General features: G+C 40.5%; 5 protein-coding genes across 6 annotated transcripts; 2 read left to right on the top strand and 3 right to left on the bottom strand.

Moving 5' to 3' along the window:
- Positions 1-5,789: 5,789 nt before the first annotated feature.
- rprml (reprimo-like) lies at positions 5,790-8,762 on the top strand. Its single transcript, XM_066642747.1, has one exon. The coding sequence runs from the start codon at positions 6,045-6,047 to the stop codon at positions 6,369-6,371; it is 327 nt and encodes a 108-aa protein (XP_066498844.1). The 5' UTR covers positions 5,790-6,044; the 3' UTR covers positions 6,372-8,762.
- Positions 8,763-22,803: 14,041 nt separating this feature from the next.
- On the top strand, positions 22,804-29,273 carry LOC136665456 (proline-rich protein 29-like). Its single transcript, XM_066643095.1, has 6 exons — positions 22,804-23,384; positions 24,379-24,466; positions 27,236-27,342; positions 27,432-27,631; positions 28,610-28,679; positions 28,828-29,273. The coding sequence occupies exons 1-6, from the start codon at positions 23,100-23,102 to the stop codon at positions 28,876-28,878; spliced, it is 801 nt and encodes a 266-aa protein (XP_066499192.1). The 5' UTR covers positions 22,804-23,099; the 3' UTR covers positions 28,879-29,273.
- An 8,566-nt stretch (positions 29,274-37,839) lies between these two features.
- On the bottom strand, positions 37,840-39,909 carry tcap (titin-cap (telethonin)). The gene is made up of 2 exons (XM_066643066.1): positions 39,537-39,909; positions 37,840-38,999 (listed from the first exon to the last, which is right to left on the bottom strand). The coding sequence occupies exons 1-2, from the start codon at positions 39,683-39,685 to the stop codon at positions 38,609-38,611; spliced, it is 540 nt and encodes a 179-aa protein (XP_066499163.1). The 5' UTR covers positions 39,686-39,909; the 3' UTR covers positions 37,840-38,608.
- A 5,554-nt stretch (positions 39,910-45,463) lies between these two features.
- syngr1a (synaptogyrin 1a) lies at positions 45,464-58,375 on the bottom strand. Of its 2 annotated transcripts, XM_066641909.1 has the most exons (5): positions 58,147-58,375; positions 57,838-58,040; positions 51,960-52,197; positions 51,007-51,152; positions 45,464-47,908 (listed from the first exon to the last, which is right to left on the bottom strand). In XM_066641909.1, exons 2-5 carry the CDS (start codon positions 57,931-57,933, stop codon positions 47,699-47,701), a joined length of 690 nt encoding a protein of 229 aa, XP_066498006.1. In that variant the 5' UTR covers positions 57,934-58,040; positions 58,147-58,375; the 3' UTR covers positions 45,464-47,698. The 2 variants fall into 2 exon arrangements, with proteins under 2 accessions (XP_066498006.1, XP_066498007.1); XM_066641910.1 differs by lacking the exon at positions 45,464-47,908 and adding an exon at positions 47,923-49,270 and having other exon boundaries at positions 57,838-58,371.
- Positions 58,376-59,763: 1,388 nt separating this feature from the next.
- Positions 59,764-121,452, bottom strand: fam171a2a (family with sequence similarity 171 member A2a). The gene is made up of 8 exons (XM_066641908.1): positions 121,249-121,452; positions 98,975-99,202; positions 86,597-86,689; positions 71,934-72,092; positions 69,008-69,187; positions 64,992-65,105; positions 64,748-64,874; positions 59,764-64,397 (listed from the first exon to the last, which is right to left on the bottom strand). The coding sequence occupies exons 1-8, from the start codon at positions 121,340-121,342 to the stop codon at positions 62,885-62,887; spliced, it is 2,508 nt and encodes an 835-aa protein (XP_066498005.1). The 5' UTR covers positions 121,343-121,452; the 3' UTR covers positions 59,764-62,884.
- Between the last annotated feature and the right edge of the window lie 920 nt (positions 121,453-122,372).

Genomic DNA, 122,372 nt, shown 5'->3' with positions numbered 1-122,372 from the left:
CAGACAATACCTCCTAACAACATGTGTTTTTTGATTGTGGGAGCACACCACAGCACCCGGAGGAAACCCCCATAGACACAGGGAAAACACACCAAACTCCTTCTAGTCAATATTATATGTTAAGTCTATTCACCCTGCGTCTTAGAAAGTTCATGAAGTGTATGACAACTACTACCAAGTAGGCACCTGTATAGACATTTTTGGGGCAGGTTCTCACGCCAAAACAAAAGGCACCCATCACCAAAATTATTCATAAAATGTTTAAAAAAGTAGGATATTTACATTATATTTATTTTCGTTAACACAATGAATAGTGTTATGAATGGATGCTCTTTGTATGAAAAGGCAAGCGGGTGTGAGGCCAAAATGCCCCTCCCCCTTTTTTATTTTTTCTTAATAAAGGAAACGTCAGGCCAGTAGCCACGTGATGTTTTCAGTGGCGCTATAATGTTAAGTGTTGTGGTTCATTTTGCCCCGAACAACGTCAGGAATTGCACAAACACTGCCATTACCTGTCTGTGGGTCAGAGGGGAAGTGTGTAGCGGCGGTTTGGCCTGACGCTCAGGACTGCATGAGTGCTAACAGAGGAGGAGGAGGGAGGGGCAGGGCGGGAGCTTATACGCGCCGCGGATCAGATCGGGGCAGAATTCTCACAATAACTGAAATAAATACCCGTCAGATATCAAAAGACTTTTTGGGGGGAATTGATGACATAGAGGGTAATTTTAATATAAATGTTGATAAATGAATATTTATCAATCTATGCTTAGCCGTTGTATGCTTAGCTGAACTTATGTGCACTTTTGTGGGAATTTCTTTTTTAATTCATCAGAGAACTTACATTTACGTTTCGGCATAGCTGCCCCAGATGAGGGTAGGTACCTGAGCTTTGCCTGACGTAAACAAGGACTACTGACGTGCAGACTGACCAATTAAATGTTAACAGAGAAGGTTATCGACCAATAACGGTAGCGCTACAGTCAGATCGTCCAATCAGAAGATTTTAGGCTACTTCATCACGCCCCTTTCTCACTCTAGCGAACCAGAGTAGGGGAGGGCGGGACTACTTTGTGAACGAAACGCTTCGCGAAGTTCTGTGTAAGTTCTAGAAAAACAAAATCCCGGACGTTTGTGAAATTCCGCCCGGACATTTTTTTAAGTCTAAAAAAGAGGACATCTGGTCACCCTAGTCTATCTGTGCACGTGCCTGATACCAAGTAATAAGGAAGATATAAATATGTTGTAGTGATATTAAAGTTCTGTATCAGTACATAAGTCCAGTTTTGACCAATGAAGGGACCTAAAATTGTTTTAATTTCTGGCAGTCAGAGCAAACAAAGCTTTACCGGTTTATGGCATGGTATTTGAAAATCAACTCAAAGCATGTTAGCCAATCACGTTCATCCCTGCCTTTTGGCTGGTAGCCAGTTATGCTCCCTCTGCCTCGAGAGCAGCACTGCCTTAAAGTAAACTTGGTAAGTAGTGTAATTTATATTTACAACAATGTACTTAATCAATATGGAGGGGGTGGAAGGGGGGTGGTTTCTTACCCTCCTACAAAAAGATACATAGTGCACTTTCTGCAGTGCTGAACCCAGAGTAGCACAAGACAGAGGCACTATTCTCTCTATTACAGCTCAGTGGGGCATTACAATGATTTTGAAGCTGTAATTTTAAGGTAAAAATATTACATGGTGTTCCTTTAAACACAGTTGAGTAGTGATTTTGCACACAACCTTATGGTACTGACAAGTGTTGTGTGGACCAGACGTAGACTTGATCCAAAACACTCATGACATCTGGCTTGTGTAAGATGGACCTGTAGCTGATTTGAGGCAACCAGACCCATCCTGAGTAAGAGCCATCATTCAAGGCCAAATGTGGGCCATAATAGAAGTTCAGATGTGCTTCGTCTGGGCAAAACATTCATTGCTATCTGGGCTGAATGCGCACTGACTGACCAGCCTTTAGCACTTAAAGGTCCTCCTAGTTTAAAAACACTGTCCATTTGTTCAACTCCGTTGACTATACAGGAGGACTTTGAAGTTCTATAAGTACAGAGTGTAGTCTGCCTGTTGCTCTGCATACGTTCCTTATTCCTCACCACACTGTTCTTCAATCGCCAAGAACCCCACAGGACCACTACAGCGCAGATATATTTTAAACGCATTGAGTGCATTGATCTCAGCACTGCAGTGACACGTGGTTAATGTTGTTAATTAAGCTCAGAGTGCACTTGTTTCTGATTGCAGATGAGAAGTGTTGCATTATAGGGATTACAAGTCTGTGGTGATGAGGTAAAATATATTCATTAATTAATTCAATGTTCAGTGGGTCCAGAGCCTACCCAGAATCATTGGGCACAAGGCAGGAACACACTCTGGCATATAACAAGGTTTTAAATAATAACCAATATAAAAGAAAGACTACAAAAAATAATAGTAATAAAAATAAAATAAAAAATAAAAAATACATTGATACGTGCAAAGCTCCTCCAATGGTCTGTTGGAGTTAAACAAGCCTAAACCTCTCATTCCAAATGTCCAGTATACTTTCCCTGAAGTCTCAGAAACCTTAAGCATATACCAGATCCCTCTATGACGAGCAATTCAGCTCATGGTAAATACGCCTTGTGGAGAATATGTAAATGAAGGATAGTGGTAACACTGGAATGAAATGTAGGCTACTGGGGTGTAGAAGCCTGGAGCTCTAAATAAAGTTTGAAGACAAGAGTGGGAGCAGTTTAGGAATGACTAATTTCTTTTAATTGCCCGGATATTTGAGTAATTGGAAAGTGGATCGGTCGTGGTCAGTGTAGCGGTTGCCAAATGTGGGCTGTTAACCTGAAGCCTGTTCATTCTGCCAGCTTGGGAAGAGACGGAGAAAGTGTTTGGGGATTTTGGGGCTGTAGCTGAAGCCAATAATCTGATGAGTCATTGGTCAGAAGAAAAATCACAAGAACAAGCTGTAGGCTAACAATTATATTGTGTGTTAAAATGTATTTGTTACGTGGGTGTAGGTGTTTTTTCTATGGCCTTAACAAGTTATATCTGTACACAGAACATACGTTGGATGCATTGCTAATATCAGTGGGGGCATTTTACAAAGAGGTGGGAGGAGGTGCCCAAAGACCTTATATTGCTCTAAGGGATAAATAGGTCATTAAACACTTTGAGCACTGAATTCCCTATATAACTACAATGTCTCAGTGTCTTACCTTCAGACTCACAGAGTCACTATAGACTACAGCACACTCACTGCAACTCTTCATTCATACTACACTCTGTTTATATACTGTCCTTTTTATACTGCTTTGTTTATATTCTGCTCATTTTTCATATAATTTATATATAAATACGGTGACACGGTGGTGCAGCAGGTAGTGTGTCGCAGTCACAGAGCTCCATGGACCTGGAGGTTGTGGGTTCAAGTCCCACTCCGGGTGACTGTCTGTGAGGAATTTTATGTGTTCTCCCTGTGTCTGTATGGGTTTCTTCTGGCTGCTCCGGTTTCCTCCCACGGTCCAAAAACACATTTTGGTAGGTGGATTGGCGACTCAGAAATGTGTGTCTGACTGTGTTGCCCTGTGAAGGACTGGCGCCCCCTCCAGGGTGTGTTCCCACCTTGTGCCCAGTGATTCTGGGTAGGCTCTGGACCCACCGTGACCCTGAATTGAATAAGCGGTTTCAAACAATGACTGAATGAATCTTAATTATATTCATATATATTATGAAAACAAAAACACATTTTGAGTGCATAACATATTTTTGAATACATCATGCACCTTAATTTGAACATTTGGCGCCCAGTAACCCACAAAATGTGCAATAAAATTTGAGAACATGGGCTAGGTTCTGAACAGGGCTGTTTACATAGGGTAAGAAAAGTACCATATTGTTTGATCCTTGTGGTATTTTGACAAAAGCATGTTACAGGCATTTGATTAAGACCCAGAAGAACTGTGATCATTTGTGAAAAACATGCTGCAGGGTGGCACGGTGGCACAGCAGGTAGTTGTCGCAGTCACACAGCTCCAGGGACCGGGTTCGATTCCCACTCCGGGTGACTGTCTGTGAGGAGTTGGTGTGTTCTCCCCGTGTCCACGTGGGTTTCCTCCGGGTGCTCCGGTTTCCTCCCACAGTCCAAAAACACACGTCGGTAGGTTGATTGGCGACTCCAAAGTGTCCATAGGTGCGAGTGTGTGAGTGAATGTGTGAGTGTGTGTGTTGCCCTGTGAAGGACTGGCGCCCCCTCCAGGGTGTATTCCCGCCTTGCGCCCAGTGATTCCAGGTAGGCTCTGGACCCACCGCGACCCTGAATTGGATAAGCGCTTACAGATAATGAATGAATGAATAACATGCTGCTATAGATTACCATACACCTACTGTAACTCTATAATTGTTCAATAAGTGTCTGTAACCATTCACTACCCTCCTGTATTCCGTTTACTATAACCGTGGACTATATAGTGAGTAATATAGGGAAGAGTAAATAGGGAGCCATTTTGGACACAGCTTTAATTTCTCTCAAGGTTTCTTCCTCATGTGCTGAGACAGATTTCCGGGCCACTGCCTCCTACAGTGATGCTCACTGGGGACTACGACCCAGAACACTTTAAAGCAGTTGGAAAATGCTCTCTGTAAATGAAGTTGAACGGAGCTAAAACCTCTACACACTGTTGTAACTGTTCTTATTCAAGGGGCTGTAAATCAGTTTAGGTTTAAGTACATTTAACAGTCCAATGGCGCTCAGTACTGGTCATTTTTGATTAACCTTTTCTCACCATCTTTCTAAATCATGGTCAACCAATGATCTTATTGCTTAATGGAGTTGTTGCTTATCACAGCCTCTTACACACACTACTATGTATTTAGTAAAAGTACAAATTTATTATTTATTAAAACTGCTCCTGTGGTTAAAAACTTACCATAACACTTGTAAAACTTATGCATCTAAACCGAAAAACTGCTGATGATCCCTAACGTTCAGACGGTCCCAGAATATATCCATCTATTGGAAGAGTTGAATCGGGTTAAATCTATTTCACAGGATTTAAATGGATTCCTACTACAGTGACTTGCCCTGTATCTGTATTTTCTTTTTCTAAAGATTTCATTTACAACTCTGACATTTTCCCACCACACGTGTGCTCTGGCGCGTGGGCTTAACTTTCCAGAACTGGGAAGGATTACATCTGTTTTCAGGGTTGGTTAAACTCCACTGCAATTTATACTGCGTGAGAGATGGAAGACGGAAATGATCATCATCACCAGCCTTGGTTATTCCTACAGCACATTTCAGAGATAAGCCAATCAAATAAAGACATTAATGAATGAATTAATAAAACATAACACTTGTGAGTGTGTGATGCTCTGACGTTCGGAGCCCCATGAGCTCCACATAAAGCTTCCTCAGAAGAGAAACTGATGTTATAGCAAATGGGAATAATGGACCTGTTAATACCCTTGATTTAAAGAAATACTGGATGAGTAGGTGTCCACATTTGGAGATAAAGTCTAGTTCCTCTATGGCAAATAACGCTGGGAAGTTTTGTGTCTGATCTGAGCTGACAGAAAGAAGAGAACGGTGGTCTCTATGAAAATTGAAAATGAAAAGTGTGTAGCCTAAAAAATGATCTCTCTCTCTCTCTCTCTCGCTCTTTCTCACTCTCTCACTCTGTGTGTGTGTGTGTGTGCGCGTGTGCGTGTGCTGAACCTAAAAGTCCAGGGTACACGCCTCTCTGTGGACTCTGTTCGGTTGCTTTCAGCTTCATTCAGTTGTGGGCACAAGCCAACTCTGGTTTTACGCGTTTTCTGTTTCTCTCGATTTCTAGCTCAGTTAGTCAGTTTGTCTCTCTCTCTCTCTCTCTCTCTCTCTCTCTCCCTCTTTTAATAGTGAGAGTGTGAGAAGTCCAGGGCGCGCGCCTCTCCGAGTTGCTTCTTTCTCATCAACAGTAAACTTCGGCTCGCGCGTGTCTCGACGCTCATCTTGTTCCTAACTGAAATCGTGTTCGCGAGCCTCGCATGGACTGAGGGCAGCGCGCGATGAACGGCACGCTGTTTAACCGCACGGTGCTGACGGAGCTCGTGCGCTGCTGCGCGGGGAACGGCACCGAGGACAGCGCGAGCGGCGGCGCCGGCGGAGGAGGCGGTGGCAGCGGGTCCCTGGCGCTCGAGCAGGAGGCGCGCAGGTTGCTGGTGACGCGCGCGGTGCAGATCGCCGTGCTGTGCGTGCTCTCGCTCACCGTGCTCTTCGGCGTCTTCTTCCTCGGCTGCAACCTCATGATCAAGTCCGAGAGCATGATCAACTTCCTCGTGCGCGAGCGCCGACCCTCCAAAGACGTGGAGGCGGTCATGATCGGACTGAGCTAGTTCAGGCGCGCGCAAAAAAACCCTTCTTCGTCCTGGGGTTTGGATCTGTAAAGGCACCGAGGTGTGTGTGTGTGTGTGTGTGTGGGGGATGTTTATGAATGTTTACGCAGCTCTCTGTTTAATCCATTTTCATCAATTTCCTGTAACCGCTTCATCCGGATCAGGGGCCCGGGGTGTCTGGAGCCTTCCCACAATCATCAAGCGCAAGACAGGAACACACTCTGGACAAGGCGCCAGTCCGTCACTGGGCATCACACACCCACACCTATGGACACTGTCACACTGCCAAACCACATACCTTTTTGGACTGCGGAAGGAAACCCACGCAGACACGGGGACAACACCGAAAACACAACAGTGACCCGAGGGTACAATCAAACCCAGGACTCCGAGACCCTGAGGGCTGTGTGACATCAGTGACATCACCTGCTGCACCACCACTGCTTTACATTCAGACAGAGAATGGCATTGATATCAATTGCATTCTACAGCTGCATGCAAAAGTTTGGGGCACGCATGGTCATACGTTATTTGGTGATATTGCATAAACCCAGCTGCAAAGTAGTCAGCTCACATTGGGAAATATTAGAGAATTGGAGGATATGTTAAAACATGGGCACCACTTACATTCCCCCTTACTTTATATACTAAAAATAATTAAAGGTGCATTAGGCAGTTTCACCAGAGTGTCTTTGTTATTGTAGTTCATCTAACTAGCCACCAGTGGTTGTGCAGAATTCCAGGGTCCAAAAACGAGAAACAACATCTAAAGCCAGGCATTCTGGTCTGGAGCCCTGCTTATCGTCGCTAAAACAAACATTTAAGATCATGTTCTTCATATTTTACACTTTATTCATACTACTCTCACAGTGAAGTAAAACCACCTACTGCACCTTTAATGCTGATTATATGATCAGGCGCACACACCAGCCTTTAGCGGTTCACAGGGACCCGCAGTGACCCAGCTGTCTGAGCAGGGTTTGGGGCTGGAGCTGATGGAGCATGTGGAACTATTTGAGAATATTGGAGACTGATTTTTTGCACGTGCTGAGATGATGATATGAATGTATCGATATTTATGAATGTTTATGGAACTCTTTGTACTTCACATTTTTTATATGGTGTATGCAGTAAATATGCGCATAAAAAGGGGGTGGGCTTAGTTACAAACTGAAAATATAATATAATGAGATGTTACCATGATCTGAACTACGATTGCAGTGACATTACTGAATGAAGCTCTATTTTTTAAGTGTTCATTGTTTATACATTGTTCTCTTGCTGAGAGCTCAGCTACAAGTATAGTACTGTCAGAGTACAACACTGTACACTGTCAGGAAAACTGTAACTGTGGTGTTATCACTTTGACAGTACCCTACATACATACCTTTAGTCAGGAAACATAATTGTACCTTACTGTAGATTTTAAAAGTTGTGTTGATTCTATACATCGAACCATGAAAGAAACATTCCCCTCTCCTTCTGAAGCAGAGAATGTAATGTAGCTTCACAGAACACACCTGTTGTATCTTTAAGGGTACAGTTACTTTGTTTGTACCTTTAGTGACCAATAATGTATTTCTATTGCACATTTTGTGTTTTGGAAAGTGTACTGTACAGCATTTTACAGTCAATTTACTGTAAATCTACAATATTGAAATCTCAGTAAGTGCCCCAGCAACACTGACCCGATGGAGGACATACAGTCTAAACAGTAATGAATGGACAGCTGCTTTGGATTCACAGCAAAATACAGTAACCTACTGTCCTCAAAGAAAACAGTATGTTATTGTATAAACAATATTGTAATTTACCATAATTTACCGTAATTTATTAAAAGAACTTGTTTACAGTGTGTTTACTGACATTATCTTATTATTCTATAAAGCGGTTTATTGCATTGGGGTTCTTTGACTTCTGACTTTTCCAGTGAAACTATGTTTACATGTTTTTACCTCAAACTCAAGAAGAGAATGTCAATCAACCTCTGTTTTTCTGGTTTGTTCTGAACTTCTGACCTGCATGGACTTTAAAGATGGAGTAAACGTAGCCTATGCATCTGGCACTGTGGGTGATTTTATTGTTTTGATTTTGTTTTTGTTTTTTCAGAAGATGTTGAAATGTACTTTTCTCTACCTTGTGGCAGAAAGCACACTCCTCCGGTGGGGGACACTTGCACGTTTCCTTCTCTGTCCTTCACCGCTGTTGTGTGTTTTGATGGGAGCTGCCCAGCGGCTCAGTTGGTTTTTCAGCATGTTCCTGATGTTCTAGGTGCTCTTCTGTCCTGCACTCTCTCTCTCTCTCTCTCTGATGATGAAACCTCAGTGCTGCATGAACTCATTCTTTTGTACACAATGATAATACTTGAAGTAGCAGCATGTTTGTGTTAATAAAGGTTCTATTTCTGTTTCAGTTTTGGTAGTTTCTCCGTTGGATGAGTGACCGCACTTTGTTTATTTCACTTTGAATATAAAACACCATCAGGTATTTAATGTGGATTTAAAAACAAAAACATGATTTTAATCAAAAAACACTTTTTATAAAATTCTCAGGATATTTCCTCACCATTTACTAGCACTCCATACAAACTGGAAACCAGTCTAATGTGTTTATGAAGCACCAATATAAGTAAACCGGTAAAAAAAACCCAAAAAAAAAAACAAAGGTGCTCAGTGTGGTATGCTAGGTTTTTCCCTCTCCTCATAACAGAAAAACAGCATCTGGAGGTTTTTAGACAACGAATAGACCTAAAAACTTTGAAAAGCATGAATCGAGATAAGGATATGTCTCTATTCCTGCTCCATAGGTGGGTAATATTCAATTATTTTTGCTGCAGATGGAACTGGCTCTAAATTTGGGAGAGCACTAATTGCATGAAAATAAACACAGGCCGAAAGTGCTACAAAACTTAACAACCCTGAGTGAGAAATGAGATTCTGCACGGCAACTGCTGCTGCTGAGTGTGCTCCATGAAGCATATGTAATAATGCCACTATTTCTCATAAGGTCTTCACTGTCTTTCTTGGGAACACTTTTTAAGTGCACTAAAAGCACAAAGCCTTTGAACGACGATTACAGCTGATATTTAATTTCACTTTAAAGAGGAATAAAGTTGTAAGAAAAGCAGGATACACTGCGACACATAACTTTGTAATATCAATTTGTGAATATATTTCTGGTAGTAAATGAAAAAATATATTATTATATATAAAATACATCATAAGGGCGGCACGGTGGTGCAGCAGGTAGTGTCACAGTCACACAGCTCCAGGGACCTGGAGGTTGTGGGTTCGATTCCCACTCGGGGTGACTGTCTGTGAGGAGGAGTGTGTTCTCCCTGTGTCTGTGTGGGTTTCCTCCCACGGTCCAAAATCACACGTTGGTAGGTGGATTGGTGACTCAAAAGTGTTCATATGTGTATGTGTGAGTGTGTGTTGCCCTGTGAAGGACTGGCACCCCCTACAGGGTGTGTTCCTGCCTTGCGCCCAATGATTCCAGGTAGGCTCTTAACCCACTGCGGCCCTGAACTGGATAAGCGCTTACAGATAATGAATGAATGAATGAATATATCATAATGGTTACTGCACATTTTATCATTTACTATATATTCTAGTTTACATGAGTCACCTTAGGTTTTCCTCAAAACTTAAAAAAAACTTGATTGAGAGTAAACTCAAGACTAATTCAAACTGAATAAGCTAAACCTGTGAATGTGGAGGGCAGAGCTTGTTGCCTCCATGCTTTCCCAGAGATAGCACATCTGCATAGATATTTTTCACACCTCTAAAGTTCTGTCTTAGATGTTGATTGCATTTCCTTCTTTTTATGATCCAAATAATCCCAATCCTATCACATTCAGTGATGTTGAGTTCTGGGCTTTTGGGCGATCAGTCCAGTGTTTTGAGAAAAGCACCGTATTCTTTGTGTGATTTGAAACATTTCTAGTCTATTTTTTTTATTGGTAGCAGCCCTTTTACTGCTCCACATACTTTCAGACACATGGCATTGATTTGTCTTCTCACAGAGAAAGACTGAGAGACTTGTGGATTTGTGGAATTCTGAAGGGAAAAAAGGATCTTGAGTTTACCTCTGGTTATGTGATTGTGATGGTTTTCTAGGCCTGCCAGGACTTGCATGGTTCTTAGGGATAACATTTCATGTTTAGTCACACTTCTTTGAGATGAACGTATTGTCACTGATTCTGCTATTTTTCTTTTTAATGAGATGTAATTTTGTGGTGCACGAGACAGGACAAACTGTTCAAATGGCTCCAGTTTATGACTGGTATTAAAATAAGAACAATATGTCACCAGAACACACAGGACACTGACTTTGTCAGTAACTAACACAAGCATAAAACCCATCTGGGAAATTACAAAAAAAAAAAATAACAGGGAAGGATGGTAAGGCTGGTCTTGGTTACAGTTGCTATGTATTATCTCTAGACTATTTTAGGTCTAGTCTGAACTGAGTAAATTGGAGCATTTGTAAGTAACACATGATCTAGCTGACAGACTGTACTAATATGACAGTTAACTTTGTTACACAACACTGAGCATTAAATATTAAGGCCATGATGGCTCTCACTGTAACAGAAAGAGGAGTACAGGTTCATTTCCCTGGCTAACTAGATACCGCCAGTCAATAAATTGACCTGCTCAAGCTTTTTAGTGAAACTGCTAACTGGGAGATTGGGAGATGCTAACAAGGCTTGAGAAGCTATGCATCAAAATTGATCTCATATTCCATGACCAGTGGAATAGAATGAATTACAAAATATTGTTGTCCAAAAAGCAATATGGAAACTACGCAGGGGAAGGCAAAACTTTAGTAAAATTATTAGATAAAAGTAAACCTAATATTTAAAAAGTAAAAATTAATTAATTACAGTTAAGTGGCGGCGGTGGTGCAGGTAGTGTCTCAGTCACACAGCTCCTGGGACCTGGAGGTTGTGTGTTCAAGTCCCGCTCCGGGTGAGGAGGTCTGTGAGGAGTTGGTGTGTTCTCCCTGTGTCCGTGTGGGTTTCCTTCAGGTGCTCCGGTCTCCTCCCACAGTCCAAAAACACACGTTGGTAGGTGGATTGGTGACTCAAGTGTCCAGAGGTGTGAGTGGATGAGTGAATGTGTGTGTGTGTGTTGCCCTGTGAAGGACTGGCGCCCCCTCCAGGGTGTGTGCCCAATGATTCCGGGTGGGCTCCGGACCCACCACGACCCTAAATTGAATAAGCAATTACAGACAATGAATGAATAATTATACTTAAGATGGTACTAAATTATTATGATTAAAGATAAACAATATTTTAGCGAATATTTTAACAAAGAAGAAGGTTTTGTTTGTTGTAAATATATTTAGTGTTTGTTGTTTTTGTGCTGTAGAACAGGAAGCTGCCAGTTTAAATATGGCCGATTTAAATGTGGCATATATTTATGTTGCTTTTAATTTTCCTGTATAAAGTAAATAAATAAATAAATAGATAAGCTCAATTATGTATTTACTGATTTAAATAACATGACAAAGGGTACATTAATTAATGATGGACAGCATTAAGCATTATTTCTAATAATAATATTAGCATGAATACTAAAAATGGATTAGTTATCGTCACCAACTGTAGTTAATGACTGGCTGAGACATTTTTTGACCATTTATTAACGCTTAATATTAAAGCTATTATTAATGAATGGACCCTTATCATTTAATGTAAGTTAATTTAGGAGATTTTATTTGGTGCACTTCTGTTGTCCATCTGTTGTGAAATGTCCACACGGTGTAAGGAGAATGGAAAACTGAAATATTTAGAGAGGGATGAACTGCTTATTCATCTGAAGTGTCAGTAAAACTTGTTTTATCAGACACCTTTCCAAACTTTCTCTTGAGTGCTTCAAAAGCATTACACAGTCAATAGCTGGTCCAAATTACTACAGGCCCAAAACTGCATCATTAACCCCTTGTTCATCACTTTGGCTTCAGGGAGCAATTTGTTTCCATCCCTATGTCAGAGCAATGGAGTAACGTCTTACTTTGTGCTTCTTTTTGATTAGTTCCATTTATTTTTCTGTTTCTGCATTCTTTTAACATCGTGCTCATGTCCTTCTTTAACTGTCCTTTCTCCTGGACAGCTATAAAACCCTCCACATTTCTGAACTCACTAACTTTAAATTGCTCTGTGCTTTTTGATGGTTATTGTACTTTCTCTCTTCTTTTTCATGTTCTTTAGCTTTGTCCAGCTGGCTTCTTGCCAAGGCTTCTATAAAGTAAAATTCTCTTTCATTCTGAGACTTTTTTCTCAGCTCCAGTTCTTCACTGTTACACTATTTATCTTAATTTGATATCATGATAAATATGACTTAGTTTTATTTCTATGTTATAATTATTTAATTTCCTCTGTCTTTCTCTAACCCATGCTTTACAGGATTTTTTTACATCTCTCCTCTTCCATTTTTCACATTTTGGCTTTGAATTTTGTCCTTGTATTTGTCCAATGTATGCTATATAGCTAGGCCTATGATGGTTGCATCAGAACTGAACATGTAAATGAACGTTTTATCTTGTCATCACAGCATTTACGAGAATCTAGAGATGTTTGAACTATAGTGGAGTATGTGCGTAGCTTTTATGCAAATATAACACCATTTTATTTAAGTGAATATTGTGTCCAAATTTTGTTATCTGTGGCCTTTAAGCTGTTTTTAAACTACGACATGTGAATTGATAACTAAATGAACAGTTCGCTGTATAATTTAGTTAATTCCTCTAAAAAGTAAATCAGTCAGTGAACCTGAAGGTTAATGTAGTGGGTGGAGCTTTAGCTACCATTTGAATTAGAAGTTGAGTCAGTGTTGCTAGGGCTAGTCAGGTCTCAGTCTCTGATAGAAGTCACTGGTGGAGCTTCCTGGGACTGTAATGTTGTAGAATGACAATCAAATAACTGTGTACTGTAAATTACTGTAAATGCAGTACAGTGAGGTACTTTACTAGTAAACAATGGACAGACCACACTCCTGAAGCTATTAAAATGAGTAAATGCAACCTCAACCTCCCCATCCCCACAATTCTTCACATCTTTTGGCATAAGAAGTTCTGGATCATTCTGTTGACATGGTGACCAGTAGCCCCGCCTCTGCAGTGTGAAGCATTAATGAGCGCTCCTGTTTGGTCACCTTACCATTAATCAATAAGATCAAACATTCCTCAAAGGCTCACCACGCTCTTTCTCTCACTCCACAGTTCACCCTGTTTCCTGTAGATGAAAAGAAGGGGAGAGTGAAGCGGTGATCAGATGTGTGGGGTAGCCATACTTTAAGGGCAGCAGCACCGGCAGCAAGGCATCATGGGCTATATTTAGTTCAGTTCCATTTCAGCAGTTAATCGAGACAAGAGCCTGCTGAATTGCTGGAGTGAAAGAGAAGGGAATAAGGAAGTAGAGCTCAAAGTACCTGTTGTAGCTCAGACTCTGCTCGATTGGCATGGTCATACTTCTATTAAAGGGGAATTGGAAATCTGACCCAAACCACAATATAATGGCTCATATGTGATCAGTCAGTGGGTAAATTGCTTTTATAAAGTAGGTAGCTTTTACATTCCAAATGATAGTAAACACTAATAATTATCCTAATAGGGAATAATGCTCTTTCACAGTACTGTACAAGACTTTACATTAAACAGGGCATTCTTCAACAAAGACACAGAACTATCTCAATAACAGTCTTGCACAATATCAAGTAAAACACTGATACACAGCATCATTGATGAGAAGCGCTGCTCAAGCCCCAAATAACCATCCAAGTGCTTATTCTGCCCCCTTGTGGAGAATATTTACCCTGTTTAAAGGGAGTGAGTGAATGACAAACAAGACTTTGGATTTGCAGGGTGCAACAAGGTGGAACAACACACACACACACACACACACACACACATACACACACACACACACACACACACACAATTGAGCAGGCGTAATGAGCACGCTTTTACAACAGCAATGAGACCGAAATGAAATCATGTAGTTAGTTTTCCTCACTCTCTCATTCTTACTAAATTCTTTATATATCTGTCTCATTCCTATCATCCAGTATATGTTAAAGTCCACTAAAAGTGACTTTTAAGGATTGCATTGTATTGCACTGTTATTTTTGGTGGCTTTTTTCCAGGCAGCAGCCTCCAGCTCGCTGTCAGGACAGAAAATTGGTGAGAGGGCAAGCGAGGGAGACAATGACTTAAGAGAGGTAGCAGTGTCAGAAATGACAGAATGTCTGGAGAGAAAGAGAGGAGAGGCAGAAATGTCACTTGCAGAAAACTACAAGCACAGCCCCATCTCTCCATTTTTTCTTTTGCCATGACAGTGACAGTGGACAGACAGACAGACACACACACACACAGAAACTATACCTATATTAACGCTATTACTGCTTTTTCCTACCTTTCCTCCAGGCCAATTCAATGTTCAGATGTGGCCAGAGGAACTGAAAAGTGTGTGTGTGTGTGTGTGTGTGTGTGTGTGTGTGTGTGTGAGAGAGAGAGAGAGAGAGAGAGAGAGAGAGAGAGAGAGAGAGAGAGAGAGAACAACAAAAAGGGGAAAGTTTCACTATTATCACAGATCAACAGAATCTATTTTTCCTTTATCCAGTGTTTAATAGCTCTGTCTGCCTGGTTGAGAAAGTAGCAAGGATCACAAAGAGCTGTTCGTGCAGAGCTCCTTCTGACGTACTCCAAATATTGCTCCAGCTGATGACGACTACTGAATAATGAATAAATCTAACCAGCGGCTAGATTTGAGCAATACCCAAACATCTGTGACAGAGTGGCTGGTCCTATTTAATACCATCACACACATAGGGTCAAGACTTGGAGTCGCATATCATTATATTACCATCATCAGCGTTACATATAAACACTCAGACGACTATTGAAATTGGCCTAATGTGCAGTTGCTACATTGCATCACATTCTGTTGGTAAAGCTTTTCTAAGGGAATTATGCAGGCTGTGAATGCACAGCTTGACTGTTGTTTCAGCAATGGTTGCAGCTTAAAGTGAGGAAAGTCTCTCATTGGAAGAGGTGTATGCAAGCATTTGGACACATGGTGGACCATTACTTGTTGGCCACAAAATCCTTGTAGCACCTGTGCAAAACTAAAGAAAATAGAGGCACTTCATTGTGCTTGAATATTATGTAAATTAGGTTTTTTGTTGTTATTGTCGTTGCCAAACTGTCTTTATCAAAGTCAGATACGTGTTTCTCTTGTGTCTGTTTTTCTACCCTCTTATTTAATCCTGTAACTGTTCTCCTAGTCGCCCCCCGCTCAATTATCCTTTTCTCTTACTGTCTTTGGCATTCTGCCTGTGCACACTGCAATCCCTTGTGTTTGTGTAAGGGCACACAGTGATCAGTATATAATCAGCCTCCAGTCAATCAGCCGCCTGTCAATACTCTTTCCTCATTTCCTTGAAAAAACATTTGCTCACAGAGGATAAGACGCTCTGACCCTGTTGGAAGCAATACAGTTTTATTGCTAGGCTATTCATTTCAAGAATCTCTCCTAATCTGTGGCACTGATAAGCTCAAAGCTTATAAACGGCACCAGGGGAGGCACAAAACTCAATAATATCTATTTCCTGAAAGGCAAGGAATGACCCGCTAAGGCCACGCTGACCTAGAACAGATGCAGCCATGTTCCTTGCCTCCATTACACTCTGAGAGTGTCTGGAGTTAGCTGACTGAAGGACATTGCTATTGACAAGGTACAAAACTTCAGTGCCACACAAGTCCGAAGTTTCTTAGACACTACTTCAAGGTGTACCCACTGTGGGCATCTCAAAGTTGGAAATGAAATGAGACACTGGAACTATTGGAACACTGGAAGCCTAAACTCGCCATGCTCAGTGCCAGGCGTTGCCTAGAGGGGTATGAAGCCCCACAGCATTGGGCTCTGGAGCATTGGAACTGTGTTTTCTGCAGTGACAGAACACTATCCAGTACATCTGGTATGAGTTGGCTATTTTTGTGATCACAGTTTTACCAATCCAACACCTCTCCTCACAGTTCTCATGCCATAATGCTACCAAATCTAGTGTAAAACATTCAAACCTTTATCAAAAGATGGTTGTTCAAAGATTCCTCAGTAAAGACAGTGGAACCACAAAGACTCAAAGAGCCATTTTCATGCTCCAAATTAATTTGCATTGTGAAAGCAGTCTTCAGATTAATGGGAAAATTAATGTAAATGGTTCAATACAGAATCTTTAGGAAAATGGTTCAACATTACACTAAAAACGTTCTTTTGCTGTTACAAGCTCAACATTTCAGAATGTTCTTTTGTTTGTTTGTTTTTTGTCTTATATATAACTCTTTTGGTTGAGTCATTATATTTCTATACAGAACAATTATCTCTACTGAACAACCCTTGAAGAACCATCTTTCTTTTTAAAAGTGATCATGGAGGCTGTCACAGCAGAGGGGCGAAAAAGACAAATTCCCGTTGGAGAGACTTAAAATGATCAAGTGTCCATAAACATTTGGCCATTTATTGCATAACACGACATTAACTGGGGTGGCACGGCAGCAGGTAGGTGTCTCAGTCACACAGCTCCAGGGTTCTGAAAGTTGTGGGTTCAAGTCCTGCTCCGGGTGACTGTCTGTGAGGAGTGTGGTGTGTTTTCCCTGTGTCTGCGTGGGTTTCCTCCCACAGTCGAAAAACACACATTTGTGCGTGGATTGGTGACTCAAGTGTCCGTAGGTGTGAGTGGGTGAATGAATGTGTGTGTGTGTCGCCTTGTGAAGGACTGGCACCTCCAGGGTGTGTTCCTGCTTTGCGCCCAATGATTCCGGGTAGGCTCTGGACACACCGTGACCCTGAACGAGATAAGCGGTTTCAGACATTTTTTTAAATCACAGAACACTTTGGACATTTTAGAATAACAATGAAAACTATTACACAATAAAAAAATTCATATGTAATTAGTGCAGACATATCGACCTTCTGGGTATGTGTTGCCCTGTGAAGGACTGGCGCCCCCTCCAGGGTGTATTCCCATGCGCCCAGTGATTCCGGGTTGGCTCCGGACCCCCGTGACCCTGACTTTGATAAGCAGACACAGACAATGAATAAATGAATGAATATTGACCTTCTACCATTCAAGGTTTTTTAGATCCCTCCCTCCCTCATCACAACACTGTGAGGACAGACATTTCACTAACTTTTAACAAGAAACAGACAGTAACAGGATGATGAAAGGACTGTGGATCTACCTCTTAATTGTCATTTCATTTCATTTCAAATCAAAGACAAATCAAAAGCAAAACATTAAAGCATGCAGCGAACACTTCTCAACCAATCAAACTGTCATCGGAACTAGGTACAGAGTTTACCTTTCTCACTGATTTCTATTGGAAGTGTGCCATGGGTCAGTGGGCTTTCTGTTCTTTTCTAAGCGCAGAGAAAAGGTTTTTTTGTTCTGTAGTCCACTGTGTGCTACAGGTGCGATAGACAAGGATTTTGGTAGACTGGTATTCCTCTGAAGAAAGAGCTGATAATTAAACTCACCAGTGGAAAAATATTTCTAAAAAACTGTAATTAAGAATATCTTTATCCACCACAACTAATAAAATGATTGAAAATCAAGTGGAGCTATATATAAATGAACAGTCCATCTCTGCTTTGTGACAGTTGATATGACAACTTTTCTTTGAAAGAATGTGATTAGAATAACTGAACTGGTCATGCTGTTTCCCTGTGTGGATTCTAGCTGCACTCATTATACACCAAATGCCAGACCAGGTAATGTGTATTTGTGTTCATAAATGTCATTCTCTATTTCAATGTGTGGCAGTGTATGCGATGGTTCTGCATGGAACCCTGTGTGTGTGTGTGTGTCATTATTTATTTTAATAGCATCTGTAAATACACTGAGTGCGCTGAAGTTACTCAAATATACAATATAAGTATGTGCATATGTGTATACAAACACACACACACACACATACAAACTGCCACCGGCACCTAAGTCTTGCAATAGCAGGTTAGGGTTGCCATGGGAACGAAAAGAGATAATGGCCGTATAGTTGAGCACATGCTGCAGGGTGTGTGTATTAGTATGTGTGTATGTATGTGTAGTGTGTGTGTTTGTTGTGTTGTGTTATGTGTGAGACCAAAAAGACACAGAAGTACTGTCTGTGTCAAAAAGTCACAGCCATACACCCTCGATGATGACCAGCTATATCATCCAATTATTTCTCGCCAAGGAACAAAAATCTCATCTCAGCTTTCATATGAATAAAGTGATTATCATCTAAATTCTTTCAGCAATCCTCCACATGACATTTATATGAGGCTCTTCATTCTGGTTAATGTCAGACTCATGGCTGAAGCAAGACAGCAATTTACTTTTTTTACCCTCTTATCCTTGATCCTGACGGTAGCTCAGATCTTAGTCTTAGTCCTTCAGGGTATTCATTCATTCATTCTGTAATCGCTTATCCAGTTCAGGGTCGCTGTGGGTCTGGAACCTACCCGGAATCACAGGGCGCAAAGTGGGAACACAAGGCGCCAGTCCTTCACAGGGTGACACACACTCACACATTCACTCACGCACTCACACCTATGGACTTTTTTGAGTCGCAAAGACACCTACCAACATGTGTTTTTGGACTATGGGAGGAAAAAGGAGCACCCGGAGGAAACCCACTCGGACACAGGGAGAACACACCAACTCCTCACAGACAGTCACCCGGAGGAAACCCACGCAGACACAGGGAGAACACACCACACTCCTCACAGACAGTCACCCGGAGGAAACCCACGCAGACACAGAGAGAACACACCACACTCCTCACAGACAGTCACCCAGGAGGAAACCCACGCAGACACAGGGAGAACACACCACACTCCTCACAGACAGTCACCCGGAGGAAACCCACGCAGACACAGGGAGAACACACCACACTCCTCACAGACAGTCACCCAGGAGGAAACCCACGCAGACACAGGGAGTACACACCAAACAGTCACACTCCTCACAGACAGTCACCCAGGAGGAAACCCATGCAAACACAGGGAGTACACAACAAACAGTCACCTGGAGGAAACCCACGCAGACACAGGGAGAACACACCACACTCCTCACAGACAGTCACCCAGGAGGAAACCCACGCAGACACAGGGAGTACACACCAAACAGTCACCCGGAGGAAACCCACATGACACAGGGAGAACACACCAAACTCCTCACAGACAGTCACCCGGAGGAAACCCACGCAGACACAGGGAGAACACACCAACTCCTCACAGACAGTCACCCGGAGGAAACCCACGCAGACACAGGGAGAACACACCGACTCCTCACAGACAGCCACCCGGAAGAAACCCACGCAGACACAGGAAGAACACACCAACTCCTCACAGACAGTCACCCGGAGCTGTGTGACTGTGACACTACCTGCTATATCTTCACAAGACGGCACAAAAACAAAACCAAAAAAATATTTAAATTAAAAAACAGGATGTAGAGGAGTTGTCGAACTGGCAAATGGAAAAAAGGACATCAGGGATATCCATGGAAAGATAAAAATAAGAATAGATTTAGAAAATGAAAAAGAAAATGGCTAGAGACATATAAAGACTAAAAATGAACCGACAAAATAGAGAATAACATTGGTTTCAAACACCAATAATACGAGAATACTGACAGAAAATGCAGAAAGAAAAAAAGAACATAAGAGATAATTGAAAATGGTGTTGAGCTAAGGTTCCCTGCAGAGTTGGGAAGGTCTTTCTGAACCACAATGTTTTACTCATTTAACATCTGGTCTCTTCTAAATGTATAAACATTGTGTTTTATTAACAAAGTTTCAGGAAGCTCATCTCTGCTGCTTATGTTAATTGACTACAACTTCAGGCTTTTGACAAATGATAAAAGCTGTGGCCTGCGTAGATTAGATTACAGTTGACTAATTTCATTGTCCACAGTGGTGGAAATTTGTCTTGGGCCTCTCTGTATGATTCAGCACACGTAATAAAAAACACACAAAACAGAAGCATAACGTTACTGCTGAATTAAAGCCTTCTATCTTCAAATGGTAATTTACAGCAGAAGAAAATGTTTTTGAGGGATGTTAATGCAGAAATGGTTCATTCCAACTGATTCCGAGTCATTTTAACGGTCTATGGATCATGGAGTTTGGACACAGTGTAAACAACTGTCAAAAATAAAAATAAAACAGTGACAAGTGTCTATAGCAATGTACAGTGACAGATGTGCATCCCCCACCACATACTTACTCGAGGTAGTAAAAAATATTAGAGTAAAATACTGACATTAATTCGGATAAAATAATGATTTAAAATAAATCAAAGCACAGAACACATTCGGCGGCATCCAGCAGGGCTTCAATGGAAGTGAGGACATGGAGTGTTTGAGAACCCCCACCTCATGCCCCCTGGCAGTGCTGGCTTTGCTAAATGCTTCTCTGTTTGGAACCTGCTGTGTTGGATCACAGATACAGATCAGGAAACATACAATGCTGGCTTGTTAGATCAGGAAAAGCAAATCCCAGGGGAAAGCTGTATTGCTGAAACCCGGGGTTTTATGGGAGGAAAAATGCAGTTAAAAAGAGCAAAACAATCACATTGAGCACAGAGGAATGAGTTTACGTCTTAAATAATGTCGCTGTCTGAGGAACAACATGTATATCCAAAATAGTCATTTAACAGCAGATGGAAAAATCAATATTCAGCAGAAGAAAAAAGCAGTGGAAGTCAAAGCAAAAACGTTTGGAGCATTTCTATTGGTCCATTCATTATGAAACATTCACACAAATCACCCAGAGCGGGACTTGAACCCACAACCTCCAGGTCCCTGCAGCTATGTGACAGTGACATTACCTGCTGCACCACCGTACCGCCCCGTCTCATTTATCTCCAAGGAATTACATCAAACGTTGACTCACTGTTTCAATTTATTAAGTATTAATAAGTTATTAATGCATTGACCTACTCTCAATCAGGGATCCATTAGCTGTGTATGCATATTTGTGTGTGTGTGTGTGTGTGAGAGAGAGAGAGAGAGAGAGAGAGAGAGAGAGAGAGACAGTGAGAGATGTGATTTTAAGTGTAATAAAATATTTATGAGGTCATAATTACAGAGTAATGAAATATGAGTGCATTTACATTGGTGAGCTGAGAGAGAGAGAGAGAGTGAGAAAGAGAGAAAGAGAGAGAGAGTACAAATGGTTATGCTGTAATCACAGAGGCATATACACAGGCATGCAGCTTTATAGGTTTAAAGACCCATGTGCCCTCTGTGTACAGTTCAGTAACTGATCTGTGTCTGATCTCAGTCTCACAGAGAACACTGTCTCATCTCCTCTCTCATTCCATCTTTCTTTATCTCTCCTCTCCCTTCTGTTCTACCTTTGTCCATCTCTCCGCTTCATTCTGGTTCTTATCTGTTTTTCTCATCTTCTCTGTCTCATTTTTTCCTTTCACGTCCTTTCTTCTTATTTCTTTAAACTGCCACGACATCTGTCTCTGCTTCCACCTCTTTTTATATTTCTGTCCTGTCTCCATCTCTTTCCTCCCTTTATTCTTCCTCTGTCACATTTGTTTCCATTCTTTCTCCTACGTCTCTCCGTCTCTTCAAAATGGTCCTCTCATCGACTTTACTTACTTCAATGTCTGTAATTTTACTGTCCTACCTCTGTCTTCTCTCACCTGTCTCTCTCCTTCTCACTTCTCTCATTTTCTCTTTCCCCTTTCTCTGTTTTTACCATCGCTGTCTTCTCTTTCTCCCTCCTGCATCTATTCATTCTCTCTCTCTCCCTCTCCTCCCCCCATACTCTTCTCTCACCTTCTCTCTCTCCGTCTCTCCTCCTCTCGCTCTTCTTTTTGCCAACTCTCTCTCTCTCTCTCTCACACACACACACACACACACACACACACACACACACACTGACTGGGGGCTTTTAAAAATAGCCATGATCCTTTCAGATTATGGCGCGCGCCTTGATTAATTACTACGTTTGAAGTGTTGGCGCTCGCGCGGGCGGCTCGGTGCGAAGACAGCACGCGGACAGCACGCGGGGGCGGGGGGAGGAGGGGGACAGCAAGAGAGAGCGCGTGCAACCGCAGATGTTAGCAGGCAAAAACTCATTCTCTCACACACACACACGTACACGTACACGCGTGAAGCGAGGGCGTAGTGTGCGTCTCAGTATGCGCGCGCCCTCCGAGATGAACTCGTAAATGTACTTTCTGAGTCTCAAACTTTATTTCCGTTGCTCCGCGCGGCCTCCCGCGTGCTGGGCGTAATGCCGTTTTTTGGCACTGCCAAGGCGGACAAGCAACTAGATAAATAAACCGTAGCCAGTTGTAGCCACTGTCGCCCACTCGCAGCGCTTTCACAGGATTTGTTTTATTGTCACGAATTCTGGCAACACAATTAGTTATTTATCACATAAAGCAGCTAATTAACGAGGCTCATTAAATGCCAGCGTAGCGCTTTCATGCGGACACGTTTACACACGCTTTACGTTTGGACATTTTATACACAGTGTTTACACTCCGCTTGTACTATTGTCAACTGTATTCCTCAAAATGACTGTTAATTTATACGAGCATATAGATTCTGTGTCCCACAGCGCGGACAAAACGTACTAAAAAGTGTGTTAAAAAGCACATAAACCTTCCCTGTGTGTATCTCAGTGTAGTAGAAGCGTGTGGTACGCGACCTCAAAATGTCTACCTCATGTTTGCCTCAGCGCACCGTGGCAACGGACCAGGGCAACGCCCTTCCCAGATATAATCTTCAAACACTGAGATACAAATCGTGTGTACAAAACCTGGTTATAGGTTCAGGAACTGAACCAAAGACGCGTCTCACAGTCCAACAGCAACAGGTGGGATTTGTCGGAAAACAGGTGGAAAAAAACAATCCATGTCAGAAAATGGCGTGGACAGAGCCCACCCAACTACACTTTCAGTCGGAGGATTCGTCAAACATCCAAATTGTTCAACAACCCGTGAGTTCAGCAAATACATATTGGCGTACTGCCCTTAAAAAGTGCTAAATGTACTGATTTAAATGAGTGCATTGGTCACAACCGAATAAATAAAACAGTACACAAAACTATTATTGTACACTGTGGTTGTGGTTATGAGTGTAGACGATGTTTTGTTTGTGCTGCTGATTTCAACAGCTTTACTTTGCATACTGCATTGTATGGAGCTATATTAGGGTCAAAAGTATTGTTCATTTAAAAAAATATATCAGAAAATAAATGTTCAAATCTTGAGATTGAACATTGAAAATAAAACAATATATTCAAAATTAAAATAAGTGTAGTTTTTTTCAGTTTAAATTGAATTTTGATTCAAGTATTTATTTTTAAATAGATAATTTATTTTCATTTTCCTGTATATTTTGATATTTGAAGTCTTATTTTTTTTTCAGTTGCAGATTTTATCCTTTTTTTTTTATCACATTCAGATCCTTGTTTTTCAGTTGCAGAGTTTTGTACCTGATCTAACGTGGGAGGCGGGACATCAGTGGAGAGGGCTGTGGTATAATTACTGACAGCATAGCAATGAAGGCGGAGGACCTTCCTCACTGTTGACTATGAGAAATATGTCAACATATCATATCATGAATATTAATGTTATACACAATATTCTGTGTAAAACATTGACTTTAGTGAAAAGTCCTTTATAGTGAGCACTTTTAGATTTGACTCCAATCACAGTGAAAGAGCTACAAACTTTGTCAGAGTGTGTAGTTCCACAGTCACACTTTAGTTTCCCAGCACTTTGCTGGTGATGGCGTCCGCTTCATCAGGACAAGCTGCAGCGAGCTGGTAATGAATCTGAATAAGTTCCTTATTCCCCAGGTTCTTAGTCTGATGTTCCGTTCCACCTTAAATTGTGCTTTAAATTAAACTGGTTTAAATGAACAAAACTTTTGACCCTAATAGAGATCCATACATTGAAGCAATTTCTGCATCATGTCGCCTTCCACAGAATCCTCAGCCGGTGACACTTTTCCAACAGCTTCCTGCCGCAATGACTTTACCTGTGAACTCTGTACGCCCAGGACACATCAGAGAGGGTACGACACGTCTGTCTCTCTCTCTCTTTCTCTCACTGTCACACACACACACACACAAAGTCAAGTATTAACTCACATGCTGCCCACCTACCAAGCAGTTATTTCAAAGCATTTTTATATTATTCCCAGTTTATAAACAGTGGCATAATAATACCTAAAGAATAGTTAGACAGTTTTTTAATTAAAGGGAGAGTGAAGGGAGAGCAGGACAAAAAGAAACACAAAGAAAACTAACAAGACTACATTAATATTTCATGTGTTTATGCAAGGTTTAAGAAGAGCATGCCATTGCCACATATTCTACTTTTGGATATTCACAAAGGGAAAAGGGGGGGGGGGTGTAATTAGGTTGTGCATTATGTCCCCTGTTTTATCGAACAGAAGAGAAAATTTTATTATATTGTTACAGAGCACTGCATTACAGAAATTGCCCAAAGGTTCCCCTGCCCATTAAACATTGCCTGTAAATACCAGTACAGTTAAGTGAGGCTAGTTGAGCTTGGGGAGATTAAAAGATCTTTGCTGATTCACTTGAATCACTTTGTAACACTTTACAAACCTCTCCAACTTAAACAATCAGATTATTGTAAAGTCCCTTTGATCATTGTGACACAGCCCTGCATTACTTCAGTGATGGCATAACCCACTCGGACTTGTGTAAGCGATGTGTCCTACGCCCCCAGAGTCTGAGCCCTTCTCTTAACTCACACACACCTGACAAGTCCAGGCAGGGTTAGGATGACACATATCACTGCAGAAATCTAGGTGCTCTGTTTATCCACTTTATTCTTGTGCACTATTTTTCTATGATACAAACATCCCCTTTGAACAGGCAATTATCTTAATTACTTCATGTGTGATACTGCAACAGTTGTTTGGGTTTTGCGGAAGTATCATCAGTGTCTTGTCAGACCTGGCAGCTTTGAGGTCTAATTCTGTTGAGCTTTATGTCTTATGATTTCCTCAAACCACCTCCCTAAAAACAGCGACTCAACTATGACTCACACTGTGATGAAAATCTGCTAAACTCTGCCCCCTACATCACAAGCATTAGAAGGAACAGGGTTCAGCACCAGAGTAGATTTTCTTTTACTAACTTAAAGGTATAGACATAAGTAATTGGACATATAATAAGTACTCCATATTCACAACATGGAAAAACATCATGGAAAAACACGTTGGTAGGTGGCTGTATGAAACTGCCCACAGGTTTGAGTGTGTGTGTGTGACTGGATGATTGTGTGTATCCATGTGATATACTTGCACCCAGTACAGAATATGTTCCTGCTTTGTGATCATGATTCCGCAGTGACATGTCGCTGGCTTCCTTGATCAGACAACACTTCATTTCAGAAAATTGAAAGTAGACAGAAGTGTTTCACCGAGTTCAGGAGCTGAAATTTTATTGGAGCTCCATAAAATTGTCTATAACACAGTTTGAGCTGCTTTTGTAGATGATAACACCATTCATGAAAAAGCAGAGGACAGACTTATCTTTCTGCCAATTGTCAAAAAGTTCTGAGCAAAGTAGATCTGTCAGCTTTGTTGTCATCACGCCAGAACCAACTTTGACAGTTCAGAGAGTTTTTTTTTTATTTTTTTATTTTTTTTTTTTTACCAAAATCGAGGAGAAGGCGAATAAAATGATGTCACCTTTTGCAGTTCAAAAACAGCATTTTGTGTCCAAGATGTCAACAGTTAAACACATGCTCAATTTAATGTGCAGTCTGGCCAAAAAACAATCTACACTGATAGGAAGTGAATGACATTCATTCATTATCTGTAAGCCCTTACCCAGTTCAGGGTCGTGGTGGGTCCAGAGCCTACCTGGAATCATTGGGCGCAAGGCGGGAATACACCCTGGAGGGGGCGCCAGTCCTTCACAGGGAAACACTCACACATTCACTCACACCTACGGAAACTTTTGAGTCGCCAATCCACCTACAAACATGTGTCTTTGGACCGTGGGAGGAAACTGGAGCACCCGGAGGAAACCCACACTGACACTGGGATAACACACCAACTCCTCACAGACAGTCACCCAGAGCTGTGTGACTGTGACACTACCTGCTGTGCCACCGTGCCGCAGTGAATGACATGAATATGTAAAATAACCAAACATATGTTTTTATGTAGTGAAAAAGCAGTTTTCTAAACTACGCTAAAACAAAAACAGATACACAAACCGAAGAAACATGGCAAATGGCTTAATGCCCACTGGGTATATCATTCTTTAAAAACCCATTTTTAGTGTAAAAGAGACCTGATTATGTGCCTGATGGGGCAACAAAAGGTTCAAACTGAAGGTAATTGTGGACTTGAACTGAGAGCCATTGCTATAGGGCAAGTTGTTCATAGTAGATTGTTTTACAGAGGGCTGCTAGGTTACACAAATTTAAAACATCAGAGCCTGAATAAGCCTAGTGTGAAAAAACAGTGCTCTGTGTTTACTTGCTTCCACTGTTGCCTTATTGTGTTGTAACTAAATGCAGGAAACTGGAGCACCAGGAGGATACCACACAAACACATCACAGCTATGTAGTTCATTAATAAATCAGTCTTTGGTAATGACAGTGAGGCTATGAGTAACCACTTGACCACAGTTATGACTGCGGCTTTATCACCACATCCTCCTTCCCTGCAACCAAAAGAAATATGAACAAAAAGCACTATCTTGTGGATGCAGGTGGTTACTACAAGCATTAACAAAGATTTACGACTTTACGACTGCCCCTATATGTAGACTTACGCATATGTGTTTGTGTGTAGACCTGGTGGAACTAATGATGATGCAGAATGCTCAGATGCACCAGGTGATTATGAACAACATGACCATGAATGCTCTCAGCACTTTCGGCTACACACACACACTGGAGGTAAAGAAAACAAATACACATCAGAATAAAGTAACACTCTTAGAATAGTGCCGCTCTGTTATTCAAAGTCTTTTTTTTTTTTTTTGTAGCACTCTGCAGGTCCACCTTTAGCAGCTGAGCCAGACTCAGATGTCTATCATCACTACTACCACCCCTATACCCCTGCCTCATCTCACCCTGTGTGGATGCCCCCTTTAGCAGAACCACAAATCCCTCAGATCCAGACCATCCCTGGCTTCCAGCCTCACACTGACTCTCAACACACCGTCAACACACAATACAGAGACAGGTGAGAGGACATAGCCACAATATAACTAAACCTTATACAGGTTAATAAGGATTTTAATTAATTTTGCAGCTCAAATATACACAAAATTCCACTCAGTTTAATATAAATCGTAAGAAAGAACATGTGTTATGCGTATAACCAACATATCATTGTTGGAGTTCATTCTTGAAATTTTTTTTTCAACTGGCAACTCTTGTTTTGGCCATGTTTTCTTTCAGCATTCACAAAGTCAAACATTTTCATGAGGTCTTAAAGCTCTCCCTTTAACTGTCAACTAACTCACACACTCACACCTACGGACACCTTTGTGTTGCTAATTCACCTACAAACATGTATTTGGACAGTGGGAGGAAACCTGAGAACCACACCGACACAGGGAAAACATGCTTAACTCCTCACAGACAGTCACCCGGTCCCTGGAGATTCATATAACTTTAGTGACTTCTTATTTTTTTAAAGGTTTGTTTCACAAAGCCATACTGTGATAAAGAATGTTTGGCTATTAAACCTAATTTGATATTAGTTTTATGTTTATTGGTAACTAAAAGTAATTCATTCATTCAATGTCTGTAACCACACATCCAGTTCAGAGTCGCAGTGGGTCCAGAGCCTTCCCGGAATCACTGAGCGCAAGGTGGGAATACACCCTGAAGGGGTGCCAGTCACACCCTGGAGGGGGGCAAAACACACTCACATATTCACTCACACCTATGGACACTTTTGAGTTGCCAATCCACATACCAACGGGTGTTTTTGGACCATGGGAGGAAATCAGAGCACCTGGAGGACACCCATGTCAACATAGGGAGAACACACCAAACTCCTCACAGTCAGTCACCTGCAACAGGACTCAAACTCACAACCCCAGGTCCTTGGAGTTTTGTGACAGCGACACACCCTGTCGCCCACAGAGTGTAATAATTGCACCGAATGTATCACTCCTCAATCTCCAAATACTCAAACTCACTGTCATTACAGGAGTGCTGTACCACCCACACCACCACCCAGCGCAGCAACAACAGTTGGGGCTGACATCCCCCTGCTACAGGTAATACACACTCACACCGACTTATGACATAACAATTTGTTATTTGTACTGAAATTTAACGTAGTATTTATAAATGTGTGTAGTACCAAGACTGACTTTGTATTATATGAATACTTAAAGTTTCTTTATTCTCTGTCTTTTTCCTCAGAGTATTATGAAGCAGAGAGAAGGCAACGTAACAAAAATGACACAGGACTGACACAAACCTAATAAGTCATACGGACATCTTTAGTATTCTTTTGGTTTATTATTTTTAATGATGACCGTGTTTATACAATAGTTTTTACACTTGTGGGACTGAGGCACACATTTGAGTAAGTATGAAAAAAATACCTCAAGTAGAAAAGAATACAAAATAAGACTAGTATAGTTGTGTAGTGTAGTGTTAATTATCTGCTCTAAATGCAGATCATCTGCCATCTTGGGATTATATCTTTCCCACTGGGGTAATGTGTAATTTAAAGAGCTCTGTGTCTTTATATTATTTTCATTTCAGCCATGTTACACCACCGCAGTGCCTTCAAACACGAATAGAACTGTATTTAACATACTGGACCTTTAATGTAAGAAATTACTCAATAGTGAAGGAATGAACACAACATTAGCCGTGTCTTTAATCCTGCCACTCAACCTGCAGGTGGCAACAATGTTACATCAACAGTTTAAAACGGGTTCATTCCAGGTTACAAATCTGCAGGGGTGAGAGTTTTACTTCAGCATAATATCTAAATTCTCTTCCATCCTTGACTGTACAGGATTTTGAATTAGTTTTCCATTGGGGATATAATAATAATAAATAAAAGAAACAAAGGTAATATCAAAGTATACAAGCGGATAAAATCCGATTTTTAACAAGAGAAGAAAACTAATGGCGGTCAGAAAAACTGCAGAGAACAGAAGGGAAAAAACCCTTAAAGGCTAAGCACCAGCTATATGAATGTGTCAAACAAATAAATACAGTGGAATTTGAGTTCCTAACTTGTGTTTATTGATAGTCAGAAAACATGTTATTTCTTACTAATTCAAGGAATAAGGTTTAAAAGACCAACGGTGTTCGGAAACTCTAATAGGCGTCTTGCCTGTGACGTAGATGGTGGACAACAACTCTAGAAGCTGCACTTAATTTAATGCAAAATGATGAAAAGCTGTGTTGTTTTTGGCTGCAATCATTCAATGTACAGTGGGACATCTGTGCACAAATGGCCCAAAGATCCCAAAATATCCAGAAAATGGACTAAATTTGTCAACTTTAAACGGGCACTTTGGAAAGGACCATCCGCTCACTCCGTTATCTGTAGCTCATTTCACTGGCGCTTTTCCAACAATATGGGCATGTAAGGACACCAACGAAAGGTGTTCAAGAGCCTCTGTAACATGGAGGTAAACAGGGTAAGGACACTCACTTCGCCTGTTTTAGTTGGTGTTAGTTAACGTTAGCTTGACTCGCTAAACTCGGTGTCTCAGATTATACTCGGCTACGTAGCTGCATTACGGAGGTTTATAGTGTCGGGTGAATTCGAGTTCGACTTCGATCACATTTACAAGAATAACGGTACCTCTACATTTGAGTGTAGCTTATTGCTAGGCTATTGTCATGAATAATGTTGGTTATTTAGCTAGATACTGTCATAACAGTCAGTCATAACGGTGTTTTACCGCGGCGTGGTTCAGCTGTTGTCCACCAGTGACGTCACGGTTGCGTTCAAGGATTTCCGTAGCGAGCTCGTGTTTTTCCGTCAATTTAATAAAATTGTCAGTTTTAAAGCAAATTAAGCTGCTATTTTCATTTTAATTCATACTTATATATGTCAGTAACTAAAATAATGTGAAATATTTACGGAGGTCCATTAAGTGGTGCTTAGCCTTTAAAAAAAATGAGGCAACGAATACAGACAATGGCAAAAATGAGAGACAAAAACGCGAAAACAAAGCAGGGTCAAAAGCAAAAAAAGTTTAATACTAGTAAGATGCTTAGTACACACTGAGAATACAGGAGCAATACTTAGCAAAGAAGACCCAAGTATTCACAATTAAACCTCTGGTCATGTAAATCTGTGAACTTGACTGTGATTGGCTATCGAGTGACTGAGACCTGCTGGAGGATGCTGGGATATGTATTCTTGAGGCTCATTGGACCAGGCAGGACTGGGAAGCGTGACAAGTATTACATGACTAGAATTAATCTCTGTCTGGGACACCGTCCATATATGTTAACAATTCAAAGCCTATTTTGGTCTGAAAACAATTAAATGGAGATTTCAAAAACGAGAGAATGCTCCATTCATATCAGAATTGTTCACTGCTGTGGGGACTGGATTAAAGGATATTATATAAAATTCTTACAAGTACATTGTCTGATGTCTCAGGCGTTGCTTGAAAATGGCCCTCAGGATGCAATTTTAGTCTAAACACACATGCACTGGGGAGTGGTACGTGCAAGGTATTGTAAGGAAATAGCTTATGTTTTCCAAAAAAAACTTGCTCTTTAAGGTTTTTGCCACTGTCAGAATAACACATGAAAACTCAGACAACACTCACAGGTTAATTGGTTGTTTTGGATGGAATATATAATTGTTATATTTGTGTTGTAGACTTTTGACTCTTAATTCCTATGGAACAGTGGCGCAGCAGGTAGTGTCGCAGTCACGCAGCTCCAGGGACCTGGAGGTTGTGGGTTCGATTCTCGCTCCGGGTGACTGTCTGTGAGGAGTTTAGTGTGTTCTCCCTGTGTCTGTGTGGGTTTCCTCCGGGTGCTCTGGTTTCCTCCTACAGTCCAAAAAAACACACGTTGGTAGGTGGATTGGCGACTCAAAAGTGTCCGTAGGTGTGAGTGACTGTGTGTGCCCTGTGACGGACTGGCGTCTCCTACAGGGAGTGCACCTGCCTTGCGCCCAATGATTCCGGGTGGGCTCTGGACTCACCGCAACCCTGAATTGGAAAAGCGGTTACAGATTATGAATGAATGAATATACAAGCTGCATGTGCACCATTTGTCATTTGACCATGCGTCCAGTAGAGGTCAGTCAGAGCCATATTACTAGTGTGGTCAGAGTTCATAATCATCTCTGTGCCCCAAGAAATGGGGAGCATAGTAAGGAGTGAAATGACAGGGTGATGAACATGAGAGGAGGTGTGGGAGCAGAAGTGTGAGGTCAGGAGAGAATTCTGGTGGATAAAAAAAATATAGTGACAGCAGGGAAGAAGGGACATTTTCTTTTTTGTTTTGGCTCTTATCTTTCTGGCAAATTAAAGGATGTTTAAACTGTAGAAATTATAATTGTTCTAAAAAATAATACTCTCTGTTCTGATTGATTCTTCTAAGCTCAATGGTCCTTACGACAAAATGATGACACATAATATTCTGCATGTTATATGTGCAACACTGGATATGTCATACTTCAAAGCGATGATCCAGAGCCGTGTTGTGAGGCCTGATTGAATAAGGAAACATTGGCTCTAGTAATCTACAAGACTCATCCTTCAGTTATCAGTAAAGTGAATAGATTGATGATGTGAGTGAAGCTAATACCTGTGTGTAATATGTAGTGTTTATTACAGATCTACTGGAGGGCGTTGTTTCTTTACCCTGTTAATGTTACTATGTCTGTAACACCATTCAGCACACACACCATGCAACGTGACAGACGTTTGGGCACCTCATTAAATGAAATATAAAACTGGTCGATGTGGACAAATAACTGAATAAACCACAAGGGCAAGTGTGTGCTCAGGTTTCTGAGAACTTCATGTCATTTGGCAGTTTTAACCTTTCAGTCACATGTAGAGTCTAGGACTTCAGCTGGGACAGTGTGTGCGTGTGTGTGTGTGTGTTGAATTGTATTGCATAACAGTGTCTGTTGTGATAGAGTCATATCTTTCAACACTCTCTCCAACTCTCTCGCTCGCTCTCTCTCTCTCTCTCTCTCTCTCTCTCTCTCTCTCACACACACACACAGACTTGTGTTATATTCCCAGTGTGAGGTTGAGGCATGGGCCATGGATACTTTTGGAGAGAATCAGAGGTCAGACTCCCAGCAAAAACACACACACACACTGCCAACTTATATTTGCTGGTGTTTATATATTTCAGCTGAACCCTTTGCAATCACTGTATTTAATACAAAGTGCAGAGGTTTAACTGTGTACATGCAGCTTGTTTGATCTTTATAGAAAACCCCTGTCAACAGAATGGAATGCTGCTGCTCATGAGCCTGAGGTCACCATGCCCAGTGCCAAAGGTCAGCTACAGGGTTATAAGTCCCCCAGCATTGGGCTGTACAGCAGTGAAACTGAAGTGACGGGTCCATCCTCTATCTATGGAATGAATTGGAGTGATCCATAACTAACTTGTGACCGAATGTGTTCAAATGCTCAAGGCAATGTTCCAATATTGTATTAAGTCTCCCCAGAGGACACTTGGTGAGTGTGTGTCTGTAAAGTCCTATTAGTGTAGATTCAGTGTGGAGAAGTAAATACAAGTTATTATCTGCAGAACAGCCAAAAAAAAACATTTTCACAAAATCAGAACAACTTGGTTTATCTCATGTTTTCAGACTGTTGTTTCAAAATTGTGTGTTTTAATGCTTTTCAGGTTAATGTCCGATTAATGCCTAAATTATTCTGCCACTGCACTGAAAAATCATTTTTATTTTTTATCAAATTTTAAAGCTCAGAGGACACCTGTAGCCTCACTGGTGGTTGCAGATATTACGTGATATGGCTGTATTTGTGCTGTAGACAATGCGACCCCTGGTCCCTTTCACCACGGTACATTTTTCTGCAATGAACCATTTCACATCTGACCACTCTGAATGACGATTAATTAGTCGGTTCTAAAGTAATGTAAACAAGGGAAAAGGATTGGGTGTGTGTGTGTGTGTGTGTGTGTGTGTGTGTGTGTGTTTATATGTGTTGTCAGGCAGTGACAGATATATCTGTTGTGCTAGTTATATAAGAGCTCCTCTGGGCACTTTGTTGATATGAGGATACACACGCGCGCGTGTACGTGCCTTTAATACCAAATTAAAACATCCACTTTAAAGTCAGATATCATTTACACCACTGGTCTTCATTATATTAAAATTTGTCTATTTTACTAAACAGTGTGCTGTGAAAAATTCAGAGACCACCTGCATTTATTTGATTCCTAATCAACATCTCTGTGTGTGTGTGTGTGGATGGGGTGTTGAAACTTGTGTGTGTGAGAGAGAGACAGAGAGGCATTTTTAGAGGGGGTAGAAAGGGTAGAAAGGACAAGAACATTCAGGATTAAGTGATCACAGGAAGTGTGCATCTCTGTTGCTTCAGTACTGATTCTGTTGCTGTAGCCATTAATGTCTATTGATATCTGATTTCAGATTTAATATGTGATCTAAAAATGAAAGGTTTGCAGAGAGAAAACAATAAGATACAATCAGTTTAATTTCAAGGTAGGGATTTTTCATACCGACATACGGTCTCAAAATTGAAGGGGAAAAAAACATGGGGAGGGTGTGGGTGTGCACTATCAAGCTGCATTGAGTCCTATCTCATTTTGAGATATGTCCACATTTTTATTACCGCGGTATACAGTATTAGCGTTATACGCCCCAACCCTATTTCAAAGGGACATTATGAAAAAGTCCCTTTTTTCAGTTGAATTCATACATTAATTTGAGTATCTCAAGCTCAGTCAGATTGCTTCATCTGCCAAAGTCTGAAAACCTGATCAAATGAGTCATTCTGATTTTGTACCTTGTCTTATGTAGATAGCTACAGAATTGTCCCACCTCTTGGCCTGAGTCTCTCCAATCACATCACTTGACCCAGGTTTATGTGAAAGCATTATGACGAGGTTAAATTGAGCAAATCAGACACAGAAATAAGTGGGGTCATTAAAAATATTGTGAAAACTAGAACAGAGAAGAAAGAACAAAGCAAATGTGAATATAAGCCAGCTTTTCTCCTCCTTCATCCTCACACCTGGGCTCTTGCGCTTAAAGTAAGCAGTGGCTCATTCTCAACAGGCGATGGAGCCGGTCGTTCTGAACAGGGAGAGAACTGTATTATGGTGTGATTCGCGTGGTATTTTCCTAAAACCCCAGGGACCTGGGTCAAGTTGTAGAAAAAGGGATATTTAATTAAAGACCTTTGAGAGTTGTGGGCATGGGAAAAAAGAGAGGTACGGCATGTTCAGGAGGACACTTTTAGCAGAAAGCCCATAAAAAACCTCTGAACGATGAAGAACACAGTATGTCCTGGAGATTTATTTTCTCCTCTTTCCTCAGCTCATGCTTTACCAGAATAATTACTTCATCAGCAGCATGCGAATGAAAGGAAACACCACCACATGCTACTATTTATAGTGTGTTAGCATTATGCTTCATGTGTTGTTTATAGTGGAGATTCTCACTTTCTGTTTTAGTTATTTGTTCGTGAGATTAAGCCATTTTCATTTCTATAATAACTCTACAGCATTACTCAACAGATTATCCACTCAACAGATTATCCATGTCTTCAGATTTCTCATACTCTGGGCTGGACACGACTTCAGAACTTCAGGTAGATAGGCCCATTTTATTTCATGCCTTTCTGGAGCAGCTGCACATGAGCTTATGACTTCCATACTCAATTCCATGTGTTTGGGAAGAAGGGTAGAAAGCCCCCACTAATGTACAGCAATGTTCCAGCCAAGTCGTAAATGTGATAGCACTAAAAAGACCTAAGCCCCAGTGTCTGAAAACGAGTTAAAATCAGACTCGGGTATGTTACTCTCTCTCTATCTCTCTGCTCATGACAGAGGCCTCTATACAACGGAGATAACTCCAAACGTTGGAAGAAGGAAGCGAAATGAGGATATTGCTCATTGACTGCTCCATGGGAGGGTACTAGTGACTTACTTTTGCTGTTTCGCATCATTTAAGGTGGAAATGCCTCCAAATTCGGGAGATGGGTAACTGTAGGGTGACCAGACGTCCTCTTTTACCCGGACATTTCCTCTGTTTTATACTTAAAAAAAATGTCCGGCCGGAATTTCACAGACGTCCGGGATTTTGTTTTTCTAGAGCTTACATAGAACTTCGAGAAGCATTTCGTTCACAAACTAGTCCCGCCCTCCCCTACTCCGATTGGTTCGCTTGAGTGAGAAGGGGGCGTGCTGAAGGAGCCTAAAATCTTCTGATTGGACAGTCTGACTATAGAGCTACCGTTATTGGTCGATAACCTTCTCTGTAAAAATGTAATTGGTCAGTCTACACGTCAGTAGTCATTGTTTACGTCAGGCAAATCTCATGTACCTACCCTCCATCTCGAGCAGCTATGCTGAAACGTAAATGTAAATTCTCGGATGAATTAAAAAAGAAATTCCCATGTTTTGTGTAGCAAATAAAGGTGTAAGGGACCTAGAAGCAAACATAGGTTCAGCTAAGCACACAACGGCAGCGAGGGGCTAGAGCTCACCCCCCCCCCCCCCCCCCCAACAAAAGAAACAGCTCGAATTACAAATGAGTTTCTGTGGTAATTCAAACACTGAATAATAATAATAATAAGTTAAACTTTATCCACGTACAATCAACAGTCGGATTCCCCCCTTCAACACGCCGTTCCACCTTAAAAGACAGTCTCAGAAAGAAGGCAGAATACTGCTAATGTCCTCAATCATAGACGTTAGTTTTAAGCAACACATGTAATGTGTGGACCCTAGGAAAAAGGAAAAGAGTACTTTGAATTTTAACTAAACTCAATATACAATACTATACCCAATAGTATTAAGTCAGAATATCCTTTGACCAATCTCTTCAGCTGAGTTGCTTTCTTCTCTAAGGTCATTTAGTCAACCACAGTCAAGTGGGTACAGATCCAGAGCTGAGTGCATTTTCAAGTAAAGTGAGATTGTCTTGCTTTGGAAAAAAAGACTCTCTGGCATCTGGCAGGCAACATCTAAAGGGAAAGATGCCAGAGGACTGTTAGTCCTACTCCCCACTCCTCCTTCATTCCATCCCTGCCTTCATCTCCACTCCCCCCATTTTGTTTTCCATAATAAGACTATAATATCTATGAGCGTCCAGTGCTTGACAGCTGGACTGGACCATTGTTTGGCAGGGTAGTGGTGCCACTCTGAATGTTTGTAATATTTCAGGGCTAAAGCACCTGTTTCCCTCAACAGAGTTAATCCCCCCATAGAAGAGCTGAGAAAATGGGAATGATCCAAATTCTGTCATTTACCCAATCTGTGTTTCTGTGTCTGCATTTTTAGAGTACCCCTTTAGCCCTTTAAATGAGCACTTGGTAGTATTTTGACCTTAAATTTACAGCTTCAAAATCATTTAGTTGCTCAGCTGATCTGTAATTGGGAGAAAAGGGCCTCTATTTTTGCTCCTCTGGTCTCAGTTCTGCAGAAACAGCACTATGGAAATTTTGGAGAATGGTAGGAGACCACCCTCTTCCTTTGCAAGGATTTCCATGATTTCAAAACAGTGTTTTAAAAGTGCATTACACTCTGCAACAGTAGGGGGAGCACACCCAGTGGTCTTTTAGAAAGCTGTAGGTATTTCCCTTCACAGTGTATCTCAGTAATAATGTCAATGTCAGTAATAATAATAAGTCAATGTTGGGATATGTCAGAAATTATGGCCAAAACACTTCTTCTGAAATTCTTCTAGGAAGGCTTTACACTAGGTAATTACGCTTGATTTCTGTGAACATTTGATGGAGAGAGCTTAAGTAAGGTCAGGTATCGATGTTGAACGATTGGTTCTGGATCACACAAGACCCTACAAATCATGCCAAATATTTAGAATGGGGCTCCATAGATTCTACTCTAGAGACTGCAGTTCCACTATTCCACAGCACAACAGTGGGGGTTATACCCCTCTAAATGACACTTGACATAAAGCACGGTGACGTTATTGTCTTGTTCGGGTAAAGTTAAAGAGTTAATCAACAAATTGCTTCTTTACTAACACTCAAATCCTTAAGTGACTGATAAACCAGTGTGATGTGATGAGATAGTTATTAATCTCAGTGTTACTACTCAGCCACTGAGCCACAGAGTGGCTACTTGAACTAAAAAAAGACTGCCCTCTTTTAAACACTGCTTTACATAGCATTTAAATTATAAATGGGAAATAAAAGATCCGAAGCAGTCAGTGCTTTTAATGTGTCATTTATTGAACTAACCGTGTACAAGGAAGAACTCACAAATAGTGACAGACCAGTCTCGGTCTCGAACCCTCAGTGTTGTTAGTCTTTTCTGGCTAATTGACAAATGAATGAGAATCAACAGCTTATAAATAGTGCAAATACATTTTAACAAAACAAACCAGTTCATTCTTTACACTGAACAGTTTAAACAGACAACATTGTTTACTGCTTAGCCTAAAGGACGGCTACGATACAGCTGAGCTTGGCTAGCATTCTCTGATTCGCTCTCCCTTTATCCCTATCACCTTTTTGTCTCTCACTTACTCTGTCTCAAAAACTGTTTTTCTACATTATTCTGCTGTAAAATACAGATATATACAGTGTAATTCATGACTAAGTACAAAGTGCCTTAACCATCATTCAGAATGCTTTTCTTACTGCTCTTTTAGGCAAATTGTGCTACCACAGATCCTCCTGAGGACATTCTGAACCTCTCTGTCTTTCACCCTCTTCTCAAGCTCAGCAAACATCTTCCGCTGAAGTATTCAACATGCTTCCCTCTCATTAGAGAGTTCTCTTTTATTAGATACTATTTACAGACACTATACACCATAAGAAACACTTGCAACGTTAACAAAATCAGTCTCTAGCTTTTCAAGCAGCGAGAGAACAGTAAAAACGTCTATCTACAGATGCACTCTCTGTACCTTTTAGTCTTAATAACCTTTCACAGTTCAAAAAAGTCCATACATTCTTTGGGTCAGCTCCCTCTCTCTCTCTCCTTCTTTCCTCCATCTCTCTCTCTCTCTTCACCCTCTCTGGGCCTCCTGGGACATGGACCTGCCCAGTGTCCTGGGCGCTTTGGCGAACTCCATACGGATTGGTTTGACCGGGGGCAGGTCTTTGGTGATCTCCTGGACGTCCCGCTTGTTTGCACACTCTCCGTTGGGGCCGTAGGCGGGGACAAAGTCCTCCGCGATGTGAGGAGCCCCGCGGCCCAGCCGAACCCCCAGCTCAGCCGGTTTGAAGATGGGCAGGGGTAGGGTGTTCCTGTGGGGCAGCAGCTGGTGCTCCCGGATGCCGGACTCCATAGTGCCGACCCTTCTCACTCCTGAGGGGCAGGACTGGGTGAGGGGGCGAGCCTGCCAGTAACGAGACATGGTCTCCCGCCGGGAATCGTCTGACATCAGCATGGACTGGCTGCAGGGGGGGAGCACGGAAGAGAAATGGTCAAACTGTAGGTTTTCACTCAGCTGTGTTCAGAAAACAGTTTGAATTGAAAGTAATGTTTTTTGTAACTGAGAGTGATTATAACAGCTATTGTCTCAAAGCAGCTTTACGGAATTCCAGGTCCCTTGGAATACAAGGAAAAAACCTTGAGAGGAACCAAGCCTCAAAAGAGGAGCCCTTTCTGCTTTGGTCAACACCAGAGAAAAGAACAAATCATAGTGTAATTAAGGATGGAAGTAATTCCTATGATTTAAACTGTTCTCAGACTTGTTTATTTCAATTAAAGAAGGGAAGAATGGATATTAATATTAAGGGAGCGAAACAAACTTCCTCAAAACTTTAACCCAATTAAATGATAGGCTTTTTCATTGAGATCTTACTGAATACGATGAATCCTGAGATAGTGTGAAGCACATGTAAACTGTGTTGTTAATGGATCGGGCAATTTATAGCTAAGATTAAAGCTGAGTTAGGGTTGTGGTAAGGTTTTAAAGATGATGTACTCACCGATCCTCATGCTGTGTTTTCATGTTGACGCTGTGCCAGTCAGCACTGTAGCTCTCCCTCTTGGATGAGTTCGCCTCTCTCACACTGCAGCTCATCTCGGCTCCAACCACTGAGCCACCACGCTTCTGCAGAACTGTACACACCTGCATCTCGGGTCTATGTGTTTCTACCTGATGCTAAAAAGATATTCACCCACAGAGAGAGCTCTGTAATCTTCTCTTGAAGAGGCTTTTTAAAGGATGTTGTATCTTCTCTTGAAGTAGCTTTTCTGGTCTTGGTTCTTTCACTGAAGATTTGCTGTTTCTGGCCTTTGTTTGCGTGGTCCTGAGGGATGTGTGTATGTTGTCTCTTTGACTGAGTGAGCGTCTGCCTTTTATACAGTCTCTGATGCTATTTCTGCTCAATGGCCTCACTCCACAGTCTGTCTGTACTGACACCTGATACTATCTCTCTTTCTGTCTCTCTCTCTCTCTCTCTCTCTCTCTCTCTCTCTCTCTCTCTCTCTCTCTCTCTCTCTCGTGTTGGCTGTAGTGAGCTGGAACTGGACATCAGGGGCTTAGAAATCCCCCAGTGCCTGGAAGTGATCTCTGCAGCACAAACACACACACATTTGTTACCCAAACCAGGGGAATTTTGAATCCTGAGCTTCGGAACACTAAGCCAAATCATTCCAAAACCAAATCGCTCTGATACAGAGCATGCTTTAGGGCAGGGGTCTGTCAGAGGTCTGAGTCAGGGGTCTGAGTCAGGGGCTATAGCCGTGATTACCCCGACCAGGTGTGAATACTAGAATTTAGTATACAACAAATAAGCTAGCTGGTAAGGAGTGGATCAAAAAGAATGCCTAACCACTGCCAAGAGAAACAGTAGGCCCGCTATGTTATTGTAATATACCTATAAAACCTTAGAATGCATTACTTACACTGTTACATTACATTGTTCACATGTATGTCTATGTACTGTTTGTCAATCTGAAGGATCAAACATTCTGTCACTCACACATTCACTGACATATAATGAAATAATGCTATTCAGTGATTCACATCAGTGGCGCTGGGGTAGGGTAAGACTTATGCCAAAAACAGCAAACATATCAACTTCATCTCAAACATAAAACGTAAAAGAAACATGAGTTGAGTGTCTGTAAGTTTTTATTCACTGTTTAAATTACCACAGAAATTCATTTGTAACTTGAGTTATTTAGTTTCGTCACACTTTGTTTACAGTGTGTGTGTATGTGTTGCCCTGTGAAGGACTGGCGCCCCCTCCAGGGTGTGTTCCCGCCTTGTGCCCAATGATTCCAGGTAGGCTCTGGACCCACCGCGACCCTGAACTGGATAAGCGGTTACAGATAATGGATGGATGGATGGACACTTTGTTTACTGCAGTTAACCGTCTCCTGAATTTGGAGTTGTTTCTACCTTAAAGTGATGCGACAATAAATATAAGTGAATATTCAAAATATATTTAAAAAATAAGTGTATATTACCCATATATGGAGCAGGAATAGAGCAATCCTCATTTCAGTTCATGCTTTTTAATGTTTGGAGTTCTTTCTGTTGCCCAAGACACTCCAGATGCCTCTGCCATGAGCAGAGAGAGAGAATCCCTAGCATATTGGACTGGGATTTTTTTTTTTTTACTCATTTACAGACACAGGAGCATTGTTAAAAACACATTTAACTGGTTTCTAGCACCCAAACAGACTGGAGAGCAGCAAATGGTGAGGAAACGTCTTCTGAATTTTATAAAAATATATATTTTGTTTAAAGTTATCTGTTTGTTTCTCATCAGATTTTAACTTTGCTGCCAGTTCTCTTGAATACCAGTCCTTTGCTGGGTGACACACACTCACACACACTCAATCAATCAATCAATCAATCAAATTTTATTTATAAAGCGCTTTTCACAACAGAATGTTGTCACAAAGCAGCTTTACAGAGATCCGGGTCCAAGCCTCCTATGAGCAAGCCAGGAGCAACAGTAGCAAGGAAAAACTCCCTTAGCGCTCGAGGAAGAAACCAAGACTCATACGGGGAACCCATCCTCCTCGGGTCGACACCGGAGCACAACAAACACCTACGGACACTTTTGAGTCACCAGTCCACCTACCAACGTGTGTTTTTGGACTGTGGGTGGAAACCACAGCACCCAGAGGAAACCCATATGGACACAGGGAGAACACACAAAACTCTTCACAGACAGTCACCTGGAATGGGACCTCCAGGATCCTGAGGCTGTGTGACTGCGACGCTACCTGCTGCACCACCGAGCTGCCCAGGTTTTATTCACATTTCATATAAATTATATAATGGTTAATGAACAATATGTGCAACTCTAACACTTTTTACTCATACATACCACTCCCTGCACCATTGGTATCATCTCTTTGGAGAACAGAGACCCAAACATGACCCCAGCCACAAGTCCCACCTTGTCAGGGCTTTTTATCAGCTCTAATGGCTGCACTGAAGCTTCAGAGTTCAGGTCGTCTAATGTGGAAACTCGGATGTTTGACAGCCGTGGAAACTATTCTTGTCCTTGGGCTGTTGTGCTTTTGTCACTGTCAGGGACACAGGTCTACATTCTAGGAGTTACTGCATGTTTGAAGTGAGGGAATAAACCTGTGGAACAAGTCATCACTGGAACAATCAGGACACATGAGAGAATTAAGAGTGGCTTCACGCGATTAAACAGCTAATACTGTAAGCAAGTGCTTAGGCCTGGATAACTTTCATTTCTAAATTGATCAGCTGCAGCATTCGCTAGGTATTTGAAACTAATTTGCAGAACGAACAGATGGATGACTGAAATGCTTAACAAGATCTGACATGACTGTTTGAACCAACTGTCTTTATTTTGAACTAAAAAAGAAAAAACGAGTTCTTCATGACATGATGCTGGGTTTGTCTCTGTTCAGATCTAGAACAGAGTCTCTGCCTAAATCTAGAATGTAATGATAACACATTCTTAAAACCTCAAAAATACATCTGTAAAAAAAAATGTAATTTGGAACGGTTTCTTTTTGCCTTTAAAATATGAGTAACATGTGAATATCCTTTACTTTTTAAGGTAACAGTATTTTAAATAGGAGGACACTAATATAATGTTAAAATAAGTTCTCTGGAAGCTAAAGACCAAACTTCAACATGTTTTGTTTGATTTTTAAAGACTGCTGATTAAAACTCATGCACTTAGTTTACAGTTACTCAAAGTGTGACCTGTAAGTTAAAGTTAACAGTAAAAATATCACTTGTGGTGGTCTACCAGGTTTTGCATATTTGTTAAAAATTCCGTTGTCTCTAAATCATTTGATGTTTTAGTAACTTCAAGTTTTAAATACTTATGTTGTCCTTTCATTTTCATCCACATCATTGTGCAACTACAGGGGTTGGACAATGAAACTGAAACACCTGGTTTTAGACCACAGTAATTTATTAGTATGGTGTAGGGCCTCCTTTTGCGGCCAATACAGCGTCAATTCGTCTTGGGAATGACATATACAAGTCCTGCACAGTGGTCAGAGGGATTTTAAGCCATTCTTCTTGCAGGATAGTGGCCAGGTCACTACGTGATGCTGGTGGAGGAAAGTGTTTCCTGACTCGCTCCTCCAAAACACCCCAAAGTGGCTCAATAATATTTAGATCTGGTGATTGTGCAGGCCATGGGAGATGTTCAACTTCACTTTCATGTTCATCAAACCAATCTTTCACCAGTCTTGTTGTGTGTATTGGTGCATTGTCGTCCAATGTTTGAACCGTTGGATGTACATGGTCTTACTGGTGCAATGTGAAATTAATGAAGATTGGCCACCAGGCTGCTCCAATTTAGCCATGAAACCTCCCACACTAAAATGACAGTGTCTGGCAGAGTTACTAGCTGCATGAGCCAAGACTGAAACTTTCCAACATTTTATTATAATGTCAAGATGAGAACAATGCAGATTAAATACAGCTGTCCTGAACAGTTCACACTAAACAATCCAGGAGCATGATCCATCTCTGGCAAAACACATCTAATTTTATTTTGATTTTTCTTGCTGATTTTGTCAGTGGTTGGTCATCATGTCTGCTCGTACAAAATGTTGTTGCTGTTCCCACAATACATGTCTAGACCACAAGCGTTCAGTAGGGATATAACATATTGGACATATGTCTACGGCAGTGACGTTGCTTGAGAAGCGAACACTGTGTGTGTTTGAGTTGTTGCTGATGTGAAAGTTGACGTAACTTAATGGCTTCATGAGTATGAGGATAGATTTAATAATAAGAAGATAAATACGAAAAGATTTTACTTTTAATTTTGAAGGCTGTTGCTTCCTAATTAATTTTCTGAGGCTAAAAAATAAATGAGTTTAATGTGATGACTGCTGCACTGTATTGATTTTACATGGATATGAAAAGTGAAATAGTCATAGTGTATCTATAGGGCAAGGCTAAGGATGAATCTATGTGGCACTGAGTTGCAGTTCTATGACTTACTGCTCTGCTGACAGATGTTGGGGATGGCCAAATTCTCATGTTACACACACACACACACACACACAGAGACATCTCCGTCCCTTACTTTCTGAATGACACACAGTGCATATACAGGAATTGATGTCACTCTGTTTCTGACAGCTCAGCACACTGAATGGAATGGAGATGGAATGCCAGTCATGAGTTATACAACCAGGATGTTCCCTCCAGTACTTGCAGTCTGAAAGATGACGTTCATTTACTGCCCACTACGCACAGCTCCTGTTACTGGAAATACCAACAGCAGAAATGGTCAGATATTATAGTGTAATAATTAGTAACAAAATTCATAATATATAAAAAAATATTACATACCTGAATTACAAAAATGTTGACAGAGTAAATCAGAAAGAATTTATTTACAATAAAAAACTAACAAAAATAAAACACAAACAAAATACTTTGATGTTTGTGTTTATAATTACTAAATTAAAATTAATGCTCATTAAAACTGCAGCTCTTGAGTAACAGGAGTGTTTGGTCAAAGACGCCACTTTACCAGTTTTGAAAGCAGATTATTTTTTCAATTCTTTAGATGCAAACTGTACTGTTTTTTTTTTTTTTTTGCTTTAGATAAAAGGCTCTCTTGCTTTAAAAAAAACATGATCACATTTTTAAAATGTAAATATTTTAGTAGCATTTCACATGGATTTCATTGTAAAATGTCCCCTCTCAACATTTTGGAACATGGTGAATTCATAAATCTCAGAATGAGTGTCTTTTTACAAAAGAATTAAGATAAAGAGGTTGAACATTACGCATCTTGTTTTTAAATGCAGGCCAAATGCAGCCCAACTTTCTGTCCCCTCTCCATACTGTCCTTTGTTTCAACCTGTTTTCATTTAGAAATAAAAATGTTTGAATAAAGAGTTCTTTATTGTCTCCAAACTCAACCCAGCACCATTCATTCATTCATTCATTATCTGTAACTACTTATCCAGTTCAGGGTCGCGGTGGGTCCGGAGCCTACCTGGAATCATTGGGTACAAGGCAGGAACACACCCTGGAGGGGGCGCCAGTCCTTCACAGGGCAACACACACACATTCACTCACACACTCACACCTACGGACACTTTTGAGTCACCAATCCACCTACCAACGTGTGTTTTTGGACTGTGGGAGGAAACCGGAGCACCTAGAGGAAACCCATGAAGACACTGGGAGAACACACCAAATTCCTCACAGACAGTCACCCGGAGGAAACCCATGAAGACACTGGGAGAACACACCAAATTCCTCACAGACAGTCACCCGGAGGAAGCCCACACAGATCCCTGGAGCTGTGTGACTGCGACACTAACCTGCTGTGCCACTGTACCGCCCCAATCCAGCACCACTCAACATCAAAACTCTCTCCCGCAAACAACATAAAAGACATGATTAAATACATTTATCCTTTTATTGACGTACTGATTATTTTAATCAACAATCACATGAAACACTACATGTATCTGAACTCCAGGTGAAAACAGACAACACAGTTAATGTACACAGTAAAGTCTGGTTATTTTGATTTTCCTTTTTGAAAGGAGTTGCTCACAAAAATAAAGGAATTTTAACAACTGCAAGAAAAATAGAGAAAAAGTTGCTTACTTTCTCAGAAAACATCAATCACATACAATTACCTCAATAGCATTGAGAATACATGATCATATAGAGACATACTGTATATTATTCAGTATTATATTATAGTTTTTAATATAAACTTTGATAGATATTGATATTGTTAACAAATCTATATTTGTTTCACCGATTATATATTATTTATTTATAGTATATTTTTTGTCACAATAAAAATATGCTGGTTTTGTATTGTTCATGTACAAATCATACATAGGAAACTCGAAACAAATTACTCCAATTAATTTATTTATAAACTCCTGTTCCACAGTTCTATAAGCCTGTAAGATCTACTATAACAGCATCATGCCTGAATCAAAAGTACGCAACTAAAAACCTGGATAAAATAAAAGTGGCATGTGACACAATTTCAGGAGCACCAAAGAGCAACAAAGCACACTCTAAAAGTCATCACCTTCGGAAGTGACTACCAGTTGACATGCACAAAGCTAGGCCATCGCGCTAGGAAAATATCTCAGGGCAACACTGTGACTCTGATTTAAAGTGGCCCAATTGGGTTTGTGGTTATGGCCAAGACGAGAGCTTGAGACCTGAACAAAGACTCTTGTGACAACTGCAGTTAGTCAGGGGCAGTCCTGCTTACAACACAGGTGTTTGGTTTCTTACGATCGGTACAATTCACCTACAGGCATTTCACAGGCTCTGTGTTACCAGCTTAAATTTTGCAGCACAAGTTAAACTGTAGCTATTGCCATTTAAAAACTGCTGTTTCCAACCGTGAAATCTTTCAGCCTTTCAATGCTCTCATTGTTAAACATTGAAATTGGTCTGTTTGGCTGTATGGTTGTACTGAAAGTGCTAAATATGTGTAGTGGACTAGTGCCCACGGAATGAATGTCACCACTGCACAAAGGACCAGTGTTCTAGAAGTACCTGCTGGTTTATGAGAGTTAATTAAAGGGTATAGGCAGCGTGTTCAGATTTCAAAGAGCTAAGATTTGTTGTTTATCTTTCCGGTCCCGTTCTCTCTCAAACGTGGAACATTTGGCCATAAGTAAGACTGGGGCTGAGGGTCTTGCTTCCTTTTGTACTTTTGAACAGATGAGTTTAGGTATTATCCTTGGAATACATTTTACTGAGAGATAAACACCACTAACTGGTTTTGTATCATTCTCTGACTGTATTTTTTATTATTTTAAATGTTCTATATTTATTATAACCAGTTAAACTATTTTTTCTCTGTTGAACTCCTTTTTATAAAGTCCAAAAAATTGCGAACCATGTATGTCAAAATGACAACATGTTAATTCTCATAATTTAGTAAAAAAGTTGCATAACCAAATGTTCTGAAGTAATTGCAAGTCTTTATCATTGTATGAAGTTAACAAATATATGTGGGATGCCTTAATTTCCTCATTTTGAGAGAATAATTATGAGAAATACACTCTTCATTAGGAAGTGTGTGGGGGGGGGGGGCATTTTGAACTGGCCTTGAGGGTGCGTGGACCCCTGCTCATGACAACTACTAAACTGTGATTGAGAAAAGGTTTTTAACATGTGTCATAGAAGAGTCTGTCTGACTAACCCTAACCCTAACCCTAGGTCTTCATTTGTATAAACACTGGTTTATATTTGTGTTAGAATTATATTGTTCCAATGCAGTATATTACCATGTATAGTACCAAGTGACCAACCAATAATGTCACCATCTCACCACCCATGCTACTTAGCTGAAGGCAAAATGGTTGGAACATACATTACTTTAAAAGGTCTGTTAAAATTCACCTTTCAATTTTGAAAAATATTTTTTTTTCTTTAAAGTTGCTTTGCAAAGACTGAACCTCACCTATACACAGCAAATCAGCAGCGACCACAAACCTTTATTAACCTTTCACCAATGCATTCACATAGAAATTTAAAGAATAAACCTCCAATACCCAGTTTTAATCCCAATACTATCAACGTCTTTGGTTTGACCCCAAAAATGCCTCTCAATGTCCCTTTTAACCAGAACTCTTTAACATTTACAGTCCCCCAAACCCTAGGCCCCTCCAACCCACCTCAGTAGTCTTGGCTCTGGTAGCCAGAAGAACCATAATAAGAGGCATCCATATTGTCCGGTGCCTCCATGTCTTCTGTATACCCTGTGTACTCAGATCCTGCAGGGGGTGCTGAGTTTGGGTCCTGACTGGGGTCAGTGTAGTCTTGCGAGAAGAGATTGGAGCTTGCACCAAGCCTGTACCTCTGAAAACCCAAGAAAGCTTGGGCAGCCTAAGAGATGTGAGAAATCCAGCAGTGAAGGGGTGCATAGGAAAACAATGGTGTGCATCAAATGAATGGAAGGGATGGCAGTGGAAGGTAATGAGGATAATAGTATCAGAGAGTGGGAAAATTGAGGTGATTATGTTTTATGGACCAAAGGCCGAAAGGGGGAGTGAGAGGGAAGGAGGGTGTGTGGTAAAAAAAAAGAGAAAAAGAGAGAGAGAAAGAATTTAGTTTGGTTAGTCAATCATCATGTTACTTTATGTTAAATCTAAAATGGTTTGGAACAAATAAAAAAAAATTATCTGTTGAAAATGAATCACCAAGACGTAGAATTCAATGGTCGTAAGCAACCAAATAACATGCCAGGACAGATAGATAGAAAGACAGAGCCCAAATATAACCATCTGCATGGGTCAGACAGAATACTGTTTGCAGAATGAAAACAAATAAAAAATATTTCTGATAAGCATTTTTGGCTGTTTAATAAATAAACAAAAAAAAAACTATTTATAAACAGCATACACCACATTATGTTCATAACTCAAATTGAGACAATTTAGCATTCAATGGTTTCTAAAACAAAATAAACTGAATGAAACAAAACAAAAATCATAAGATAATACTGTTGACAACTGGGACCAGAAATATTTAAAAACGTGTGCAGATTATAGCCCTCTAGCGCCCTCTGGACACAAGATGTGAACACAAAAGCATCAGATCCCATCAGCGTGTCTTGTTTTTCTAAAGACTCCGGGTCTTAAACATGTGCACTAAGGCACAATTAAATAACTGCAAATTTGAAGGTTAAACTATAGAAGGACTGAAAAAATAACTGCTTCAAAACTTCAAAGGCTTGTTATGATTAGCATAATCAAGGAAACAAACATCTTAAGATATTAAATGGGTTATTAATTTCAAATCTGTTTATGTTTGAAACAGACTCTGGTTTCCTTGAGTGGGTTCAAACTATACTTAACAAGTAGTTTACAAATGAGGTATTAATCATTTATATTTTCACAAATATTTTTAAAAACAAAGTCATAGCCAGAGAGTTGCACTGTACACTACAAAATCCATGTGAATTAAATTCTGCATTTATTAAACCTGAAATAACGTGTCAAAAAATATAGATGTACTTGGGTCATTTCTCACACCGGACCGTCAACACAAACACGCTGAGGCTGTGTGAGTATTTATCAGGGTACAATCAGAAAAATATATATATGTGTGTAACTGCAGTTTAATAATAATTTGCATTAATGAGTGTTAAACAAAAGGGGGAGGAGTGTGAGGGGTGAAGAGTTTGTTGTACTCCTCTTCAAAGGAAACTTTCTTTAGACGCTCCAAAGCCAGCATTGTAAGAGCACCCTAGAGAAGGACAAAATTGTCAAACGTAGCATTAATTTGTGTTACATGAACATCATATTACAAGCAATGTTGCTGTTAAAGGAGCAATGAGTAATTTTCTCTAGTGATTTTCTTAATGAAACACATGTAATACTGACTCTTAGTGGTCAGAAGATTGTAAAGATTTCATTCATTCATTCATTCATTCATCCATTATCTGTAAGCACTTATCCAGTTCAGGGTCGCGGTGGGTCCAGAGCTTACCTGGAATCATTGGGCGCAAGGCAGGGACACACACTGGAGGGGGCGCCAGTCCTTCACAGGGTGACACACACATTCACTCACACACTCACGCCAATGGACACTTTTGAGTCGGCAATCCACCTACCAACGTGTGTTTTTGAACTGTGGGAGGAAACCGGAGCACCTGGAGGAAACCCACACAAACACAGGGAGAACACACCAACTCCTCAGACAGTCACCTGGAGCGGGAATCGAGCCCACAACCTCCAGGCCCCTGGAGCTGTGTGACTGCGACACCTACCTGCTGCCCGTAAAGATTTTATACTAAACTTATTTTAAACATGGCCACGCCCATTGGGGTGATTTGCTCTATGGAGCATGACCTCACTCATTTCAGGAAAACAGTGTAAGCTGCACCTTACAGAAAATAAAGTAAAAATAACAAGTAATATTTTTTATAAATACTGTTTGCCATATTTTGTTTGTAAAAATTACTTATTGCTCCTTTAGAATCTTAGTTATGCTTCATCAAACTTGTAGAATAGAGACTGCCCTGTAGATCACAGAAAGGTAAAGAGAATAAAAATAAAGTACAGGCCACTAGAGAAACGTTCTTCAGGAGGAAAGAGACATTATTATTAGTCAGTTTCACGTTATCTTCAGAGTAGAAATAAGTAACTCAACTGCTTTTAAAGATACAGAGGAAAAGAAAATGATTTAGTTAAAATCAGGCTTAATTATTATTTTGATTAAAGCAAAAGAGAAAACTTAACTCAGACTGACAAAGCTTCCATTATTTAAACTGATAATGTAAGTGACATTTCTACAGAGGCAACATGCTGAACCCACATTTAGACCAGCTGTGAATTATCAAAGCAAATTAGTGCAGGATTAATATTAATATACAAACAATGCAGAGTATTTTAAAAAGACATATCACTGTGCCAGGGACTGAAACATATATTGTACTGAAATGAACAGCAGCATATTGTACTGTAGTGTATAACTGCATGGTGGCTAGCGTGTTAACTTGACGCTAAATTGCACCCTCTGCACTTTTCCTGCATTGAGAATTCTATTAAAATTAGGCTTTTGTAAACAGTGAATTCCAAAAGCAATGTCTTATTAAAGGTCATGAAAGGACACTCGTTGCTCACAATTTTAATTGAACTTTCTATTTAGGTTTTAAGTTACATAATCACTAATGCTGAAAACCACACTTTGTGAAAGGCCATTTGAACTCCTGAAAAACCCATTTAATTCTCAAAACAATTAGACTATTCACTGGGAAAATCCCTTTAAGGCGCTTTTAAGAGCAGAGTGCATTACAAACAAGTTATAAAACATATATTTCTACTTTATATTTTAATTTTTGTCTTTCTGTAATTATTGTGTTGATCCTATATATTTCATTTGAAGTTGACATGCACATTCGAAACACCTCGATTTTCTTTTGTTATTTTCTTGTACATACTGTACCTTCCCTCTCAAAAACAATTAAAGGCAATACTGACCCAGGTGAAGATGGAGAAGAAGGAGAATGTGATGGCTGCTCTTGCTGCATCTGCACCCTCCTGTAAAGTGTCGTCTTCAGGATTTGTCACCTGCCACTGGTTGGTCAAGAAGCAGAATCCCACAAACCACAAGAAGGACCACAAAGCTGTAAGAAACAGAATGTAAGAGACTATTACTTCATTACAACGGTGGTGTTCTAACAGTGGATATTAACACACACATATAAAATAGACTCTGTGAAAAAAGATTAATCAAAAACTCTCAAAAAGTCTATTTCCACTGAACACAGTTAGACACAAGAACCACCTCCAGGGGGCGCCATGGTATCGCTATCTGACCTGATCGTCAACCGCTGAACAAAAAGTATCTGCTCTTTTAAATGGTAAAAGACAGGATTTAATTAACCCCTGCTGATAATTTGTGTATGGCAACACATACCACAGGATTACAGTAAGAACAAATATCTGTGAACATCTTGCAGTTAAATAATCAAATACATCTGGGTCCATTTTATACCTGTAGCTATAATGCAAAATATAATTAAAGGTTTTAAACTACTTGTTAACAAAGTCTGTTAAAAATGTAATCAGCAGTTTTACAGATGCAAATCAACCTACACACACACTTTGGATGAGCAGCTTTAATCTATATATAAATATAATAGCAATAACTGTTTTCCAAATCCTTTTAAAACTCAACCTAAATTTGATTTTAATGAGAATAAACCTTAGGCAATATTCTGGTTCAAAACCTGAACCCATAACTTTGGCTTTGTGTTACCTACAAAGACTTCTGATGGCTCCAGTAACAGTAGCACTGTAACAGTTGGTGTAGAATGTAGGATACAGGACATTATTAAAGAAAGGATGTTATGACAAAATGCTGTGATGCATTGCCTGAGACTAAAGCTCAAGAAAATGACGTTATATATGCATTATATCCAGTTATTCACCAGAGAGGCCAATATCTGCTAGCACAGCCTTCTTGCGGTCTTTGACTCCACTGATCTGTGGGAAGTAGACGTCCAGAGCAAGGAATGCAGCACAGCTGAGGAAAGCCAGTGAGCCCATAGCCACACCATAGTTACAGGCATTCTGGTTGCTGTTAAAGATGCAGTGTTCATCTGGCGAATCTGGCCGGTTCACATAGCCTTCATTAGCAATGCAGCCAAAGACCACAATGGAAAAGATCTAAAGGTGGTAGAGGGAAGAAGAAGAAGTAAGGATTAGATTACATAAAAAAATAAGAAATCAAGGTATAGCATAAGGGACTGAAAGATCAGTATAGGATAATTCCATTTCCTGAGAGACAGATACTCATTCTTTCTTTGCATTCTGTGCAAGACGCAAACCTCACATGCAAATGGATGTTCTCAGTTAGGCCAAACGTTCTAAAGTTAAGCATGATTTAATATCTTAGGGTTTTTGGATCATAGTTGCTTCACCCTTCTTTGAATGAGAGCAGAGGTTTGTTTTTCCTTAAAAATGTCCCAGGATGTTAATGTGGACCATTTCCTTCCATCATTAAATGGCCAGGAAATCTGGTAAAAAAAAATCAATAATTATCCTTCTGCCTGATATCATTGATATCATTTGAATATCAAGCATTTTCTTTAACCGATATCAATAAGTCTACAACCAGTCTTTTTGCAAAAGGAAACTATAAGTTTCAAGACATCTTTAACGCCATCATTTCTAGACAGACTGAGGATTTCACAATAAAAGACACATAATTGGGTCAGGAGAGACCAAAGCATTCCCAGGGTAAGAACTAACGTCACAAATTTCACGCAGCTTCTCTGAGTATAACCATTGGGCTGTGTCTTAATTAGCTGTCCAGATCACAAGGCCTCTCTATCCCATGAGTACATGAACACAAGCATTGTAGCAGACAGCACGTGGGGTCCTGATCTTGTGATCATCAGCAGTAGAACCTCCCATACTCCATAGCTCAGGTTGTGTGTGATATGTGAATAATGTCAGAGACGGAATCTATAAGGACTGATCTGATATTGATGTAATATTGGTGCATTTTTTTCAAAAAGTCAATAAATCTGAATACATGGGAAATGAATTATGGGAATAAATTTACTGCCCATTATACCAGTCTTCAATAAATAATAGTAGACTGTATAAAAACATTCAAATTTGTCTTTGGAATAACAATTTTGGTTTATATTTCCATAACTGGACGGCACGGTGGTGCAGCAGGTAGTGTCACAGTCACACAGCTCCAGGCACTTGGAGGTTGTGGGTTTGATTCCCGCTCAGGGTGACTGTCTGTAAAGAGTTGGTGTGTTCTCCCCATCTATGCGTGGGTTTCTTCCGGATGCTACAGTTTCCCCCCCACAGTCTAAAAACACACGTTGGTAGGTGGATTGGCGATTCAAAAGTGTCTGTAGGTGTCAGTGTGTGAGTGAATGTGTGAGTGTGTGTTGCCCTGTGAAGGACTGGCGCCCCCTCCAGGGTGTATTCCCGCCTTGCGCCCAATAACCCTGAACGGGATAATAATGAATTACAAATAATAAATGAATGAATTTCCGTAACTTTCCCCAGTTTTATTTAAATTTTTTACGGTCAGTGGGGGACATATTTAGGTTTGGGTAATTTCTATAGTTATGTGCTATATTGGGTTTTTATGCTTTGGAGAGTCTTTCATCAGAGTGGTGGTATCCATTGTCCATTTATCAAATAAATGTGCTGCTGTCCTGTGCATTTTAGAGATTCTGGAGTTTTTAATGTGGGTGAGATGGAGAGAGGAAAAAACTACAAGACTGCAGAGGTCCACCAGGACAGATTTACAGGAGTGTCCAGTGCTCAAAGATTGATACACCACCAAAAATATTTTCCTTTGTGATTATAATTCAGGAATAGTCCTGGATAACCGAAATAAACAGATTTAGTCCAAAAATAGAATAAAATAAAATAAATCACATATTACACAAAGCAAATTAGGTGTGTTGGGAACATGAGGCACTCAATCAGAGACAACTAGTAACATCAGCAAAAAGTAGTAATGCCAAAAAGGACTGCGAACACTTCCCTATTTTCCTAAAATGCCTCTTAATTTCTATCTTTCTCTTATCCTATACAAAGCATGCCTGACTGCTTCATCCATCCCCTCCCCCACAATCCTTCCTTTTAATCTCCCTGACCTTGTGCTTATAGCATAGAGAGAGAGAGAGAGAGAGAGAGAGAGAGTGTTTAAGTGAGTCATGGGACTAGGGTGAAGCCCACCTCTTTCTCCTTGTCTGCTCTTACAGTCATGAAAACATCATACAAAACAGTCAGTGTTAGCAATGATAAGCTCATCATCAATCACTTCTAGTCAGAGGCTACTTGTTCTAGGCCCTGAGGGCTTCAACTCTCTGTATCATGCTTTGTAGAGTGCAGAGTAAGGGTCATTTTTTTGTACGGCTAATCCTAAAGATCAGTAGAACCATTTGATGTGTGGGTCACCTGATGAATACTTAATCAAGGGTCATTAACCTTAGGAGAACAGGGCATAGTTTCAAAACGATATACAGGGTAAATGTTTAAAATACAGTGTATAATGTGGAATCACTCTTGGAATTTAATCTCAAAGAAATGACATCTTATAGTTCTCAACTAAGTTTTATGGAATGAGTAAATTTGTCAGTTATCAAGTACAAGCGATCAGCCAATACAGTCATATTTGATGAATAAATTCATTGCTACCAAAAGAATGGAACCACTGCAAATTAAATCCTAAAATTATGTAAATTCTCAATCCCTGGATAAGAGGACCTGTGCAGATGTTTGTATTTACTTTCAATGATCCACATAATACAATTAATTCCACAACCTAATCATCAAAGCTTGGGTGTGTTTAGTGAAGTTCCCTGCGTGTTTTAGCAAAAAAAAGGTTCTCGGAGTAATAACAGCAATAACGGAGGTACAACATACAGTAATATGAATAATATACCCCCATTATTGCTGCTGTTAAAGACTGGAAAGACTTCCACAAGATTTAAGAAACTTGGCAAAAGGAATTCCCCTCAGCCACAAGAGCATTACTGAGATGGGGCACTGATGTTGGGTGATAAGGCCTGGCATGCACTCACCATTCAGTTCATTGCAAAGGATTTTGGATGGAGTTAAGGTCAAGGGTGCGGGTCTGTCATGTGTTATTGGATGTGAGGTCTGGGTGTGCATAGAGCATGTGTCTAAATAATCAGATTTAAAACTCTGAAACTGCTATGTAAATGGAGTTCAATAATACAATTAAAATTACGATACATATACCACTGTGGAGTGTAAGCAGTAAGACACACATACAGAATGAACTGTTCATATGAATGAATATGAATATGATATACATATGAATAACTTCTTCAGAACTTTTCAAATATGTGTTAATCATTGGGTTTTTCCATGAGCCTGTTACTACCCAAGCTTTCATGCAGTGATGCAGAATAGTTGTCATGCCAACATGCCAGATTTTATTCATCCTATCAGAATCAGGAATGAATTGACACACCTCTCGATTATCTCACAGATTTGATCTAGAAAGTACCTCACACACTCAACCAGGCAGACATATCAACAGTTTGTGTACCTTAAAACAGTTAATATTACTCCAGCCCGCAGTCAGAGATTTGATTTTCAACTATAAGAAACACTCACTTATATATGTATACCCTCACATTTAGCAACTGCATCAAAAAAAAAAAAAGATCTGCCAGTATGTGAGCTTTGAGGTGTGCAACCTGCAGCACCATGATGTAGATCCAGAAGCTGATGGGGAACAGTATCCAGGACATGGCGATCTAAATACTGTTATTACATAATACATGGTAAGCAATCTTATGCAACAAATGATTAAAAATCATTTCCTATAACTTCTATCCATGTGCAAATATTTTTTGAACAAGATCAGAGAGGAAATTACAGAATAATGGGAGCTGACACTAGACCACTAACCTCTAAACCCACCTGCCTTCCCTTCCCCCATTGTTCTTTCTCTTTCTCTCACTCCTTTTCAACCCCCATCGGTAATCTCTCGCTCCCAACCTCTCACCATGTGTTCAAATACCAGATGTAACATTCAGCAGACTGTTCCCCTCTCTCTCACTGTAACACAAACACTCAAGTTTGTATTGAGGTCTCTGTGGAGTGTTTCAATTACCCTCTGTATTCTAAATGCTTCTGGGCTTCACCAAACAAACCCTAATCTAAAGCTAATATTTTTTTTATTTGATATATCAGCGCTTGCCAAATGTCCAAATAATTTTTACAAATATTTTTATCACACTGGGTGTGACATGTGGTGCCCACAAGGACCCAAGCACACACAAGCACCCACAGCCCCACACACAGAATGTTTAGGAGATGAGCCAAAGTTTTTCTGTCTTTCATTAGTGACAGATGCCAACTCATCCATTTGGCAGGAGGAGGACTCCAAGCTACACACTTGGCTTTAGAGTGATGTGACTGATACGACTATAACTATGAATGGAAGGATTTCGATACAGAAACAACAGGGATGCCCTGTTCCGCATGAATGGTTTCTAGAGGGGTGCTAATTAGTGCACCACTGGGTTTGTTTTGGGGAGCGAGGGAGTGAGCAGCATAAAGCATCTCCGAGCAAACGAGCGAGGGAGGGTGTGTGTTTGAGCAAGTGTTTGTAATCGTATATCATCATGTTTCAGTAACAAATTCAGACGCTGAATGACTCTATATCTATTTTCCTGTGTTTTATATTAGGTCTTCTCCACTGTGGTGTTTGAGAGTATCTTACTGTCATTTAACCTGCAGTGTGTGTGTTTACACGGTCTTCTGTGTGTGTGTGTACTGAACGTCGCTCATATTTTAATATCGAATGTGTTTTATATTAGTTTTCCCCACTGAGAAATGTAATCCCAAAGACTGAATATTGGCTAAAACCCCAATATCAGACCGATAACAATAACTACAAAAAGCCACATGTCGGCAAATAATATATTGGCCACCGATATACCGTGCATCGCTAGAAAAACTGTTTTTTTTCCCCCACTCCAAACAAACATATTAATTCAAACAATGTATTCACACGTGAGTTCGGTCACTCCCTATTTGGACACTTCTCATCTACATCCTTTTTGTTCTTGTCCATTTTATATCTAATTTGCACTTGCTTACACAGATTACTGAGCCCAAAAATGGGCTGCACATTAGACAACTTCAGAAGTAGAGCATCACTTGATCAGCTGCATATGAGCCTCTGTGCTAAATGCCAAGTGTTGGCTCGTGCTGTACCAGGATCAGTACTGGGCTATGGAGCAGTGGAACTGCACTGTTTGGTGAAGGAGCACCATCCAATACGCTGGGAAAAGCTGGACTGGCTTTTGTGATCCTGAACTAGTCATCCATCATCAGCACAAAACCTTAGTAAGGCTGAATGCCTTCAAATCCTCACAAAAATGGTTCAGCTTGTAATGTGATGCCTTTCTACAATTTTACAATGTTACTTTTACACACACACACACACACACACACGTATATATAACAAATAACTATTTATACAATATTTTCTGAGGAAACGTTGTATAAAGAAGAAAAAAAAGATGAATTGTTCACTTTATTCTCATCAGAAGCACATTTCAGGGGCTCACGTTTACAATATAGACACAACCAAAAATTACATTTCATCCGAAACGCGTTATTCATTAAATATCATTAACAGTAATTTTATTTATTCTGCCCAAAAGTAAAAGTGGCTCTCTTAGCGCGATAACGTTAGCTCAAAATCACGTGAGCACAGCAGAATTAACTGGCGGTGAAATGGCAGTTAGCTACCACTACCTTACAGTTTAAATGAGCGTTACCCACCCAAGACACGACGCGAAGAATGGTCTGCGGCTGCCGGAAGAAGGCGAGCGGGTCGAAGGCTCCTCCGGCCTTCCCCGCGCCGTATGCCTGCTCCATCCTCGGTCCCCGCGACGCTCCGTTACCTCTCCGTCTCTCACCGGTTGGTTTCTTTTTTTCCCTCCGTTAATTCGCGGCGGTTTAACAGCCGCAATTTGGACGTTGACCTTGGAGTCGAGAAACAGTCTTATTTTATTATCAATTATTTTGTTTAACAAAGTCCTTCTGTCAGAATAACGGCCGCGCGCTCTGTTTTCCTTCGGTTCTTTTTACCTCAGATCTGGACTCTCTCTCTCTTTCTGCCAGAGTAAACACGCGCGCACACGCGTTCTCTCAAGCTTTCAGGCGCGCTCTCGCGGATAGTGTTATTACAGATCACGTGCACGCGCAAATGAATGACTTTCATTCTAAAACGCCCGGATTTATTTTTTCTCCCTAAAGGGTTTTCAAGACAGCATCCATTGTCTGGTTTATTTGTCCAGTAAAGGAGGATCTGACATATACGCCTATAACGACGTACTTTGTGTGAAAATGACAAAACACAGACAGTTCTCGAAAGTGGTCTCTAACATGTTTTGAAAGGAATCCCTTTAAAAACTAAACACCAAGACGGCAGTACTATTACAATTGGGGAAATAAACCATTCATTAATGACAAAAACGTATCCTATGCTTGAGAAACTCATTTAGTGTGTTATTTATTTGAGACCTAATGCAAACAAAAAATTTCCCCCCAGGATTCTTTGGGCACCAGACAGTTCAATCCGATTATTTAAATTCTTCAGTGCAACCTTGCGCCATCTAGTGGTGTGAACAATGCTATTAAGAGGGTACATGTTCTACAATATTTTAAAAAATGATGTAATATGTATTATAAACATTAAATATTTACAAAAAACAAGGTAAACAATGAAACGATACAAACTAAGTCTGTTAAGTCTGTTTCTACACGAATGTCCACATTAGCAGTTCCACTTACCATAGGTGCAGTTTTTATAGCTACAGCAGACTGTCATTAAACCTACAAGTAAAATAATAAAGTTCTATACGTCCAATAACTATAAAATGGTTCATTCAGATCTGTTTTAAAAGGTAAGTGCAGGTTTAAAATGGTCTCTGAGTGGAACAACAAGGAGCTGATGTACTCAGTGAAAGAGGTAGAGAACGAGAGTGATAGAAAGAGAGAGAGAGAGTCAAGAGGGAAAACAGGAGTCAGGAAAGATCTAAAGGCATATTATTTTGTTCTTCATAAACTAATGAACACAGCATCTGTCCTTCACAATGTGTGAACATTTCGTGATGAATGGACGAACAGAAATGCTCCAAAATGACTTGTAATAAAATCTTATTACAGGCGGCACGGTGGCGCAGCAGGTAGTGTCACAGTCACACAGCTCCAGGGACCTGGAGGGTGTGGGTTCAATTCCCGCTCCGGGTGACTGTCTGTGAGGAGTTTGGTGTGTTCTCCCTGTGTCTGCGTGGGTTTCCTCCGGGTGACTGTCTGTGAGGAGTGTGGTGTGTTCTCCCAGTGTCTGCGTGGGTTTCCTCCGGGTGCTCCGGTTTCCTCCCACGGTCCAAAAACACATGTTGGTAGGTGGATTGGCGACTCAAAAGTGTCTGTAGGAGTGAATGTGTGTGTGTTGCCCTGTGAAGGACTGGCGCCCCCTCCAGGGCGTATTCCCGCCTTGCACCCAATGATTCCAGGTAGGCTCTGGACCCACCGTGACCCTGAACTGGATAAGGGCTTACAGATAATGAATGAATGAATGAAAATCTTATTACACAGACTTCCATTGAAAATGAATTGTTTTCCCTTTCTCCTGTAAAGCTGCTGTTTTGGAGATGACTTGTCATAAATGAGACAAAATAAACCCATGAGGCCAAAGCAAAAGTAGAAGTTTACTACAGTGTTATTAACAATAAGTGGTTCACACAGTATAGTAAGAGCGCTTCACTGAGCAAATACTTAAACATGTTTTAAAAAAATACTTGGTACAGTTCCTTTAGTGTAAATTCATCCATGCATCACCATTCCAAGCACAATGCGCATCACCTATCAAGGGAGGGAGTCAGAGAAGTGAAACGACTGCATATCACTTCACCACTCCATGGAAAATACGTTCTTCTGAATTACAAGGTTAGTGCTAGCAAAGTTTAGAAAAACCAAGGCAAGAGAACTCAGGCCACCACAGCCTGCTCAGCCCAAACCATTTCAGATCCAGCTCTATCAAGTCTGTGAGAAAATGGCTCAGACTGATTTGTAGTATAAAAAACACATCCAGGTAGAAGCTGCTCTTCTCAAGCTGATCTTAAAGGGATACTCCAGCTAAATATAAAAAGGTAACTGCATCCTCTTCTAAACATGCTTACACGTTTTAAAGAAACACTGGCTAGTATTTTTACCTTAAAATTACAGATTTGAAATCACTGTGATGCAACAATGACCTGTAATAGGGAGAATACAGCCTCTGTTGTTGGGACTCTGGGCTAAGCACTGCAGAAATTGCATTATGTAACTTTTGGCGGAGGGTAGGAAACCTTCCCAAACTCCTTCCTCCTCCACCTTTATTTCAGGACAGTGTTGTAAAGATGAATTACACTCTACAACTTTAGGAGAAGCCCAGGAGCAAAAATACCAAAACCTACCTAGTGTTCCTTTAATACAGAAGTGCTGCAAATTTCCAGAGATTTTCAGATTAGTTTCAGGAGGAAGGCAGATATCTAACATTATCGTAAGGAAGTCATAAGATGAGAAATACAACACGATAAAACCCCTAACTATCAAGATATGACACCAAAGTTTGTTTACTCTGGCTGAAAGGGTTCAGCTCTGGTTGGTCTCTGGTTTTAAATTTTGTACATAGTATAGACAGGATTAGTTTAAGTTTTATTTTATTTCTTTGCTTAATAGTTAGTTGTAGTCACTTGCCAGTACGTAGATCAATAGCTATAGTAATGGTCCGGATTGCTTGGCACCACAGGCATTTCCAGTGATAGTATGATGTGTTTGCCTAATGTATGCTGGGTACTGTAGTGAGAGAACAGTAATGAATCAGATTTAAAAATGTGAATTCTGTCAGATGAATGAGGTGAGTGCTGAGCTATAGTTAGATATACAGCATGACGATGACACATTAATACACATTATTACTTCAGTTACAGACTGGAATGCCCCTTTAAATCATCCCGATATTATGCCAGGTGAGGAATTATGAAACACAAATTTTGAAACTAAAGTGTGTACCATGGCTAGCTATAAATAGCCTTGACTTAGTGCAGCATTATCCTGCTTTATTCGAGCATCCAATGGCTATCCAGTTTTAAGCTGTCTGAAACAAGAAGCTGGCCATTTCAATGCATTAACCATCATTGACTGTTGTCTATTTACTGTCTTTTAGGAGTTGCTATTACCTTATAAACACTTATACTGATATCATCTGAAAGTGTCTGTAGAAAAGGAAACTCATTCATTGATTATTCATTTTCAACTGCTGTGTGCACAGAACCAGACATTATTGTGTCACTCCAAAATACGTTCAGCTTAAAGGAACACTATAAAACATTTTTACTTTAAAATTACAGCTTCAAAAGGTTGTGAAGCTACACCTTCTTGTAATAAAGAGAACAGGGCCTCAGTCGTCGCTACGCTGGGCTCAGAACTGCAACAATGTCAATTTTAAAGGAGGAAACCATTCCCTCTCCCTCCACTTCCCCATTAATACAGGTGATGTAAATATATAAATTAATTACACTAGGGGGAGCCACAGGAGCAAAAAACCAAAATCTTACCTAGTGTCCCTTTAAGTAAACATATGATGATGATTTTTACACAATATGCTAATGAGTCTTGTATTTGATTTTACAAACTTATTTTGCAATAGTCTGGGTTTGTTTGAAGAGCAATGTTTGTTTGACGACAATAAAATCCTACAGCCACTGACCTTTAGTGGATAAGACTGGTGACACTTGATCTAGAACTTTTAATGAGATAATTAATACATTTTGTCTGTTTGCATTCTAAACATATGCAATAGCTCCTGCCAATAATCACTCACTTTTACCCATATCTTACACTATACAATCACTGTCAATAAAGTAATATATTTGAAGAGGTGTGTGTATAAGTTTGCATCAATACAAGTGAAATCAGTCGTTAAACCTGAAAATAAAAAAGAAAATAAGAAAGTGCCATATGTGCTGTAACTGTAAAATGGATCCCTCAGATCAGGTTCAAAAGACAGCTTCTACCAAGAGCAGAATTCAGTGTCATCATAGAAATGTTTGAGTCATAAGTCATATTTTGAGTAAATGCAAATTAAACCAATCAGCTACTTCACTCCCTTTTGTGAAAGGTATTGTTCAAGCACACATACACACATCTCTGTATTTCAGCTCTATTTTCTCATATAAAACCAAACCTTGAGGAAAGCCCACAGCTTCAGGAAAACAAAGAAAACATCAAATACATTTTTCTTGATTCTTTGTTTTTGTTTAGATTTTTTTTGTCTCGGTTCTTAGGCTTTCTTTCTTCACTGAGAAATTCTTTAAGGCCTGTGGATTACTTCCCAAAGTCAATTTACAAATGGCTCAAAGTCATTCCAACCGTGGAGTAAGAGGGTCACTGGAAGGAGGAGAACACATTCAGAGAGGGGTGACAAAGACAATCATAAAAAATAAAAACTGTAAAAAATATGGCATCCTCTGCTTCTGTGAACAGGCGTCTACTTTCCATGTGATTTTCCTCTTACGTACATCTGCAGGACTTCTAGGAAGATGAGTATAATCCACTAACCCAGTGCTAACCGACAAGTGGCTCTCATTGCTCTAAACCCAGTTTGTCTGTCCTGATGCTAGCCGCCTCCTACAAGAATAGGTCATCAGCCACCTGCTCTTCAAATAAGTCTCATCTTTTTGTGCTTCTGATGGCTAATCTTGCACGCTTTTTTCCTACTGTCCACCTGTTGATCACATGTGAGCATTTAAGAGAGGGAAAGGTGTAGACAAAAGTGTGTCTACTTGACGTTAAACACCATGAGTGGTCTCTCTTCACGCTTCTGCCACGGGCTCTTCTTATTCTCGCCGTCATCATCCTTGTCTTCGTTATCGTCGTCTTCAGGACTGGTGACCGATTCCCTGTGGGCCTCTGTGGCGCTGTTGTCACGGCTGCGTGCTCGTCGGGGAAACGTTCCTCCCCGAGAACACTCCGGGGCCTCGTCTAGCAGCGGAGCCATTGAGTTTTCCTCTGGTGAGTATGTGGCTGTGTGGCTCTCACTGCTGCTGCTTGGTTCCGTAGTGTCAATGACTGGAAGCTTGGAATAGATCTTGCCGTGAGCCTTCCTTTCTCCTCCTTCCTTCACCCTGCTCTCCTCTTTCTGCTTCCTCTGCTTTGCAGAATTTCCTGGATATGTTTCAGCCCGATGTTCCTGGCCTGGGACCCGCAATGGCTCGTTCCCCACTTCGATGTAGGAGTGGCGAACGAGGGAGTTGGCGCGACCGTCCAGGGATACGAACCAGGCCAGAGGGTGTGGTTTCATACCCAGTTCCAGCAGCTTTTTCTCCGTAAGTGCCTTCAACTCTCCGTTTACCTGTGCCATGGTAGAATCATCAAACAGTACCGGGATGTGGACTGGGCCTGTGGAAGAAGAGTCTGAAGCCCAGTTCTGCTCCTCCGACGCCTCGTTTTGCTGGTCAGCTTTGTCATCCTCCTTCAGTTGCTTGGCAGACTGCGGTTGTTGCGGCTGCTGTTGCTGATTCTGCTGACGAGGTAGGGTCATGCTAACCTGAATGCCCTCCATGTCGTGCTGAAGCTGCTGCTGCCTCTCCATGGCCTGCTCCACAGCCGAGAGGTCGGAGGAGAGACGCATGTAATGCGCCGGGATGACCAACGTGGGCACCACACTGCGGTACATACTCTCTTTCATCTGCTCCATGGAATGGCAGAAGATGAGTTGGCCAGGCTGTGTGTTCACAGAACTTGGCCTGTTCAGGTGGTCCGCAACCTGTGAGGTGCAGTAATCCGGCGGCTGGCTGTCCCGGTTGTGGTAAAGTCCCCCAAAAGGGGGCAGCAGCGGTGGTGGAGATGGAGGATCAGAGGTGTAACCTTGGTTGTCCTTTGCGTTATGGTGATGATGATTGTGTCTGCGTTCTTCAGAGTCTTCGGCTGAGCTGTAACCTTTGGCAAGATCGTCTCGCAAGAGCAGCTCCAGGTTATTGGTGTTGGTGGAACGTGTGGCCTGCAGAGGGAGACTCTCACCACGCTTGCTGTTCCCGCTGCCTTTAGAGGTGCGTGATTTGTGGCCAGGGCCACGTCTGAAGAATTCCTCCCGAGAGCTGTGCAAGTCACGCGTGGAGGACAGATCCGATTTCACCCCGTCTGGATCTCCAGTAGAGGACGCTGTCTCCATGTGTGCACTGCTGATGAGATTGAGCTGAGAAGTGGATGTACCCTGGTCCCTTTTGGAGCTTTCCAGAGTGGAGGAGATACGCATTTTTCGATGATGTTGTCGGGGTTTCAGACATCTCCTCCTTACAGAACAAAAGATGAAACAGATGTTAAGAATGTTACTGGCTGTTATAATGCGTCTAAAGGAATAAACCATAAACACTGAATGCATACAGTACAGTCTGTACCACAACTGCAAAACAAACCATGTAAAGATGGAGCAGGAAGTGTTCCTCAATTCTTCATCGCCCACACATAAAGAACTCTGAGGTGGCCTTGAGCTAGCAGTAAAAAGTAAACCTCAATCCCCCAGCTATGCACTGTATACATGGCCTCACAGCTATCTAAGGGCCATACTCAGTAGGGAAATCCATATAGCTGGGTTTAGATATGCTGAGTTTGAGCTGTTTAGCATTGGTTTGAACACAGATACCTGCAGTAGTACAGCAGCAAACAAAGCAGGATTAGAACCAGCAGGGCCATAGAGCCCAGAATGGTCAGGAGGAAGATGGTGTGGTATGTGGTGATGTCCCTCAGGCCAGAGGAGTTCAGGACTGTTCCTGCCAAAAAATAAAAAATAAAATAAAATAACTACGAGAACACGTGCTTTGTTTTGAGAATCCTTGCTGGGTTTAACACATGTTGGATAGTTGTAAAACAGAGAAAGTGGGACTCACCACCAGCTGAAGGGAAGGCTGCCAGCCAGTAGCCTAAATGTGGCGCCACAAAACTCCAGGTCATCTGAGAACCGTCCCGTTTCACGTAGCCAACACCACTTCTGATCCATAGACCTGCGAAAGAGTAAAGAATCCATGGAAAAACCAGACAATGTAAGAAACCAAATACGTTGTCTTTTTTATTGGCCACTATATCAGCTGTACATCAGTGACATTACACTGGAGCAGTTTACCATCTCAATAAACTGATCAAATTGTTTCTGACCTTTTAACAGATGCAGTTAAATCTAATTGACCCATGTTAGGTAAATAACGTGTCATGCTGAGCTGTGGCCACTAGGGAGAGATATAACTCCAGTTCATTATGGACACCCCCCCAGCACACTCCCCATAGGTGAAGTGGGGGGCTTTCCCAGTAAACCCATGTGCCTCAGCCTCCTCCATTTCGCCCGACTGAGCTCTCTATTGTATGTGAACCGTCTCCAAAACAAACAGCCCTCAAAAGGCGACTGTCCCATTAACACAGTAAACAGATGATCCCACACATGTCCACAACAAACGGCTGCATCATCCTTTTCTTCAGAGCAGGACTCTAGTCTGAAGCTCAGTTCATTCTGCCCGCCCACACATGCTGCATATTCATGACCATTTTAACCCCAGCTGAACTCCCACAGTCTGGTTGACTAAGGCACAAGCCTTTATTTCTGACACCATAATAATTAACACAGTGATCCAGGAAAGCAGGACAAAAGGAATGTGAGCGTATCCCAGTCGAGTGACACCCGGGAAGATTCCAGACCTTTTATTTACTGCTGTTTCTCAGTAAGCTGTGTCTCTGATGTTGATTTAAAGCACTGAAAATTAATTTCATGTTCATTATTTGTAGTTTGATGGGAGTATATGGACTCTGAATGCTTATCGTAAAGTAAATATATCATCCATTGTCCAATCAACACCGTCCTAATACGGAAACAAATAATGGTAAAGATAAGTAAAATAAATGGACTTAATCTTAATTGAAAAATGTTAATAAAATAGAACCAGGTGATTTGTATTGCACATATTATACAACTGGTGTCATAGTATTTTCATAACATTATCAATTGAATGACTTGACAGGCAAGTGTTAAACCCTGGTAAGAGGATTGCCATTTCTTCCTTTCTCTCTGAAACAACAACAACAACAACAATACAACCCCATAGTAAACACTGCGAGGGTCAGCAGGATCAGAGGAGATTTTTCTTGGGAGCAGATGCCATGTCTCCCACATTAGAATCCAGTACATATGGATTAGTTATAACTTAATGCCCAGCAGTAGGACACACATGCCTATATCCAAGCTTAGTCCTGAAGGTCATTTAAGACAAACCTGCAACTCAATATAATGATTTAATGATAATAACAGTCATGACGCCCAAATAAACAAACAGCAATAATCATTTACCGAACGACATTTGGAGAAACCATAAAAGAGAGCGCACTCTGGACTGTTCCCCTCAGGGGAAATAAATGACCCAATGAGGCAATGACCCAAATAGGGTCCAGTCAATGTGCGAAATGGCTTGAACAAGACTCGCTGCTCTGCTCAGACAATGCTAGGAGAGGTAAGGTAAATATATATCTCAATCTCATAATATTTTAAATAATGACCTGGACCTGGAGGTTCACATGAGGTTTATTCAGTTGAGGAAGTTATATTTACAAGACATTTTTCCAAACTCTGTCAGAAAAATGTAATAAAATATGTATAAAAATTATTCATTAACACAAATAAATATTGTATTGTGCCTAATACAGTAGCTATCTCAGTTGAAATTCGTGTTGAACGTGTTGGATTTCTGACATCACACTCATTTCAAAATAAGCTGTATTTTGCTTCTTGTTTAGCCTTATACGACCTGTATAATCTGGGGGCAATAGTGTTTTAGTATTGTTTACATACTGCATTTAACTACGAGTGGTTTTTAGGGACATGGCCCCTTTAAGAAAGCACAGGGTTTTTGATTAAAATCTCTTTGCAGCGATTCACACTCTCCCTGACAAATGCTGCACAATAACAAAAATGCCCCGCAGATTGTATCCTTTGCTGTCCTAGCAACGGCGCTAACTGAGCAGGCCTTGTTCTCAGTGCAATTTAAGACTGCTCTCATCTAAATGACTGTACAAATGGGCCGGCGGGATTAAGACTCCTCCAACTAAGCTGCTTGCTTGGAGATCATTTGAGATTTTTCTTTACAGCCAATGGAGGCTTAATATATCTTTTGGTACACATTTTACACCATTTAAGTTAAGATTCTACTGAGGAGATTAGCTATATATATATATAGCCTACCCGGAATCACTGTGCGCAAGGTGGATCACACCCTGGAGGTAATAGTAATAGAGTAAGGTCTAAGAAGTAGTGAAGATTTAAAGGTTCACTTTGGAAAATGTTTAAAATACATAAACCCTTAAAAACATTAAAAACAGGAAAAACATTATTGTTTAGAGGTAGTGTAGATCAGCAAATTCAATGTACAGCAAATTGACAATAATTCTAACACGTGCCAGTTAACCACATTGCCTTTCAAAGAGATTTTTAGGTTTGCAGGTTATTGTTCTTCCACTGAGCTAGTCCTAAATATAGCATTAAACTACAATCAACTGCAGACAGAGTGCTGTGGGTCTATTTTTATTGCTGTATTTATGAGCAGGAGAAAACCACACAGATTAATAAGAAATGCTTTTGTTTGGTCCATTGTAAACATTTTTCAGCTGGGTCCAAAATAAGCCCCATTCCACATCACTGACTGTTTTCTTGAGCCAAAGAGACAGCAAAGGTAGATATCAGCCCCCTCTCTCGCTCTCTCTCTTTCTCTCTTCCAGTATTCACTGGGTTGTGTAACAGTCTCCTCAGTGAAGCAGCAGTGCCATCAGGCCCTAGAGCTTTAACCCATAAGTGCCTGGAGCAGCTGGGTACAGCCAGAGATGCATTTAAGCTTATTCCACTCTGCTAGACTAGACCAAGGATATTCCTTAAGGAGTTTAACTAGCTTTAGCAATTACTTTGTGTATTTATGATGCAGGGCTCATTAAGAACAATCATGAATATTGCACAGTAACAGGGAATGACTTGTTCATTTCATAAATACATGAGATTATATATCGAGTCTTATGATGCTTTTCCACTGCATGGGTCCGGCTCTACACGACTCGACTCAACACTACTCTGCACGTCCACCAGCAGGGCTCCCCCGTAAAATGGAGACGGTGACGTCAAAAAAACCCTGTCTCTAAAGGAATCGCTGGCTTTGAAAACCACAACAACAACGGTGGTAAAGTTAGGTGCTGTTTACTCATTGTGTATTTGGTGTTGTTTTTGTTTTTCGGATTAAACTTGGCTCCACACACCAGTTCTCACAGATCAGTTTTACTTGTTGCATGTTCCGCATTTGCTGAAAATTTTTGTCAGCCATCGGCCTAAGGAGCAAATAAACCTCCTCAAATCACTTGAGGTAAAGTTATGAACTGCCGTTGTGAGTCCGATAAAAAGAAATCTGAAAGCTGCTGTAACTTAAGAGATTTTACAAGTGCCGGTTTGTGCTGAATTTGAATGAGCTCTGCATTTCGTGGTTAGGGTCAGACATGTCTCTCTGGTCAATTAGTGCTTTGCAGGGTTTACATGTCACCATTTAGTACCTCCTCGGCACAATTGGAACGCGGAGCAAGCTGGGCCTGAAAATGTACCAGTTCCAGGAATCAGGAACCAGATTTAGCCAGTGGAAAAGTAAAGGAGCCGTGCCGAGTCGAGTAGAGACGTGTAGGTTCCATGCAATAGAAAAGCACCATTAGAAATCTATGAATTTAAAGCCATGCACCAGCGTGAGTTCAGATTATAGAGCCCAGCCATCTAGAGGCATTACTTCGTAGGTTAATGCAGGTTTGTTGTGACAGTAGCTGTCCTTGTTTTACACATTTTACTCAAGTGTGACACTTGGTCTGGTTCAGATATTTATTACACTAGTGTGCTTTTTACCTGCCCTGTCTTCAAACCTCCAGATGGGGACACTGGTAGCAGTCTTGAGGGGCGAGTCTGAAGGAAGGGGAACAGAAATGTGAATTGGGTCCGACACCTGGACCTCAGTTCCGTTGGGTCCAGTAAGTCTCGCACACACTGCAGCCACAGCGGTCAGCTCCACCCAGCTGCTGTTTGAGCCTGACATAAGAGATAAGATATATTTGATTAGGATTTACATTGAATTAAACTTATTGTGCTTGTCTTTGTGTTTTGGTCATTTTTTGACAGTGAAAAAGCGTGGACTAAAACAATGTATATTAATGTTTATGTGATCAGTGTCTAAGTATTTAAGTCATGCACCTAAATCAATTAGCAAAGAAGAATAAACTTTTTATTCTGTAACATGTAATTTTCATGGATTATCATGGAAAACGCTTACAAGAGCTTATATCTAGTGACACAATATTGTAACTTACTGTGTGGTGAGGCATTAACTACACAGCAATTAGCCTGTGTTAAATCAGCACTGTTAGTTACATCTTAATCATAGCACTGTTCATTTGACACCAACACTGTTGCTTTAACAACGAAAACCTTGTGTATCAGTGCAGAGTTTTGTTCTTTACAATTTATATCACTGAACTGGGAGAGTTCATTGCAAGAACATTTGGTTAACACTCCAGTATGGGGGGTAGGGAGAGTTCAGTGTCACTCTCAAGTGTGGGACGAGGAAATGGAAACACTCAAGGGGTCTGGACAGTGTGCTAGTTTTGGCCAGCCTGCATTCTGAGAGCAGCAGAGAAATAAAGGTTTTGCACCTGTCTACATTCAGGCACGCAGCTTTGGCTATTTCAAGCATTCCGTCTAATGACAGCATTAATGGAAAAGGCTGTAGAGGACGACTGGATGGTGGTATACAAGAACAGAATTGGACACCAGTTGGATATTTACCATATTTTGGAAACTATGATGAACCCAAAAACGCTGAACCACAAACAATCCCATCCCCAAGACAAATTACCCTTGAACTCAAACAGCTGCAAGAAATGGTTCAGTGAAAAATCAGGTTTAAGCTGTTTTCCACTTACCCCAGATGTGGTCTATCAGCCAAGATGTGTGGAGCCAAATTTTGCTTTTTTAGTTTAGCGCTTTAGCTGTGAAGCTTAAAGAAAAACTAGTGAAAGAAAACCCAAATATTTTTCTGTAAATCCTTAAAACTTGCAATCTACTCAAACCACATCCAGGTCTTCATTAAAGTGGAAATGACTTATTGATGTGGTTTTGAACACAGTTGTTCACAGTGTGTAGATAAATGCTGTGAATGAATTTTGTCAGACACCGATATTCATTTTTTGCTCAAATTTTCTGTGGTTTATTCATATTAATACCTCATAATATTCAAACATTAATATTTATGTTCATAAACGGAGATAACAGAAATAGTAAATACATAGTAAAGTCTGCATGTCCATGTGAACAGTAGTTGTTCAGGGGAACCTGATTACATTTTAAAGTATACAGTGACCTGAACCACATAAACAAGACTGTGTGATCTTAATAAAGACCTGGATGTGGTGAGAGTAGATCAAAAGTGTTTTTTGGGATGTATTTATAGTAGGGGTGGGACTTTAACTCGTTAATTTCGATTAATTAATTACGGGGAAAATAATGAAATAAAAAATATAACGCATTTTAATTGCACTTTGCACCATGGAAAGTTTCTCAGTGCATGAGTTCCAGGCATACAGATTATAACGACGCACAGAGACTACGCTGGTGGATGGGAAATTTAAATACAAGAGACTTCCAGATCGAAGTACAAACAAAAATGTTGTTATTTGCGCTTTATGCAGGAAGGAGTTTGCTTATCACAGGAGCACTTCCACCATTCGTTACCACCAAAAGTTGGGGCTAGCGCACAGGTCAGTAATGTTAACAGTACAGTGATCCCTCGTTTTTCGCAGGGGATGTGTTCCAAGACCACCCACAAAAAACGAATTTCCGCAAAGTAGTTTTTTTATGTATTTAATGAGTATTTGGACTTTTAAAACCCTCCCTGTTACTGTTAACAACCCACCCTTCGCATTAAACAGTCATTCTATAATGTTTTTCAGCTGGAACTACATGTGATATCCTACCAGTTTCTTTAATAGAGTAATTCCTAAGCTGTGATTTAGCGTAAGTAAATTTCACTCGGATGTGGACATGACCAATACACGTACTGTACGTAAGAAATACTTGTAAATGTTATATTTTGTCACCTACAGGCCTAGTCTACTACATGTAAATAATAAAAAAGCCCCCTTCAAAAAACCCGCAAAGTAGCGAATCCGTGAAAGATTAACTTTACTGTAACGCAAACAGTGTCGACAGTCAACACTCGACCACATGTCGGGGTTCACATTCAGAAACAAAATGTCAAAGTCCACGTCAGACAAACTGACCAATTCACTGGTAGTAGACAAGATTTTGAATTTAAGCCTATGTTCGTTGATTCATTCATCAACTAAACTTAAATCAACATTTCTCATGCTAAATATTGAAATGTGATTAATTTCAAATAATTAATTACAAAGCTTCTAATTAATTTGATTAATTTTTTAATCAAGTTTCACCCCTAATTTATAGATTTTAGAGATTTGTGCGACTATTGACTTCTAATATTAGTTAGCAAAGATAGCCTCAGTGTCCCAGTGCTAAAGTGAAGAAAAGCATTAGGTCACAAAACCTTTGCTGATCAAGAATAATCAATATCTTGTTACATCTGCAGTAAATGCAGCAATAATAATAATAAAAGCTATGTCTGGTATACATTCATATCTTTATTGTCTGGCTCATGGGCAATGTTGTGGTTATGGCGTATCGTACAGAAAATCTCATTCCGTCCCATGGAAATAGTTTATTTACATCAGTAGCTTGCAATATCAGAGAAGACTTCAGTTACCTGTGGAGTTGATCTCTAGGCCCAGGGGATAGGGGAAGCCCCCAAGCTCATACTGGCTCCTGGTGGAGGTCAGCATGGCAGAGAGAGTGATGTGGGTGGTGTTGAGGGCTGGACGTATAGCTTTCCTCTGCAGCTGGACCCATGGCTGATTTCTGGAGCCTACAAAAACATTCGTTATTAAGAATTATATATACATTCACACAGGGTGGCTACAAGATCCTATAACAGCCATAAATTTGTCACTAATATTGGAATTAATAAGAACAGATTTATTTAATATATTTTAGTTTAACTAGTAAAATACTGTCAGCATATAGTGTATAGTATGATAATGTATTTTGCAGTAATTTTCTTGGGAATTTATATCACCATACATTCACCAACTCACTTCTATCAGAGACTGAGACCCAGTTTACCCCAAAAACACTGACCCAACCTCTAGGCTTTTGGTAATTTAAGAAAATTGTGTTATTTAATGTTATGTATAGCATGTTGTGTTAATGTACTGTTTATAGTACCATTCATTACATCCAAGTACAAAACACAGTGGTATCCAGCTATCTAATCTGACTGCTAATCTGTTAGAATGTAAAACTGATCTAAAACAAGTAAATCCAGCTGTAGACTGTGATGAGTACAGCAGTTATGAGTGTGCAGAGTAATCCTCTGTCTGCTCAGCGTGGCCTAAAGAGGAGGAATAGGGAAATGAAAACCTAAAAATACTTGCGTGTCTAAGTGACTACGAGCTGCCTGTTTCGATTAGTGCTGGGAAAGCTGGCTGCTGATTGGCTCAGACAGCCTGGCTGCTGCAGCACAGCTCCGGGTCAGCTCCGGGAACACTGTGACACTTCTACACTCTCTCTCTCTCTCTGTCTCTATCACTTGCTGCCTATCCATCACACTCACATATTTATTTACTCAGATCATTTAATTCTGCCATCCTAAACTTACAGCTCAGTGGATACCCCTGCTCCATTCCAAAAATGCTAAATCCCAGTCGTATTTGCATTAACCCTTTCCACTTCCAATAGTGTGCAGTGGGACTCACAGAAATGTACATTAAATCCTCACAGAAATGTTCTATGAGGTATTACTAATGTCTCCTATGAAAAACAAAGGGTGAAAATATGCCCAATAAACACCCTTAACGTCAGAAGATATGCTGGTTGAGGAGATGTCATCAAATTCTGGCCATATCCTGCATCAATACATTAAAAAACAGCTTAGAATTACAAAAGAATATCTAACAATAGCTCAGTGCACCAGCATGACCCCTCTGACACAACAGCTGATTCAGTCAAGTGATGTTAGTTATAATAAAGCTATAACACGCATACAGTATGGCCACCAATTCCTTCAGGTGCTTTACTCTGACCACATTTCTAAGCACTGAGGCTAAGCCCCATTATTATAGACCAGCGGAAGCAAAGCAGCTCCCAGACAGAAAACTGTCCTCCTGCTCCCTTTAGGGTTGGAAGGACTGTGTCACAACTGGGCCAATCCCCAGTAAACCTGACTCCAAAAACTCTATGATGATGTGGTAAAAGAAGGGAACAGTCTATTTGGGTCTGGTTCTTTGCCAAATTGGTGTTCGTCCCAAAGAGCTCTGCCATTTAGGACAGCAGCAAAGAGTCCACTTCACAGTGGGAACAGCAAGGCTGGTTTCACACTCCACAGACACTACTCTCCCAGCCAGCTGTATGAGTAAACTCTATATTAATAGCTTGTATAATCTCCATGGAAAGGCATCAAACATAAAAGGAAGGTCTGAAACAACTGCACATGAGCTTAATGTCAACATGCTCAGTGCTTAATATCACAGTGACCGTGAACTGCATAAACTGTTACAGATGATGAATGAATGATTAATATCATCGTTCATTATATGTGTTAATATTACTGGCAAATATATATTTTTTATTAAACCCTGTGCTCCAGGTAACTGCCTTCATATTTTTAACCCTGCCACTTTCTGCTTTTAAAAATGTGGAGACCAACCTAGCGTCCCTCAGTTCCTATTAGTGCTGAGGAGTTAACCTCATTGGTTTATCCCTCCTGCCATAATATTCTAGACATATTTGCTTCAGTTAAAATGATGCATTCCAAACATAAATCCAAACCTTGGCTTTGTGACTACTTGTGCAGCTAGACAAGAATGCAGGACACAAAGAATACAGGCAGACGCAAGTGGAAAAAAACAAGTTGTAGTTGTAGTCTTAAAGACAGCTGGGGCAGCTACTAGGAATAATGGTCAAATAATGGTGCTAATCCTTGTGCTATTCTTAATACCATCAATGCTGTTCTTAACACCTCCATGTGTATTTGTTTTGATCCCACCCTCCAACACCTGTGAAAAACTTTTACACTTTTTTGTAGACAGAGTCGCTAACGTAACAATTTTTTTTCTACATCTCTTTCTTATGATCCATCCAGTACAGTCCCTTTCTCTTCAGTTCTGAACCAGTTTGAGCCTGTATCTCTTTTTTAAAATGAATTATTGGTCATTTGAAACCTTCAGCTTGTCCTACAGATGTGTCTTTATCCCTCTGTTTTTTTTCTTAAAATAGAAGAATATTGGGCTAAATTTCCAAGCCATTTTAATCAGGATTTTTGCTTTAGCATTTATAGCCCAGTTTAACTTACGGAAAGGTGATTGTGTCTTTGCTGTATGTGCTCAGAAGCTTTGGAATAGTCTGTACTACAGCATTACACTTGCTTGATCTAAAAAGTTATATTTAATCTAATTTAATTTAATTTAATTATATTTATATGCCCCAGGGTTTAAGGTTAGACACAGCTAGTCTGTTGATTTGCTGTCAAGGCTTGATTTGGTCAAGGCTATTTCTGTTTTTGTGGTTGTGGTTTTAATTTTACTGTTGTTTATATTTATTATACATTTTATATATATTTGTTATATATTTTTCTATTTATTCATTGTGAAGCACTCTGTAGTTTTACTAGCAAAAGTGCTACGTAATTAAAGTTCGTTCATTATCTGTAAGCGCTTATCCAGTTCAGGGTCACGGTGGGTCCAGAGCCTACCTGGAATCATTGGGCGCAAGGCGGGAATACACCCTGGAGGGGGTAAATTAAAATTTGCTTACTTAATTTAAGTAGACAGCAATGCAATCATTGATCAAAAATCCTCATCTAGATCACTCAGTACTTCAAATTTAGCCCAATTTTATATCAAATGATCAAATACCTGTTTCTTTGTATTTATTTCTCTGTATTTATTCAACATATTGACAGATGTTTTTCTGTCAGCCATAGTTTTATTTACATTGGGTGCTCCCCTCAGGGTAGGCTCTTAGGAAATATGGTATTTATTTTAACTGCTATGCAGTTGATACCCAAATTTACATGCCCTTAAAACAGAGTGATACCAACTCTTGAAAACTACTACTAGACTGTCGTGAGGATATCAAAGTTTGGATGGCACAATGTTTCTAAAAATAATTAATTGAAATTAAAACTGAAGTTAATAAATTTGGATGCAGCATTTTCTCTGATGCACCTTTATAAGGACATTTGTTTTTGGACCATTTATAAGACATTCTGTAAAAAATCTAGGTGTGATAATTGATGGTGATTGTAAATCAGACAAACAGATACATTCAGACGTTAAATCAATTATTTTTATCCAGTGTCAAGGACTGTGGCCCTTATTAGCTTTTAATGATTTTGAAAGGGTTATTCCTATAACTCATTCAGACTTGACTGCTGTAATACCCTTTCTGCTGGTGTCTTTCTGGCTTCCATCTCATGAATGCCCTTGGTCCAAAATACTGCAGGTTTAGGGTGGGTTTTTAAGATTTTGATTTGTTTATGAATCATTTAATCGACTAGCTCCTATCTATCTCTCTGAACCGATGAAATATATTCCATCAATGTTCCATTCGCTTTGACTTTGACATTAACTAAGGAAAAAAGTGCTAGCAGATGTCAACAAACATCTGCAAACTGTGTTGTTGTGAAGGAATAATGTGACAAATTTTAGATGAGAGATTTAGGTGAAAGCCAGCAATCAGGCAAGGAAAAATGTCTCAGTCTGAGGCCAGCAACTGGGGATGATTTGTTAGTATTTTCCAACGTGTCACTGCTAGCTCTCCATGTTCCCTGCCATCAGCTGTGGGGACTATGTCTGGAACTGGCCAAGAGGAGAACTGTATTCAGCATCAGTGATGCAGAAAACAGGAAGCTCATTGGGGTTAAGGGGTTCCTCAGGGCCCAGCTCTGAGACCTCTTCCTTTTCTGCCACTAAACAGAGCTTTGTCTGTCTGGAACATCAGGAGCAGTGCCAAGGTGAAGACACTCTGCCATCACAGAGGACACTGAGTATTCAAAGCTAGTGCATTAGCTCCATTGAAGACTTTAACTCAGGATTAAAAACACTTTAAGGTTCAAAGTAAACCATTAAAAAAAAAAAAAAAAAAAAAAAAAAAAAAAAATCAACCATCTTTCTGCTTAGATTCTCCTTTGTAAATCGTTAATGGCATTTCATTCAGTTGATTTTTTACAGTTTTTTACATTTTCTACTCATGTATTTTTAATTGTTATTCACTGTTGGTCCAAAATGTCTACCTTGGTCTACCCATATGTTTTACTTTTATAACACTCCCATTTTGTTTGTATATACTCCAAAATGTAGATAATGACTGAGAAAAACAATGTATTTTGTCTTGTTTCATGTTGAATTTCCTTCTTAAAATAGTTTTATAATCCATTCGAAAGTTTCAATTGACAGCTTTCTTGTTGAAGCCATGTTTTATTTCAAGTAGTAGAGACCAAAATCTTCCTAACGTCTGTACAAACTCCTTTTAACAAGGCTAATTAGCATTTCTAGACTTATATTTGTCAGTATTTCTTTTAAGAATGCAAAATACTAGGTGACTCCAAAAATTTTAAAATATTTCACAAAGAGAGAATTTTCAGTTTCTCCATTATTTTTAATAGACTACAAAGTAAAAGAAACTGAGTGAAAATCCTCTCCAGGATTAGGTCTCTATCTGATCCTTGACATTTTGAATGATTCTCCAATCCTCCAGCGAGTGTTGTTCTGCTACACCAGAGCCCTACTCCTCTGGCTTACACTTAGAACTGGACTTAGTGAGCTTAAGATAATGTCCAGATTTTCCAGAGAGTGTGTCACTGTTAATTTCATGCTTTTTTATGGAGTTTATATGAGCTGTACTCAACTGTATATTTAATTCCATTCATTCTTTCATTGTCTGGCACAGCTTATCCGGTTCAGGGTTACGGTGGGTCCTACCCCAGAAACACTGGGTGCACATTTATATCCAGAGTACTTTAAACTAAATAAATAAATTCAGTAAAAGGAGTGTCTAGCAATGTTTGCATATACAGTGTATGATAAATATGTATAGCTGTAATTATCTGCTGAATGAATGTACATTTAATAATCTACAGAAACCAACTAGCCTGATGTCTGTACTCTCGAAACAAGTTGAAATGAGAATGGATCAATTTTGTAGAAGAAGAGAACAAACAAACAAGAGAAAGAGACAAAGAATTTCTACAAGATAAAGAGAATGGCAATATCCATCTCTCCAGTATCCATATCCAAAAAATACAATATCAACAGAAACCAACTAGCCTGATGTCTGTACTCTCGAAACAAGTTGAAATGAGAATGGATCAATTTTGTAGAAGAAGAGAACAAACAAACAAGAGAAAGAGACAAAGAATTTCTACAAGATAAAGAGAATGGCAATATCCATCTCTCCAGTATCCATATCCAAAAAATACAATATCCATCTCTCAAATAGAATTGGTCTACAGAGATTATAGCTCTCTAGAGAATAACAGAGTAACCCGACTCACATTAATCAGAGAAATGCACTCTACTCCTTTCTACCAGGCAATTTATTATGGTTTCCATCAAAAAGATCTTATTATTAGCATTAGCTATGCTTCTGTAGCAGGACCTTCTTAAATCCTATAGATAATTACAGTCATCATGAGCACAGATTGGTGACCTTGAAGCCATGTCAAAGGAGACGAATGAGGGGGCAGTGCTTAGTGCTGCCTGGGGGCAGCTGTGGCCCTCCCTTGTGGGCATGACCAGCTTCAGGTCAAAGGTGAATGGAAGCATCCCATCTGTTTCAGGGCTCCAACACAATGGCTGTTGGTTTTGTAGTGTGAAATTGCTGAGATGTGGGCAGACATAATATTTTCATCTGTGGTCACATTACAGTTGGCCTCTATTGAGCAAAAGTATTTGAATAAAAACTGGGAGGAGCGTTCTTTGTGCTACATTCCACTCCTAGGCCTGTCACGGTTACTGGATAATTGCCTGAGTGCAATTAGTTGATCTTTTCCACATTGTTTAGCTTTCATAGTCATATGTTAAAACACATTATCATTCAATATACACTTCAGTAAACACGGTTCTGCGGTCTTAGTGGAGCTTATGTGTCATGCTTTTCTTAAAAAAGGATCAAGTACAACAGCAACAAACAGCCTTGATGAGTGAGAAGGGTAGATTTGAGTGTCTGTTCCTTTAAATAACTTTGAGCCACTGCTCATCACTACCAGTAGAGACTCAGACAAGGAAAGTGAACAGCTGGAGTGAGCTAACAGGCTAAAAACCAAAGCACAGACGGTGTTCCAGCAAACTGAGGCTCAAACCACACAGATTTACAGAATACAGCCTCACATCTGTCAGTGCAAATTTGAGTGAAAGGTTTTTGGAGTGTGTTGTCTGATTTCAGCTTCCTTCCTCTCTCTTATGAGCTGAAATCGGGCGACTGGGCTTGTGCTTTTTCCCCATTTAGAGAAGCAAGCTTGAGCCTGGAAGGTCACTGGTTCAGTTCCCAGGGCCATCAGGGGAAAAACTTCAGCAAGGCACCTAACCCACAAACTGCACCGCGTGTGTGTGCTCGCTGCCCCTAGTGTGTGTTAAGAATTGCCCACTAGAATTCATATATGTACTCACTTACACAGATGAGTTAAAGGTAGACAATCCATTTCTCTAAGGGGACTAATAAAGCAAATTTTCTCTACTTCTTCAGAGCATGACATCACCAGTCAAAGAGCTCCCATAGCAACCCCTCCCTGTAGCTCTTTTAAATGCACATAAATGGCCTAGGGGCGGCACGGTGGTTCAGCAGGTAGTGTCGCAGTCACACAGCTCCAGGGACCCGGAGATTGAGGGTTCGATTCCCGCTCCGGGTGACTGTCTGTGAGGAGTTTGGTGTGTTCTACCAGTGTCCGTGTGGGTTTCCTCCGGGTGACTGTCTGTGAGGAGTTTGGTGTGTTCTCCCAGTGTCCGTGTGGGTTTCCTCCGGGTGCTCCGGTTTCACCCCACAGTCCAAAAGACACACATTGGTAGGTGGATTGGCGACTCAAAAGTGTCTGTAGATGTGTGAGTGAATGTGTGTGTGTGTTGCCCTGTGAAGGACTGGCGCATGGTGTATTCCCACCTTGCGCCCAATGATTCCAGGTAGGCTCTGGAATCAACCGCAAACCTGAACTGGATAAGCGCTTACAGATAATGAATGAATGAATAAATGGCATAATTTTGTAAAAGACACAGAACAGTTATTTGACATGCTAGATACATCATAATTTTGAATTACCATCCTCATTTAAAGATACCATACACACTTCTTTAATACTGCGGTATATATATATTATACCACCCAACCCTATATATACCCTGTATATTTTAGCTCCACCTATGTGTTGCCAGTTGGGGCTAAATAATGCTTAGCTAATGTAAGTGCAATGTGATGATTAGCTAATGTAAAACACCTAATCATCCAACTGGGTTCTAAAACTTCTAACACCTGCTGAAAATGTGTCTTTTAATTTAATGTTTTCTTCCTGAGGAGAGCAAGTTTGCTATATTTTATGCTAAGCTTTTTAAATGTGGCTAACTCTGCTGAGAATGATAAGAACATTCTTGCAAACAGTTTCAAAAACTGCCTCATAAAATGTATTGTTTCATTTTATGTAACAGCATACGCTCCCAAAAGTTCCTCTGACCTCCTTCGGGGTAAACTAAGACCCATTGTGCCGCTGTCTGCCGACTAGTGCCAAGTCTGCTTTTTTTTTGTATAAGCTACTCTGGCACACAGCCACGGGGGACTTTGAAACAGCAAGTGGGTGGCCATCTTGTCTGAATTTTGAATTATAGCATTAAAAACCTAACTTTGTCCATGTGCCATGTCTGTGTGCTGTTGGTTTTGAAGAGGCCTGTGCTTGGCAGATGTCCAGTTTAGCAAGTCTGTGTGGTTTAACATGCAGGACACACACTCTCAGTTTCACTCCTCCTAACTTTGATCTCAAAAACCACTTCCCCTATATTGTTCCCAAGGGATACATCCGTTATCTGTGCTTTTTATCCCTGTCTCAGCTGCAGGTGAATCAGAGAGCTGTCAGCAAAGCTTCTACACTGACCAGAAAGAATTCAAACACACTAGCTGATGGGACAGGGCGATCTCTGGGCTCTGATTCTCCTGGGTCTGTCCTCTGACAAGGACAAGAGTCAGGTGCCTAGCCTGAGAAACAAAGCCAAACCAAAAAATCAGCACTAACTAAATAACCCAGTCCTCCACCCTGCAGTCATTATTCATTTCAGTGCATTTACATTAAGTAGCTTTTGTATTAGCAGAGCCATGTTTACAAGCCATGTACCAATCATTTCTGCAGGGTCTTTTCTGCACTCTGACAGTTCTGAACAAAACACACGCCCACATAGTGACCTCAAGGTTTTGCTTTTGCTGCTGCTTCTGCATTTGCATTCCCTACTTTTCAAATCTGAATCAGATTTTTGAGTGACGCAGCATCTCCCAAAGCCCAAACCTGCTGGCAACAGCCAACAGCCAGCCTTCAGTATGCAGGAGGGCTGTAATGTCGGGGGGAAGGACAGTGTGGCTTTTGGAACACATACATTGATCCTGAGTCATGATTCCTGTCAGTAGTTAATATTAAAATGTTTCCAGAGACGATAATCTTGGAGTGAGACGTCTAATAAAACACACAGACCCTGAAATGTCATAAATGCAGAAGATGTTGAAGATGTTTCCACACACTGAAAAAACAACAACAAAAAAACCACCATCTGCCCCCACACGAGAGATCTAGTGCATTTTAATAGTCTCAGCCTTCCTCAGCTGAAACATGTGCCTCACCACTGCTGCCAAAGTTGCCATGGAAATGGGTTTCAATGTGAGAAAATACCACATGGTAAAAAGTGCTCTAATCTCTCTCCATCTACTCCTCCTATTAGCGAGGTCCCATTCAGGCTCACGCAATCAGGCACAACAAAATATTTACTTTACTCTGTTCATGTCCGACAGAACTAGGAGCTGTTCCTATCAGTTACACTGGTAATAGATTTGTCTACGCATTCTCTCCACTGAATTTACATACAGTACATTACAGTCTGGGTGGTGGATCATTCTCAGCACTGCAGTGACACTGACATAGTGGTGCTGTGTTAGTGTGTGTTGAGGTGGAACGAGTGGATCAGACACAGCAGTGCTGCTGGAGGTTGGACTGCTGAATTGTGAACCAACAAAATATACCGAGCCAACAACGTCCTGTGTCCACTGATGCACAAGGACTTGATGCCCAACAACACAAATGAGCTACTGTCTCTGACTTTACATCTACAAGGTGAACCAACAAGATAACGCGCCTAACAAGGACAGTGAGTGGACACAGTGTTTAAAAATTCCTGTACCACGTCTGTGTCTGAGTCAATTGTACCATCACTACACACAGTAACACAACACCACCGCCACGTCAGTGTCACTGAGAATGATGTAACCACTCAAATAATAAATATCGCCTGCTTCGTGGCGGTCCTGCAGAGGTGATGACCACTGAAAAACAAGGTTAAATAGGGCTGGGCGATTAATCGAAAATTAATTGAAATCAACATTCAGAACAGTCTATATCGATTATATCAATTATTTTTATTGTTATGTTCCCACTCTGTGTTTATGTACAGTTCCATTAAAGCCACCACGCTGAATAAGCGATACGAGCAGTTCATACCTAAGAAAAACACAGCATCTGTGGTTTGGACACTGTGTTTGGACTTTAATTAAGACGACACTGAACACAAAAGAAGTCAAATGTTAACATGGAGAAACACCAAATATAAACAGTGCTCAAAAACAAGAGAGGAACAAGCTCCCAGCAACATTAGATAAAATATCCCATATACCAAAAATACAAAAACAAAATAATTGTTCATTAATTGTGGTAAGATGTACAATTAATGGTGATATTGATTTGTGCTCATATCGCCCAGTACTAGGGTGAAAGGTGGACTACTGTCTGTAATGCACCACCATATAAGTACTTCTGTCTGTGCACTTCTGTGGCAAGTGGAGCTTTTATCAGTAGCAGCAGAGTAAGGTCAACTTGCACTTATATGTGTAGAACATCAGGAGGTACAGCACTCAAGAACATCTGCGTGCAGGTGTGATTTAGTTTGAAAACAGAAAAAGCAAGACAGAAAAAACATGTTTACACCATCTGTATCTTTACCGCCAGCAAACTGCTTCTATCTGCCTAAAAGAATGGGTGACAGTGAAGCCATTATAGAGTGAGAGACCTTCTTAATGGAGAAGAGAGCAAACGGCTGTCACGTCTCTGGAATAAAGAGGAAACAGTGCTGCCTTTTAGAGGACACTAACTATAATCAATGAACAGTAGTGAGCACAGTCAGACAAGTGTCCCAATCACTCAGGAATCTGCAGTAGGCAAGGGACAAGGCCCATCACTGGAATAGGTTTGTGGATATTAAAGTAGGGTAAGGTGCAGCTGTGGTTGCGGTTCGGTTTCAACTTCAGCTTGTATAATTTTCATAGAAATACACTGATGAATGGGGCACTCTGAAGATGCTGCACATGAACCTAAGAATGAACAATGTCCAGTACTAAGCATTGGCTAGAGGGGTATAAAACTCCATAAGATTTAGCTATGCAGGAGTGGGTCTGTGTGGCCTGGAGGGATGGAGCTCCATCCAATACCTTTCGGATGAGTTGCAGTGGTGTTTCTGAACCAGAACACACTGGAGAAATGCTTCTTTAGCTTGATGAAAAACGTATTGTGCATTATTCCTTAGAGCACTTTCTTGAAACGGGTTCTATGTAGCATTCTCCTAATGGTACAGTGTCCATTGTGTTACAATAGCAGAACAATAATTTCTTCAGAATCTGAAGAATCTGAAGAATCCCAAGATCCATTAGACCATGTAAACAGTTCTATATAGAACATAGAAGTGTTTAGTGTGTAACTCTTGTAGAGTTTGTGCAGGTGTAATAAATGAATAATTTATTAATAGTCATTGGTTTACTGAACGACCTCTTCTATACACATACTCTATATTTATAAATTCTGAATGAATATAAGTGTATTTAAAGGTGACTTTCATGACTGTAATAACATTTGTTTATATAAAATTCAGAAGATGTTTCCTCACCATTTGCTAGCAGTCCAGTTGGTTTGAGTAAAAGTGTAAAAAAACAAACAGTCTTGGTCCGGCATGCTAGGTTTTCTCTTTAGACAATGAAAAGACATCCAAACGTTGAAAAGCATAAAACAAGATGAGGTCATTGCTCTATTCCTTCTCCATATGTGGGTAATATTAAATTATTTTCGCTGTTCACTTGGTGGAAATGTCTCCAAACTCATAAGATGGTTTACTGCATTACCGAAAGTGCTACAAAACTAAACAACTCAAGATACAAATGAGTTTCTGTGGTAATTAAAACAGTAAATAAAGTAAATACAGCCAAGTTAAACAGCAGCCACATACAAACAACAGTTGTTGCTTTCCTCAAACATAACATTCCACATTAAAAGATGTGGAGCTTCTGAATGTAAACAAACCAGAGAGAACTGCATTTCCCTACAATCGTACATGGCTTAAGGCTGGAAACAGTGATATACACTGTTTTTGGCCACTAAATCAAACCATGATTTGCTTTTTTGTCATTTTCTGACAGCACATCTTCAGACCCTGACATTTCTCAGCTTGAAAGCCATTTCTGATGCTTATCTGATACTATGGTCATTCAGCTTCAAAACCTATTCCAACAGTAGCCCTGAAAATCCCAGAGCAGTTACTCAGCTGTGTGAGGGGAGAGTGAGAAAGAAAGAGAAACAGAGAAAGAGAAACTTGTTAAGGAGATAAGGATCCGAAAAAAAAGCTGGGTTTGGACAGAGAAAAAGAGAACAAGATGAACTTGACAAAGAAATGTATGTTAGATGGCGGTATGGAGTTTGGAGAGAAAGAGCTTGAGAAGGGATAAAGAAAGGAATGGAGAGAAAAAAAGAAAAGTGAGAGAAATGAGTAGAGAGAGAGAGAGAGAGAGAGGGATAGAGATGAACTAGCCAAAGAAGTATGTGTTATACAGAGAGATAAACTACACAGAGAGAGAACAGACAGAAATATTATTTACACACACACAGAGAGAGAGAGAGAGAGAGAGAGAGAGAGAGAGAGAGATGTGGTGATGAGAGAGAGGGAAGGAAGGAAAGAAGCAAAAGAGAAAGAGAGAGAGAAATAGAGTAAGATATATATAGAAATAGAAGTGATGATGAAAGAGAAATGAATATAATACAGAGAAACAAGGGACATTAACTATTATGAGAGAAATACATAAAGAAGAACATGAGCAAAGAATAGAAAGAGCTAAAGAGGGACAGAGTTAAAGGGGGGGCAGAGAGGAAAACAGCTATAGAAACCGAGAGAGAGAGAGAGAGAGAGAGAGAGAGAGAGAGTGTGAGAGCAAGAGTGAGAAAAGTGAGGGAGGGGACTGAGAAGAGAGAGTGAAGTGCTTTATTTTTCTTCACCAGATGATTACATCATTGGCTTTGGTGGAGGAGATGGGAATAAACACAGTGAGAGCTGAGGTCTCTGTCACTGCCAAGTAAACACATGAGAGAAATGTAGATCTGCAGTAATGACAACAGGAACAAAGCAGACTTGGTCTTACGGAATGGCATTCAGCATATACAAAACAGACAACACAACAAAAAAAAAAAAAGACAAAAAATGAAATAAAAAAGCCGAAAATACATAGAGGCATGTGTGCAGAACCGAGCCACAGGATTAAAATTGGTCCCAAGATTGACAGTCATTGTAAATAGCAGCAGTTTTAGCAGCTAGTAGCTGGAAATGAGCCACCATCAAGTGTGCAGAGTCTGCAGGTCGCCAGCCACAGTCAGTGGATATTGAGTACGTGCTCCCCCTGGCCATCACCACGAGCAGCACCGGAAAACTGTTCCACCTCAGAACACTGACACAAGGACGCACTTCTTGGCCAAATCAACAGCAGCCAACACTGGTGTTAGCAAACACTCCCTCAGTCGACATTAGCCACAGCCAGCAACAGCCACAGCCAGCAACAGCTACAGCACGACAACAAGCACAGGCAACATGAGCAGCTGCTCGGTCTACAGTCCCATTGGACAGAAGTGGCAGGCAAGCATTGGCCTAACAGTAGCTAATGAAACAGCTCCAAAAGATAGATAGCAAAAAGATAGCAAGAGATAGCAAAGAGGCTAACCTCCAGTAAGACAGACACGTGACAGGTATAAGTTTTTTTCTTACAAATATAGCATTTCTGCAGCGTGTTTCTGGACCTGGGGGGCACTGCCTTTTCTTTTATTTTACAATAGAAACACCACTCAGCTAAACCCAAGTGCTACAGCTCTCCCATAGTTCCCTCCATAACTGCAGTCGCTAAACAACAGGCTAGCTGTGGGCTAAAGCAATATGACAACTCAGGCTGGTCAGTTAGCTTGAAAGCAGGGCCAATAACTCTTTTTCCTCACACCGCCTGAAGATAAAATGCGCTAAAGCTCACAGGCTGTTTGATAGCGTGTGTAAATTCCACAGGACGTTCATTGTGTGTAAAAGGCGCTGAGAGGCTGTGAAATGCCTTCTAGGCACGGCGTATCGCCTGAATCCCTTTAATTGCATGTCTTAATCTCTCCAGCCTCCAGCCATCAGCACTTCTGCTCCTTCCAGAGTGAGGGGGGTTTATTACATGAGAGAGACCACCTCAGCAAATCTCACACACAGCACATATAAATCCTCGACAATGTGTTTGCACTAAACGACCCCCTTCAGACAAGTGCAGGAGCAGAATTCACTGTCTGGGACATGGATTACATGGGGCTCTGGGAGGGCTACGAGAGGCACTACGAGTACTGTAGGAAAACTGAGGCTGTATCTCAGCATGGAACTTAAATAATGAAACCTGCCCTGAGGAAATATAATCAGTGGAAATTATACAGGTTTTTAAACCTTGGTGATAAACAACTCTCTGACAGAGTTTGCAAACTAACTATTTTCAGTGGTGAATTTGTGGAGGGTCAAGAGTGTTTTTGGGTCAGTATAAATAAATATTCCAGCTGTAATGGTTAAACCCTTTCAAAGAGTGGTCAATATCTAGGCCACTGTTTGGTATGTACCACCGTTCAGACTGGGAAAACTGAAGCACTGTTTCAACTTTTCACCCCTATAAAAATAAAGATATATTTAACACAGGATGAGCGAAACACAGGCCACGTCTTTTTAAAGTTCTACTGGTCTCACGGTGGCGAACTGGCCTTTCACTACAGTGGATGGACAGTGAAATTATCCAAGAAAAAGACGAATTAACACTTACCTGGAGAGCCTAACAGGAGCTGTACCACATCATCATACAGCAGCAGGGTGGCAGGTCTCTGAGGGAGCAGGTACAGACTCACTGATGCATACACTGGCAGAAGAGAGAGAGAGAGAGAGAGAGAGAGAGAGAGAGAGAGAGAGAGAGAGAGACTCTGTAATTCATTCACTTTTATGCAATGCTGTGACAGTATTTTACATATAAGCTTCTCCACAATGGAACCCAGTTCTGAGCTGTTAAAGAAACTTCTGTGATTAACTTTCTGTGGATAAATACAACAGCAATCAAACACCACAACAGAATTCTCCTGTGTCTAAACAGCACTGTTCAGAAACACCAGTTCAGCGCAAGATCCCAGGAGCAGGGAGCAGAAGCTTTTATCCATTTTCACTTAGTTCTCTTCCTCCTTGTTTCTTGTTTTCACAATATTTAATCAGTACTCTAATTTCTCCACACTCATCATGTTTGTTTTGGCCCATTTATCCTAGTCTTTGCACGCTCACATAAACGTGGCCCCAGCGCTGTGATTAGAGGGACTCTGCACTTCACATAAAATGCAAAACATCTTGTTTTATCCCATCTTTTCTGACTGAGGCAGACCACAAAAAACACTCTGTGTGGATGTATTTCATACTTTGTGGGTTGGTGGGCTCCAGCTCTCCAAATGGGTGCAATGTACCCTTCATTTCTGAAGAATTGTTGGATGTGAATGGGTCCACAAACTCTGATTATTAAAATATTCTTAATATTATTAATAATATTAGAAACAGCAATCATACAGCAGATGAGATTCCTAATGTTTTTCAGGGACAACAACAACAACAACAATAACCACAACAGAGATGTAACTCTGCAGTTGTGGTTAGTGCCAGCACATGTGTTAAGAACATGATTCAGCAAACCTGAGTCACCAAGCCCACAAATGCTGTAGGCAAATGAACATCTGAAGCTACACAGGAAACCGAGCTATACTTCAAAGAGCTTTGACAAACACTGGAAACCAAAGGGGATTTGGTAGGACAAAAGAAGTGTGTAATATTTTACAATACTGTATACACTACAAATCTGTGTCCCTGCCTGAGATTAGTCTCCTAGTTTATGTAAAGTGTGAAAACATATACACTATAAAATATCACTCCATATTCAGTGAAAGTGTGGACTTCAGGGATCTAAGTCCCCCAATGACTGGGCTTGGAGAATCATCTGATACATCTAGAATGAAAACTGATCATCCAGCCTATTATCTGCTTCATTAATATCCTTGTGGCTGAATGACTTCAAACATTTACTGAAATACTCCACCAAAGCGTAAAGCTTCCCCAGAAAAGTAGTAGTGATTACCACAGCAATGGAGAATAAAGTCAGTCAATAACCTTCATTTCTGATGCCCACAAACCTTTGGCTAAACAGAGTAGAAGTGCTTTTAGAAAGCAGATTCCGGTTCAAACATTCGGACTAAGGACTTTACCCCCTAACTCCAAACCTGATCCGAACTATGAAGCATGGGGGTGGGAGATTCAGAGATGAATTCCTCGTGCTCTTCAAGCATTGAGGAACCAGTGAATGAGATGTATGTATCTGGAGATTGTTAAATTCTATAGAGGCACAGAGAAACCTGCCACTCACTGAAAGTCGCAGTTATTAAATCTCAAAACATTTCTACAATTTCACTGCACAGTCTTTACTGAGGTTTAACCACCAAAACAAACTTGACTGGTCAAAAGAAAGGGTTATAAAAGTTATAAAGTAAACAGAAGGCAATAATATAGAGGAAATCCACAGGAAAACACAATAAATAGTCCAGTGAGTGTATATTCAAAACTGTAAGATTTTAATCACAAAATAACAAATATTTACTCAAAATAACCAAATTCTAATCTTGAAATATTATGTCTTTACTCTCAAAATAACTACGACATCAATCTCTACATATGACTTAATCTTGTACTTTATATTTATCACAAGCAGAGCCATGAAACACCATCGTATAAATGTGTGTTGTTTCAAAAGTTGATTTTTTTGATATTTATTTATACATTTGAACATGAGGTCACTACGTACGTGACATATATGCTGCTAAACAGCACCCCCTACCTCCAACACCTTCCAGCACCACTGGGTCTGTACAAACTAAAATTCAGATAAGACTGGGCCTTGAGAATGATCCAAAATACTTTAGATAATCAACAGCAGACTCACTCAATCAGAAAACATTTCCCATTCTACAGTGGCCAAAGCAGTGTCACGACCTCAGTTCCAGTGAATTACTATAGCATCATATGAAACAGACTATTCAAGTTAGACAACCCAAAAATATACATCCACACAATACCTTTTTTGTAGAGGAATGGACCAAGATACGTCTGGAGGGGGCTCAAATATTGTTATAGATCACTAAACAGTAGATGTGGATCACTTATTTAAAGGCTAAGTGCCAGAACTTTCTGCTGGAAGTACCTTCAATGAAGGAGGTCTGAAAAATAACTCAATATAATGGTTCATACAATTGTCCTTATTTAATTGTCCTTATTAATTGTCTTTAATGTATTATTATGAACACCAAAAACATCTGAAGTGAAATTCAGGTAAAACACACAACAAGCAAAAACAAAAAAAACAAAAAGTAATATCAGCTGCCTGTTGAATGGGACTGATTCATGCTCTTTGTAGGCTGTTACATATGGGCTGGTGAAGCACCAGGGGACAGAGGCATGCTGGGAGCAATAAACCTAGTCGCCCAGCTCCCATCTGCTGTACCCTATGGCAGTGCCATTGACCACCCCATCCCATCCCCCCTCCACAAATGTAGAACAAACAAAGCCACCTTAACTGTAGCTAAAGGGAGCACTATGTAGTATTTGCAAAATGAGATGTCTTCTCCTTGATTTCAGGACATTGCTGTAAAAAATGCTGTCCAGTGAAACATCACAATGATTCTGAGGCTGTACTTAGTGTTCCTTTAAGGGGTAGCCATTGTGGACATTGCTTGTGTAATCTCCACAGAAAGCTAGGAAATGAAATAAGACAATCTGGAGTAGTCTCACAAGATTTTAAAATCAACATGTTCAATGCCAAGTGCTGGCAAGAATGGTCTAATTCCCCCAGACCAAACGTTTTGTATGAGTTGGAGTGAAGTTTGTGATTCAGAACTAATGATCTAATATCAGGACCTGACCTCTCTAATGCTTTCATGGTTGAATGAAATTAAATCCTCTAATATATTGTGTGAAGACTTCCCAGAAATGTAGAGGCTGTTACTGCAGCACTGGAGGACTAAATATATATGAGTACACAGACTTCTAGCCATATGGTGTATCCTGCTGATGAAAACAAGAGTCATTAAAGAATGTTTGTCATAGTGCACAAGGAAAAATTGAGTGTTTGTTTACTTGAACCAGAAAAATAACATTTAGGAGTAGTGATGCATTCCTTAGACATTCTCACCTATCAAAGATAAGCTACACACACACACACACACACAAACACACACACACACACAAACAAATGCTCTGAACAGTTGCTCTCTTTAATATTATGCTCAGTAGGTACAGGACGCAAAAGGAGGTGATGATATGATTAATGCATTTACTTCATGTACTTTCTCAGAAAAGAGATAAGGAGGAATAAAGGGAAAATTGAGCAGAAATAATATGACTTAAAACTGTAACAGAAGACAGAGCACTTCAGTGTTAACATGGCAAATCGGTTTAATATGCTGAAACAAAACAAGGACACACAATGTCATCTTTGTGAAACGCTACACTAATGAAAAACAAGAGCAAACAGAAACTAGGCAAGCTTAGATTTACCAGACCAGCCTTAGCCATATAGCCATTTTAACAGAGGTCTTTCCGGCATTTCAAAAACAGGAAAGCCCAAAATACATACCCATGTCATTGGAAGGTCTGGAGATTTCTTTGTTTTTTGAGTTCTGTGCCGTCCTGCTGAGCTTGTGAAAAGCGGAGTACTGTAACTAAAGCAGAGCCAAACACAGCCCCAGAAACACACACAAACGAAGGGTGTTCCTTTTTTATTTCCTATTATTTATTTAGATGGAACTTTGTAAATGACCCCGTCCAGCTCCACTGGGCAATAACGCTTTGTGTGAGGCTCTGAGGTCTTTCTTGATTTACTGAACCTCGACACGCCCATGTATGAAGCCACAGTTCGCGCTGAAGAACCTACTGTTCTTTGGTTCCATCTGTTAACAATTTTTTTCTGATTTGCAAACCAGTTTATGTCGGTGGAAGCGCACCAAATGGTTCCAAATGTAGTTTGCAACTGGAACCATTTTGTTTCTCGCTAGTGCTAATGAAAAGCGCTATGTTAAATATAGCTGAACTAACAACAGATGGTGTTGTTGCGCCACCTTGTGAAATATGGCTGAACTAACAGCAGAACTAACGCATGCGCTTTTCAACATTAGGAGTCTTGTTGAGAAATGCCTCTCCTAGGCCGGCCTGGTAGGCTGTCTGGCAAAAAGCTGTGAGTACTAATGTCGCTCCCTTAGGGCGAGTTCTTCACCTGCTAAACATGATTAAGTAAGTGAATGAAAGAATAACAAATCAGTCCTATGCTGTGCTATTCCGCAACTCACTTTTTCAAAGCAGCTTCCAAGGCCTAGTCACACATTGCTTGGTGACTGCTGTCCATGTTTAGCATAAGGCTAATAACTATGGCTAATACTGACAGGCCCACCTCCATCTCCATGTAGGAAAATGGTTCAAGTCTTTAAAAGAAATAATAGATGAAATGAGCACACCCAACACAGGAGAACATGCAGATTTACAGTAAAGATGCAAAAAACAAATAAGAGGGGAGTGTTATGAATCAAGAGACCTGCGAGGGGAAATGAAGCCACGTAGGAGTTCTGTCTTCTGTTGTTGAAACATGTTCGTGGCAGATATCAGCTGAGTGACTTTAGAGCAGTGCAGTCGGGGCTATGAGCAAAGCCTCGTCTCTGTGAGCGTGACTCACTCTCAGTTCGCGTGACATGCACAGATTTGGAGAGCAGCAGGGGAACAGTCCGGGCTCCAGGACAACTGAGCTCTTTTTAAGCACGCCTCCTCCTCCTCCTTTATGAATAAAACACAGAGAACCGGGGCAGGTGGCAGCATCCTCCTGTGTTCCCTGCTTTAATACAAAGCCTGAAAAAGCCCATCTTCAAATAGCTGACTCATTGTCTCATTTCCCTGAACACGTGCTCACCATTGCCATGGAAATGCTCATAGCAATTTAGATGGAATTAGGCCCACGGAGTATGAATGAATTACAGTAGACAGCAGTGTGTTTCTTCAGAGGGCCAACAGAAAAATGCAGTGTGACCAGGGTGCACCCAAACTTTTGCATGCCACTGTGCAACTGTTGGTAGGGGTTCTATTGAAAAAGTGTCCATAGTTGTAAATGTGTGAGTGTGTGATGTCCTTCACTCATCAGACTCAGAGAAAGTCATCTGGAACATCTGGAGGTCAAGATGCTCAGCGTACAGTGTGGAAATCATTGTGAATGTTTAGTGGAATGGCTTGCGAATATAAACTGCCTCCAGTGATGTCATTACTAGAGGTCAGCATTGTGATAATGGTAAACAATCAATGCATTTTTCTGCTCTATGTATAATCTGCCTATACTCAACACACCCTTCCATCATTCACCAAGCTCTGCAGTGTTACAGAATCCACGTGGCACATAGCTGACAACCCTGTGCTGACATTTCCAGCTTCAGCATGTGGAACACAGATGAGTCCAATTAAGAGACTCAGCACTGTAGCTAAGGCTAGCATTGCTAAAACTGTACCAGACAACTGTATGGAATTTTAATAAGTAGTTCTGAATATACACATGTGTATTTAGCATATTTGAATGTAAAAAAATGTCATAATCATGCAATAGTATGTTATACTTTTGGTTAGTTTGCTAGGCCAACTTAGGATAATTGAGGGAGGAGTCACCAAAAACAGCTAGAATATGTGCCCTGTAATTTCACAAGACCCCACAGAGTACTACAGGTATTTACCAGAAGTACAGTTCCCTTGGTTAGAGGGGGGTAGTTTTCTGGTAACATGAGAATATCTTACAATTTTTCACTAGAAATGTCACACATTGAATGTCCTCTACAAGGACAACGATGACTTATTACGGGGCACATTCTGTTGCTTTCGAGCAAACATTATTGGCCACAATAACATGGATGTGATGTGGCCTGATGTGGCCCAGAGAACTTCCAGAAGTTTTTGAGTGATGGGATTTTAATCAGAAGAGCTTCTGTAAAAACTGTGCAATTTACTTTAAAAATACTGCAACTGATTACAGCCATCAGGTGATGGTTGACCATTTGGCAGGATTGAAAAAAAAAAATACTGAAGTCTGTGCTACACCAACTGCATCAGCAGCAGCACTTTAACAGAACACAAGACTGTTGGACACAAGAGTCATAGAAGACACCACATATTCTAGAACAGAGGAGTTCAAATATGAATCTTGCAGCCATAGAAACACAAATCAAGGCAAATGTTTGGTTGTTGTGCCATGGCTGCTTGTCTTTGCTCATGTTTGTCCAGAAATATTTGGTTGAATTAAGTACGTTTGGGCAGTTGGTCATGATTGAGGTGCATTTACATTGGTCTGACGTGGCTTCACACTGGTACCGCACATTTGAATGGGAGCCGCTGGTTTCATCAGCTTCACTCGCAATGCAGTATGTGAAAGCAGTCTTTTCGAGTTCAAAATGAACAAGATTTCAATTGGATGAATGCCATTTACAACCCAATGTAGCCAGTTGAAGTGGGGATATGCATTCATGTCTGTTGCCGTGTCGGAGACTGTGTGCAGGACAGAGTTTTCCATGTGCAGTTGCATCCACTGACATGCAGTTTGAGCATCCCTGGTTACCATAGCTTACGGCATCGTTTTGAACAATGGAGAGGGAGGACCTCTTGGCAGATACGTGGGAAGCAAAAAAAGTGATCTTTATATCATGAGAACACAGATTCTGTCATTTTCCAACTCATGACAGAGATGAGATTTTTCTATTGCTATTCTTGTGTCTTTGAAGACACCGTAAAACATTAAAAGCAACAACAGAAACGGTGTCACAATACATTCATCAATGTTCAGTCTATTGGACACTGACTGTAATTATTTCACACTTACTAAAACAACTGGCAACACAGAATGTTGGGGTTGGTCTCAGAAAGTTTGGTCTGTGTGCTCTGGCCTTTAGAGGTCCACAAACCAGATTTCGACAAAGTTGAAGGTCCAGAGAGGTCAAATGAGTGATTTTAGTAGACAGTTGTTGTTGTTTTTTTAGGTTGATATATGCCTATAAAGATATTATTGTCAGAACAACATTTGCTGAGGTGTTGGTGAAGTCCTTGTAAACCAGGGGTGCACAACCCCAGTCCTGAGGGATTCCTTTGTTCACATCCAACTTTGCTCTCCAGGACTGGAGTTGGGCACGCCTGATGTAAACAAACACAGCAGCATACAGAGTGGGAAATATTGAGGTCAGAAAAAATTACTGAGGAAACACCTATATATTGTATGATAAGTTGATAATATAATTAATTTTACATCAATATAACTCATATTAAAAAAGTGAATACAGATATGAACTTTTCTAGAAACTCACAGCACTTTACATTTTTCAGAACATTAGGGAGTCACCTCAACCACCACCATGTGCAGCATCCACCTGGAAGATGCGACAGAGGCCTGTCTGTGCCATTACACTCACCACATATCAGCTCTTAGGTAGAGAAGGAATGAGAGAACGTGACTTAGCCAGTTTATTTGAAGATGGGGGTGATTAAGAGGCCAGAACTGGGCTTTGGGTTCTACCCAGACCATAGAGACAGCACATCCTGTTGTTTCAGCAGCCTCCCAAGCTTTCCATGAAGGTCTCCCATCCAAGTACTGGCCAAGCCCAAAATATACACGACTGAATCAAAGGGTATCAAACCATATTTAAACACCCAATTAATACAATCTACTCCTACACATCAAGAGAAGGGGCCAGACTTGGCTTTACAAACATTTGCCACCAGTGTGTTCACTGAAGGTCACTCATCATTGGATACACTGCCCAAGTAATCACAAAATAAACATGTGCTTGAAAAAATCCCTCCCAATGACTCTCATGTGTCCATCTGTGGTCAGTACATCCATGAAAGTGCCTTCCCTCCTAATTTGGGGAGCCTGGAGTGGAGATTAGAGCTGGGTATGTGTGTAATGTCCTCCTGAGAGGCTAAAGCTGTGCTGGAGATGCTTGTACACTTCATCTCCAGAGTCGCGAGGGTGGGCCGCATTTCTCACTGTTTCTAAAAGTGGAGTCTCCATGACTAAGTGGTCTCCAGCTGTTGGTGCAGACAGCTCTGAGTTATGCCTGATTTAGCTGCTTAAGAGTCATTGGTAAGAGAGAGTGGGGTAGAGAGACATGGTCTATGAACAACACAGGGTGGGAGAGAAGAGAGAGAGAGAGAGAGAGAGAGAGAGAGAGAGAACTGGACAGAGATGTAACAGAGTTGACAACTGGATGTGCCAGCAATGCTCCAGTGAAGTGTAAACATAACGGAAATCAAATGTTCTTCAACGATGGCTGTTTCTTACTGTATATGTGATGTTATACCTTATGTTCAAAAGTTTGCGGACACTCCTTCTATGTCCCTGTCATGTCTCAAACCTCAAACAAAGGTAAACCTTTTACTAGGGCTGAACCATATGACCACAATATGCTTCTTAATTTCGCTCAATACAAAATAATTTCCAGTATCAATATGAAAAATATAAAAGCTACAGCAAAACTGCCAGTGACAAAAAAGAAACATGACATCACATCCTTGTCCAGCCCAATCTTTGACTGTACACAGTCACTACAGTCTCAATAAAAAAGCACTGCAACAGCTGCACATGAGTCAAAGTTCACCATGCCTAATGCCAAGTGTTGAGGGTCATAATTGCCCCTCAGCCCTGTGAGGATCAGTGGAACTGCAATATCTGGAGTAATGGAGCGAAATCCAGAACTTTTAGGATGTGTTTGAGATCGAGAGCTAATCAAAAGTTTGAAAAAAGTGTTATTGACTGTGAACTGAAACCCAATTTTATGTGGTATTTTGATTAGCATTTTTACCCTTGTGGGATCTTTGGAGCTTAGATCCAATTAGGGCTGCAACTAATGATTATTTTGATAATCGATTAATCTGTCGATTATTTTTTTGATTAATCGATTATTAATCGGATAAAAAGGAAGACAAGCCAAATGTGGTTTCCTGTCTGTTACTAGCATATTCAGGATACCAGTGAGAACAGCTGCTTGCTGTGGTGTGCAGATCTTCTTCAAAACATAGTCAGCAATGCTGGGCTGTTTTTATCTGAAGTGAGAGAGAAAGTGTAGATATGTACATACATATTTTTTTTACGTTAATAACAACTGATCTAAAATGCAGACAACAATGCGGGCAAATTGAAATGACATAAATGGATATTGGGTGATGCTGCCATGTGCTGAGAATAAAAGGAAAATTCATCTAACACATATGATCAGATATTGTTAAGATATTTAGGATTTTAGAGAACTAATGTTGTAATTGTATAAGGAAAACACAACCTACCATTATTAAAAATTAGCGTTTACATGAAGAATGAACACAACCGTTACATTAATTGTATTTTTATCAATATTTAATACAGTGTATGTAATGTAATACACACTTGGCTGTGATACTCAAACACTAACACGCAATGCCAGTCAGAAAAGACCTTGAAAAAGGCTTTAAATATATTATGTAAAAAATGTTTGGATTTTTTTAAACTCTGAATGTAACTGCCGCCACATTTAAGGTGGAACGGAAAACTCGCTAAATACAAGAGTGATATAAATTTACTAAAAATGAGACTTCTTGTTTAACTACTCTAGCAGGCTCTAGTGACATTGAGTGAGAGAAAAACTAAAGTCGCTAACGTTAGCTTGACTGAAACTACGGCCTGTTTTGGAACTGCTGGTCAAGCTGACACATTTAAGGTGGAAGAGAAAACTCGGGGGGGGTGTTCTGAGGCTTGTTCGCTAAACGCGAGTGTAATATCAATGTACTAAGAAAAACAAATGTTGTTTAACTACTCCAGCAGGCTCTAGTAACATTGAGTGAGAGAAAAAGTAGAATTAACTTACTATACTTAATCTCTTTCACACATAGCTCCAGCAGGCTTCATTTTCAGGTGCTCATGAAGTGATGTTGTGCTGCTGTGCCATGCGAGATCAGCTGTGCACATTTTGCACCTAATGCTGTTCCTTGAAGGCGTTAATGTAAAGTGCTCCCATACTTTTGATGACTTGGGTCGTACATTTTTCTCTCTCCTTGTGCTAACATTATCCTCTGCTGTGACCGCCTCGGCCATTTTTCAAACCCTTCTTCCAGAGTTCGTCACGTGTAGCAACTGTACCTATGTGTATAATAACTTAGACCCAACTAATCGATTATTAAATTAGTTGCAAACTATTTTAACACTCGATTTTAATCGATTTAATCGATTAGTTGTTGCAACCGTAGATCCAATGTAAGAGGTCTAAAAGCTGGCATTATTTAAATGAGATGTTGCCTGCCCCTCACCTGTAGATCTCCATCAGGTGCTGTAACCTGAGACAAGTTCGCCTGCAACATTATATTCATTCATTCACAGGGCATAGGGCACAAGAAAGGAACACACCCTGGACGGGACCCCAGTCCATCACTTGGAGGAAACCCATGCAGACACAGGTAGCACGTTTCCACCAACAAGGATCCAAACAGCAGCACTCTCTATTTGTGTTTTCCAGGCTACGAGGTGCAGTGGGAACATTTCTGCGCTGATACAAAGCTCTGCACGGTGTTTCGAACTCTGCAAATTTTACACGTGTATCATATCTCACGCTGCTCTGAACACTGATCTGTCATGACTCTGTCCGTATATCTATGGCTCTGGCACTGAATTCAGCCACAGACGCTAGAACCAAACACCCACGCTACGTCCCCCGCTGATGATGTCTCCTTGGTTCCCATCTAAACTTGTGGAAATGCAGAGCAGTCCGCTAGAGAACAAGAAGTTTCCAAGAATCTGGAACAGAACTGGTTCCAAAACCAGAGAAAGGGCTAATGAAAAACTCTCACAACACCTTACCTTACGTTCACACTAGCAGGGGACAACTCGCTGACGTCGCCTCAAGTTTGTCTCTTGTGGGTGAGTGGTGAGTGGGGGGTGTGGGGGTTTCAGAGAGCAGAAGCTGGCCGAATTTCAGACCCTGTGTCTATGATTGGTTCAAAGAGTTTCTTGCAGACAATAGTTTAGAATGTCACTTCTCTGCATCATAACTCATTTGCTTAAAGTTGAGAAACTTGATTTGTCGCTTGTCCCTTTGTATCCGTGTCACTTGCCGCTGAACCGCAGCTATAAATTGCGTTCTTCTGTAGGAAATGCCTGGACACTTGTCGCTTTGTTGTCTGATAGTGTGAATGGGGGGTTACAGTGACCTGAGGCAAGGATCAGGACCCTGAAGCTTTGTGGCGATAACATGAGCGTTTCCACTTCCGTCTTCAACATTCTCAGTGCAAAAACTTACCAAAAAAGACACAAATGAAAAACAAGTAGGGTTAACTGTATTTGATGTATCTACGTGGTCAGAAATGTAGAAGGAGACAAAAGCCCAACAACAGCTGGTGGACTTCACAGCACAGACCTGGACATTTCATTGTAGTGATTTTGTAAACAAAGCTAGATCTAGATCTTAACCAAGAAGTCGTTAACTACAAAACCCAGATAAAGGATGGTTTCAAACTCAGCAGTACACTGGGTTTGTGAGCTGTTTTATATTACACTATAACAATATCCAAGCTCTGTATAGAGCCCTGAGGCCATCACATGAAGGGATGATTCATGCTTCAATAGCACACTGCTTAAAGAGGAGTTTCATTACATCACCCTTGAGGATGTGCTTTAGTTGGGTATTCTCTGTGAGTAACTCCCATATCTTGTCTTTTAAAAAGATAAGAAAGCAGCAACCTTTCTCTTTTCTGTAATGCAGTGATTAAATACATCTGTTCAAAACATCCTTAAAATACACTCCATGACCAAAATTGCACACCCATTGTGGAGAGACATTCAATTCTGCATCTCCACAGAAAAACATAAAATGAAATGAGACACTGGAGCAGCTGTACAAAAACTCATCTTGCACAATGTAGGCCTTGCTGAGTGTATACCGCCCCTAATGTTGAGCTGCGGTGTTTGTGATCCAGAACTAATCATTCAACATCAGTCCCCCGTGTCACTAAGGTTCTTGAGGCCGAATGCAAATATGGAAGGTATGCGATATGCTTTTCTTATGCCCTAGAAAAACAATACGAGACTTACAGGGAATGCGGCTGGCGTGCCAGGGGGCGGAGTTAGTAACGAATCCATATTTGGATGATGCGACGATAACCCAGGTCCCAGGACGGTACATGAAAGTGACTTTCACAATGCCGTCCTCTCCTGCTGTTCCAGAGGCCAAAGTTGACTGGTTTCCATAAACTTGGACTGCAGCTTCCTTCAGAGGGGATAGGTCACTGTTGTCAAAGACCTGGACTTTAATCAGCACTTCTGTAAGAGCAGAGAAAACACAAAATTATGAATATTGTAAGTATTGGGCTCATAGATGGCAGAGGGGCTTGTTCATTTGATTCAAAGTCTACATGAAATCTAAATGCATTTCATTCACTTAGTGTGGCGTATTTTCAGGGGAAAACATGCTTTTGGGCGGGAAATGACTGCATCCATTGAGATTTGATTCGATGGTGAAAACCTACCCACTCAATTTCCTGAACCATTTTGACTTACCATTCTGATTTACTAGCGGTTGTTTAAGGCATAATTTTTCCTACAGTCCAGACAAAGTACCAATAGTGCACATGGAGGGACTGCAATATATTTCAAATACAGTGAGTTAACACCACCAGCCACTAGGTAGCAGCACAGCAAGCGTTCAGGTCATTTGGTTGTCTTGCCTTACAAGCATCTCTGTTGTATCACAGTTTTTTTGTAGCAATGTAGCATTAAGTGTGTAGCGAGTAAGTTTAGTTAAGCGATAGAGCACAGAAAGAAAAAACTCCCCCAACCTCTTCCACCAATCTCTGTCATCTTCATCTGATCTTAAATGTAAATACATTTACTAGAACAAATTTATTTCTTTACAATCTCTTTTTATTAAGCATTATTACTTTTTATACCTTAGTTGTTATTTATAAGTACATTTTTCTTATTTAAAAAATTGGTGTGGTAAGTGTGTGAGTGAATGTGTGAGTGTGTGTCGCCCTGTGAAGGACTGGCGCCCCCTCCAGGGTGTGTTCCTGCCTTACGCCCAATGATTCCAGGTAGGCTCTGGACCCACCACGACCCTGAACTGGATAAGCGCTTACAGATAATGAATGAATGTATCAATCAAATAAAAATTGATGTGGTTTTTGGGGGCTGGTACGGATTAACAGCATTTCAATTCATTTTAATGGAGAAATTTTATTTGATAAGCAAATTGAGTTACGAGCTCGGTCACAGAACGACATAAACTCATTGTGGACCATAGGAGGAAACCCACGCAGACACAGAGAAAACACACCAAACTCTTCACAGACACCTGGACCGGGACTTGAACCCACAACCCCAGGATCCTGGAGTTGTGTTACAGCGACACTAAAGGCTGCACCACCTTGCCACATTTAATTACTTATTAATATTTGATTCCAAATAGGTTTGTGCACGTCATCACGCCTCATAGGGCATTTTACAGATAGAAGAACACACTACACTTAAGAATACGAAGAAACAATTTTGTATTTCTAAGACAAAAGATAAAATAAATGCAGATTTTTATTTCGACTCATTTTTAAAGATTTATTTTTCTTAGTAACTCCAACCTAACTACTGTTTCACGAGGAAATGACAGTCTCTGACTTTTACACTGTAATTTATGTAGCAACAAATAACTGTAGACTTTTGTGGGTTATAATTCAGTAAGTCTTCCACACTCCAAATGCAATTTCAAGTTACAGCTACAAATTAGAGCATTTGTCTTGCATACCCCTGACCTACTCCTGGCAGCTGGTACAGGTATGTGGCTAAAATGTTATGATTATACCAGCAGTAGTGAAACTGCTCGAGCACAATAAATCTTCACTGCTTTGTTGACTGAAATTGTAAACACACATCCCGCTTGCCCGTATTTCACAGATACAGCCGTGTTTAGACGTGTGTGTGTGTGTGTGTGTGTGCCCTCAACTGGTCCAGTTAAGAATTTGTGGTGTTTACAGTGAGCAGATCACAGAGTTTGGAGCTCAGCTGAAACATGCCATCCCCATTCCACCTACCCCCAGCCCCTGGGACGCATGCCACCACCGCACACACACAGCCAAAACACAAAGTGTCTGAGCTGAAGCCTGATTCCACTGGTCTGGACATGCTGTATGCGCCTACCCAATGTGATGACCTGGTTCATCTCCCCCAAAAAAACTAACAGGGTCACAGTCAGCCTGACCGCAAACACAGCAGAGGAACAGCAACATTTACTTAACGTCTGTTTCAGAGAATTTGTTTAGAGTTATAACATGTACTTGACTAAATTTGATAAATTACATGAGGACATTTCTGCTTTGAGTTTGTATTTGCCTGATTAATAAAAATAAATGTGAATTAATTAAGCTTTTTTAAGCATGTATTAATCAGAATATGAATGTACTTCTAGAAGATATATTCAACTAATCAGTAATACATCCTACTGATAATAATAATCTGAATAGCTTTATCAGTGTACTGGAACATTCATTTCATAAACAACCGCAGTGCATCCAACCGTAAAGGCAGCACGCTTCTCCTTTTATACAGTGATAGAAAACACAGGTGCATATTTCAAGCTCTTATTAAAAGGTGAAATACACATCTATGGTAAATGAAATTCTGTAATCAAAACAGAAATGTTTTATGTTGTTAGTCTCCATCTCTAAAGCACAACTCAGCATTTAAAGGATATAATTCATTTCTGTAACCTTCTTTCAAAATGTAAATATTAGCTTTTAACATCGTGTTTAAGAGTTAGTAATAACCTCTAGAATAACCTTTTCACATTGCAAAGCTGCATGTTTGAAAAATGGGTGAAATTCCACTTTAGAGCTCTGTGAAAATACCTGTCTGTACATTCAGATACTAATATATTTATTGTGATGGCTCAGCTCACAACCTTGAGTCATTCTATGTCCTGTTCTACAGCAGTGTGTGTGTGTGGGGGGGGTGAATGTGAAGGCATTGAGTTGTGCAGCAGCTCCATTCATGCTCTAATCGATCTGCCCTACTTGCACTTACACTCCATCACACCCACTCGCCACCTCTTGCTTTGGTTCTAAATGGGTCAATTGATGCTCATTGCCACGGAAACGAGAAGGTGTCAGCAGGCGAGCTGGGAAAAATCCTGACTTTCCCTGGCAAACTGGGCAAAACACATATCCCTCATATAAGAGATGTGTCAATAGGTTGGGTTTAATTGTAACACTACTGATTCAACATGGCTGACCAATGTTCAGTTCCACACCTGGGTAAGCACACCACATTAAGCCGAGTCTTGGGTAAGACTCCTAATAGTATGGATTCCTACCTCTGTAACCTATTTAGAATTGTTAGTGTAGATTAATGTATGCATCAGGGGAGGGTTGCGTCAGGAAGGGTATCCGTAATAACAGAGCCAGATCGGTGGGCGGATCGCAGTTGGTCCGCTGTGGTGACCCCAGATGGGAGCAGCCGGAAGGCGAAGTTATTCGGATGGGATTAGTTTTACGTGGGGGTAAAGTAATTATTACCTGAGTATCTCAGTAGTTTTAATCCCGTCTGAATAGACCATTTCCATCATTTTTCCTGAGTGCGCATTCCGGTTTCAGTCAAGATTCCTGAGCCTTTTACTTACTGGAAAACAAGCAGGAAAAATGACCCCATGTCCGAATTGAAATGTGGGGTAATACTGTGTCATATTCTGGAGAAAAAGAGTTTTTCGCAGGTTTTCTTGAGAACAGAGGAGCTGAAGGAGGCATTTAGTGATGTGATACACTGTTTAAGTAAAAGCTCAATGGTTGATTGACGCACCACACTCAAATCCACAAAACAACCTGTAGCTATGTTTTGTCCATACATGTTATGAATGTATTTAAATTTAAAATATCAGTTATAATAACTGTGTGAAGGATTAGAACATTTTTTTGCCACCAACTCACCCATTATCTGTTATGAAGAACTAGAAGATAAAGTCATTTAGGGCTGTGTGTTTTTGGTGGGAGGGCTGATCTCAGAACAGTCCTGACAGTCTAAATCTCCAGTAGCTCTGCTGTGTCTGATCCACACTGCGTGAATCGTGTAGTGAATAAATTAAATAAAGGCATAAATGCCCTATATTTTTAAAGAATACTTAAAAAAATCAATGGATTATGTTCAAGTCAAATACCATAGATACACAAGTACAGAACATGTGGAGGGTACAGTGTAATATGATTTACAGAGTGACTGGGTGAGCTATGTATTAAGCGAGTAATGCATTGAACAATATATTTATGTCAGTAGCAGCAGGACGCCTGTCTACTCCAATCCAAAAAACATAATAAGAGAAAAGTGCCACTGCTGTAGAGCTGAGCTCATGGGCAGTTTGTTGGGTGTTATTGATTAATAAAAGCATTGATCTGAAGCAGTTAAATTGCTTGTGGCATGGAACAGCCTCCAGTTGAGAGGTAATAAAAATGATTTATGAATATCAATATAATACAAGCTTTTCAAGTCTTAGGGTTCTCCAGAATGTAACCATGAAAATTATTTAGCATATCATAGCTATTAAACCTTACAATGCTCAGTAAAGGTTGATGGGAGAGATGGGTTGATGGATAGTTTGATGTGCCCAATCATACCGCTTCTCTGTGTGAACTGCCACACTGCATTGGCTCAACACGCTTGGAGGAGGATGCTAATTGAATAGTATTTTTATGCTGAGTGAGGGCAATAGGAAGGGACTGACTGTCATATTTGACCATTCACATTTGACAGTGATCAATAATTTCAATAAACATCAATGACAATGTGTCATGTTTATGTGTATCTGAGATTAACCCGGCAGGATGTCCACTGTCTACACAGTATGAATGATAATCTATCAGCAGATGTGTATGTGAAAACATTGACCAGACATCACTGAGTGGTGCATCCCTACATTTTATTCAAGCTGAATGCACTGCAAATACTTCAGAGGAAGTCTTGCCATCACTCCGCTTTCAAACAATGCACATATTAACACTGCTCACAGCCAGCATTTCCTGCTCAGCACTCCTCTTCTAGCCCATTGTTTGAGCTAGAACACCCAGCTCAGCAAAGTGCTGTACCCAGACCTGCAGCACTCCCAAGAACATTCATTATCCTGTTACACAACTTCTTGTGTAACACAAGTTCTCCAGTGGGTGGAGAAGAGCAACAGAGTCTAATCCCATTTCTAGCTTTGATGCAGAGTCCTTTCCACATTGATATAAGCTCATTAAAATAAACAAGGGTTAATTACAAGCCTTCGTTACCAGCTCAAACACCTCCTGCCTTGCCTGAATATTCTCTACTCCCATTACAATGGTCAATACAGGGTTACATTTATATATTGCATATTCATGCATTTGGGTGGCTTGGTGGCGCAGCAGGTAGTGTCTTCAGTCACACAGCTCCAGGGACCTGGAGGTTGTGGGTTCGAGTCCTGCTCCGGGTGACTGTCTGTGAGGAGTTTGGTGTGTTCTCCCTGTGTCTGCGTGGGTTTCCTCCCTTACGTCCAAAAACACACGTTGGTAGGTGGATTGGCGACTCAAAATTGTCCATAGGTGTGAGTGAGTGTCGCCCTGTGAAGGTAGACTCCGGACCCACCGCGACACTAAATGAATGAATATTCATACGTTTACCATTTGTACAAGAAAGGTAAAGCCCCATAAACTATAGAAATGTAAATAAACATAAAGTTGTGCTTTGACCAGATATCTATGCCACTGAGTTTATCAGTTATTAAGTTTGTTATTAACTCCTGTGTTACTTATTTTACTGCAACAAAGATTATTTATGAAAGTGATTAGTTATAATTTTCACAAAGTCACAGGAGATCTGTCAGTCTACTTATGTACTCTCTTGGTGAACCAATTTAAACTCCATGGAACACATTGGGAGAGCCATGTTTAAAATAGAGCAGAATCTCTGAACTGTCTAGGCCACTATCTGTATAAAGGCTACGTCACAGCATTTTTAAAAAATCATTAAAAACTATGAACAATGAGTAATTAGACTTTTAATTCTATGGTTATGCATATGTAGACTGGAAAATGCAGATATTTTGCTTTAATGTATGAAAAATAAGCTGTAGACACCACCCAGGGATGATGTCGACATGCTAATACTCAAGGTGATGTGTTATGGACACAGTGCCAAAATGTGTAGGAGGTATTAAAAAAACACCCAAGAAAGCACAGGAAATAAAACGTGACAAGCAGGTCAAGCTATTTCTGTTGACGTTTCTCCAAAGACAATCACCCGAATTTCCTCTCTATGCTTGTGTGTGCTAGATATCCGGTCACCACCACAATTGGCTCGCTTGCTGAGGACCACAAAGCTGACCTCATAGCTAGCCACTACATCCTGTTTCTGACACATTGCCCATCAAGTCCAACATGTAGACCTCAGAAAGATTCCATAAACAAAACCCTTATATTGTATAGAAAAAAAGCATAAATAATAAAGAAATAGAATAAAATAAAATAATTGTTTGCTATTTTGTGGTGGTAAAAATGACTGATTGTTCCTGGGTAACTAAAAATACTGGGAATTTTCCTTTGGGGCATTACCCCAATGTTTATGGTTCATGCTGTCACTGCCTTTAAGAAGCATTTTGGTGTTTGATCAGATAGCGGTGTGTATATTTAGCGAAGTGCAGCAGTGGTCTGTCAGCAGTCCACCAGAACCTAGAATTCTCTCTCCACCACATGCACAGCCAGGAGCTAAGAAAGAAATACTAGTTCTATAAATACTATTCACTAAATAACTATTAACCATCATGCAACCCCATAACAACCACATGGTAACACCCTAGAAAACACCTAGCAACCTGGCAACAATTTCATTGTTAGCTTGTTCCCAGTTAGCACTGCTGGCAATACCAGCTGATAACACTGTAATATATTGCGCATCCAGTCACCATGGAAACATGCCCACAATAGGGATGCACCGATACAACTATTTCCCTTCTGATACCAAAATGTCATGTTCAAGCATCTGCCAATACCAAGTACCGATACAAACTCTATCAATCTTAATTACTAGATAGGTGCCTATAAATCCAGATATTCATATTGTTATACTTACCGATTTTATTTTGTTTAAGCAGTGTTCTGTATCGTTAATAAGATTTAATAAGCTTGAATGAACATTTACTTTTTATTAACTGTTAACGTTTCAGAGCCATGAAAAAAATATATATTTCCACAATGCTATAACAAGAACAAGTAGGAAAACTAGTGTAGCCTGACTGAACAGCTTTTTACACTATCATGAGAATATTTGTCACAACTGTGAAATGCAATTTAAGGACTGCCGCTGAGCTGTGTTAGCGCTCCCGCTAGCGCTGTTCCTGAACCATTTAAGGTGGAACATAGGTGCAACTATGTGCTATTCCCCTTATCTCCAGCTCCCGCTGTAGTGTGTAGAGACAGCACTGACCAAGTTTTCACATCCACGACCCATTTTTACTCTTTTTCTTTGTGAATGTTTACAATCAGCAGCAAATAACTGCAGAGACTTGTACATCCATATTTATCTGTGTCTCCTAGGAAACGCAGGTTGTGTGTTTGGTTGGGGAGTTTGGGGTGGTGTAGTGTGTTAAAATCAACAAAAACAGTCGTGTAGTGTGAAAAACCAAGTCTGTTTACAATATGCTTCAACTTAAATTTGAGCTGCATCTAGCGGCGTGTATGCACGTCAGTATCTGCTTCATGGGGTGTGCCCTGTGTACTATATGTAAGGAATAGTGAGTAGTGGGCCATTTCAAACACAGCTATGGTATCGGTGCTCTTTGTAGCCGATACGATATTGTGTTTAAGTGCCAGTATCGGTGCCGATACCGATACGTTATCGATATTGTTGCAACACTGGTCCACATACAGCATTTGATCAGTAGTGTGTAGGACTAATTAAATGAAACACAATTAGATAGAAGCACTAATAAACGCTATGATACTACTGCTTTTACACAGTGCGTATGTGCAGGCAGCCATCTTGGACAATCTGTACTATTTGGGACATCTACGTTCAAGTGGTACGCAGCATTCAGCCGTGCAATTTTTATTTCTTCAGGACCAAAAACACAGGTTACTTTTTGATGTCTCATGAATTTACCAAATGACAAATGAAAGTCATGACATATTTCCAGTCCTGATGAGCTCCCCACAGCTTTAAAATTGAGTTATTAGCCTAGTATAAGAAGTACTACTGATTTTTTCTTGTTTGTATTTTGGTTGAACATCAGTGTTATTTACTTCACCAAGCTGAGGATGTGTGATTTGGCCTTTCTTGTATTCTCCCAGTGTCTGTCTCCTCTAGTTTCCTCTAGGTGCTCCAGTTTCCTCCCAGAATGCAAAAATACATGATGGTAGGTGATCTGGCTGTGCAAAAATGTCCACCAATGGGAATGTGTGAGTGACTGGATGAGTGTGTGATGCCCTGTGATGAATCAGCCTTGTTGTCAAGTGATTTCAGGAAGACTCCTTGCAACAACCCCGACCAGGATTACACACACACACACACACACACACACACACACACTGTAACCCAGAGAGGACGTCTCATCTCAAATACATATATAACGTTTTCCATATCAGCTGAGGACATATTGGTTATATAGTCAATAGAGCCAATGACACATAATAACCCCTAAGCAAATGTGGGCTATACTATAATGTTCCATTCTTCTCTTTTCTTACTGCCCTCGCCCCAATGCTACAGCGCAGAGCTCTGTTCTGTGGGAGGCCTTCAGAGAGATCACACATCAGATAAATCACCCCAAATCACCTCAACTCTGTTATCCTGCTCCAGCTGGAAGCCATCACCAGGATATCCCCAGTCCACCAACTCTCACTAACCCGTGTTCCACTGAGAACTGAACAAGGGGAGCGGAGTTCAGAGCTGCAATTGTACGACATAGGAAAAAATGCAGTAGAATCTAGAGTAATGGACTAGGGCAGGGAGTGGGGGGCATACCTAAAACCAGAGTCAATGAAACGGCCATAAGCAAGACAAAGGAAGGTTAAACATACTCTACACCACATTTAATACGTTCTGGTCACATAGTTTCCATCACAGTTTCCGTCAGTTTATGTGGTATAATATTAATTATTAAGGAACGTCCAAAAGGAAATAGTGTTGAAAGCACATCCTGACAGAGGACACCGAAGAGTGGGACTAAGACAATTCAGCCTAATGTTTCAGGAAACTCAAATCCAGCAGCCAACATCCGAGCGCATTCCAATTGTTGGCATCTAAAAGTGAAACTTTGTAAAATGTAAAACTTTAATTTCCATTCAAAATACAAAGTGGCCCAAGCTGTAGGCCTGTTAATACTTGTATATATCCCATGTTACTGTAAGACATGCCTCTAAGACATGATATTATTCTGCTGGCCCTGAACAATGTATATTAAGAAATATTAATAATATATTTAGTTCTGACCAAGTAATTGGATTGCACACAGGGAAGTTTTATCTAGAAGCTCTACAGCATCAGCAGCTACCTGGGGTAAGTTTAAATCACTAAATATAAATGAAACAAAATCACTGGCCTGTGGCAACCTAGACCCACACAAGGTAACAAGCTAGTGTGTATGAGAACAATTATATGTTTGTCTGATGCGTAAATGTTAACTAATAAATACAGTCTGTACAACAGTTGTATAAAAGCAATATTTCAATAGAGGTTGGGTTGATTCTGAATATCAGCGCAGCTATGATTATATTTTGTTCTCATGTCTAACACTATTTTTAAATGCCCATTTTTCACCATCCACTCAAATCTCAATGGATAAAATGATGTCCTTCCCAAATTGTTTCTTGCCCAAATATTTTTCTTATTTGTGTTTCTCATTGACTTCTTTGTTATGGTCAATGCCAAGCACTTGCTAGAGGTTTAGAAAGCTCACCAGTATTGTCCTATGGTGCAGGGGAATAGTGTTCTCTGCAGTGATTAAGCTTCATATAGTACCTCTGAAAGGAATTGGAGTGGTGTTTGTGGTCCAGACCTAATCATCAGTCTCTCACTAAAGTTTATGTGACAGCAAGCAACCAAATCTTCACAGTAATCTTCCAACATTTAGTGTAAAGCCGTCTCAGAAAAGCAGAGGTTGTTATTGCAGAAAAGTAGGGACAAAATCCCTAATAACTCCCTTAAAATCAAAAGAAGCACTAGGTAAGTGGCAGTCTATGAACACTTGTGGCAATACAGTGTAGCTCATAACCATTCATTAAGACGGTGCAGATTTTGGTTTGGTAAGTGGAAAGGAGTCTATGGCCCATAAAAGAGTTTACATTTCCTCTGGGAGGAAACGGATAGCAGCACTGGCTTGAGTCAGCGCTGTCTGAATATCCTGGGATTTAAGATCTCAAACATCTGCACAGGACACAAAAACTACTACTAAAAAATCTGAGACAAGCTTTCCCACTATTAATATCCTACTGTGCTCCAACTGTTATTGTGCTTTTCATTAAATAACGTAAATAGAGGGGTGTCCGATGATTTAAAACAATTGTCACGATTAACTGCATCATTCTATGTAGGTAACTGCAATTGTTTTATTTGCTCATATCTGACTCTAAAGTATGATTTTTCCTCATAAGTGCATTTAGTTATAGAAATAAAATGAGAAAAATTAGCTTCATATAGTGCTGGGCGATACGAGTGCAAATCAATATCACGATTAATTGTGCATTTTATTATGATTACGATTAATGAACGACAATTTTGTTTTTGTATTGTTGACCCTCATACTTCAGTGATGGGGCTTGTACTGTAAATATGCTCCAGTATTAAAGCTGGGATATGTTTTCTAATGTTGCTGGGAACTTGTTCTTCTCTTGTTTTTTTGAGCACTGTTTATATTTGGTGTGGGATTGTGCTGTGGTCGCTGAAACAGTTTTTTCTCAGTGTTTACATTTGATTTCTTTTTGTTCAGTGTCATATTAATTATCGTCAAAACACAGCACTTCCAAACCACAGATATTTTTCCTTGGTAGTTGCTGCTTGAGTCGCTTGGTCTGCCTCTGCGTTTAGGTTGTTTCCATGTGGAAGATAGGGGCAGAATCACGTGACTACAGTTTGGTAGTGTGGTTTTAAAAAGGGACATTACATAAACATACAGTGGGGATAAAACTGGATTAAAAAAAGTTAAAAATAATTGATATTATTGATTATGTCGATTAGAAGTTCTGAAAGTCGATTTCGATTAATTTTCGAGTAATGGCCCAGCCTTAGCTTCATCTGAATTTACTGGCTCATTGAAATACTGAGGGATACAAGCTACAGCACTTTATTTCTACATTACGTTACAATACAGAGACATTTAGAGAGACTGAGTTACTGCCTCTATTACATTCTGCAATGAGCTCTGTGTAGCATGAGTGCACACTTTATCAGTTGAAGATGATAAAGGTAAAAATAAAGGTAAATGCAGAGAAAAGGGCACAGTTTGGATGCTATTAGCAGTGAGTGTAATTGAACATTCCACTCTGACAGGGTAATATCTGAGAAAAACAAACAACATATAATGTTAATTTGTTTTATTTTTCAAAGACAGTATAAGGGCATGCACCAGTCAGGTTTACACATTAAACCCGTTCACACATTAAACACTGCTGCTTATCTCACACAACCTTACTTATTCCAAATCAGACACAGTGCGACATTTGTTCAGTGTTTGTTTACGGAGTTATATAGTCTCAGCTACAACCATGAATATGGGCTGTTTCCTTAGGATGTGCAATAATGTACTTTTGAAACATTCCTGACATAAGGACAAACAGAAGTGGTCTGAAATGGCTGTATAATTTACTATATACAGTATAGTAAAATATATTTACATTTGTGTTAATGGATGTAAAAACCCAAAGATTGTGTGCCTGATTTAGCCTCCTGCTAAATTATGCATCCTCATAGAGCACTGCACCTGATGTTTGTTGCCTTAAATCACATCCTCAGGCATGGGTAATTCACACATTAGTACACAAGCCAAAGGAGTGTGACAGCTGCTAGGGATTTGGCATTTAAAAGTGGATTGTATACTGTGGTTGATGCAGACATGATGCAGCATAATCCATGACTGTCAAGACAATCTGAGGCCCCCGTCCACATGGATCTGGATATTTTTAAAAACAGAGATTTTCCTTTCTCCTATCCAGACGAATACAAGGAACGGTTGCATTATCATTTTAGTCCTGTAGGGGGCGCATAATAATTCTTTAGGGGAGACACAGTTTGATCTCAAATCACTCCATACTCCATATGTGGCGCACTATGGAGGTCAGGCATGCTGTGAAGCTCAGTTTTCAAAAATGTCCAACTTGCAGTGTCTTCAAAAACCTCAATTTTAAGTGACCTAAAATGCCATTATCATGTGAACAGGAGGCCAAAACCCATAACAGTTTGGACGGGGTCTGAGTATCGAAACACCGGTTTGAAAGAACGGGATTTTTATTACAATTTACATAATCACACTTTACACATTTGGCAGGGGACCAACTTACAAATGAATTTGGCTGCAGCTGTAGGCCACGGCAGCATTAGGACTCTGGGCCAAGGACTCTTATACACTTGTTAACTGTGTTGCGACACGTGACACTTCCAGGTCCAATCACGCCCACTGTCCCTAGTCATACATTCATAAGACGTGTGTTCACTCTTTGAATAAAGCTGAATGTCTCAATCATTTCTGATCAGAGGAACCGCAGAAATAGAGCTGTGTCTCCTGCAGTTCAGTCTCTGGGAGCCGAAGTACTGCGTAGGGAGAGCTGTGTCTCCCGCTGCTCCATCTCTGAAATCCGAGGAGCCGCAGAGGGAGCCGTGTCCCCCGCTCATGGTCAGTCCCGGTGATGTAACAGGTTGTGCTACCGGCGATAATCCTCTATAAGAAGTAGAGTCGCTAGATTCAGTGCTAATCTGTTTTTTTTTCTCGCAAAATAAGTTGCTAAATCTAGTTAAGATTCACTAAGTTGGCCGCAATAAACATTGTAATAAATAACTTTGCAAACCACTCTATCAAAAATGTTTTTTATACTCTGACATTTTCTTATTTAGCACCGACGGATAATTTTGGTTTTTATAATAAACAGTCAAAGTTAATGTTACAATTCAGCATCATAGAATTTGGAATGGAGGCTGCTTAATAACTCATGGATGAGGAGAGTCTGTCCCCAGAGCAGGAGCTTGTGTTTTGTTCCTATATTCATAAAAGAAGAGACTATTTTATTGTCATGTGTCATTTTTATTTTATTTTGTCTGTTTTTATTACTTAATAAACATCCTGGACAAATGGGATATTTGACCTGGTTTCTTTATACATCTGCTGAAGCTGGTTACATATTGGCGGGTTCAGGGGTGGGATGGGGGTGACAAGCTCTCAAGAGCTGGTAATGGGGCTCTGGAGGAAGGTTTGATCTACATTAACCACATCTACTCATCTAACAAATTACAATAAGGGTTATGAAAAGTAATCTCTACACAATAAAACAGCATTTAACTGCAAATGCAGTCCAATGAATGATCTTTTCTTACAAATCCTTCAGCCCTTGCTCCGAGTGAGAGAGGTGAGAAACCATAATCATACCACCCTTTCCCTCACAGCTGTATTCATGACAGTTTCTTCACCAACACAGCATTTATTATAGTTTAATGAGGTGCAGTGTCCAAAGCGTCACTCAGAGGTCAGTGTAAAGTCCTCTGTCAGCAGTGTGCCATGTGGACAGTGCTTATGACCATTCAGCAAGGCTGTGTCCAGGTCCAGCTCACTCCTCATCAGAGTATTTTCAAGCTTTCAAAGGGAAATTCTTCCTCTTCAACAGCCGTGTGGGGAGTCTGACATGGCTGAGAGCCAGATGAACACTCCCTAAAACTCACCCTGCTCACATTGAGCCTGAATCACTCACACAGCAGTCAGCCCAGAACTGTCCAGCTTGTACTGCAAGACGCTGAACAGTCCAGAACAAACAGAAGTATTGGACGGCTTGAAGTGTTTGAAAAAATTGTCCACCAAGAACTAATGAACCAGCTTAAATGAGGTTTGGAGCGCACATCTCACGCAGCCAGATGCTAAAGTTTGGATTTCTCTGGTAAAAATGTCATGTTCTGTTGATTTTCGAAGTGAAAGGACACAATAACTGTGGACGGTCCAATGCTGTTGGGATTTATGTCATATGCTTATATGCAATGACGCCATAGCATCACATTTCATTTTAAGATTCCCTATGGAGATTATACAAGCTGTGAGTGTGCGAATACAACTGAATAACTGGTTCTGCAATGGTTCATTCCAGTGGGGAAGCCTACATTTTCATTCAACTGTACAGTGAAAACAAAGCAGTATTTGTACTATCTGGACTATGTGTTTGGATAGAACACTTTTTATCTTAAGAGCTCTGTATGTAAAAAAACCCTCTGCATCCAACAACCCAGAGCTGACAGGCTCTCAACCAACAGCAGACATAAACTGCTCTTTCTTTTGAGCCATGCCTTTTAATTATTAGCACTTGCTCAACTTCCTTCCAATGAAGTGACCTCTGTCTGACATCACTCTAGACATGGGTGATCTAATTTCAGTGGAAATTTGGAGGCAAAGACCAAAAAAAGCACCCTCTGCAGACGCTAATGCTGAGGCATTCAATTATAGAGGCCTTCTACAATGCAGCTATTGTGTCCTGAATACACGCGAAATACAAGAGGGCTAAGGCACATCTTCGTCACCCAAGAATCCCCGTAACAAATGATGCACCAAAAGTTTGGCCTTCAAATATGACCACATTTGGGTCAAAGTTACATTGACTTCATTTTTATTTGCATATACAAATAGATTTTTTCTTATGTAAACAACATGGAATATGAAAAACAGTTGACAGTAAAATATGCCCTAGAGCACAGGATGGTGTAGAGCAGATCCAAAGCCGGATCTTGGATCCAAGTTCCAGGAAGGTACTTTACAATGGCCAGCCGGTATGATACCATGGCTGCCACTGCTAATGCACCTAATTGGCCAGGCATAGTGCCATACCAGCCAGTCATTGTAAAATCCTAGCCTGGAATCAAATATATTTTAAATCAAATATATATATCAAATATACTCAGGATCAAAGGTCCAGAGTTAAAAATCTCTGGCCTCTTTCACACATCAATTCTGGAGAATTTATAGAGAAATTCAGGGGCATCAGCTCCAGAGATGTCCCGGAGTAGTCCTGTACGGGAGATTTTCGATGTCATGTGTGTTCTCGCAGTGGGAAATGAAATGCCTGCTTTTGGTGAGGAGATGCGCATGCGCAGTTAATTTAGGAGAAACTCCGGAACATTACCTTCTTTATTTTAACATGCGCTGACTTTGACTTTATCCAGAGTCTTTACTAAGGCACTACCAGGATAAAGTCTGGTTCATGTCCAGAACAACTGTTGTGGGTGTTTGAGTTCACACGTAAAGCTCCTCCACACACACACACACAGCTGCTCCACAATGCTCCATTGCATTTCTGTCGTTTCTATGGAATTTATAATTTGCAAAGTGTCAAAAAAGAGTGACCCTAAAAGATTACTTTGTTTAGTGTACACCTTTGAACACACATTCTGATTTTCAGACAAAGGTTGATTTTTAACCACAACAGAACAAACTATATAACTGGCTTAAGAACTGCACGCAACAATTTTACAGAGTGCCACACTTCACCTGGCCAGAGGCTCAGATGGGTGAGGCCAAGTCAAGAGAAGTCAGCTTGCATTAGTCCTGAGCCCTGCTCTCGCTCCTCAGGCTTTTGTCCAGACACAGAGGAGGCTGAGCTGGGTGTCAGCTCGATTAGGATGGTCATGTGCTCGCCACACAACGACAAAACCCTAACAACAACAAAATTTCATGCTTTGGTAGATGCTTGGGGCAGTGTCAGCACTAAGCAGCTGTGGCCTGGACCTTTTATCCAGCATTCTGGATCAAAGCCTTTTATTCAGCAGCACTGTACGAAGGGTATAATGAGATAGAGGGTTAGGGTTAGACATAATCACAGCCTTATGGGATTTTAATAGCATGGACCATATGATGCTAGACAATGAACATCACATTTCGCTCAAGCAACTGAATGCTCAGTCTGACACACAAAAGACCTTGCACCTGACCTTGTATAAGAGACATAACAATTACGTAAACAAAGCAGATCAGGCTCAAGAGGAAAACACCAGCTTCACCTCCAAGGAGAAGGAGGCGAATTTGCTCAGAGAGCAAAACCCACAACATCAAGAATTAGAAAAGGTAACGTCATGTGCCCAAAAATGGTCTTCCAGCTTTGCAAAATGATCCCAGGTGGATACAAAGATCTTTCAGCGATTTTCTACAGCTGTTGCAAGCTTCAGACGCCAAATACAGAAACCATGGGTTTAGATGTCTATACACGGTGTTATTTGAAACAACCTGTCTTACACATATTCAGCTACTTTGAATGTAATAGTATTATTTATAAATGTTTCATTATTATCTGTAAGCGCTTATCCAATTCAGGGTCACGGTGGGTCCAGAGCCTACCTGGAATCATTGGGCGCAAGGCAGGGAATACACCCTGGAGGGGGCGCCAGTCCTTCACAGGGCAACACAGACACACACTCACATTCACTCACACCTACGGACACTTTTGAGTCGCCAATCCACCTACCAACGTGTGTTTTTGGACCGTGGGAGGAAACCGGAGCACCCGGAGGAAACCTACGCAGACACGGGGAGAACACACTATTTATAAATGTGTTCAATATAAATTAGTTAAAAAATATATTAAAGATATATTCAAATAGGGCTGAATAATAATTCAATATCAATATATATATATATATACACAACAATGATGATTCTCATTTCAATCTATAATACTGACTGATGTTCACCTTAATAAAATGTTCTACAATGGAACATTTCACACCAAACCACTTGACTTTATATACACTTTAAACATTTAATAATGTAGATATTCTGAAAAATGTTTGAAATACCCTTCATTAAATGTGGAATTGGACCTTCCCACAAAAAAAAGCCAATTCACTTACAGGTGATGGAAAGAATTGATCACTTTAATATTAATGAACCCACCATTAAAACAAATGCAAAACAATGACTACCCATGCCCTTCAGGCTAAGCACTCTTTCCATTTATCATTTTAGCACAGTCCTTCATTGACTGTGTCATGTTCACCAAATGTAAATTTACACAACAAATCAATGAATGCACTCTTCCAGCTGGTATGAAAAGTGACCCCCACTAAGAAATCTTCTTCTTAAATTAATTAGCAGCAGATTAAGATACAGTTACCTTTGTATCCCTGAGCTAGAGAAGGAAAAATAAATGAATTCATTAGGAATAAGCCATGGTCATAATAAACTAATGAGCTATTCTGCTGAATATTATTATCACTCACTGAGCAGGCCTTATCCACGTAGCTGCTTCCAGGATGAATTAACTGTTATAACAAATCATGAATATGTATGACAGGATAAGAACTGTGGCAGGGGGCATGTACCCAGGACTAAATATGCATCAGCTGTGCTCTTGGAAGCTGACACAACAAAGCTTGGTTCTTCATCCTCCCCACATCCCCCTTCACATTTAGTGTTTATATGAAGTGGTTTTCCAACAGTCACTCTGTCCTATACTTTGTGAGATGACTCCAAAAGCACCATTTGGCACAATTAACAGTATTTTGTTCTTTTTTTATGGAGTTCTGTTAGTTCATTTTATAATTTTCACTGACATATATTAAGGTTATTTGCAGATTAGCAAGATAGCCAGCTCTGCTAGCTGAGGGAATTTTTTCAAATAGCTAGTGACAAACTAGCTACGGCTAAGTTTTTCAATTATGCTAAGCTGAAACAATCCTTTTGTTGAATATGACTGGAGTAACGTTAACAAGACTTAGGAGTGACCGCAGATTTAATCACTGCATGTTCAAACAAAATGATTTAAAAGCTCTTTAATAAAGTTTACATTAGGTTACATCGCTGCCACATACACATGTTTATGTAGGGAATAGGGAGCAAGGCAGCTTAAAACTGAGACACACCCAATATGTCTACATGGAATGGCTACTATTTATCTGGCATCATGTGATTTGGTTAATTTTCTGTAACAGTTATTGGGGAGTAACTTTCTTTACTATTAAAGGATAAGCACCAGCTATGTGAATGTGTCAAAAAAATAAATACAGTGGAATTTGAGTTCCTAACTTGTGTTTATTGATAGTCAGAAAACACGTTATTTCTTACTAATTCAAGAAATAAGGTTTAAAAGCCTGGTGGTTCCCCCCCAACGGTGTTCAGAAACTCTAATAGGCGTCTTGCATGTGACGGATGGTGGACAACAACTCTAGAAGTTGCACTTAATTTAATGCAAAATGACGAAAAGCTGTGTTGTTTTTGGCTGCAATCATTCAATGTACAGTGGGACATCTGTGCACAAATGGCCCGAAGATCCCAAAATATCCAGAAAATGGACTAAATTTGTCAACTTTAAACGGGCACTTTGGAAAGGACCCTCCGCTCACTCCGTTATCTGTAGCTCATTTCACTGGCGCTTTTCCAACAATATGGGCATGTAAGGACACCAACGAAAGGTGTTCAAGAGCCTCTGTAACATGGAGGTAAACAGGGTAAGGACACTCACTTCGCCTGTTTTAGTTGGTGTTAGTTAACGTTAGCTTGACTCGCTAAACTCCGTGTCTCAGATTATACTCGGCTACGTAGCTGCATTACGGAGGTTTATAGTGTCGGATGAATTCGAGTTCGACTTCGATCACATTTACAAGAATAACGGTACCTCTAAATTTGAGTTTAGCTTATTGCTAGGCTATTGTCATGAATAATGTTGGTTATTTAGCTAGATACTGTCATAACAGTCAGTCATAACGGTGTTTTACCGCGGCGTTGTTCAGCTGTTGTCCACCAGTGACATCACGGTTGCGTTCAAGAATTTCCGTAGCGAGCTCGGGTTTTTCCGTCAATTTAATAAAATTGTCAGTTTTAAAGCAAATTAAGCTGCTATTTTCATTTTAATTCATACTTATATATGTCAGTAACTAAAATAATGTGAAATATTCATGAAGGTCCATTAAATGGTTCTTAGCCTTTAAATGATTAAGATGTAAACAAAAGCAGTACTAGTGACCTGATGTAATTATTTATTCTAGAGAATGGCATAACATCAGTTCAAGGCAAGTGTGTGCTGATTTAGGCCTGCAGTTTGACTGCTGTACATAAGCTTCCATTACCTGTTGGCTATGTCAGCTTAGCTACATAAATGAACAATTCAATTGTGCCATATCTTTGTTTTCTGCTAAGTTCAATGAAGTGGAATCTGACCTCTTGAATTCCTGTTTGTTCAACTACTCAGTTTTTCAGCAAAATAGCAAAAGACAAGTTTAAATTAAGCATGAATATCAGCTGACAAAACCAAGCCACACACAAATAATTTCTGCCAGTTCACAAGTTAACTGCATGTTAGAAAACTGATGACTTATGGCTTTCTGTCAGTCTGAGACACAGTGCCAGGGAACGAATACCAAAATCAACCACGCTGTTTCCAACTGGGAACTGTGTAATAACAAAGGGAAGAGAGCTGTGCAAACTTTTCAGCAGAAAGTTCAGATGTTTCTTAATTACAGACAGGCCAACTTCCTATAAATCAGCTCTTAAAGGTAACTCTATTCAAGCAGAATGGAGCATTGGGGTCAACATTTGAGATGTAAACTATGTCATTTGGAGTGGGGTGATGTGAACTGTTTCATGGCTGAGAAACTCAAAGACAGATTTCGTTACTGGCAGTGATATGAAACAAGTGTCATGATGTCTACAACTATATATAACCATTGCATTTAGTGTCTTTAATGCCTTTAATATATCACAAAACTGTCCAATGTTAACCAAAGTCAAAAACCAAACTTTCAGAACGACCTGGATTAAAAAGCATGAAACACAATAATAACAACTGATGGTCAGAAGTTCGTAGCATAGAACTGAAGCAGATCCTACAAAAATAATAGGACGGCATTAAGAAGAGCAGGCCAACATGTTTGTGGCTGGGAGTTTGGGTTTAGGAAGAGCCGGTGGTTACTCTGTGGCGAGAGGGACCTCTAGCAAATGAGACACAGGAGTATCACCAGCCATGAGCACATGGAAGAGAGGGAGAAAAAAACAGCCGAAGAGGGGAGGATAGCTTTGAGCTCCCATTAATATTCTTCTTATGTCCCCGTGGAAGAAAAGACTACTTGCAAAAGAGTTTGCACAAACAGCTCTAGGCAGACTTTAAAGAACTGAACTGGAGCCTCACATTCAGAGGCATTTTTTAATTTATAACCCATTTAAGCACACCCGACTGAAACAAACATATTACTGATAATGTGCTTTTCTCAGAATGACACATCACATAAATCCATAAGCTTAAACAGTAGCTTACTCATGCACTTAAAGGGGAAAGGTCTGGGCACAACAGAACATCACTACATGTAAACATCTATATGAATGCGTAGGTTTACCGCGCAGAAGACTGTGTTTACATCTATTAGCAAATAAGACAGCCAAGGAATTATTCATTCTTTAGGAGATGTTTCTGGGGAGATTAGATACAGGATAAACCAGGTGCCTAATTAGGAGGTGAGTAAATAACTGGAAAACCTGGAGATAAACCTTGTTTCAACAAACGTAACCCTCCTCCAAATGTTACATAGTGCAGATTCGGCACTGCTGAGCCTGGAATAGCAACGACAGAGGCTCTGATTTCCTTATTACAGATCAGTGAAGCTTCACAATTATTTTGAAGCTGTAATTTTAAGGTAAAAATACTGCCAAGAGTTGCTTTAAACAGCTGTTTACATTAGCATTTGTGAAAAATAAGACACATTCAAGCACCAAAATAAAAATACCCAAGTGTTTAAGCCCACTGCGATAAGACCACTTAACCCAGTAAACATTTAGCCGTTGATTCAACGTTGAAATAACGTAATGACTGCCATCTAATCAACGTTCTCTTAAGGTTTAAAATGAAAGTTGAAAAGACGTCCAAACACAGACATTTAAAAGACGACTATTAGACGTATTTTGGACGTCCATTGACGTTATTAATTGGTCCCGAAATAAATTACTTGTATAAATCGCATTTTGGACGTCCACTGACGTTATCGATTGGTCACCACTTAACTAACTTATTAAGATGGGTTTTGAACGTCCATTGACGTTTAAAATATGTCCTTGACGGACAGACTACTTTTAGACCTATTTTGAACGTCCAGGGACGTTCCTTGTTTACTGGGAATGCTCTGAATATAAAGGATGTTAAACTGTCAAAGTAAATAAACAACAAATAAGTAAAGAAACTGCTGATGCTCTCACAACAATGGACTTGCCACCCCAGGATCTAGACTCCAATATCACTGAAAGTGTTTGTGATTATTTGGCTTGTGGGAAACAGGACATTTTAAAGGATGGGACAATATCCCTGCAGTCTGCTTGGAATGTCTTTGAAAAACTGACCCTATTCTACAAAGGTCAGCATGACAGGGCAGGTATTTTTGCGGGTGGGGGAATCATTCTCAAAACTGCAGTGACACTTAAGGGGTGGTGGCGTGTTAGTGTGTGTTGAGTGGATCAGACACTGCAGTGCTGTTGAAGTTTTAAAACACTGAAGTGGTTAAAAACTCCAGCAGCATTGATGTGTCTGATCCACTTGTGCCAGCAACACAATTCAGTGTCCACCACCCATGTAATACCTGCTAAGTGGTTGTCCTGACCAGTGAAGCTCTGAGTGAAAGTGGTCTAACAAAGTATACTGTGGAAGAGATGGACTGCAGTCTATAATTTGTAGTCTGTAACTATAAAGGGCTACTGTATGGTCAATGGAGCTGAGAAAATAAACTATGAGTGTAAAATCAAGGTCATTTTAATATTTGTCCTATTACTGAACAAGGAGGGTCTACATTGTTTTGTACTTCTAAATAATTACTATTTCTTGCCGAAAATGAAGGGAATTTTAGGACTTTTTTTGTTAAACGTGAACTGAGGATATGTCCATTAACACTTCAACTTCATCTACCGGCCACATAACTGAGCTCAAACATCAGTAAGAGGGTCCACGCTGAAGTGCAGTGAGGGGGGCGTCCTATATGAGGCTCCTTTGTTTCCAAACTGTGAGCTACTTTCTACTGGACCTCACTGATGTCCACTCTAGCTCGCGCTCGCCGTTACGTAACTCACGAGTTCATTTCGCGCCCTTCAAAATGGCAAACAGCGAACACGGTGTTCGGGACAAAATATCACTGTCCTCGACGCCCCGAAAAAAAAACTAAATCAAGGAACTCACCGAGTGTGGCGCGCTGGGGCGCGGACCTGGCCCTCCACAGCGCGAGGAGGAGGAGGAGGAGCAGAAGGAAGAGTGAGGGGCAGCGGGGCGCCATGCTCGCGGTCAGCCTCACAGAGAGTCCGGGGACAGCGCCGGGTCCATGGCTCCGCTCGCGCTCCACAGAGAGCTCCGCGCCTGATGCCCACTCCCTTCTTCCAATGCGAGTTCTGCTCCTCCTCAGCGCGCGCCGCCGCTCTATTGTCCTGCGGGTAAGGGAGGGGAGGGGAGGGGAGGGGAGGGTGGGTTTGAATGCGCGCTCCCGCATCGAGCCGTGCCCTCTGCTGGTGGGACCAGTTCCGTTTTCAGTCCAAAAGGAAGGTCATCCACACTCCATTCACTGCACTACAAACCTACTTAATGTTTTGTGATATCTCTAACATCGTCAAATGACAAGTTCTGTGACAAAAAGAAGAATTCTGAAATGCCCCACAGGCAATATGGCTATACTTATCACAACAGCATGAAGGTTTCTCCTGCAGTGTTGTCTGAGGGCTTGAAGGTCATGGACATGTAACAGACTGATTTCTCCTGAATATTATGTATGGCAGATAGTGAAAGACCTAAAATCTTTGCAATATCATCCTGAGAAAGGTTAATTTTAAACTCTTTATAGTGGAATGTTTCAAAACAGTGTAACTAAAATATTCTATAAACATTTCACTAAGTTTTTGCTTCTGTCCCAATGTTTTGTGTGTTGCAGGCACATTTACTATTTGTTTACACTTTTTCAGTTAAAAAATATTCTAATCATTAAAAAAAAGACTTTATTTATTTATTTTTTAATCCTTAATTTTTGTAGTGTGAACTTTTCCACGGTCCTGTTACAAATGGACAGAAACTGACCAGCAGGTTATTAACCAGTGAAGTACTGTCTGTACACACCACTGAACTATAAACCATCCATCCATTATCTGTAAGCGCTTATCCAATTTAGGGTCGCAGGGGGTCCAGAGCCTACCTGGAATCATCGGGTGCAAGGCGGGAATACACCCTGGAGGGGACGCCAGTCCTTCACAGGGCAACACAGACACACACACATTCACACCTACGGACACTTTTGAGTCGCCAATCCACCTGCAACGTGT

Source organism: Hoplias malabaricus, chromosome 13, assembly GCF_029633855.1.
Source record: "Hoplias malabaricus isolate fHopMal1 chromosome 13, fHopMal1.hap1, whole genome shotgun sequence".
In the NCBI taxonomy this organism is placed as follows: Eukaryota; Metazoa; Chordata; class Actinopteri; order Characiformes; family Erythrinidae; genus Hoplias; species Hoplias malabaricus.
This window is presented reverse-complemented; position numbering and strand designations above follow the sequence as displayed.

What these genes read in the sequence shown, in the direction of transcription:
- fam171a2a (XM_066641908.1), bottom strand. Translation starts at nt 121,342, where the DNA reads ATGGCGCCCCGCTGCCCCTCACTCTTCCTTCTGCTCCTCCTCCTCCTC. An exon ending in GCCCCAGCGCGCCACACTCG is followed by an intron (nt 99,203 to 121,248) that starts GTGAGTTCCTTG and finishes CTGCTCTTACAG; the next exon opens with AAGTGCTGATTAAAGTCCAG. An exon ending in GCTCCTGTTAGGCTCTCCAG is followed by an intron (nt 72,093 to 86,596) that starts GTAAGTGTTAAT and finishes ATGTTTTTGTAG; the next exon opens with GCTCCAGAAATCAGCCATGG.
- tcap (XM_066643066.1), bottom strand. Translation starts at nt 39,685, where the DNA reads ATGCAGGTGTGTACAGTTCTGCAGAAGCGTGGTGGCTCAGTGGTTGGA. An exon ending in AAAACACAGCATGAGGATCG is followed by an intron (nt 39,000 to 39,536) that starts GTGAGTACATCA and finishes CCCCCCCTGCAG; the next exon opens with CCAGTCCATGCTGATGTCAG.
- rprml (XM_066642747.1), top strand. Translation starts at nt 6,045, where the DNA reads ATGAACGGCACGCTGTTTAACCGCACGGTGCTGACGGAGCTCGTGCGC.
- LOC136665456 (XM_066643095.1), top strand. Translation starts at nt 23,100, where the DNA reads ATGTCTACCTCATGTTTGCCTCAGCGCACCGTGGCAACGGACCAGGGC. An exon ending in TCCAAATTGTTCAACAACCC is followed by an intron (nt 23,385 to 24,378) that starts GTGAGTTCAGCA and finishes CGCCTTCCACAG; the next exon opens with AATCCTCAGCCGGTGACACT. An exon ending in CTGACATCCCCCTGCTACAG is followed by an intron (nt 28,680 to 28,827) that starts GTAATACACACT and finishes CTTTTTCCTCAG; the next exon opens with AGTATTATGAAGCAGAGAGA.
- syngr1a (XM_066641909.1), bottom strand. Translation starts at nt 57,933, where the DNA reads ATGGAGCAGGCATACGGCGCGGGGAAGGCCGGAGGAGCCTTCGACCCG. An exon ending in TTCTTCGCGTCGTGTCTTGG is followed by an intron (nt 52,198 to 57,837) that starts GTGGGTAACGCT and finishes TACCACCTTTAG; the next exon opens with ATCTTTTCCATTGTGGTCTT. An exon ending in AGCAGATATTGGCCTCTCTG is followed by an intron (nt 51,153 to 51,959) that starts GTGAATAACTGG and finishes TGTTTCTTACAG; the next exon opens with CTTTGTGGTCCTTCTTGTGG.